The 127927-nt window shown below is 46.7% G+C and overlaps 2 protein-coding genes across 2 annotated transcripts; both read right to left on the bottom strand.

Annotated features, from left to right (window-relative positions):
* Positions 1-10695: 10695 nt before the first annotated feature.
* MLLT1 (MLLT1 super elongation complex subunit) lies at positions 10696-70010 on the bottom strand. The gene is made up of 12 exons (XM_065422196.1): positions 69985-70010; positions 64681-64861; positions 53543-53625; positions 37512-37655; positions 35083-35208; positions 32306-32851; positions 22613-22700; positions 20740-20851; positions 17149-17248; positions 14231-14302; positions 11349-11420; positions 10696-10824 (listed from the first exon to the last, which is right to left on the bottom strand). The coding sequence occupies exons 1-12, from the start codon at positions 69994-69996 to the stop codon at positions 10696-10698; spliced, it is 1665 nt and encodes a 554-aa protein (XP_065278268.1). The 5' UTR covers positions 69997-70010.
* A 28841-nt stretch (positions 70011-98851) lies between these two features.
* Positions 98852-126790, bottom strand: ACER1 (alkaline ceramidase 1). The gene is made up of 6 exons (XM_065421924.1): positions 126698-126790; positions 114748-114862; positions 112593-112731; positions 106475-106600; positions 101341-101478; positions 98852-99020 (listed from the first exon to the last, which is right to left on the bottom strand). Exons 1-6 carry the CDS (start codon positions 126788-126790, stop codon positions 98852-98854), a joined length of 780 nt encoding a protein of 259 aa, XP_065277996.1.
* Positions 126791-127927: the final 1137 nt, after the last annotated feature.

The raw sequence follows: 127927 nt of genomic DNA, 5'->3' as shown, positions 1-127927 counted from the left end.
TGAACACCACTGTATGAACCATGTATGAGACTGAAGGCTTGAACAAAAGTGCAATCATTCTAGCTACTTTCAAACTTTACTCTTACTGATGTCTCTTTAGTTCATTACCTTTTGTCAAGTGCCTGGAGTGGATATGTCAGGCAGAGGAATGTATATATGAATAAATTACTGTAAGGCATCTCAAAAGGCTGAGTAATACTTCAGCAAACAAGGATTAAATGGCTAGTCTGATTTGTGTATCAAACATAACTTTGCCATCCCTTGAGCCACATCCGGGTTTGTTAAACCTCTTATCTGTCAGATGGCTAGTAAAGGGGGCTAGGGAAGGAATTTAAAGCACTTATACAAAAATTGACAAGTAATTGGAATTATCAATGAAGATTCCACATCTGTACATAGATTTGTAATCTGATACAAGTGCTATGCACTATTACCATTGACTGGTCTTCTGTAACTATGTTCTTTATGGGACAAGTGTGAAATGTCTGAATTTTGTTAATGAATGCTTAATAAACATCTGAAAACTTCATTTGTCTTTTGTGGCAAGTTACTGAAAGGCTATTTAAGTTACATTTTAGTTAAATGTCACTAAATGAAGCTTGTGTGTTTCAACTATCTTGGACCAGCACACTAGTGGTGAAGGGGAAGTTGAGTATCTATCTTGGTTCATAGGATAGTAAATGATGTAGAACAGATGTACAGAGAAGTGAGGTGACTTAACCCCTATAGGAACACCACCTGTACTATTCATCCTGTTTGGCTATAGTGCTGGCATTCTGCCAAGATTTTTCCAGAGTGACTTGCACAACCTTCACTGCCTCTAAAGTAGGGAGAGAATCTTCATTGCTCAGCTAGAGAAACTGAGTCCCTTAAACTGTCAGGTTTTAGAACTTAACTGCAAGGACCAGTGCCTCTCCTGCAGAGCTAATCCCTGCTCTAGGGAGGAGGAAGCCTAAAAGCAAGCAGTGGACAATGACCAGCCCAAACTAATAGGGCCCTATAGCTGACTCTGAACTAGTAGAAGCAGAGCGAACCCAAAGCACTGGACAATTGAGTATTGTTTAATGGACAACACATTAAACTTGCCCATTTTCATCTAGCTCCATCAGCCCTGCAATTAAAATACCACATTCGGCCACCTGTGCCAGGTGACTTGGACTTAGGCTAAGGGGCTGTTTGTGGTGTAGATGTTCAGGCTCTAGCTGCAGTCTGAGCTCTGAGACCCTCCTACCTCAGGCTCCTAGATCACCAGTTCTAGCTAAGCTTGAACATCTACAGTGCAATTCAACAGTCCCTTAACCAAAGTCCAAGTCACCTGGCAAAGGTCAGCTGTGGGTCTTTAATTGCAGTGTAGAGACTAGGGCGGTTAAGAGTGGATTAACTCACACACTTGAATTTTAATTGCAGTTATGATCAATAACTCTTGTAAAGAATTTTTCTATTTTCAAATGTATTGATTTCTATTAAATATTTGCACTGTAAAAATGAAATTTTTCAATTCACCTCATACAAAATACTGTAGTACTTTCACATGAAGGAGACTAACTTAGATTTTTTTGTTACATAACTGCACACAAACACTGTAAAACTTGAGCCTATAAGTCCAGTCCTCCTCCTTGTTCAGCCAATTGCTAAGACAAACAGCTTTTTGTTTACATTTACAGGAGATACTGCTGACTGATTTATGTCACCTGAAAGTGAGAACAGGTGTTCGCATGGCACTTTTGTAGCCAGCATTGCAAGGTATTTACAGGCCAGATATGCTAAACATTTGTGTGCTTTGGCCACCATTCCAGAGGATATGCTTGTTTAAAAAAAAGTCACAAATTTAATTAATGCTTTAACACCTGGGGGGGAGAATTGTATGTCTCCTGTTCTGTTTTACCCACATTGTTACATTTCATGTTCTAGCACTCTTGGATAATGACCCAGCCCATGTTTGTTCTAAAACACATTTTGTCAAATCTGCTGTGAAAGTAAGAGGTACCAATGTGAGATTTCTAAGGATAGATACAGCACTTGACCCAAGGTTCTGAAGTGCCTTCCAAAATCTGCAAGGGACAAGGTGTGGAGCATGCTTTCAGATGTCTTAAAAGAACAACACTCTAATGCAGAAACTACAGAACCCAAACCACCAAAAAAGAAAATCAACCTTCTGCTCGTGGCATCTGACTCAGATGACAAACATGCATCTGTCTGCTCTGGATCATTATCAGCATGGACACACGTTTTCTGGAATGGTGGTTGAAGTATGAAGGGATATATGAATCTTCAGTGCAACACTGGCTACAACAGGGCCATGCAAACACCTGTTCTCACTTTCAGATGACATTGTAAATGAGATGTGGGCAGCATTATCTCCTGCAGATTGTAACCAACCTTGTTTGTCTGAGTGACTGGCTGACCAAGAAGTAGGACTGAGTGGACTGAAGGTTCTAAAGTTTTACATTGTTTTATTTTTGAATGCAGTTACTTTTTGTACATAATTCTACATTTGTAAGTTCAACTTTCATAAATTTCTTGTTTTTCACAGTGCAAATATTTGTAATTAACTAAAGTGAGCACTGTACACTTTGATTTCAATTACAACACAATATCTGAAAATGTAGAAAACATCCAAAAATTGTATTTAATTGCACTAAGAGAATACCATTTAATCACACTTTTTTAAATTGCTTGACAGCCCTAGTAGAGATGCACATTATGTGGTCTATAGAAGCAGGTTCCAGCCTAAAGAAGGGTTGGTGGGGGTATTTAATAGCCACCTTGTGTAAAAGGATAATAGAAACAACTCATACAAAACAGTAGTTGAGTCTTTTCCTATTAAGATGGCAATTCAGGACTCAAGTCTCTCAGGGGGGAGGGTGGGGAGAGAGGAGAGAGAGAAGAAGGTGTCTGTTTAGTTCCAGTAGCAAAGAACTTTCTACCTTACACACAAGGGTGATATGACCAATACAGAAAGTACTTGTAGCACCATAGACTAAAATTTATTTGGGCATAAGCTTTTGGGGGTTAAAACCCACTTCATGAGATGCAAGAACTCATTCTTTTTGGTGATACAGACTAACACAGCTACCACTCTGAAACCTAGGCACAATACACTAGCTGCCCTAAAGTTTGGGGTGGAATAGGATGTCTTCATGTTGTAAACAAACTCCATTCAAATACCACCCTAAAGAGCTTGTGTGCCTTATTTTAAATATCCTTTCTCCCTTGAAGTGCAGCAAGAGATCTTGGACCTGCTGTTGCAACAAGGGAGCTGCAGACCTGCAACTCAACTACCTTGAAATACTAGCTTTAGAAAGTGATATAAAATAGTCACTTATGAACTCCAGGAAAGAGCAATGACAGGATTGTTTTTTGAAAGGCAATTAATTCCTTTGAGTGGAATTTAATTGCATAAATCCATCTAGTCAAATACAGGGGCCAGTACCAGCTCTTTGAGGAAGGTAGAAGAGAACCTCCCTACAAGGAAAGAGGCTGGGTTTCTCTTCTAAACCATAAGCCTTAGCTCTCTATAGAGACTTATCTAAAACCTCTTTGAAACACAGCACTCCAGGATAAGGCCATGAGCATATGTTGTCACATTTACAAAATGTCACCTTACTCTAGAAGTGCTTGATCTACCTTTCACACTTCACTTATCTTTTTACATGGATCAAGGAAGAGAGTGGGACTCTTTCCCCATCAGCCCCTCCTTGCGACAATTCTACTACTACCACTCCCCCTCTTACTGGAAGAGGAAATAGAGGCATGGGCACCAAAAATCTCTGCCGCAAAACCCTTGGGTTGCTTGAATGTCAAGCGCAGAATGCTCTTTAACTCAGAGCCAGGCTCCCAGTGATGTTCCCAAACTGTAGTGCTCAATGCTGATGAGGCAGCAGGGAGAATTCTGTACACTTGAACTATTTTTTTTTTAGCTAAACATCTGTCAAAGGGGTTGAGGTAGCACACCTGGTAATACTTCTGTGTCTACTCACTAAGCAACTATTGGAAAAATTCAACTTGCCTACAAGATCATAGAGCAGGCTTCCTGGTCATACACTCAAAGCCCAGGGGACTTGAATCTACAGAAAAGGGGGAAACTTTTCCACATGTACTATCCAGCCTAATGAGAGCCACAATAGTTGAGTGTTACCTTAAGTCAATGGTTTTTAAATCCATGTAGGAAATTGGGTCTTAATGCATTGTACTGTCTCCAGCAGACTGTAACCTGCAATCAGGGAGACAGTGAGTGTGTTAGATTAGATCAGTGGTTCCAACCTATTTACCACTGTGGGCTGCATCCACACAATATATATATATGCTACCTGTATGGCCCCATCCACACAATATATATATATGCTACCTGTATGGCCCCTCAGGATGTCACATGGGCCACATTAGTGTGCTGATTGGGTTGCAAGTTGAGAACCACTGGAATAGAGACAGGCAGTGTCCTGCCATCATGGAGAATTCTGTTTGAGATCATGAGCCACTCACCCTGTAACCAACCTGCTACCAGTGCTGTTAAATCGGATGGACAAGTCACAGGGCAGGTTGCCTCCTGCAATTATTTGTTTTATTATTATGCATTGCTAATAGGGTGTGGTCACTGCTTAGATGTCACTGCCCATGAACAAAGAGGACAAAGTTAGTATCATATGGCAGAAGCAGAGATAAACACTGGTGTGCAGTGCTTAATCTGGCAGGGTATGTCTACACTACCGCGGTAGTTCGGCGGCTGGGGATCGAAGTTCCGGGTTCGATTTATCGCATCTGGTGTGGACGCGATAAATCGAACCAGGAAGCGCTCGCCGTCGACTGCGGTACTCCAGCTAGACGAGAGGAGTACCGCGGAGTCGACGGGGGAGCCTGCCTGCCGCGTGTGGACCGCGTCTGAACCGCGGTAAGTTCGAAGTAAGGTATGTCGAATTCAGCTACGTTATTCACGTAGCTGAATTTGCGTACCTTACTTCGACTTGGGGGGTAAGTGTAGACCAAGCCGCAGTGCATTCTAATACTTAATACAATATTGAACACACCTGTTAGGAGAATTTTAGTAACACTACTCTTAATTTCAGCCAGAAACAGTATCCTTACACATTCAAAAACATTCTAACCCCATAGAAAATAATGGTCTAGTGTGACTGATTACAAGAGATTTTACAGTAGAATAAACAGCACTGAATGTTCACCATAAAATTCTACTACTGTACCTGCCAACATACAGTTTCAAATCCATGCAAATACTTTAACTTCCAAGGTAAAAGTGTAGTGAGATCTTTAAATGGTGACCTGGAAAGGAAAGACAATTGGGTTTTATTCCATCTCATTTTTGTGTTGTATAAAGGCAGCCAAAGGCTGGAGGAGTTTTCCTGCTTGTTTTGGTACCTTAAATATCAACTTTGGACTTCACTGGTTTTGCTGAAAGACACTGGGAGGTGTGAGAAGGGGTAGGGAAGCTTGAGCCTCTAACAAAATGGCACAAATATAGTCCTGAGGTTAAGATGCTGACTTGGGAACTCGGGAGGCCTGGTTTGATTACAAGCTTTGACAGACTCTGACCTTGGACAAGTCAGTTTCCCAACTGTAAAACTGGGATAATTCTTCCCTCTTTAGGGGTCACGTGAGCGTAAATTCCTAAGTCTGAGGTAGTCTTATTGCAGTGATGGGGGGAATCTGTTGGTTCCTAGATAGCTTTTCTTTCACATGGGTGAAATTTTTGAATGTTAAAACTTGAATTCTTTTAAACTCTCTTCCCTCTCACTCAGATTTCCCTTCCTTGGTACCTAGTATCATAATCACAAGTTCCTGTATCCCATAGCCTCTTCCAGAGCAGATAAGACCTGCATTTCTCCTAAAAATAAGCAGAAAGCATTTTTAAAAAGCAGAAGCTGTCTGGACAGTAGAGTGCTCACTGACAGTTATTGCTATACAGCAAGTTGCTCCTTATGGCCAATACAGAATGCACTGCACACACACCACACTGGTGAAGATCAGTTTCATGTGAGTGGTGATCAGTGCAACTCAGAAGTGTGATCACATTTAGCACTTGTGCCCTTTTCCATTTGTCAAGTAGTTACTGTTCTGTGTTTAATGGAGCAGATGGACAAGGCTCTAGAATAGTTAATATTTGTTCCAAGTATTATTGATACTGCTGTAAGAGCAGAGTTGTAGGAGTCACATTAAGTTGATTATTTCAAGTTTAAGCTAAGGCCACTGTTTCCACATTATTTCTCTAGGGGAAAATATTTTCCGAAGCAGAGATTTACAATGTAGAGGTCATTCTCTAACAGAGCATCTCCTTTCCAAGTTGGAGGAATGAAATTAAGAGAAACAAAATACCCCTTAATTTTTACTTTTCCATCTTACTTTATTTCACGTTTTTCTAGAAAACTCCTCCATAATTCCACAAATTTAACAAAAAGTTTAAAATTCAGGACAGAAACAATCCTGTAACTTATTACAAACATTCTTCTTCTCTCTTTTAATCATGGGGGCCAGATGAATTTCTTATAGTTGAGTGAAGAACTCATTTCCCAGCACAACCTTTCATATCCTCAAATGACCAGGTATTTAATACCTTGGGTTTCAGGGAGAATACAATTAAAAATCTAGAAGCTGAAGTACTTACACACTTTTTGGAGTGCAAACTCATCTCTTTAGTTCTTGATGGCTATTTCATGCCTCATGAAAGCAATACCCATCTGATTTCAATTTATCTTTAAAAGTAATAACCATTACAAGGTGCACAATGGTTGTGTCTAGTTTTGACACTTCAGAATGTCAACTAGCAAGTGCCAGGCACCTGAAATGATAAAGGAAGCTTCTTTTGAGTGTATCGACTGTGCTATAGTGCATGTAAAGCCATTAGTGGCCATTGGACAACATTACATTTGAAATTTACTGAACCAATGACAACACAGGTCTCTGCATGCAGAGACTATGATGGGGCAAGCTCCATAAGGGGCAGTTTAAATGTTTTACCATCAAAATAAGTTAAAGATCTCTGACAAGAACTGGTCCTAGATTGTTGCATTATAGCTCCTTACTAGTTCTGATGCTCCCACCATGGAGAGCAGTATAAGAACTTGTGGCTAAATCATTGCACTTCCATATATTCAGGGCTGACTACATCAAAGCCCATTTTACACTACTATTGTGTCCAATGTTCTTCCTAACTGGCATTCTGTGATCTGGTCACAACCTTTTGTCCATTTCTACAGTAAATGCCAATAATGAAAGCCTCAAGGCTTAATACAGATCAGACCAAGACAACTGGACAGTGTTCTTGACCCCTATTTTGCCCTTTTATACAAAGACCAAGGGCAAAGGAAAAGCTGTGCCCTGATCTCACATCCACATTACTCTGAAAGCCTTCAGGTTAATCATTACTTGTACCCACCCTTAATACCAAGCTGAAGGACATTTAGAGTAAACTAGAGTTTTGTCCATTTTCCTTGGAAAAATCATTATGGCTAAAACAGTCAGACAATTGCATTTTTTTAAACAATGCAAGTTACTATGCATCGTCGTACAGATTTGTAGTGGTACTATCAGTAGCAGTATCAAAATCTCCTTTCTATTTTACAATTATCCATCCATGCTCTCAAGAGTGACACAAGAACAAACACTTTATCCACAAATACTTGTACATGGCATGTTCAGAATACCAGTCAGCCTACTAGAGAATCTACAAGTGGAACTTTTCTTATATGTAACTAAAAGGGGACACAAAGGTTGGGAGGTCCACGATTTAAACAATTTTTCCTTGTAGCAGAGTCATTCCTCATGTGGTCCCCAATCCTACCACCACCACCACCCCAAAAAAACTAATGATTTGGTAAAATACCGGCAAAGTACTTGTGAGAAACAAAGTACTGTTAGTAACAAACCAGCAGGTGCACACAAAGGAGAAGACTATCGTTGGGGGAACATTTCCATTTCAGGTTTCCCAGATTATTATAAACAGTCTAAAAAATTCATATGTAAAATACCTTTTATAAAAAAAAGATTCCCATGAAATAGTAAATACTTGTTAAATTTCACAAGTAAAGTAAAAATCCGGGACAAGACGGCGCAGTGGCCACAGGTAGAGCCCTAGGCACTACCACATGGCGCAGCTATGTTCAGGGACAACCTCAAGACTCTTGCTCCTTGGCCCAGCTGGGGAGCATCACGATGAAGGTTCTGTTTTTAATACGATGGGAAGTGTTTGCGTGCCTCTCTCTAGTCCTTTGTGCTATAGATCTGGAAGCTACTTAGTCCCAAGACCAATACAGTAAGTATGGGTGCTAAGGGTGAAGCTGATTTAGAAATGGGATTTGGGAGCAGGGAAGGAAGTTGATCTAGGGAGAAGAGAGGAGGTGAAAGTCTTAGGGACTTTCCACACAAACAGCTCAGTTAACACTGTTGCTGTTACTGTTTTATAGAGGGGAAGGCCTCACTCATCACACATCCCTTGGCTAGAGTCTCTGGAGCGAGGTTATTTTGGGACTTTGAATACCTGGAGCCATTCTCCATACACCCAAAAAGTTTTGGGAGTGGGCTTGGACATAATGCAACATTACAGAATTCACTCCCTCCATCAAAAATAGTCTCAACAAGCACTGACTACTCTTGTAGTTAAAATGTACTCACTAAGCCCTGAACAGCACAAGGGATCTGCAGAACATTAAAAAGCTAAGTCTCTGGTGCGACTTCCTTCACTTAGCCATATCCAGTTGCAGAGCTTGAGAGAGTCCTGTAGTCTCATCCTTTCCTGGTAATCCTCTTAACCTTGCCACAGCACATTCTTGTACACGGTTTCTATCCAGGCTTGGCAATGTCCATCAGAAAAAACAAACAAAACAGATAAGATCACTGTCAGCGTGACAGGGGCTAGACCTAGCATGAGCTTGACGTTTCTATAAAGACATGTGACAGATGGTACAGATAGACAAAATTAACAGGAATCGGGTCAACATGACCCAACTCAAAAAAGCTTATCATTATATTGCCACTTAAATCTATTAGTTGCAATATTTCCATGATAAAGAAAGGGAACATCCAAAACAAGGGACGACAATTTCATATTGAAAAGTGGGACAGCACATGGGGGAAGCCTTAGAATTATCTTTTATACCTCACCCAGCTCCCACATGGATCTTTTAAAGAGGTTTGTTTGTTTGTGTAGAGTTATTCTGAACTGTTGCTTTCCCCAAAGCTCTCTGCCAGCAGCCCATTTACATCTGGCAAAAGCTTAAAACTTGATTGGAAAAGTGAAAATTATTTCTTTAAAAATACTGACTTTAGGAAATAAGAGTTGAATAGATTTCTGAAGACATGACAGGTATTTCCCCCACCTCCATTTGGAAGTCAATGCTAGTTTAACTAGGATTAGTGTTTGCCATTTCCTGCAATCTTTTGAACAGGTGAGAGAAAAACCTGACTTCACTTGGTCCAAGATCTTTTAGTTTTCTAAAGGTGTCCCAAGATAAAATACTCCCTTGTTTAGGTTTTCCCAGAGTATAGCCACTACTATAGGGGCCACTATAGGAAAAATTCATCCTTGAGAACACAGAACAAGAACCAATGACATATTTTGGCAAAGTTATTCAAACACTGAAGAATGAAAGTGAGACAGGTAAGTCCCTTCCAGAGCACAAAATGCTTTGAAGATCGCTGTTCAGCTTTCATACACTAAAAATTGTTCACAAGAGGCATTTTAACAAACAAACAAGTCAAATCTTATTAACCACCCCCCCTCCCCTGCCATTATCGTTAAAAAAAACATAACAGAAAAAACACACCTTTAAAATCTTAAGACCCAACTAGGCCCTTCTTATACATACAGTACATACATATATATAATATATATATATATATATATATAAAATATACAGCTTACAGTTTTGTAGTCCTATTACAGTTAAAGCAGACTGAAAGGAGTGAGACTTTGTTTAGGGGCTTGGATCAACAAGAAGTCTCAAAACCCCAGTGGGAGACAGCAGATTCTGGAGGCCTCTTCAAAGAGCACAAACTCTGTCTCTCTGAGAAGCTGAAACACAGAATAAGGCCCTGCACTCTGCATATGAAACGATGCCTTCCAGGGATCAGGGACCAGATTACAGACAGTACGTTGTACCAAACCGCTCTAGAACTTGCAAATGATCAAAAGCGACAACTATCCACTTCCTCTGCAACAGACCAACAGGACCCATTGGGAAGCATTCTCTGTTGCAAGTCACATGGCTAGCTTTGTAAAAGCCAATCTTGCTTACACAGCACGAACAATTCTTCCCCGAGCTGGGAGAAATCTAATTCAGTTGAGTCTCTCTGCGGGCAAGTTGGTCCCTGGATTTAGCGAAGAAAGCATTGTCCAAATTTCTTCAGCTCTCAGAGACACCTGAAAATGTATTCTTAAAGACACAATTTCTTGAAGTAAAACCAAAAAAGGTCACGCTCTTGTGTAGTTGGGAGCAGCACATCTTTTGCTCTACTCAGTACCTGTGCCCAAGTGTATTTACGAAGCGAGGGAGGACAGACTCAGCAATATGGGTGCTTGTTTGAAAAAAGTGCAGCAGGCTGTGCATTCACAGAGCATGGCTGTTCTCTAAGGCAGTGCTTCGGGTGAATTGAGAGAGTAAAAAGGCCTAGTTCCACGGGTTTATTTCCTGGTACCAAGAGATGGGATTTCTGGTTTCAAAAGCAGCCCGCTTCCGAGGCTAAGCGTCATGTTGCCACGGCTTCCAAATAACTCTGCAGCTTACGGACGGTTGTTTCATCCAAGGAGAAAAGGTCAAAGTCAAAGGTTGTGTTGGTAACGTTAAAATGCCCAGTTTCCTCAATGAGATTGACAATCTGAAGAGAAAGGAACAAGGAGCTCAGATTCAGCCATACCTAGTGCACTGGAAGAGAGGGTCGGTTTGGCCCAATCAAACCCCCTCCCTTCCCCTCACACTCACAAGAGAACTTATCTCCTGGCAGGGATGGATGCCCAGCCACAAAAAAAGGCAACATCATTTCTCCTGCAGTCTTGCTGGCTCAAACTGAAAAAAGGCACTGACACGCCATTTCCTTTTAAATCTCTCGGAGGCATTTTAATTTTCTGGGTATGGCTCAAACAAGATAGTACACAGGACCCTTCCTACGCCTATATTTCAACCCTTTTTTAATACAAGCACTCGATGTGTATCTGGCTTCTTTCTACACTTTTTTGCTTTAATAAAGAGGGACAACTCACTTGTGGTGAACCACCCATTGCAACGGAAAATTACAGGTGCCACTTAAAACACAAAGGGCCTGGCAGACCAGTGATGTGAGACGGTTACCTATGCTACAAGGATCTAGGCTGTAATTTAACACAAAACCGACAGACTCTCTACCTGCTGTAGTACATTGCGTTCCCGCAGCGCCATTAGCCGTCTGTGAAGCTCCACCAATTCATCCGTGTAGGCCTGTGAAAGAGAGAGGTAAAAAGGAATAAAACAACACATCTGGCATGTTTCCAGTACTGCCGGGGAAGCAAAGCAGTTACTTCCCCAATGAAGATTTTGGGCAGCTGCTTGAGGGCCTGCTGTCACTGTTTTGTTCCCATTTCTCCCCAAAACCTTCCAGTCCCTTCTCTGTAGTCTAATTCATCAACTATCATCTGCTTGGAAATTAAACTGACTGAAATCCAGCTGCGTTGGGTCCCGTCAGGTATGTTTCATAGTGCACCACAAAGTGTCTCCCTCCAAACAAATGGCTTGTGAGAAGTGATCTGAACCTCTGAACTTAGAGCACCCCAGCATCAGGCTGAATGTCTCTTGGTGAACTTCCATGTTAGTGCCCTATGAGCAGTCGGTGCTAAATGCTCACCTGTGTCCCCAAAATACAATACCAAGTAGGTGTGTCACCTATGATGGGATTCTAGCAATACACTGACACTAGTTTGTGTTCATATTAAGCTTCCAACCAAAACTGAGGAAGAAACTTTTTTAAAATCATTGTTCCCCAGGAAGTTTCACTGATACCACATCTGGGAAACGGGGACATTTACACCCTCACCCACTTAAATTTTTTAAGACTCAGACCAGACTTTCAGGGAAGCCAGCCAAGAGGGCAAATCTCTGTTAGCACACTCTAGTGCAGTGGTTCTCAACCTGCAGCCCAATCAGCGCACAGCCACGGCCCATGTGATATCCTTAGGGCCATAACTAGGATGGGGGGGAGGGGCACCTGCAGAGCCAGCAGGGGGTGTGTGCGTGCAAAAAATGGGGCGGTGCAGATCAGGCCCAGCAGCATCGGCAGGAGGCCAGGGTGCTCAGTGGCCCACCTCCGTTCCGCAGGATCGCGGGTCCAGTGACCCTTGCGGGAGCAGGCTCCCCAGCATTAGGACCGCAGAGGCAGGTCCGCAGAGGCATTAGGACCGCAGAGGCAGGCGGGCACAGCAGGCTGAGCTATGTGCTGCCAAAATAGTAAACCAGCGGGCGCGGGGCGGGGCGTGTAGGGGGCTGGGGCTGCAGGGCGAGGGTACAGGGGACTAGGGCCACAGGGCGAGGGTACAGCCAGTATATGGGGTACAGACTCTAGGTTGGGGAACTGGTGGCTGGGGGCAGTCCCTGGACAGGGGGCTAGATACTGGGGCATAGTCCCTGGATGGGGAGATTGATTGCTGGGGGACAGTACCTGGGTGGTGGATTGGATGCAGAAGGGGGACAGTCCCTGGGGGGGGCATTCTGCCTTGGACAGGGCACTCTGTCTCTGCAGGGCAGACATGTATGCCAGCCCAGTGGGGGGAGGGAGGGCAGTCCCAGGCTGGTTGGGTGATGAGTGGGGGCATTCCCTGGCTGGGGGGCAGTCTGGGAAGGGGTTGGGGGCAGCCCCTGGGTGAGGGGGCTGGTGCATGGGGACAGTCCCTGGCTGGGGGGGCACACCGCACCAGCCAGGGGCTCCCCATCTTTGCAGGCAGGCTCCGCAGCCACGCTATCAGCAGCAGCGTGGAAGTGAGGTGGCAATATACCACGCCAGGCCACCCTTACAGTAAATTAATTAATTTTAACAGTTAATGTTTTGTCTTATTTTGCTAATTTAAAATGTTCTTGGTAGACATTTGCCAGTATTGAAATGAACGGTACTATATCAATTTGAATCGTATTGCTGTCATATGACAAATACTCAACCGGGAGGGGCGGGGGGGAGGAGAGAGAAGGTAAGATGCACAGATAGTACGTATATTGTGTGGATGTGGCCCACATAACATATAGAGAGCTGCATATGCGGCCCATAATGGTAAATAGGTTGAGAACCACTGTTCTAGTGCTTTCAATCAGAGGACAGATTTTTTACCTGTAAAGCTGTCCCAGAGTTATTCATGCATGTACCAGCAAAACTGAGCTCATTTAAGCAATCCTAACAAGGCAAAGAAATCAGTCATGAGATACACCTTAGCACAGCACCCTGAAGTTTCACCTGGGGACAAGCGTCTCACCCAGAACACTCTACGCTGACCACTGAACGTGTTTATTCTGACCCTTCTGCTAGCAAGATCACAAGCACACATTGTCTTTAATATTTAAACATTGCCTTTCTTCTAGCTGAATAATATTAAAGCAGAAAAGAAACCGGCTTGCAGTCCAATAGGTAATCCTCATATTGTGATTTTTAGTAATACGATGTGTGGCTCAGAAATGAAGGTATTAAATGGCCATTTGAAGGATTTCTACATAGGAAGAGTTCTCCCACTGAGACCTTTCAGAACAGTGAAGAAATCAGGCAATCACTGTTGACTGTTTAGCATCTCAGTAAGCTAAATAGTGTGTGGGGTTCAAAAAACTTGATTAAGTTGTCCTAGAGGGGAGAAAGAAGGGGCATCCACTGAGATAAATAAAATTTTCAGGAGTGCAAGGCTCTGAGCAAGCAGAGCGTGAAACAATAATCAAACTGCCATTCTAACATTCTGGCAAAGGTCAAACAGCTATAAACTGCCCTGTCACCATGGCCACAATGCTCCTCAAAGGGAACGACAAAGACCAAAGTAAGAGAGAACTATTGTAAGAGGTAACACATGGAAAGGATGTGGGGTTCATTTCTTAAACACTTATAACATTTCTATCACCTCATTTTGAGCCAGTACTTCCAGCATCAGTATTTGAGGGTGCAAGCCTTTAATGGGCCAAAATTGTTTCAACGTGGGGGGCAAGTACTCCTCCTGAGCGCGTTTTCATAGAGAAATGTCCTCCTGTATCCCACAATACTATGCTATGCCTACCCTAAGCAAAAGTACCTTGTCATATGTTCCCTTCTTCAGGATCTTTTCTGGCTTGTTGCAAGATTCTGGACTCTTTCTTCCAGAGGCCTGAAGGGAAAACAAATAGTGGGTTGTGACCAAAAATAATTCAGGCAGGGCAGAACTGTAATGGTTTGGCTGCATAGCATTCAATGGAAGGAAATCCTTGGCAGACCTGGGCAGTGAAGTAGATGAGCTGTGGAGTCCACAGCACCAAGGACAGAACATGATGCAGGGACTGAGGGCAGAGAGGGGAAACGTTTCTCCATCACTAAATATTGATAAAAGACTTGAAACACTTGCTGCCTTGATCGACATGGGCAAAGGGAATGATCACAACCTCAGTAGCTCTGCAACTTAGAACGACAGCTCTTATTTTTCACTGTGCTGGATAAAGAAGTGAACTGTATAATACGAAAAAAAGTTAAGCTTACAGTTAAAAAGTCCTTTACGAATGGCACCCCAGACAACTGCAAGCAGAGGCAAACTGATTCACACTGCTAACCAGCTATGGAGAAGCCTGTCAGGAAACCATGGCAGTCATGGCCTAGTAGGTCATTAGGCCATTCCCTAGGAGTAGCACTGAATTGTTTCCTACAGGCTATGTCTAGCATTTTGCCCATTTTTCACTGGCTTGCGATTGGGCTTCCATCCCTTGACAATCCACAATTCAAAAGATCTCACTTAGAAAACTGTTTCTGATGTTTAGAATGCACTTTCCACTTATTAGTTTAACAACATTCTTTCTAATGGACCTCCCAAAAAATTATTTTCCATCTTGGTGTTTTTGCCCTGCAGCTAATTGTAAGCACTCTTTAGTCATCATCTAAGCTGTGTTTAAGAATATAGGAACGGCCATACTGGGTCAGACCAAAGGACCATCTAGCCCAGTATCCGTCTTCCAACAGTGGCCAATGCCAGGCGCACCAGAAGGAATGAACAGAACAGGTAATCACCAAGTGATCCATCCCGTCGCCCAATCCCAGCTCCGGCAAACAGAGGCTAGGGACATCATCCCTGCCCATCCTGGCTAATCACCATTGATGGACCTATCCTCCATGAACTTATCTAGTTCTTTTTTTAACCCTGTTATAGTCTTGGCCTTCACAACATCCTCTGGCAAAGAGTTCCACAGGTTGACAGTACATTGTGTGAAAAAATACATCTCTACCCCGATATAATGCTGTCCTCGGGAGCCAAAAAATCTTACCGTGTTATAGGTGAAACTGCGTTATATCAAACTTGCTTTGATCCACCGGAGTGCGCAGCCCCGCCCCCCCCGGAGCGCTGCTTTACCGCGTTATATCCAAATTCGTGTTATATCGGGTCGCGTTATATCGGGGTAGAGGTGTACTTCTTTTTGGTTGTTTTAAACCTGCTGCCTATTAATTTCATTTAGTGATCCCTACTACTTGTGCTATGAGGAGTAAATAACACTTCCTTATTTACTTTCTCTACACTAGTCATGATTTGATAGACCTCTATCATATCCCTCCTTCGTCATCTCTTCCAAGCTGAAAAGTCCCAGTCTTATTACTCTCTCCTCATATGGAAGCTGTTCTATACTCCTATCATTTTTGTTGCCCTTTTCTGAACCTTTTCCAATTCCAATACATCTTTTTTGAGATGGGGCGACCACATCTGCACACAGTATTCAAGATGTGGGTGTACCATGGATTTATATAGAGGCAATATGATATTTTCTGTCTTATTATCTATCCCTTTCTTAATGATTCCCAACATTCTGTTTGCTTTTTTGACTGCCGCTGCACATTGAGTGGACGTTTTCAGAGAACTATCCACAATGACTCCAAGATCTCTTTCTTGAGTGGTAACAAGCTAATTTAGACCCCATCATTTTATATGTATAGTTGGGATTATGTTTTCCAATGTGCATTACTTTGCATTTATCAACATGGAATTTCATCTGCCATTTTGTTGCCCAGTCACCCAGTTTTGAGAGATCCTTTTGTAGCTCTTCGCAGTCTGCCTGGGACTTAACTATCTTGAGTAGTTTTGTATCATCTGCAAATTTTGCCACCTCACTGTTTACCCCTTTTTCCAGACCATTTAGGAATATGTTAAATAAGACTGGGCCCAGTACAGACCCCTGGGGGACACCACTATTTACCTCTCTCCATTCTGAAAACTGACCATTTATTCCTACCCTTTGTTTCCTGAGGGGAACATTAAACAATTATTTACTGAGGGGACGGAGAGATTTGCTTACAATATTAAAAATTAATCTGTTCTTTTCTGAATTCCATCCACTTTGTTGCCCTTTAGCTGGCAAGATGCCAAGAACTGCATGCAATATGCTACAGTCTTCTCATTGCTGCAACGAGACAGGTTGCAACCCAAAATTCTGACATCTCTGGCTGGTAACTCACATGAACGGTTGTACCCAATTTACTCTCATCACCACACAGTTCTCTTGGCATCACTGAGTTCCAAGGACCCATATTTCACTGTGTTAAAGAGACACTGTACAACAAATCACTTCTGACTCAAAATACTTTATCAACGACTGTTACAATTGACTTCAGATTACTGTAATGGAAAGATACTAGAGTAAAAGTTATTCCTATTTTCCAGTTTGCTTACTCTGTATGTAGTCAGTTTGTCTTGGGGAGAACACAAAATTAAGAAGTCGGAAAATGTGAATGTCAAACCAGGGAAATGTGCAGGGAGTCTCACAAGCAGGTGTAGCACCTGGAATTCTGAACTCTGAAATTGACTAGATGTCAAGTTGATAGTGTCCCCCCCTCAATTAACATGAGCCCTTCAAGGGCCTAATCCTGCAGTTCCTTCCACAGGCAAAGCTTCCAAGGTGTTCAGTTTTGCCTGTTTAGGAGATGCAGATCCAAGCCAAAGCCAGTAAAGGAGCATTGTGTCGATACCCACGTTGCAAGTACCTTATTATTAGTTGGGGGTAGTTTCTGACTGGGAGGGGGTTCTCGACTTGGCAGGCAGGAGTCCGCGCTGTTGTCACTGTCACTGTCGCTAAGACTCAATCTGAGAAGCAAGTAGCATAGAATTAACATCACCAGTTACTAGGAAACTGCTATTTAGCTATAAGAGAAATACACGGATCAAAAATCATCTTTTTGTAGTTTAGGTTGCAGTTCTGTTTTGGTCAACATGCGGTTCCAATCCAGCACCTTTCGATATAATTCAGAATGAATAATATATTCCAAACGATGACATGCTACTGCACTTGTTCCCATATAGAAGCTAAAGGTTTTGCAATGTTGTTGGTACTGTACACAAGTAGCACTAAACATTTACAATGAATAAGGAGGAAAATCACGAAAGTTCCACTGAAGGCTCATCCTCAGTGTATAAACATGCAAAAGCACCACAATTTCAACGGTTTTTAAATACAGGTTGACCATAAATGACAGACCCTTAAAAAGCTCCACACTCCTTTTTGGTCACTATGATATAAACAGAAGCTAATCAAAGTAGTATATTTTTGTGGTGGATAGAGGGCCCCATTCAAAACCTACAGCTGCTGCTTGGGCTAAATCAAGGGTTCTCAAACTGGGGGTCGGGACCCTTCAGGGGGTCGCAAGGTTATTACATGGGGGGTCACGAGCTGTCAGACTCCACCCCAAACCCCACTTTGCCTCCAGCATTTATAATGGTGTTAAATATATTAAAAAGTGTTTAATTTATAAGGGGGGGGGTTGCACTCAGAGGCTTGCTACGTGAAAGGGGTCACCAGTAAAAAAGTTTGAGAACCACTGGGCTAAATGCTTGATTTCATGTGTCCAACATGACATTCCAGAACTTGGCTACAGCAGCATATCCAGTGATGAGCTGCCAAAATATTAACAACCGGTTCCCTCCTCCTCACCCCACGAGGGGGTTGTGTCCCCCCGCCTCCCAAGACTCCTGCCCCATCCAACCCCCCACGTTCCTTGACACCGCACCCCCGGGACCCCTGCCCCATCCACCCCCCTTCCCTGTCCCCCTAACTGCCCCCTGCTGCCCCATCCAACCCCTCCTCTCATTGCTGATGGCCCCCCGGGACCCCTGCTCCATCCAACCACCCCTTCTCCCTGTCCCCTGACCACCCCAGGAACCCCTGACTACCCCCTGCCGCCCCATCCAACCCCGCTCCTTCCTGACTGCCCCCCCAGGACCCTTGCCCCCATTCAATTCCCGTTCCCTGCCTGGAGATGGGGGCCACGCTGCCCGGAGTCGGTGCTGGGAGCCGCGGGCGCCGGGCCAAAGTTGGGGGCCGGGGGCTGGAGCCGCGGGCCAGCCCAGAGCCGCTGGCCGGCCCGAAGGCGGGGGCCGGCCCGGAGTCAGGGGCCGGAGGTACTGGCCAGCCCGGAGTCGGGGGCCAGGCCGAAGTCGGGGGCTGGAGCCGTGGGCCAGCCCAGAGCCGCTGGCTGGCCCGGAGTCGGGGGCCGGCCCAGAGTCGGGGCCGGAGTTGTGCCGCCCGGCCGGAGTCGGAGTCAGGGCTGGGGCCGCCCGGAGCTGCGCGGCACCTGGAGCCCTCCTCGCGCTCCCTGCCCCAGCTCACCTGCAGGAAGCTGCTGCTTCCTTCTCAGCCCTCCCAGGCTTCCTGTGCTAACAGCTGATTCGCGGGAAGCCGGGAGGGGGAGACTTCACAGGAGGAGGCAGAGACGGAGCCGGAGCCAGGTGAGCTGGGGCCGGGGGAAGGGCAGGGCAGGGAGCTGCTGGAGCTTTTGTTAAATTTAAAAGCCCTTTTAGAACCGGGACAACCAGTTCTAAAAGGGCTTCTACATTTACCAACCGGTTCCCGTGAACCGGTGGGAACCGGCTCCAGCTCACCACTGAGCATATCCTGAGGGGAGACAGACAAAACCCAACTATTTCCATTGACTAAAGCAGGAGCACAGTCTAATCAGCGAGCATCAGCAGCAGAAATTAGAGTCACTTCTGGGCTGTGTATCGGTAACCTGAGGTAAGGAGAAGTTTACACAGCCAGCCAGCCTCGCCATTTCTCTAGTCTCTCCAGATCAAACTCATTCAGTGGAAAGAGATGAATTTCATATTCAATTACGGTTCCTGAGTCATGGTTTGAGTGTAGGATGAATTACTGCTTCCAGTCCACAGCAGGGCCCCCGCCATGGTCACAGGCTAGAATATGCTGTTAAATAATAAAGTTTAGGAGAAGATTTTCAAAGCCACCTAAGGAAGTTAGGAGCACAAATCCCATTGGAAGTCAACTGGGCTTGTGCTTCTAAAGCCTTTACGCTCCCCCTTCGTTAATGATAGTTTATCATCTGGTATATTTAGGGTGTAAGTCCCACACAGGCCACAGACGGTCTCTTTTCTGTGTTTCTACAACATCCAGCCCAATGGGACCCCAATCCTGATTGTGTGTTACCATAAAAATAAATATTTACTACTGCTACTACTAATAATAATCTGTTCATTACCTTAGTCATTTCCAGAATCACTCCATGGAAAGCTACGCTTCCCTTTGGGATCCTTACTATTTCTACTCCATCTCTTCTTTTCTCTGTTTCCCCCCACCCCATCCCTTCTGCATTTTCTTCTCTGCAGCATCTCCAAGTTCCCAATGCCACCCCCCTATGCCCACAGGCTTCATGCTACCTCTACGGCATCCCCTCCACTAAAACCATCAGCAATTAAATAGTCAGTGCTGACATTTAAAATATCATTAGGCTTTGGAACCTGAAGAAGAGCTCTGTGTGGCTCGAAATCTTGTCTCTTTCACCCACAGAAGTTGGTCCAATAAAAGATATTACCTCACTCATCTTGTCTCTCTAATATCCTGGGACGAACACGGCTACAACATCACCACAAATATTAGGCCTTAGTATCAACACTCCAGTGAGATTAAAGGGAAAGGTGAGAGAGGGGAGTTTATTTTGTTGTTTGTACAGTGCCTAGCACTGCAGGGCCATTGTCCATGACTGGAGCTCCTACGTGCTACTGCAATGCAAAGCAAATAAGAACAACACAGGCTGCCTGCAGCCTCAGTAGGACAACACTGCACTGGTGGAAGGTTTAAAGGTTTCCCAACTATGAGGACTAGCAGCTTTCATTAAAAAAGCCTAGATTCTGCAGAAGTCTTCAGTCAACCTCTATTTCTCATTGTCTTGTCGCTCATGTCTTTATTTCCAAGCACCTTGACCTCCTCCCCTTCATCTCTCTCCTCTAATTCTTCCAGCTCAACTTCTGTCCTCCGTATTCCAGTGAAACGGCTCCCACAAGACTCCAATGACGTCTTCCGTTTCAAGTCTAAGGGGCTTTCTACCATATCAATTCCCCTTAGTCATTTCATTGATCTTGAATCTAGCAGCCACATAATACTCCTCAAGGCCCTCTTCTTTAAACCTCCGTGAATTTGTTCCTTTCAAAAGAAAAAAACAAAAAACCCAGCACTCATGGCAGTGCCCTCGTTTCCTTTCTCTTACAAAATTATGGTCATAGACGTTACATAGACATATAAACATAAGCAAAATGAAGAGGTGGCTAGGCATCTTTCATCCCCTTATCACCTGGAATCCCGGCTGACTGGGTTAGCTTTGACTGCTGCCTCTTCCTCAGAAGAGGTGTCATCATCGTCCGATTCCTCCGACTGTAGATCCTCTACCATGGAGCGCAGTGGGCCTAAGATTAGAGGTAAGGGAGGAAAAGGGAGAAAAGCAGTTTAACGCAGATGCAAAATGTCTTCAGTATGATTGCTACAGAATCCTATTTGACTGCTACAAACTAAACTTGGCTTAGTTTATCCCTAAGGTACCCAGAAGAGTCACGATTTATTAGACAGATGTCACACCTGTTTAAGTTCTATCCAAGGATATGTCAGCTTGTATTTCTCAAGACTGAAGAAGTGTTTGAAATTCAGTTTTCTAACATAGTTTACTGGGAAAAAAAAGGACATTAAAGTATAAAAAGGTTTTTAAAAGTTAAAGGGTTTTTCCTGCTCCCCCTGCTCGTGTTAAAATAAAAACAGACACTTTTCACAGTGTGTGTGCCAGGCAAGTTTTAAGCGCCACCCAAGAAGTGGCATCTGCAGCACCACAGTGCTTGTTATGACTGCTGAAAGTAGTGGTGGATGCTCCATCTCCGAGTAATTAAAGCTGGACAGAACAAAGCACTGGAAATGTAATAAAGGAACACGCCTGCATTGGCAAGGGGATGAACTTGATATAATTAATAGGTCTTTTCCATCTCTAATTTCTATTAATTGGGACAAATTGAGTTTGTGGGATAAAGTCAAATGCCTGGTGATGCCATGAGATTTTAGTCAGCACTGAACAAATTTACAAACTAAAACCTCTTAAACTGAACAGATCACAAAAATCTTAAAAGATTAAATAAAAGCAGAAGCCAACACATTGTGCAGGAAAAAGCCAGTTCCAGAGATATTCAGTGCCCAGAGATTAACTACCGAAGCAACAAATATTTGCTTATGGCAAATACATAAGGTACACCTCTACCCCGATATAACGTGACCCGATATAACATGAATTCAGATATAACGCGGTAAAGCAGCGCTCCGGGGGGACGGGGCTGTGCACGCTGGTGGATCAAAGCAAGTTCGATATAATGCGGTTTCACCTATAACGCGGTAAGATTTTTTGACTCCCGGGGACAGCGTTATATCGAGGTAGAGGTGTACTACATTTTCCCTTGCATAAAATCACATAGTAAATTCAACATGTATCAATTCCATTCAGCAAAACCAAGCTACATCCTTGGCCTTAGATAGTCTTTAGGAAGCAGGTTTAACTTCTGCCCGTTGAATGGTGGTGTAAAAAGGATAACATAAGAATGTCCATGCTGGCTCAAACCAATGGTCCATCTAGCCCTGTATCCTGTCTTCCAGCAGTGGCCAATGCCAGATGCTTCAGAGGGAATGACAGAACAGGGCAACCATCAAGTGATCCATCCCATCATCCAGTCCCAGCATCTGGCAATCAAAGGCTTAAGGATACCCAGAGCATGGGGCTTCATCCCTGACCATCTTGGCTAATAGCCATTGATGGATTTATCCTCCATGGACTTATCCAACTTATTTAATCTAATTCTTTTTTGAATTCAGTTATACTTCTGGCCTTCACAACATCCCTGGCAACAAGTTCCACAGGTTGACTGGACATTGTGTGAAGAAGTATTTCCTTCTGTTTTAAACCTGCCGCCTATTAATTTCATTGGGTGACCTCTGGTTCGTGTGTTATGTGAAGGGTAAATAACACTTCCCTATTCACTTACTCCACATCATTCATGATTTTATAAACCTCTATCATATCCCCCCTTAGCCTCGATTATATCCCCCTTGGGAATTTCTGGACAGTAACATATGGTAAAAAACACTTTATACAAATCAAGCGAGGTTTTTGAAGAATATCACTTCTTGCAACACACCTTGACTGTGTTTCTGAGATGGTTCAAAATCCGAGTCAGAACTGGAGTCTGAGCTGGAACTGGAGTTGGAAGGACTGGAGTGGACAGACTTCACCCCCCATAGAAGGTAAAAAGAAAAAAAAGAAAAGAAAAAAAAAAGAAAAAAATCTTAACCTTTCAATCCACAGAAAAGAATGCAACATGGTCTAGCAGTGATCAAGAACATCACAACATCATTCCATTCTACATCATTTTATCTACAGCACTGCTCACTATTTTTTTAAAAAACATAAAAGATGTAATTTCAATTAATTAATATTAGTGAAAGGTTCTGGACTAGCTAGGGTGACCAGATGTCCCAATATTAGGGGTTTTGTTTTATATAGCCAACTATATACCCCACACCCCTTAAAAAAAGGGAGAGTCCCGATTTTTCACACTTGCTCTCTGGTCACCCTATTCTGGGCTGATCGTTTTTGGGATTATGTAGCCCCAGGACAGCTGAAACAGCGACAGCACAAGCTTCCAATGCACACCACCCTCGCTAATGAGTCTCAAACCATCTCAAAAGGCATGAAATGGTATGTGACAACCTGGAAGTGAAATTGGATACAAAGTCTATTTTCACTGTGAAAGATGAAGTGCAAAAAGTAAACAACTAGCATAAATCATGAAAAATAAATTAAATGTTTAAAATTACTTTAATCCTCATACCCTAAATTGCTCTTTAAACTAAGAATATTTCTATTTAGAACTATATATTTTAAACTGACAGTACATCTTTAAACTAAGCATTCCTAGCAGTGACTGCTTTACAAGACAACTGTGATTTGGCTCCAGTTTAGATTTTTACAGAAATTGTAACAAAAGCCAAGATCAATAAAAATGTTTTCATCTTTACAAAATGCCAAGGAAAACAATTAAATATTCCCTTGAATTGTTTGCCACTCCAACACTGAGAACCTGAAAATGAAACTGACCAAACAGGCGAAATCAACTTCACTGACACTCCTCCAAGCAGAAATACAAGAAGCAAACAGTATAAAATTGTGACAAGTAAATAGGAGTTTTAATAGGTCCTATTAGTAACATATGGAAATTCAGTGTTTCATGTAGCATCAGATATTTGCAGAGCTCTCCCATTCTTTAGTACCAGAGACCACAAGGTGGCAGTCAAGGCTAAATCAAGTATTCTAGTCCAAAACAGCAGAAAGTAAAAAGATAATTAAAATTATTTGTTGTAAGGATTATTGTAAGAGATAGTCCTTTGGGGTCTAGATTTACTTAAAGTTCCTCTATGTTCCGCTATTTCTTGGTAGTTCTCCCAGGTAACAGCATTTTAATTTGTGCATACTCCTAGAAAGCCAATGGTTATTATTTCATGCAATGGAATACTGAGTCTGAAAGTCCTGCTTGTCTATTGGTTAATATATTTTATATACCAGGAAACATTAATACTATATAGGAGCGTGCTGTGGACTCGGCAACATGCACGTCAGCTTTTAACATTAGCAAAAGAAGGCAATGACGGCATTTTCTCTCTATATTTTTATGTTGTGGGTTTATTATCTAGCGCGCCAGGGATGCAAGTATCTCATACCAAAACCAGGGAAATACAAGTGTTAAATAAGATCTTTCTACAGTTACAACTTATTCCATAGCAAAGTAAACATTTTAACACTGGGTATATTTGATACATTGGCATATAGCAGCAAGGGTTAGAAAGTTCACGAGACACTTATTTGCCCATGAGGATTAAACCTATTAAGCAGAAGCAGATACCAAAGAACTACAGCAGAGCTCCTTCAGGATTGCTGGGAACAGGAAGTGCTGCTACTCTCCCCAAGGTGCTGCTTTTGAACTGGGAGCCACCCTGATAACTCTGGTATCTGACCAATTAACAGGTGTTCTTCCCCTGCACTGCACCTTCTTGGCCCCATAAACAACTAACTACTTAGGGGAGGGGTCATTCATTAGCATCCATTTATTTCAAACACTTGGGAGGCATCCAGCACTCCAGTTGCTGGGCACACTTTGCACAGCTTAGATTACAAACAACATTTTCCCAAGAATAAGGAGACAACAACAAAAAAACCACACTACTCCCACTGCCCCCTGCTTCCTTGGGCCTCCCTGGGACTGTTAACTGAAGCATTCCAGGTGAACAAAGAGGTGTGCTTAGGGTTGCCAACTTTCTAATTTCTGAAAACCGGACACTATAGCAGGAGCACTGGAACCTCCCCCTGCTCCTCCTCTTCCCTTGAGGCCCCACCCCACTCACTCCTCTTCCTTCTCCCCCGTCACTCGAGCCTCCCCACATCCCTCCCCTCCCCCAGGCTGGGTTTCCTCTGCTCTGGGGCTGGGTCAGGAGCTTCAGCCCCTGATGCAGAGCCTGCCTTCCCATGAGATGCTGGTAGGAGGCAGCCCCGGCTGAGTAGGGGCTAGTGTGGTTGATGACCCAGCACCCCTCCCCAACCCAGGCAACCTGACTTTTGTGTCCGGTCAGTACATCTGACCAGACACTGTACAGGACCCTTTCGACCGGACTTTCCAGCAACCCTAGCTGTGCTGAGTCACAAGGAAAACCTGTTTGAGGTACATGGGCTACAAGTTATTTAGAAATGTATAGATGGTAAAACCAACATCTTGAATGTACCCAGGCGACTGGCACCCAGTGAAGAGTGCACAGCACAGGTGTTACATGGTCTCCCTGGTCCATCCCACTTTACTAAGGCAGGCAGCCACACTCTGCACACCACTTTGCTACAGTTTACTCTACTCCTTGCAGAATATCAAAGAAATATGCTTAAAATGCTTCACTCAGTGGGAAGCTCTTGTCCTGAATGACAAGGTCTTTTTGCCTTGCATTTACAGTTTCAAATTACCCTAGGTTAAGGGGTCTCTGTTTTAGGACACGGGATCATATAAGCTAGTTTCAGCCAATACCTATCCAGCCAATAGTTTTGGGCACACAAAAATTCCAAACTATTGACTAAAGAGTGACTACGGCAAAGCTATTTGCCAATTACATGGCCTCTTCTCAGACAAGTAGATTGTTTTTGGAGTGCGTTTATGACTACTGGATGAGGTTCTACCTGTCATATTATTGTAAGCATGGACAATCTAAAGTTGGGCTGAAGTTAACAGCTGAGTGAAATATTTGTCTTTGTAGAACTGATTAGACTAATTTCCTCCTGCAATATTCCTCAGCATCTGTCACCTGCTGCATCTGAGATCTACTCCCTTACCACCTAAAGCAGTCTTTCCCCACCCCATCCAGGGTGGAATTGTGTGTGTTTCTAACTATCTATCTATGTTTGTGTATCTGGAATAAAGCATCCCCAATTCATAGAAAGGTCATGGTTTTGAAGTTTCCTAAACTTGTGAAAGCTGAACTTTCACTAAGGAAAAAAGAAGCCAATCTCACACATCGTCCCCTGCAACTCTGCTACATATTGTTAAAAGACCTACACGTCTTCTACATCTTCCATTCCCCTGCCTCCCAGCTAGTCCTTCATGCCATGCTCTCCCACAACTTCAGAAAATGCTGGCATAGACCTTAATAATATACTTCTTTTTCTCTCTTACATACCTTGAGGAGCAGTGAAATAGTTAGTGTCAACATCTGAAATATTATTGTAATCTGATTTAGTACCCAACAGTTTAAATAGGGAAATTCACACCTCAAAACTGTTGTTTCAGGCTCTTTGCAAATTCAGGCAGACACCACTGTATGTTACACTTGTCGTCAGGTTTTGAAGATTTTCTGCTCAACCATAACCGCTTTAAATTTTTTTTCCTTATATAAAAGCTCAGACTCAAGCAGGGCCGGCTCTAGGCACCAGCAAAACAAGCTGGTGCTTGGGGCGGCACATTTTTAGGGGCGGCATGGCCGGCGCCAGAATGCTGCCCCTAAAAATGTGCTGCGGCCGCCCTAGCTCACCTCCGCTGCCACTCGCGCGCCGCTACTTGCCCTCCCTCCCAGGCTTGAGAGCCTGGGAGGGAGGGGGAGAAGCGGCGCCCGCGCCGCGGCCACTCGGAATCTCCCCCTCCCTCCCAGGCTCTCAAACCTGGGAGGGAGGGGGAGATCCCGAGCGGCCGCTGCTCCCCCGCCCTCCCAGACTTGAGAGCCTGGGAGGGAGGGGGAGAAGCGGCGCCCGCGCCGTGGCCACTCGGAGTCTCCCCCTCCCTCCCAGGCTCTCAAACCTGGGAGGGAAGGGGAGATCCCGAGCGGCCATTTCGCGCGCTGCTGCTCCCCCTCCCTCCCAGACTTGAGAGCCTGGGAGGGAGGGGGAGAAGCGGTGCCCGCGCCGCGGCCACTCGGAGTCTCCCCCTCCCTCCCAGGCTCTCAAACCTGGGAGGGAGGGGGAGATCCCGAGCGGCCGCGGCGCGCGAAACACCTGTTTCGCGCGCCGCTGCTCCCCCTCCCTCCCTCCTTCCTAGGCTTGAGAGCCTGGGGGGAGGAGGCAGGGCTGGGGATTTGGGGAAGGGGCGGAGTTGAGGCGGGGCCGGGGGTGGGGGTAATTAAAAAACGGGGGGGGGGGCGGCCAAAATTGTATTTGCTTTGGGCGGCAAAAATCCTAGAGCCAGCCCTGGACTCAAGAACAAATGAGAGGCTTATCCAAGTATCCTTCACATGCCCCATATTTTGGGAGCCACTGGTCTACAGAGTCACTGGAACACCTCACCCATACAGAAGAATGTCATATTAAGTCTGGAAGGAGAGGAATCTTTACTTTTAGAACAATCTGACCCAACTCTTATTTGTCTATTTTGAGATTTCCACTTCATGTCATTCCAGATTGTGGGAGTGATCTCTCCTTCACTTTTACACATGCTCTTAAAATAGATATCAGTTCATTAGTACATGTTTTAGCAGCTTTAAAATTTAAACAGTTCAGAGTCTGCATTATGAATAAGACTGAATAATTTTCCTGCAATTCACTGTAGCCAATCTAAAATGTTGGTTGTTTATATTTCCAAAAATCATTGATGGAATAGTCATTCCCTGCTATACACATGCATATTGTACATAACCTATATATACTGCATAGGTAGCTCTACATGCACACTGACACCTGAACAGGTTTTCTGAATCTGCAAGCTACACCTGTTTCAATTAAGCTTGTAGATTTCTTGAACAGGGACTTCTTGACTCACAGAATGTACAAATTCCATTAATGGAGCTTGGAATTTCTTTAGCCCAAAACAGAACAAAGACCACCAGCAATTTGACTTTCAGAGTTTACAAGTTCTAAAAGATGTGCAGTGAATTTATAGGTTCATTGAACAAGAGCCACTGACTTCAAGCTTACCATTTTATTTTTTATATTTTTGCTTAGCCACCAGAGTTTATAAATGATCAGGGACTGACTGAGCTCTCAGCTTCAATTTTGTGTAATGAGAAACTCAACTTTGCCCCAGCCTTTGTAAATATAATGTGATGCATTTAGCTGCATTCAAGTTGACTGAATAAAACTAACCCGAAACTTCTGGACTAAGATGTTTAGGATGCTATTTTACAAACTAACTTTGGAACACATTTTGAAACCTGAGAAACACATTGCTTTCCCAAACTCCTATATATTAAATATCTCCTCCAACTCATCAGAAAAAGTCAGACAGTTTATGGTAATAAATATGAGACTGATAATGGAAACCATCTTACAACCTTAATTATAGAGTCACAACTGGGGCTCCTTCATTATGGAAGTGCAACAAAAAAACCTTACTGCAATAGTAGCTCGAGGTTCCAAACAGGACTGGTGCACCAATGTGTGCCAGGCACACAGCGCCACATGCAAACACACAGTAAGAAGCAATCCCTGCCCCCAAGAGCTTAATATCTAAACAGACAAGGGATAGAAGAAAGGGACAAAACATCCAACCAGAATAAAAGACGTTATGGTGGGAAAATGTCATTAGTGCCATGATTTGTTTTTCTTGTTTGTAATTTCCATGGGGCGCTTGGTTTATTTTACTCTATTTGCTCATATATCCTGTAGTAAGGGGCAGTGGTGGCATTAGGAGGAAAGGCAAGTGATTAATAGCCAAAGGGAAAGGGATACTAAGCAGAGAGCAGTAATGAGGAAAGCACGGAGGGTTCAGCAAAGTGACTCAGAGAAGGGGGGGAAGGAGAATGGAGCACAGAGCTAAGCAGCAGAGAAGATAGTGTGTCCAGAATGAAAACAGTAGACGGCATGGTCAGATGATGTCCCAGAGACCATAGATACCTGCCGCTGTTGCTGCTTCTGATGGCTTGGTTCGATGACTGACTCTACCCTGGGCGTGTCTCCTTTCCCTGAGCCCACATGGCTGAGGGAAGGAGTTGCCTAGATTGGACCCAGTGCCCTGGAGGAGAGATGATCTCTGCACAGATCCGTTCTGAGGGCACTAGGGAAGGGGAAGCCTTCCCCTTCATACACACCATGCACATTAATATTTCTACAAGTTACATCAACACAAGAAATGAGAAAATTACACCCAAAGGATTTTTCAATGGCTATAACAACATTCATGTAGCTCAAAAGCTTGTCTCTTTCACCAACAGAAGTTGGTCCAATAAAAGATATTACCTCACCCACGTTGTATCTCCGATATTCATACTGATTTGCCAGGAATTGAAAGTTACTTTGGCAAGGGGTTCAGTCTTAGATCGGTGCCAAAAAAGTACTGTTCTTCCAAGTGGCTAGTGAGAATTTGAGGACAGCTACTCCAATTTGGGCTAGAAACAATGCCACATTCCATTGGAAAAACAGTATTCTAGTTGTGAGTCATGACCAGCCAGAGCTGGAGATTATTAGGCTTAGTCAGGTTATCATGATTACTGTCTTGCTTTCTCTTGCCACAACCCTCACTTTTGGTGGCCACTGTTTCAAGAACTGCTGAAGTCAGAAACCAATGTGTTGTAGCTTCTGAATGCTGTGAATCTCAGAGATTAAGGTTTTAGACTATTAAAAAAGGTAATTCCAGCGGTTTGGTTGATAAAAATCATGCTAAAGGCCCATCAGCACAGTACGCCAGGACTGCTTTCAGGACCAGTAAGCCTTTTCAGGCATGGGTCCTGAGTTGATTGGGAGGGTGGGGGGGAACGGGGAGTAGCCTGGAAAGAACTTCCTCCAGGACAAATTAGCTGGAGTCTTTTCTGCCTTTCCCTGGGATGGCAGGGATTATTCATGAACATCAGGTGATCATATCACACATGATCTTACAACCACATCCTATTTCTTATGTCTATATGTGAAGCATGCAGTGTTGGTCCCAGGATACCAGAGAGACAAGGAGAGTGAGGTTAATATCTTGTATTGGACCAACTTCTGTTGGTGAGAGAGACAAGCTTCTGAGCTTGTGAAGCACAAATAAGTGATGATGGGTAACAATGCTTTTTCTTCTTCTTCTTCTTTTTTTAACAAAAATCTCTATTTGGCAGGTAAGTCAACATTTCACTCCTGAAGTCCCCCTCTATCTATATCCTCCTCAGATGGATATTGTACATTACGACTGACACAGCCATGATAAAAGAATGAGAAAAAAATTAGAGCATTTTAACTAATGTGATCACAGTTACAAATGAATAAAGTCAATTGTGACTGGCTGAATTACTTTTGCCAATTTCCACTGCTCAAAGAACACGTTTCATAACTGCACCCACATATTTAAAATAACAATAGCTACACCTGTCTCAATTTTGTGCATATGGACTGTAGCCCTTAGTCTTCTGGCAAATGTCCAGAAGCTGACCAAAATTTGGGCTCAGATTATTTTACAGACCAGTGTCAACACCAATGCTAACTTAGCAACAAGCCTCTCCAGCTGTTTATTTTTAAGTATCACCTCTCATTGAGGCTGTTATAAAAACAATGGAGTTTAAAATCATAACTCTTATTTAGATCTAAGCATTGTATTATGTACTGCTGTGGGTAAGACCACTGTCCTGCCACAGTGAGGGAAGCTAAACCATTTTATACTCCATTCTAAACAGGAAGGGGGGAGTTCTTTTGAGACTAGCTTCATCCTGAGCAGCAGGGTGCATGGACATTCTACCAGGAAACTGAGTGGACAATCAGAATGCTGCTCTCTTTGTACACTTGTTTCAATTTTCCAAATACCATGCACTTCTCACCAAGGCATCCAAGGCCCTTCCTGAGTTTAATGCTGAATCAAAATATTGAGGAAAAGATATACAAAGGGCACGGCTTGGAAAAAATGCCCTCTGCCACAGCCAGCCAAATTGGCAAGAGGGTACGTGACATCCTGTCCATAGTCCAGTCCTCTACGGCTCTCTGCCTGAAATACACAGGCAGAAAAGCAAATCACAGAATACACCAACGGAGCACTCCACTTGAGCACTCCAAGGGCAAAAGAGGAGTGCTCCTGTGATTCAATGCAGAACAGGTAAACAACCATCCTTGAGGGAGAAAGTGGCTTTTCGCCTCTTCCAGCAGCCATCAAAGATAGGGGAGAGAGATTGAATGAATGGAACTCTCAGTTTACTAAGGCTACATCTACACTATGAGCTAGGGGTGTGATTCCCAGTTCACACAGATATACTCATTCTACCTCTCATCTGAGCTAGCGTGCTAAAAGTAGTAATGTAGATGAGTTGGCACAGGCAGCAGCAGCATGAGCTAAGCTGTGCCGAGTATGTACCTTTGGGATTCAGACTGGTTTGTATTCGGTACTGCTAGCCCTGTGCCGCTGCCTCCCATGCTTCCCCAGCTATTTTTAGCACACTAGCTCAGATGAGACCTAGCACCAGTATGTCTACATGAGCAGGGAATCACACCCTAGCTCATAGAGAGAGGCAGTAGGAAAAGAGGGAGTAGAGCAGCAGTACCCAAACTTTTCTTCTTGTGCTCCCCCCCTTACCAGTAATGGAGTGTGTTTGCACCCGCCCTGGCTGGTAGTGGAGTTGCGGCCGGGCAGGGGGCCACGGCCAGGGAGTGGAGCCGCAGCCCGGAGTGGGGGCTGTGGGCCGGCAGCTGAGAATGGGGGCCAGAGGCAGGGCCAGAGTGGAGCTGGGGGAGAGCGGGGCTGGGAGGTCCCCCTCCACGCCCACCATGGGGGCTGGACAAGGCCCTGCCGCGCTCCTCCCCCCCATGTTCCTCCATGCCCTCCCCCCCCATTATTACAAGGCCTTGTGATGATCCTGGAGCCACTGCAGGTGCCTATCTGTAGAAGAACCCTTCGCTTAGTAAGTTTGGTCCTCTGGCTAGGCTAGCAAGCATCAGGTAGTGTTTCTGAGGTCTGCCTAACGGTACTATATTCTCTGTTCTTGCCATCAGCCTCAGACAAGTCACTACATTCTATTTTTACATTTATGATGCTTTTCCAAAAGAAAAATTATTTACTCAGTTCTTTAACTGGGACCAGGGCACAAAATCATGATGTTATCACCAAAGAAGTCGAAGGAATATTCAGGTCTGCACCATGTACCATAAATGTCACTGCAAAGAAACTAAATCTGAAGGACAGACCATAACTTAGACACATGGGTGGTGGGTGAACCATGGGCTCGGGGAGGCTAGCCCCCAGCCCAGCTCACCCCTTCCATCTGAGGCCCCACTATCACGCATTAATAGTTCATTATCGCACTTTCATCTAGTCCTCTTTGAAATAAGACTAGATCAAAGACTATATCTAGTTTGCATTTTTTCATGAAGAAACCCAAGCAACATGCCCACCAGGCCAGGTAGGAGAAAAACCCTCTCTCACCTCTGATTTAAAAGAAGTTTCATCCTCTGAATTTGACTCCTCCATCTCCACGGGTTTTTTGATCTCCTTGGCTTCACTTTCAGATTTTACTTTCTCCACTTTGGCATTCATCTTCTCCTTGGTTTGTTTCTTCTCTGGATATGAGGAAGACGCGGTTCGGGGAGAAGTTCCTGGGATGTTCTTCACCCCTTTGGAGCTGCTCTTTTTTTGCTTTTTGGCGCTAGGCTTTGGTGACTCCACATTGGAGGGCCTCTTGCTAGAAGATTTTGGCTCCAGCTGTGGTCCACCTTTTGGAGAAGTGTTCTCCAGTTTGGTCTCCTTCAGGGCCAGTTTTGGTTCCTTGAAAGCAGCTTTAGGAGGTGCTTTCTCATCCTTAGGCAGTTTGTTCTCAGCTGGTTTTCTGGAGGAATCTTTCAAAGGCTTGCTTTGTTCTCGTTCGAGGTCTTTGGAGGAGTTTTTGCTCTCAGAGTCTTTCCTTGGCCTCTCTCTATGCTCCTTGGTTACTTTGTGTGGTTTGGATGCTTTACTACTGTCCTTGTTTGCATCCTAAAATTTAGGGACAGAAACACAGAAGCTACGTAAAAACCTGAAACTCGGTACAGCACTATAATCCAAATTTGCACAGACTATGGTGAAGACTATATTACTTCATGTAAGTGTTAAACAAAAGGTGAACTTTTATACTAAGCTGTCCTTTTAAAAAAGAGACATTTTAGAAACAAAACAATTCAATGGAAGAGACTTATTAGATCTTTTACCCTGCCAGAGTAAGCTGTGATCACACCATCCCCCTCCAAAAATGCCTTACCTATCAAGCATTAAACTAATACTATGTTGGATCTTAGGAAAATGACTGAGGCCTCTGACACTTGTATCACAGCCAAGGCTTCCTGCCACAGCAGATCTTTAGCTTAACAAGCAGTACCAAAAAAAAAAAAAAACCACTTAGTAGGGACCTGCCTATCTCAGGGGATAGAAATGCATAATGAGGAGTCATTTTCCTTTGCCACTTTTGGATGACAGTTAGCGCGCACACGCTGCTCTGCCATCATGGAAGCAGGAGAGAGAGGAATGTATGGAATGACTGCATGGAATGAGACAGAGAAAGCATCTCTAATTTAGGCCATGTCTACATTACCCCTTATGTTGGCAAAACTTATGTCACTCAGGGGTGTGAAAAAAAACCACCCGTCTGAGCGACACAAATTTCGCCAGCGTGCGCACAGCACTACGTCGGGGGAAGACACTCTCCTGCCGACAGAGCTACCGCTGCTCGTTTAGGTGGTTTTACTATGTCCATAGGAGAGCTCTCTCCTGTCGGCATAGAGCGGTTATATGAGCAATCTTACAGCGGCACAGCTGTATTGGGACATCTGCGCCACTGTAAGCTTGTTAGTGTGGCCATGGCCATAGTCATTCTTCCCGATTCAGCATTTTCTATCTAATACCTGTCCAAAAATCAAATCAGCCACTATTAGACAAGCAATACATGATTCAAAGTCATTTTTCCCTGTTGCAGCCCATAAGAAGCTGGACACAGCCAAAATATAATAACTTTAGAAGAATGAAAAAAACATAGTAGGACTGGATTACAGCATGGAATAAACTCTTTGGTCACTAGAGAGACAAGCTGGATGAGGTAATAGCTTTTATTGGACCAACTTCTGTTGATGAAAGAGACACGCTTTCGAGCTTAGACAGAGCTCTTCTTCAGGTCATTTGGGCATTCTGTTTGGCCATTAATTTTTGTAGCTATGCAGACCGACAGAATATTGCCTGTGGGGATCATGAGAGAATTGCCCTTGCTATGTAAAAACCTACACGAGGTCAGCTGCATTAGGCTGGTTCCGGCTGAAGGTGAATTTCACCTTCTACTAGAGCCTCTGGGTATTAGTTATTGCTGCAGGCAGCATATCAAAATCTTCACACCACTGACTTGATCAGGTACAGCACATCTTGTGCTCTTTACATGGCCATCCCAAGCATTCACACCACTAGAGTCAGTTTTGATTCTCTAGTCAACCTCTCCTTCCTGCTGGGAGGTTGAATTCCTCAGGGACTCTGACCACAGCTATTGCATGAGACAGGGGGCAAAAGTTGAATTCAATTACTCTATATCCAGTGATATGGAAACAAGTTATAACAACTGGAAATGACTTTAAAAGAAAGCTTTACTAGCCTCAGTTAAAGACATCAGCTCTAGCAGTTGAGCATGTAGGCTTAGCTCACAAATATTCACAAATCCTCTCAGCTTTAATTTTTCAAAATCTCTTCAGAGAGGCCAGGAAGTCACAAGAATTCTAAAGGCCTTCTGGACTTGAGAGAGAGAGAGAAACAGGAGCAGTGGACTCAATGGGACTCCACTAGGGACATGTTCATCTATGAATTTCCAAAGCACTTGTCACTATACTAGGTAGGGATTAAATAATAGCCTGTGTAGGTGAGCTACTAGAAAGGAAACCGAGGCTCCTAGGAGGCATTTAAAGGGTTCTCAACATGTCAGGTACAGAGGATGACAACAATGGTTACAGAGTGCTGCACTCCTCCATTAAAAGCTGAGGAAATTGCAATGCTGTTGCTTGGAAGGGAATCCTACAGAGCAAACAACACAAATTGCCTGGGACACTAACTAGAGTCTAAGGAAGAAGAAATCCCAGATGCTCAGAGTAAGTAACCAGAATTAGTTACTACAGAGGAAACTTCATTTTTGGGTGCATTTCCAGCAACAGAGCCCTGTACTCCAATGCTCCAAAGTAAATGCAGCACAACTCACTGACCTTTGACCCATGGGATGGTTTGGTCTTCTTGGGATCAGAGAAGGCAGAGAGCGGTATTGTGGGTAACATAGGGTAGTCAGGACTTGGCCTGGACACCGTTTCTGCTCCTTCTGGCATTACCATCACCTAGTAATAAAGAAGAGAAATGATATACAAGTAAGGAGAAATGCTGACTATTTTAACATAATTACTCTTCAGCAAGTGACTTTTGATCATTTCTGGCTACTATTATTTAGGTCTTTTTTCCCTTTAAAGATGTAAGATATCTCCTGAATAATTCCAGTTAAGATTCCCAGCTCCAATGACAATGTTTAAATAGAGAACATTCAAACAGATGAGTTAGGGAGCCAAGATGCAATGCCAAGTTTCAGCTCCACCAAGGGGAACTTCCACACCCTATGTAAAAGTAGGATGCATAACTGTGGCTATGACCAAGAGAGGCTGGAGACACCGAGAGTAAAATTCACCAGCCTCTCTTATGCCCTAAACAGTTTGGGGGGCAGGGAGAGAAAGATTTCACAGAATATGAGATAGTTTGATTCTTTCAGCTAAAAAACATCCATGAAAAACAATTTATTGGCAAGATCAGAAGCACAACATGTGGACAGCCATGAGAGGCCAGAATGTCTCTAGGTTCCTCTCTATGTAGCTAAAGTAATTCCCCTGAGAATTTGGGGCTGAAAGAAATCTCTTCCACATTTTTTGCCAATGAGCTATGGGACCAATAAGATTTTTGATGTGTCATATCAGACGTGACTCACAGCTGATCTACCCAGTTTCTAACTAATGGCCCAAATATGATGTTACTCCAATATCTGATGATCCTAGAGATGTGCAAGAAAAACTCATGACTAAAATCCTAAAAAGTACAAATGGCAAAAAGCAAATAGCGCTCAGCACCATCCTATGGCTGAAATAAGCCTCTTCCTCTTCATCCTCATTGCAGGAGGATGTGGGACTTGTGGGGAAGTTCTGGATAGACTGACTTAGAATTTAGTCAAGTAAATTAATAGTTCCACTTCTGGGACCTTCTGCTTACAAACTTCCTCATGGAACAAGACTATTTCTACCATCCCAGGCCAGAAAGATGGTTTTAGGTAGACAACCTTTTTGCAATTAATTTAGGAATACCTGGAATAGTAAGGTGCTTGACTGGACTGGAGTCATGTATCAGGTGTAGCCTAAAACCCTGTCACATTACAACCTTAGCTGAAAAAGACTAAGGGAAAGACTTAGTGTCAAATATTAGAACCCTGACTGCAAATTTGCCAGATCTCACAGGGAATGTGGGCCAAGGTAACTTGCTTAGACCTTATACAACTATTTGGCAATATCCAGTGAATGATTCTTCGGTACCAATTCCACAGAACCAGTAACGTACCCACTGTGGCTTCCCAGGTCTTCATTATTGCAGCTTTTCAAGGATCTATCTAGCCTTTTCTCCATAACTTTACTTTTACTATTTACTTCCACTTTTTCCTTTCTCACCTGCTTTCACTTCTTTTTACCACTATTTGTCTCCATTCTCCATCACACAATCTTGATCCCCCATATTTCCTATTTTCCTTTAACTCAGTTTCCTCCATTTTCTGCTTCTCCTGGCATTTAGTGTCTCTCTCCATTTCCTTCTTCTCTTTTCCTTTCATTCTAATTCAGTCTCTATTTCTCCAACTTTATGTTTCTAATCTCTCCGCAGACATACCAGCTTTAAAAAAGCAGACATGATGAAATGGTTCCTCTCTCCTCCGCAACTGGTGGCCCCCACCAACATGTGCAGAGAGAGAATGTTTTCTCACATGCAGAGGCGTGTTCTCCTCTTAGCCTGCTTTAAACAATCTGGCACCCAGAACTTCTCCCTGGTTCTGCTTCCTATGTGATAGGCAGCTGATGCCAGGAATAGGGAACACTTACTGGCCAGAAGTGCCAACTATTAAGCCTGCTTGTGGGAAAGAGGAATAGGGACACTGTAGGAGGTCTTTTTTCTTGAGCCTCCTTCTGTATATTGGTACATTTGGAGGAAGTTATTGACACCAACCAGTTCACAAAAGGAACTCACACAATCTAAAAACAGCCAGATGGACAAAAAAAGTCACCATCCACGGACTGATACCTGCAGCCACAAGTTTATGGCCTTGGCACAGTGTACAGACAAATTTATACTGAAAATACAAGTGCATCAGTGATCCACACAAGAACATCTTGCAGCTGCTAGCATTTCAGTTAGGTCACCAGAACCTGAATCTGGGCTGGCCCCAAGACAAATGCAGCAAGTGTCCAGTTGAGATTGTTTATAATAAGGGTATCTAACTAGCTAAGTTAATCAGAAAACAGCTGGGTCTCAAGTACAGAGAGAACCCCCAGAATAGAATTAGTAGGCTACACCTTTTCACTAAAAGTCTCTTCGCATCCCTGGTTCTTCCGGCACTCACCCCTCCAGCCTTAATAAGTTTGTGTCTGAATTCCTTGGTGGGGTTGTTGAATGTCAGTTTCTCGCAGCGAAGATGGTTCACGGGTGGGTTTCCCTCCAGATTCAGGAAAAGGTCATATGTGAAGCAAACTTTCTTCGGTTCCTCCTAAAACCAAGAAAGCAGAAGATTCATGAAGGGTTTTGGCAAGTGTGCTAGGTTAAGAGGTTTCAAATGGTCAGTCCTAGGAATGCTGAATAAACTCTTGAACGAATGCCATATTCATAACAGAGTTTTTCATCTTGGGATCACAGAGTTTTCAAAACCTAGGTACAAATATCTCATTTTCTAAAATGCCTGCAATGATTGCAGTTACCCATACCTCACACCAAAAAACTCAGAACTGAATTTCTCCTAGAGTGACAATCTATAGATAAGGATATTGACTGACACCTGCCAAAACCTATTGTTTACAGGGATGCTGGTCTTTGTAAGGCATCCAAGGTCCAAGAAAGAAGGTGCAAATTTTATCCATTCCACTCTTTGGTACAAACACACAATCTATCTAGTCAGCCTCTTTGGAGAATAATGGAACTATAGTTACCACCATTAGAAACATATTTTGCTTTATTATTTAGGGAAAGGACAACTCCTGGACTCCAAAGGGGTGCGGGTTCTAGGAAGATTAGCCACTGTGAGGGAAGGAGTGCTAGATATGCAAAATCCCTTTTGAAATAAAAACTGAATGAGTTGGCTGGAAGCTGATGAATGGGCAGATGCCCTAGTCCTTTCAGCTTTCCAAGTACTGTAAATGAGCCATCTTTATCTGATGAAGTCTGGGATTTGTATACAAGTCAGACTGTTTTCCTATTTGTGGCCAACTGATTCTGTTCCACCTGCCGCATCAGTGAAGAGAGAGTTCTCATGCATTTGCTGTGCGGGACAGACAGATAGTATGGGGCAGAGCACTGCTGGAACTCTTTCCACGCAGGTAGACAATTCCTTAATCTTCTTCAGAAAAAGCAGGAGTGACATCTCCTCAGTCACCCATCCTTGTAATATCAAGGAACTAGGAGAATCGATAATACTATGTTAGCAAATGGACAGACATTTAGTAGTTTTAGTTCCCAGGTTTATATTGTTAAAGGTTTTAAAAAAGATAATATGAATATTGTTTGTCTTCGGTGCTATGGAAAAAAAAAAAAAAAAAACGGTCTCCTGCAATTGATTCCTTGTACTAGGTCAGGAGAACCAGAAAATGAAGATGTACATAAAAGTGAAACTGATTAGTTTCTTTCTGTCATCCAGCCATAAGGCAACTGGAGAAAATAAACAACGTAAGTGGTGTAAAACAAACCAGGTGTTTAAAACGGAGTTAGTAATCCAAGGTGAGGCTAGTAACAGAAATAAGGGTTTTAAATATGAATTTTATGCTGACTGCATCCCTTTCACGTATCACTGGGTGATATGTTAGTAGCAGCCAAAAAACTAAGTGCAACCATTAGTGAGAGGGGAATTCTCAGCCACTGTGATGCTTTATCAGTCTCTAAGCATATGTCAGTGCAGTGTCTAGTTCTACTGCTAATGGAAGGACTCAGCTTGCCGCAGGAGTATCACATTACACACACAGATAAGTGTAAGGGTATGTCTACAATACAATCACTGCTGGGAACAGATGCAGTGCTGCAGATATGCCGCTGTAGTATAGACATCACTACAGTAACAGAAAGGGTTTTTCTGTCAATGCAGTTAATGCACGTCTCCGTCTTCTGTCAACATAGCTGCATCTACAGTGGGGGTTAGGTCAGCCTAACTACATCACACAGGGCGTGAAATGTTTCACAGCCCTGAGTGAGGTAGCGAGGAAGTTCTCCTAACTCAGATGATGATCCTTAAAGTAGCACACAGCGCTACTAGGGCGGTGTACAATGATAACAGATTTCACTAGAAAAATAAAATGGAATGCTCATCCGGCCCAATTTGCATCCCAGGCAGTGGTAATAAGTGAAAACTGTTTTAGTTGGCAAATTGCATGGGTAATGGTCTCTAGGAAGAGAAACCTTCCTCTATTTGCCTATTTAAGGCTATGTATCACCTTTAAAACTATAATTTCAAGTGCTTTTCTCCTCTCTGGGGATTTGCTGCCCATGTGTCCCCATGACACCACTGAAATTAGACATGTCCTATTTATTACAACAGGGAAAAGCCTCAAGGACCAGGGTGAACCACTATTGCCTTCTTTCTTACAAACACAGGGAGCACAGAAGCTTGCTTCAGACCAACAGTTTGTTCCTATTTTAAGGAGAGGGAAGGGAGATTTTGGCTCCCTAGACCAGGGGCGGGCAAACTTTTTGGCCTAAGGGCCACATTGGGTTTTGTAAATTGTATGGAGGGCTGGTTAGGGGAGAGGGTCGTGGGCTGGCCCCCACCTCCTATCTGCCCCCCCCCCCCCCCAGGACTCCTGCCCCATCCAAGTCCCCTGTTCCCTGACGGCCCCCTCGGGATCCCTGCCCCATCCAACCACCCCTTCTCCCTGTCCCGACTGCCCCCTGCCGCCCCATCCAACCCCCCCTCCTTCCTGACTGCCCCCCCAGGACTCCTGCCCCCATTCAACCCCGTTCCCCCCTGACCCCTATCCACACCCTCGCCTCCTGACCACCACTCCAAACTCCCCTGCCCTCTATCCAACCCCCCCTGCTCTCTGCCCCCTTACCGCGCTGCCTGGAGTACCAGTGGCTGGCGGGGACCCAGGCCACGCCGCTGCCGCCACCACGCAGCACAGAGACTGGGTCAGGCCGGGCTATGCAGCTGCGCTGCCCCAGGAGCTCACAGCCCCACTGCCCAGAGCATTGCACCGGAGTGAGCGAGCTGAGGCTGCAGGGGAAGGGGGACAGCAGGGGAGGGGCCGGGGGCGAGCCTCCTGGGCCAGGAGCTCAGGGGCTGGGCAGGATGGTCCCGCGGGCAGGATGTGGGCCGCGGGCCGTAGTTTGCCCACCTCTGCCCTAGACAGTCAAGCTTGGGTCCTCTTCTCCCTAGTCCTTTTGTTTTACCCTACCCCTTTGTTTAGGTACTACAGTCATCACCCTGATAAGTTCTTACTACTTAAATCCCTTTCAGAGCCCTTCAAAATGAATGCTGCTGAACATAGCCAGAAGATGACATTTGCCAGTGACTCAGCTATAGCGTCACACCCGACACTCTTGGAGGCCAAGTAGACACCCTCTGATGTTTCTGACCATAGGAAACTTCCTGATCTCTTCCTATGTAACAATGAACTGTTTGGTCACAAGAGAAGGCTTGGTATGGCTGGAAGCTGCATTTCCATTATGTCAGATTTCATTAGTGAGTATGCCACAGGGATTGCCCTATAGCTACCAAAGCATTCTTCAAAAACAACGAGGAGTCCGGTGGCACCTTGAAGACTAACGGATTTATTTGGGCAATCCATTTCACCATTGTACACACCTTGTCCAACACCCTGTATATTGATACTCCATTTCCTAGGATCATCCCGGAAAGCAATGCTTCAAGGAATGCTACTGAGCATAGCAAAGGGTACCCTTCTGAAGCTATGTGAGGCGTTTCAGAAGATCCCATGCTTGCATGCATGCATTCCATGCTTGTCGCATTCAGTCCATAACATTCAGCAACTTCACAGCAGTCTTCCTTACTACAGATCACGTGCTGCAATTTCATTTCCCAGTATAGTGCAGCTGTTATACAAGAACAGAAGCCCTGGGCTTCTAGCCCAAGTCAACTTATTTTCAGCAGATCTAATGAAGCGCCGGCAATTCTCAGACCACACAGATTCTGGACGTTTGCCATGGTGGGTGGGTGGGTGGGTGTGTGTCAGTCACTCCCCTTAAGAGCTAAGCCACTGTTAACCTTAAAACAAACATCTGTGACCACAGCTGGCCTTTCATCAGAAGTAGTACCTATGAGAGAGCTTGGGAGTCACGTTTTTAGTCTCTAGCTTCCCAGGCCAGAAGAGGGCGAACGTGCAGGTGATTGTGCTATAGCACAAAGGTTTTGGGGCTCTCAGGTAAACAGAGTGTGACATACTGCATACAAATTACATGGATTTTAAAGACCTTATCTTCATCTAAGGAACCCCTAAGGTAAGTTTTGGAAAATCCAGTTTCTCAGTGCTATGTTAAAGAGCCACTGGTACATCTTAATTAATTAAACAGGAGTACTTGTGGCACCTTAGAGAGTACTCCTGTTCTTTTTGCGGATACAGACTAACACGGCTGCTACTCTGAAACCTTAATTAATTAGCCTCTTACAGTTGATATGGCTACTTCCACCTTTTCATGTTCTGTATATATATCTCCTTACTATATGTTCCATTCTATGCATCTGAAGAAGTGGGCTGTAGCCCACGAAAGCTTATGCTCAAATAAATTTGTTAGTCTCTAAGGTGCCACAAGTACTCCTGTTATTTTTGCAGATACAGACTAACACAGCTGCTACTCTGGTACCTCACAGGTTTTCAACTCTAGAAAACAAGCATTTTTAAATAAAAAAAAGGTATTGTACCAGAGAAATAACTGCAAGCAGCCTTAAACCAGAGAGCTGCTAGCAAGTATTTGTTTCTTCAGTGCTGTGTTCACTGACCACTAGAGCTTAGAACCCTGTGGGTCCCAAAAGGTTAATATCCAGTTTCTCCCCCAGGGCTCTCCAAACAAACACCTAGGAAAGCCCAGGAGCACCTCCACAACATGATTTATTACAGGCTACTCACCCTTCAATTCTAAAATGAAAGTCCCAGTACGTCTACAAGGCCAGACTTCAAAGCCATTCTAAATAAGAAACTAGGTTTTCCATTCTTCCTGTCTGAAACTGCCTTAGGTGCACAGTTGCATGCAGTGTTGCTCTTCTCCCAGGCCTCATCGACATGTGGCATGAGGACTCAGCACAGTTATTTACTTGAGTTGTTGAGATAAGGGCTGGTAACTGTTGTAGGCTCAAATGATCCCACTATATAGACCCCAACCTCTGGTGCTGATAAGTATGCCAAGAAAGGAAGAGCCAGCTAAGCACATTCAAATAGATATGTGGCAAGATTAATTTCTAAGAAGTGACAAACAGATGCATAAGGGGAACGGCAAAACGTTTGCAGAGTCCAAGTCCCTTTTTAAAGGGACAGATCTCTTAACTCTCCAAGAAGGCAGTTAGCGGGGGATGTTTCAGCAGTGTCTCTGCAATGCTAAAACTTAAGTTCAAGTCTAAGGGTTAACTCAGCCCTTCATGCTGTTAATCTTGTATGGATCTTTTCAATTAGAGGGCTTGGAAACTGAGGTTCTGTCCACTCCACGTGGACAATAATCCCTTAATCCTGACACACCATTAAAGAAGTAGACCAGGAACAGCCTACTGCAAAGCTTAAGACATGTCCTAACCAATTTGCAACCACTTTGAGTTCCATTCAATGGACACCTCTACTCCCCCCACCTGTCACCTATCAGATCAACTTATGCTTGATTCCTCACTATTCTAGCATCCATTTGCACCCTGTCAATTACCGCCGCCTACTCCTCATTAGTTACTGACATTTAAAAATTTTAATAAAGGGTTAAAGTTCTTGTGACAGTTTTATATGTCCTCGGTCAAAATTTCCCCTTCCCTCCAGTTGGGCAAGGCACCACATAACTCCTTGAGCACCAAACTGGAAGACCTATGAAAGGCAGCAAGACACACAAGAAAACTTAGGCTGAGGAAACATAGGCTTGGTCTACACTACGAGTTTAGGTCGAATTTAGCAGCGTTCGATCGATTTTACCCTGCACCCGTCCACACGACGCAGCCATTTCTGTCGACTTAAACGGCTCTTAAAATCGATTTCGGTACTCCTACCCGACGAGGGGATTAGCGCTGAAATCAACCCTGCTGGGTCGAATTTGGGGTAGTGTGGACGCAATTTGACGGTATTGGCCTCCGGGAGCTATCCCAGAGTGCTCCATTGTGACCGCTCTGGACAGCACTCTCAAATCCAATGCACTGGCCAGGTAGACAGGAAAAGCCCCGCGAACTTTTGAATTTAATTTCCTGTTTGCCCAGCGTGGAGAGCTGATCAGCACAGGTGACCATGCAGAGCTCATCAGCACAGGTGACCATGGAGTCCCAGAATCGCAAAAGAGCTCCAGCATGGACCGAACGGGAGGTACTGGATCTGATCGCTGTACGGGGAGACGAATCCGTGCTATCAGAACTCCGTTCCAAAAGACGAAATGCCGGAATATTTGAAAAAATCTCCAAGGGCATGAAGGACAGAGGCTATAACAGGGACCCGCAGCAGTGCCACGTGAAACTTAAGGAGCTGAGGCAAGCCTACCAAAGAACCAGAGAGGCAAACGGCCACTCCAGGGCAGAGCCCCAGACATGCCGCTTCTATGATGAGCTGCATTCCATTCTAGGGGGTGCCCCTACAACTACCCCACCCCTGTGCTTTGACTCAGTCAATGGACTCTCATGCAACAGGGATGTGGATTTAGGGAACGAGGAGGACGACGTTGAAGTTAGCACACAGCAAGGAAGCGGAGAAACTGTTTTCCCCGACAGCCAGGAACTGTTTATCACCCTGGAGCCAGTACCCTCCCAAGGCGGACTCACGGACCTTGAAGGCAGCGAAGGCACCTCTGGTGAGTGTACCTTTGTAAATATTGTACATGATCTCTCACACCAAACCGTCAGGCCCTCAATATAAGAGTCAAAATGCGACCTTGTAAAGAAAGCACACGTGCTATGTAATGTTAACAGCTTGGTTCACCGTGAAAGAGTCTACCCATTGTTCTCTAAAATGTGTCTTTTTAAATACTACTCTCCCTTTTTTTCCCCCCTCCCTCCGCTGCAAATGTTTCAACGCTCCCCCCATCATCTCCATCCCAGAGGATGGCGAAGATTAGAAGGCGGAAAAAAACGCACTCGCGATGACATGTTCTCTGAGCTCATGCAGTCCTCCTACACTGAAAGAGCCCAGCAGAATGCGTGGAGGCAGACAATGTCAGAGTGCAGGAAAGCACAAAATGAACGCGAGGACAGGAGGGACGCGCGAGAAGACAGGAGGGACGCGCGAGAAGAGATGTGGCGTCAGCGTGATGAAAGGAGGCATGAAGCAATGCTCAGGCTACTTGAGGATCAAACTCATATTCTCCGGTGTATTGTTGAGCAGGACAGGCAGCAGGAGGAACACAAACCACCGCTGCAGCCCATGTGACCAACCGCCCTCCTCCCCAAGTTCCATAGCCTTCTCACCCAGACGCCCAAGAACGCGGTGGGGGGGCGCCTCCGGCCACCCAACCGCTCCACCCCAGAGGACTGCCCAAGCAATAGAAAGCTGGCATTCAATAAGTTTTGAAGTGCAGTGTGGCCTTGCCCTTCCCTCCTCCCCCACCCCACCCGGTGCTTCCCTCCTCCCCCACCCCTCCTGGGCTACCTTGACAGTTATCCCCCCATTTGTGTGACAAAGTAATAAAGAATGCATGAATTTTGAACAATGACTTTATTGCCTCTGCAAGCGGTGATCAAAGGGGGGAGGAGAGGGCAGTTTATTTACAAGGAAGTGGAGTGAACCAAGGGGGCAGGTTTTTATCAAGGAGAAATAAACAGAACTTTCACACCGTAGGCCCCTGACCAGTCATGAAACTGGTTTTCAAAGCTTCTCTGATGCGCACTGCTGTGCTCTTCTAATCGCCCTGGTGTCTGGCTACACATAATCAGCAGCCAGGTGATTTGCCTCAACCTCCCACCCCGCCATAAACGTCTCCCCCTTACCCTCACAGATATTGTGGAGCACACAGCAAGCACTAATAACAATGGGAATATTGGTTTCGCTGAGGTCTAACCGAGTCAGTAAACTGCGCCAGTGTGCTTTTAAATGTCCAAAGGCACATTCTACCACCATTCTGCACTTGCTCAGCCTATAGTTGAACAGCTCCTGACTACTGTCCAGGCTGCCTGTGTATGGCTTCATGAGCCATGGCATTAAGGGGTAGGCTGGGTCCCCAAGGATAACTATAGGCATTTCAACATCCTCAGTGGTTATTTTCTGGTCTGGAAAGTAAGTCCCTTGCTCCAGCCGTTGACACAGACCAGAGTTCCTAAAGATGTGAGCATCATGTACCTTTCCCGGTCATCCCACGTTGATGTTGGTGAAACGTCCCTTGTGATCCACCAGTGCTTGCAGCACCATTGAAAAGTACCCCTTTCGGTTTATGTACTCGCTGCCTTGGTGCTCTGGTCCCAAGATAGGGATATGCGTTCCGTCTATCGCCCCACCACAGTTAGGGAATCCCATTGCAGCAAAGCCATCCACTATGGCCAGCACATTTCCCAGAGTCACTACCCTTGATAGCAGCAGGTCAAAGATCGCTTTGGCTACTTGGATCACAGCAGCCCCAACAGTAGATTTGCCCACTCCAAATTGATTCCTGACTGACCGGTAGCTGTCTGGCGTTGCAAGCTTCCAGAGGGCTATCGCCACTCGCTTGTGAACTGTCAGGGCAGCTCTCATCTTGGTATTCTTGCGCGTCAGGGCAGGGGAAAGCAAGTCACAAAGTTCCATGAAAGTTTCGCAGCCACTGTGAATCATCCCAGACCTGCAACACTATGCGGTCCCACCAGTCTGTGCTTGTTTCCCGGGCCCAGAATCGGCATTCCATGGCATGAGCCTGCCCCATTGTCACCAGGATGGACAAATTGCTGTGGCCCGTGCTTTTAGAGAAGTCTGTGTCCACGTCCTCATCGCTCTCGTGACCGCCCTGCCGTCGCTTCTTTGCCTGCCTTTGCAGGTTCTGGTGCTGCATATACTGCAGGATAATGCGCATGCTGTTTACAGTGCTCATAACTGCCATGGCGATCTGAGCGGGCTCCATGCTTGCCGTGCCATGGCATCTGCGCGGGGGAAAAAGGCGCAAAACGATTGTCTGCAGTTGCTCTCATGGAAGGAGGGCGACTGACGACTGTAGCTATCCCACAGTTCCCGCAGTCTCCGCCAACCATTTGAATTCTGGGTTGAGCTCCCAATGCCTGATGGGTCAAAAACATTGTCGCGGGTGGTTCTGGGTACATGTCGTCAGGCTGTCCCCCTCCGTGAAAGCAATGGGAAAAAAATCGTTTCTCGCCTTTTTTCACTGTCACTGTATGTCTCCTGGGTGCTGCTGGCAGACGCGGTACTGCAGGGCTACACAGCAGCATCCCCTTGCCTTGCGGACAGCAGACGGTACAGTATGACTGGTAGCCGCCATCGTCGTCCCGTGGGTGCTCCTGGCTGGCCTTGGTGAGGTTGGTCGGGGGCGCTTGGGCAGACATGGGTGCTCCTGGCCGGCCTCAGTGAGGTCGGTTGGGGGCGCCTGGACAAAAATGGGAATGACTTCAGGTCATTCTCTCTACGTTTTGTGTAATGGAGATTCAGTCCTGCCTGGAATATCATGCCAGCTGGAGGCTTCTGCCTCAGGCTGCTCTCCCAGTCGGCAGCACCGTGTGGTCGCACCTACCCCAAGTGTAGAATGGTGGTTCACTCTAGTTCCCTGTAAGCCAACCGCCCTCCCCTCCCCCCTTTGATCTCTGCTTGCAGAGGCAATAAAAGTCAGTGTTGTTTCAAATTAATGCATTCTTTATTACTTCATCACACAAATGGGGGGATAACTGCCAAGGTAGCCCAGGAGGGGTGGGGGAGGAGGGAAGCAATGGGTGAGGTTGTTGTAGGGGCACCCCCTAGAATGGCATGCAGCTCATCATTTCTGCGGGATGTCTGGGGCTCTGACCCAGAGCGGCCGTTTGCCTGATATTCCAGGCAGGATTGAATCTCCATTAGACAAAACTTAAAGAAGAGAATGACCTGGAGAGTCATTCCCATTTTTGTCCAAGCGCCCCCGACCGAGGCCGGCCAGGAGCACCCATGTCTGCCCAAGCGCCCCCCGACCGACCTCACCGAGGCCGGCCAGGAGCACCCATGACAGCAGCAGATGGTACAGTATGACTGGTAACCGTCTTTGCCAACTTGCAAAGGCAAGGAGCTGCTGCTGTGTAGCACTGCAGTACCGCATCTGTCAGCAGCACCCAGGAGACTTACGGTGACAGTGAGCTGAGCGGGCTCCATGCTTGCCGTGGTATGTCGTCTGCATGGGTAACCCAGGAAAAAAGGCGAGAAACGATTTTTTGCCGTTGCTTTCATGGGGGGGAGGAGGGAGGCTGACGACATGTACCCAGAACCACGCGCAACAATGTTTTTGCCCCATCAGGCATTGGGAGCGCAACACAGAATTCCAATGGGGGGCGGAGACTGCGGGAACTGTGGGGTAGCTACCCACAGTGCAATGCTCCGAAAGTCGACGCTAGCCTCGGTACTGTGGACGCACACCGCCGACTTAATGCGCTTAGTGGGGACACACACAAACGACAGTATCAAATCGATTTCTAAAAAATCGACTTCTATTAAATCGAACTAATTTCATAGTGTAGACATACCCATACTGAACAAACTCCAGTCCATCCAAAAAGAAAATGGCTAAAACAAAGCAACAAATATGAATTTAAGATGAATACAAAAATACAAATATTTCTCTGTTCATCAGCAGCCCACTAGAAAATGTTGCAGGGTTGATTAAGAAACAGAAAAGGAATGCGATTGAAAAATGCAAGATCACAGTGTGTTCGGATTTAAAGCACGAACAAAATAAATAGTAAACTAAATTCTTGTTTTTTTCAGCATACTACGATTAAACAACAGATGAAAGGGGTCAAATCTATCCCTTCTCACCCCCAGTCGGTGCAGGAATTTTCCCCTACAGCACCTTAAAAGTGCTTTCTTCAGTAAAGTTTTAAGTGTCTCAGGTAAAATGGGTTCTCCACAATTTCCCTGGAAGACGATTCCACAAATTAATACATCTCACTGACAGCAAGATTCCTGCTATTTAGCCTAAGTTTTCCTTTGCTCATTCCATCCCTTTTCTCCTAGTTATACTCTTTTGGATCACCATAAACAATTAACTCAAACCCTGAAGGAGACTTGCTAATGCAAAAGAAGTTTTCTTCCAAAACAAATATTAGACAAAGTAAAAAAAACGCTTAAATAAAAGCAAAATGTTGGATAAGAACCAAATTGGTATCTCTCCTTCCCCACCCATCTCCCTTCTTAGTAATGGAGAATAAATTAAGTTTCACTGTATGTATTCCGTTATGTAAATACTGAAAATCATCTCTCTTTTTAACACTGCAGTTTGAAGATGGTAAACTTTATTTAGGTCTTAATGCAATATTTTTTGATACCTATCACATTAATATCTTCTGTCTGATCTTGGTATAACATGAAACTGTATATGATTCTTTAGTTTTGATAGTTTATAATCATTTGGTCAGTGTCCACAATGTAATAATAGTGGTTGAAAACCACAAACCGTACCTATATTTTATGTTGTAGATTTAAGTGGGTGCTGTTCTGATATATGTATTTGGAAACAAGCAGCAGGCTGTGAGAAATTTCAATACCACCAGATTTCTGGGGAAGGAGTAGGAGAAAGATTGCAATGCATTTACTGTAACCAGTTCAGACTGATCCAATTACAGGAAGAAATAGAAAGGGTTTAAAAATAGAAGTGGGCAAGCTAACATTTTCAGTCAAACAGTCCCAAATGAATTGGCAGTTACTATTAGTCAATTTCACTTTCACAAAACTGCTTTTCACATAATCTGCTGAGAACCTTCCATTTTATTTTCAGGCTTGATTCCAGAGGCAGGAGCTCTAGCTGGCCACCAGCATTAGATTAGCCAATGAAAGGATCCCCCCCACCTTTATGGTATGAAAGTCTTATTGCCCACATAGACTACTCTGACATTGTGGAGGACTCAAATCATTTGCCTTCAGATCATTAGGATCTTTTTCCAAGTCAAATGGACAAGAATTTAAGCATTCACCCACCCATGATGAACCAAATTACAGTATAGTGAAGGTGAACACACATAGTCAAGGCAGGGCCACATGGGGTGGGGGGGTAAGAACAGCTCCCAACAACACCTTCAGAACTCTGCCATCTCTACCTTCTCAGAGAGGCACCAGAATTAAACATGCTCCAGCTATGGTGGTGCTGGGGCTGCTGACTCTCCCAACTCCAACTGGGCAGTGAGAAAATGCAGAGGACAGAGTTGACTGGCAGCGTTATACCAGGCTGCCCAGAAGAACCTGATGAAGCTCATTGAAGATACTCTCAAAGTAAGAGTCTCCACTGGTACTAGATGGCAGCATGCTTCATTGCGCAAAAGGTAAAGAGTACACTGGCTCCAACAACCACTACCTTCCCATCTTAGCAACAATTCAGCAACTAACCAAATGGGAAAGTGGAAGAGTTAGAGGAGAGACTAAAACCTTGGAATTAAAAATTAATTTAAGTAAACCATGAAAAAGATGTACCCTCGTGGATTAGGGGTCCACTGCCTCTCCAGTTTGTTTCCACCCTCCTACCCCTCAACCTTTCAAAAGGCTATTAAAAGTGGTATTGTTACAGGGCCTAAACCCTTTGTAATTCTCAATTCACCTACAGGAACACAATATGAGGGTCAAAACTCCAGGGGTAGGCAACCTATGGCACGCATGCCGAAGACGGCATGCGAGCTGATTTTCAGTGGCACTCACACTGCCCATGTCCTGGCCACTGGTCCGGGGGGCTCTGCATTTTAATTTAATTTTAAAGGAAGCTTCTTAAACATTTTAAAAACCTTATTTACTTTACATACAACAATAGTTTAGTTATAATATTATAGACTTATAGAAAGAGACCTTCCAAAAACGTTAAAATGTAGGACTGGCACGCGAAACCTTAAATCAGAGTGAATAAATGAAGACTTGGCACACCACTTCTGAAAGGTTGCCAACCCCTGATCTAGTCTGACCTCCTGCATAGATACAGGCTACAGAGCATTTCACTAACTGATTGTTGTAACAAATCCAAAACTTCTAACTAAGCTAAAGCAGGGGCATCAAACTCATTTGGAAGTGAGGGCCAAGTTCCATATTTAATTATGACCCATGAACTGTGATATAAATTCAGGACTATATGTGCCCACAATATATAGCAGACCTGCCGCTGACATCAGTAGGTTTGCACACAGATCTTGGGGAGGATACAGCCTTTAAGTAATAAACATTTAGTTATTTGTTTGTTCAGTGCCTTAATGTCACTTTCATCACTCAGCGAGAAAGCACGCTCCCCTATAAGCCAACAGTAATCCTTAGAGCCATGCATGGACACAAAATTTGTATCTGCATCTGATCTGCAAACATGGTCCACGAATATAAAGCAGATATCCGCAGATTTGCAAGACTCTAGTAATCCTGCCCTCTCTCTTCCTTATCTTCTTTTCTGTTTCTCCTCCACTTCCAGATCTTTGGGATTTTCCTCTCTTCTCCTCCTCCCCTCTTCGCATTTCCTTCTCTGCAAAGACCCTCAAAATGGCTACCGCCTCCCATTGTTCTCAATGGGAAAGAGAGCACCCCTGCTTTTATCAGTTAAGATGGACACCATGTCCCTAATATCTGTGAAGGAGGAGATTTAAGTAGTCTTTTGCAATGATGGCCACCACCTCCCATTGTTCCCCAAAAGGGTGAAACCAAGCTATATTCAGGGAAGGTGGCAGCCCTATATGCCATTAGGTGGCAAAGAGGGGACATTGACGAGCATGTGAATAGGGGAGGAAGACAGGGAAAGCAAGAGAATATGGAGGGCAGGAAGGACAATCGAGTGTGGGTGCAGGAGAGAGAATGTGGGGAGATGGGAGACTGAGGGCATGTGAAAGACAGGTGATTATAAGGTAGCATGGAGGGAGAATGCAAGTGGGGCAAAAGAATGGGAGGAAAATGGAAGAGAGGAAAAGACAGTGATGGGGAGAGAAGTGAAGAGCAAGTGAATGACTGTTCATCCACACCAGGGATTAGGAGAGTCCCCTCCCAGCTGCCAAAGGGGAGAGGATCACATTTTTTGTTTGGGTATTTAAAGGTGAATTCTGAACCTGAAGTGAGTGCAGAAAGGGGGAGGTGTGGCTTTCACCTAAAAGCTTTCAAAAAATCAGAAGGAAGTCACAAACTTTCTCTATTTAAAATCTCACTACTTTTGTGGGTCTGGGCAAAGCTGCTTCTATCACCCACGCTCATGCCCCAGGCACTGCAATCCCCACTTTTCTTTACATGCCTTGGGCTCCCCCATGTCCCAGCCTCAGAACGATGGCAGTCTTGGGCAAACAAAGCTTCCAATGCTATGTCAGAGGTGCTCCCTCTGTGGCAAAACATGGGAAATTTATTGGACTTGCTCACCAGCTCATTAGTGCTCCAGTAATAAAGGTCAGAGCTCCACAAGCTACAAAGAGAAAGCAGACAAACACACCGAACATTTACTGGCCATCACCTACAGTCCTCAGCTTAAACCTCTCCAACGCATCATCAGTGATCTACAACCCATCCTGGACAATGATCCCTCACTTTCACAGACCTTGGGAGGCAGGCCAGTCCTCGCCCACAGACAACCCGCCAACCTTAAGCATATTCTCACCAGCAACCACGCACCACACCATAACAACTCTAACTCAGGAACCAATCCATGCAACAAACCTCGATGCCAAATCTGCCCACATATCTACACCAGCAACACCATCACAGGACCTAACCAGATCAGCTACAACATCACTGGCTCATTCACCTGCACGTCCACCAATGTTATATATGCCATCATGTGCCAGCAATGCCCCTCTGCTATGTACATTGGCCAAACTGGACAGTCACTACGCAAGAGGATAAATGGACACAAGTCAGATATCAGGAATGGCAATATACAAAAACCTGTAGGAGAACACTTCAACCTCCCTGGCCGCACAATAGCAGATGTAAAGGTAGCCATCTTACAGCAAAAAAACTTCAGGACCAGACTCCAAAGAGAAACTGCTGAGCTCCAGTTCATTTGCAAATTTGACACCATCAGATCAGGATTAAACAAAGACTGTGAATGGCTATCCAACTACAGAAGCAGTTTCTCCTCCCTTGGTGTTCACACCTCAACTGCTAGCAGAGCACCTCACCCTCCCTGATTGAACTAACCTCGTTATCTCCATACTGATTTATACCTGCCTCTGGAAATTTCCATTACTTGCGTCTGATGAAGTGGGCATTCACCCACGAAAGCTTATGCTCCAATACTTCTGTTAGTCTTAAAGGTGCCACAGGACCCTCTGTTGCTTTTTACTAAATTTTTTGTGTAGTAACCAAAAGAAGGGAACGCTCAGTACTCAATCACAACAAAGAGTTAATTTGAAATTGAATAGACAACCAGCGAGTGCAAAATTGGTTTGACAAATCCCTTCTCTGTAACTTTCTTCAAGTCATGTGGCATAGGACTTTTGAGACAGGACTAAACTTTATCTTCACTGTATGCAGCTAATACTGTACTACATTTTAACTTTCACATTGTTATTGTTGAATCTTAAGATTTAAAGTCGTTAGCATTTTCTTTTGGGGTGAACATAAACTCAGACCTATAGTATCTATTGTGAATTACTATGTCCAAGACACACAAGTCTTAGGTTTGTGTCTACACACCATATTAATACTGGTATAACTATTTAGGTTAAGGGTGTGATTTAAAAAAAAAATTTAATAGCAGTACAATCCTTAGTGTGGAAGACATTAAACCAATATAAAAAGGTGCTTATAGTTTACTCCTGTATGGCAAGACAAATACGTTATTCTGGTATACACACCTTTATATTAATATAACTGCACCCCCACTTGGGGATCTGTACAACTATACCAACTTGTGTTTAGACAAGCCCATAACTTGCTACACTATCCTTATATTACCTTTCTATATAACATCCTCTCTACCAGACAGGAGTGTTTCCTTTCAAAGTCTGGCAGAAAGCTTGCTATAACTTCCAACAATCAGAGTCAATTTCTGTTTATCAGAGCAATAAAAACCACACAAAATGGTCACATAATTTAGCACATTTTTGCCAAGTAGTTTAACTGTCTGGTGCAGTTCAAAGCAATCAAAACAATTAGGCGAATACGACTCTACCTTATTTTTGAAGTATACTTCAATGGGCATAATGAAACCAGCATAGCCGGACTCCTCCACTTTGTAAGGAGGCTCCTTGCACACTAAGAAGAAAAAAGCAAAACAAACATTAGCTTCAGACATCATGTAACAATATCCAAGATCAGAGCAATTACAAGGAAGAGAAATGAGCCTCTGACAATGCAGGGCAAACCTTTGACCTTTATAACACAGAATAAGATCATATGCTTAATTAGGGGTAGGAAAACTGCTCGCCCGCTACCCTCAAAAATAAAAGGTTACTCACTTTGTGCAGTAACTGTGGTTCTTCGAGATGTGCACCCTATGGGTGCTCGCTTCAGGTGCAAGTGGGTCTCTTGAGCCCTCAATCAGAGATTTTCTGTTAGTAGTGTCTGTTCGGCCTGCGCATGCACCCTATACAACCTCATGCTGCGCTGCAAAGGTATATAGGGCTACATGGGGGAAACCACACTCACTTCCTTCTCTAGCTGAGCGTCCAATAAGAACAGTCCGAAGCACAGGGGAAAGAGGGCAGGTAGTGGACCACCCACAAGGACACACATCTCAAAGAACCACAGTTACTGCACAAAGTGAGTAACAACTACATCTTTGTCTTCTTCAAGTAGTGTCCCTAGGGCTTCTCCACTTCAATTGACTCCCGAACAGTATCCTCACAGGGAGAAGCGAGCTTCGGAATTAAGTACAAAAGACTGAAGACAGTACACCAGAACAGACTCACTAGATCTGGCAGCATAGACTAAGGCAGAATATTTAGAAAAGGTATGCACTGAAGCCCAAGTAGGAGCTCCGCATATCTCAGACACTGGAATGTTTTTGAGTAACACTATGGAAATTGCCTGTGATTTGATAAAGTGTGCCATAGTTCTTTGGGGAGGCAAAACACCAGCTGCATCACAGAAAGCAGTAATACACCCAGAGATCCAGCTTGGCAGTCTCTGTGAGGAGATCACGGATCTCTTTGATCTTTCTGCGATAGAGACAAGAGTCTAGGTGATTTCCAAAACTGCTTGGTCCTATCCAGATAAAAGACCAATGCCTGTCATACATCTATGGGAAGGGAAGTTTCCCACTGAGATTTATATGGTTTAGGAAAAAATACTGGTGGATAAACAGAGTGGTTAAAATGGAAATCTGACAGCACCTCATGTAAGAACTTTGGGTGCAGTCATAGGGACATCTTGTTCTTGAAAAAAATATCATAAACGAAGGGTCTGCTGCCATCAAGGCTCCAAATTCTCCAACCCTGTGGGCTGACGTGATAGCTACTAGAAAGGCCATTTTCATAGATAAGTGAAGTAAGAAGCAGATCAAACCTTATGCGGCCTCCATATCTGTGTACAAGGTTGAGATCCCATGTTGGAGTAGGATTCTTAACCTGGGGTAAAGGTTCCCCAGACCCTTAATAAATCTCAATGACATAGGGTGAGTAAAATAGAAAACCCTTCTAGTGGGGAATAAAATCCTGATATCGAGTCGAGATGAACCTTAATAGTTAAAAAAAATTGGGTTTATTAAATAAGTCCAGCGGACAACTGAGAGCAGAGAAGATTCTGGCACAAGGCATGAGGTTGACACCAGTGGTTGAACCTCTTCCATTTCTGAAGGTAAGTAATTCAAGTTGACTGCCTTCTACCATTTAGTAATACTTGTCCATCTGTTTGATAGGAGTACTCTAATCCCGGGAACCATGTAAGAGCCATACTTGGAGACAGAAGACCCCTAAGCTGGGGTGAAGCACATGACCCACATCCTGGGAGAGGAATGAGGAAAGGTCAGAAGCTTGAGTGCCGATTGGACACACAGGTGAAGCAAGTAAGGATACCAAGCTTGCCTCAGTCTGGTCAGTATAACAAGGATAACCCTGGCCTTTTCCTGCCTGATCTTGTTCATCACTCTTAGAATTAGTGGTATTGGAGGGAAATGTGTAGAACAAGCCCCATTTGTCCAAGGAAGGAGAAAGGGTCTCCCAAAAGAAAGGCAATCTAGACCTCCTCTTGAGCAGAATAAGGGGCACTTCCACAGGTACACCTATTCTCCACATCCAGCAACAGGAAGTCCCCACCTCTGGAATATCCCATGAAGGATGTGAGAGTCCAACTCCCATTCATAGTCCTGGAAGAAGCACCTGCTGAGCATATCGGCTGTGGCATTCTGAACTCCAGGAAGGTAAACAGCAATCTGATGGGCTAATACACCAGTTCCATAACTTCATAACTTTGGCACACAGAGAGATGGACCTTGTTCTTCCTTGTTTGTCCATCATGATTCTAATTGATTTGCCCTTGATGAGGGACAGGAACTGAAGGCAGGCATTCCTGACTGCCCTGAGTTTTAAATAAGTTGATCTGAAGACCAGTTTCCTCAGGTGACCATCTGCCCTGAGTTGTGAGTACGTTGAGGTGTGCTTCCCACAATAACAGTGATGCATCTGTTGTCACTGTTATTGTTGGAGCTGGGTGGATAAATGGACGCCTGTGCAGACACTGAACTGATCTTTCAACCAACCCAGGGAGTTCTTCATCTAGAGGAACGGTAACCTGTTTGTCCAAGCTGTCTCTGGTTGAGGAATAGGTCCCCCTAAACCAGCCCTGAAAACAGCAGAGGCATAATCTTGCATGCTCCATCACAAAGGTGCAAGCTGCCATATGACCCAGGAGTTGCAAACAGTTCCTTAATGTAGTATGGGGGATTCCTTGAATTGTCCCAACCAGATTCGACAAAGTTATGAATCTTTCTGTGGGAAGGAAGGCCTGGCTATCAATGAATCCAAATATGCACCCTATGAACTGTATTCTCTGTACGGGGGCTAAGTTGGATTTTTTTTACATTTAACTGGAGATCCAACTCCTGGAAGAGGGAGAGAGCCATCTGAGTGGAAGTTAGTACTGCTTCATAAAATTAGCCCTTGAGTAACCAGGCATTGAGATACAGGAAGACTAAAATTACTTCTTTATGAAGTATCAGAGGGGTAGCCGTGTTAGTCTGGATCTGTAAAAAGCAACAGAGAGTCCTGTGGCACCTTTAAGACTAACAGATGTATTGGAGCATAAGCTTTCGTGGGCGCATGCATCTGACGAAGTGGGCATTCACCCACAAAAGCTTATGCTCCGATACATCTGTTAGTCTTAAAGGTGCCACAGGACTCTCTGTTGTTCTTTATGAAGGTAAGCAGCCACTACCGCTAAAGCCTTCAAGAACAGCCTTAGGGCTGAAAAGAGGCTGAAGGGAAGTACTCAGTATTGAAGATGATCCTGGCCCCTGGTGAAATGCAGGTATTTCCTGTGTGGTGGGATGTATCACTATATGGAAATAGGGCTCCTGTAGGCTGAGGGCCAAAACTAATCTCCTGCCTCTAGAGAAGAGATTTCTTCAGTTGTCTTAGATCTACATCAGCTTCCACCCTCCATCCTTCTTTGGCACAAGAAAATACTTTGATTAAAACCCTTTCCACCTGTGAGGGGATGGGACCTGTTCATTGGCTTCTAAACAAATGAGGGAGCATACTTCTTGACTCAATTTTGGCCTTGGCTACACTCAGGACTTCCTAGCGCTGCCGTGGCAGCGCTGTGAAGCGCGAGTGTAGTCGCGCCGCCAGCGCTGCGAGAGCTCTCTCGCAGCGCTGTAAGTACTCCACCTCTCCGAGGGGAATAGCTTGCAGCGCTGCGAGCGAGCGTGCAGCGCTGCAGGCTCTGATTACACTGGCGCTTTACAGCGCTGTACTCGCTGCGCTCAGCGGGGGCGTTTTCACACCCCTGAGCGCAGCAAGTTGCAGCACTGTACAGCGCCAGTGTAGCCAAGGCCATAGTCTCCTGAAAGGGGTCTCTGAAGAGAAACATGAAGCAGATGGTGTAGCGCGATGTTATAACCACTATGACCAACTTGTCTGTTGTACTATGCCGCCAGGCCTGTTGGAAATAGGAAAGGCAGCCTCCAGAAGTGGGGAGGTAGGCAAAACGTTGCGGCTTGCAAACTAGAGGTGAGGGAAGAGTTGAGCTCTCAATCAACCTGTGAAAATTGCTGTTTCAATGATAACTAGGTAGTAGCTGAAGGAGAGTGGGAAGCTCTTTCCCTCTGGAATCTCTTTTCCTGGTGTGTTCGGTGGTTCTGTAAAAATCAGAGAACTGTACTGGGTGCAATCTCTGGGCAGTTTGAGATCTACAAATAAGAGGACATTTAGCAGGACTGTATACACTGAAAGACCTCAATGTGGCCCTGGAGTCCTTCAGGGTGTGCAGGGACACGTCCGAAGTTCCTGAAAAGAGTTTCTGACCATTGAACAGGAGGGCCTCAACTATATTCTGAACCTCTCTCAGAAATCCTGGCAACTGGAGCCACAATGCCCTGCACATAACTGCTGTGGAGATGCATCTAGCAGCAGCGTCTCCAGCATCCAAAGATGCTTGGAGAGAGGTTCTGGCTAATAACAGACCTTCCCCTTAAGACAGCCTGGAAGCATTCTCTATGCTCCTCTGGAAGATGCTCAATAAAGGATGCAAACTTGTTGCAATTCATGTAGTCATACCTGGCCATGATAGTTTGCGATTCAAAACTGGAGGATTGCAGATGAGTAGGCCTTCTGTTCAAAAAGGACCTTTTCTGGTCCTTGTCATAAGGAGCAGACCTAGAGTAATGCTGTCTACACTGCTCATTTATGGCATTCAGCACCAGGGAATTAGGTGGGGATGGGTAAACAAAAATTCTGAGTCTCGAGGGTCGGGGGATAGTATGCTATCGCCCATTTACAAGTTGCCAAAATGGTGGCAGGAGTTTTCCGCACGGTCTCTGCTGTATCCAGGAGAACTTGTGCTCGTGTAGAGTGTGCTGTGACTCCATCAGGCGGGGGGTACGCTGGATTGTGTGTAGCATGCGTGGATATACCCCGAGACCCCTTTGGAGATTCACTGGGAGGAGAGCGCTTGGCCCTTGGATCAGTCACAATGGCCACAAATAGTTTTGGCAATGTGCAAAAGGAGCGTGTCCTGTAGAGGCAGAATGCCAGTGCACAGCAGATATCAAGGGAATGCAGGACCCTCTCTGCGTAGGAGGCGTGTGGTTTGGGGAAGAAAACAGGTAGGAGGATGCACCAATGTAGGTGGAACTCTGACACTACTTTTGGGAGGAATTTAGGGTGTAGTCGTAAGGACATTTTGTCCTTGTGGAATACAGTGTGTGGTTGGGGGGGGGGGGGGGAGGGAGGGTCTGCCATCCTAGCCACCAGTTCACTGTCCCATCTAGCTGAGGTAATGGCTACCAAGAATATCACCTTCTGGGAGAGGGAGCACATTGCCAGCAGCTCAAAGGGTGGCTTCATGAGGGTGGAGAGAACAAGGTTAAGGTCCCATGCGGGTGTGGGTTTGACTACTGGCGGGAAGGTATTAAGTAAACCCTTCATGAAACAGATGGTGGTCGGGTGTGTAAACAGAGCGGTGCCACCCATGGGAGGAAGAAAGGCACTGAGCACTGCCGACGTTTTGAGATTGAGAAGGTAGTCAAGGACAATAGGTATAGATATTGCACTCACTGGTGGTGATTGTGGTGAGCCCGTGATGTGAAGCATCTCCATTCAGCTCGGTAGCAGGCCCTGGTGGATGCCCGCCTGCTCTGGTTAAAAATGTGTTGCGCTGGGTTGGAGCATGCCCTATCTACCCTCGAGCCTCATCCAAACACCAGCCCATGAGGTGAAGAGGGCCCAGATTGGGGTGCCAGATCCAGCCCCAATCTTGTGTGAGGAGATCCAGGAGTGCTCGGAGGCAGAGCGGTGTGTGGGTGGAGAGTCTGAGGAGGTCCATGCATCAGAACTGACAGGGCCAGAACACGGCTACGAGTACCATGGTAACCCGGTCCCAAGGGTTCTCACGTATCACTTGTGGGAGGAGGGGAATGGGGGGGAAGGCATAGCAGAGGTCGCCTGGCCAGGGGAGGAGGATAGTGTCACCCTGCAAGTCCTCTCCTATTACTCCCCTAGAACAATAAAGGGGAGCTTTTGGTTCTCGTAAGTGGCAAAGAGGTCCCACTGAAGGATGCTCCATTTGTCGAAGAGGTACCAGAGTGTGGCGTCATGCAACTCCCACTCGTGGTTGAGGTAGAGAGTCCTGCTGAGCGTGTCGGCTAGTGAATTCTGGATGTCTGGGATGTACATGGCTTGGAGCCTCATATGGTGCTTGATGCACCAGTTCCAAAGGTGAACGGAGTTGGAGCAGAGGGAGGGAGCCTTGGCGCTGCCCTACTTGTTGATGTACACAACTGCTGAACTGTTGTCGGAGAGCAACTGAACGTGATGGAACTGGATGAGAGGAAGAAATGCCTAGCATGCAAAACAGACCGCCCACAGTTCTAGTAAGTTTATATGCATCCTGGCTTCCCGTAGTATCCACACTCCCTGGGCTGTGTGATGGTTTAGATGGGCTCCCCAACCCACGAGAAAGGCGTCTGTTGTGATGGTGGCCTGTGGGGTGGGAGGGATGAAGGGGGTGCCAACCATGACCTTGGAAGGATCGGTCCGCCATGTGAGAGAGAGTTCAGCACAATCTGGGGAACAATATGGTCCATAGATGGAGAGGAGCCACATCTGGAGGCAATGCATGTGCAGACATGTGTGGTGTCACATAGGTGCAGGCTGCCATATGTCCATGGAGAGAGAGACAACATCAGACTGTGGTGCAGGCCCATGATAATGGTCATCAGTGTTGTGAATCAGTCCACTGGAAGAAAGGCCATGATGGAGTTGAGCCATGCTCCAATAAAGTGGATTGTCTGTGTAGGTATCAACAATGACTTTTCCTCATCGACGCAAATATCTAGAGACTCCAGGAGAGCGCAAAGGGCAAGGATGGCTGAGGTGAGTTCCCATCAGCATAGCACGACAAGGAGCCAGTCGTCTAGGTAGGGGTATACCAAACAGCCAAGGTGGTGCATTTGTGCTGCTGCCACAGTGAAGAACTTCGTGAAGACTCGCGGAGCCGTCACTATGCCGAAAAGACCCGGAATTGGTAGTGGTTGTGTCCTACCCAAGAACAGAGAAATTTGCAGTGGGCTGGGTGAACAGCCACATGGAATTAGGCATCCTTCATGTTGAGAGCCACAGGGGAAGAGATGGGATAATCAATGCCAGCTTCACGATACGGAATTTGGACTTTCTGATAAAGGTGTTCAGCACCCGAAGATCAAGAATGGGGCGGCGCCCTCTGCCCTTCTTCCGGATGAGGAAGTATGGTGAGTAGAAGCCTCGCCCCATGTAGTAAGGTGGGACATGTTCTATGGCTCCCTGCAATACGGAAGTGAGCTGATGCGGGGCGGGGAATGAGAAATTCTATGGAGCATCCATGGTGGATGATCTCCAGTACCTAAATGTCCATGTTGATCTTGCCCCAATTGGAGGCAAACAGAGCAAGACGATCCCCAAAGACAACATGGAGCACCACAGGTGGCGTCAGGTGTCGATCGGTATGTCAAAACTGAGCTTTTGACTGCTGGTGGGAGAAGGTCGAGGAGGTGGTTGTGGCAGAGGCAGTTGTGGAAGAGATGGGGAAGCGAGGTTGTTGAGAGCGGTGCTGCCTATGTGCGGACGCTAGTAGTGGACTGAGTAGGAAGTGGGGGGGCAAGCACAGAACTGCTGCCTCTGTTGTCTGCATCATGGCGCCAGAATATATATACACACCAAGGGACGGTAACGTGGCCCTGGAATCCTTCAAAGAGTGAAGGAATTCATCCATTTTGTCGTGTAACAATCTGTTCTCATCAAAGGGGAGGTCCTCAATTGTATTTTGGACCTCCCTGGGCAAGCCGGACGACTGGACCCACGAATCTCATCGCATGACAACCCCAGTTGTGAGAGAGCGAGGGGACTTATCAGCCGCGTCCACAGCCACCTATAGGCCTACCTTGGTCACTAGGCACCCCTTGTCTACCCGCGACTGAAACTGCTGCTGTTGGCAGCTTGTCCCGGAACTCTACTAGCCTCACATAGTTATTAAAATTGTACATGGCTAGCAGAGCCTGATAGTTCGCAATCCGGAACTGTAGTGCTGCTGAAGAATATACTTTTCTCCCCAGCAGGTCCATGTGGTTTGCTGTCTGGTCTGGAGGGGTCAACGTCTGTGGGTGCTGGCATGCATGCTCTGCTGCGGTGTGGACGACGAGAGCTGGGGGGTGGATGGGAAAAAAGAAAATCCCTTAGCAGGTCCAAAAACCTCCTCTCTGCCCACTTCGGTGTGGGGGCACAGGAGGCAGGGGTCTGCCACACTGCCCACACTGGTTGAAGGATGGCCTCATCAATAGGTTGTGCCACGCTAGAGGGCCCCTGAGGATGGAGAATGTCCAGGAGCTGAATCTGTTGGTCCTGAATCTCCTCCAAGGGAATTCCCAGGTCTGCTGCTACCCTGATATCCTGATATTGCCAGTGGTTGTCCGGCAGAGAAAGCGAGAGGGAAATAAGCGCCTCATCCGGGGAAGAGCGAGCAGCAGTTGGGACCGGCGGAGCAGATGGTTCCAGTTCAACATCTGCCTCTTCCTCAGAGATCAACAGTGCTGGTGGAGAAGCAGGGGAGGCACGATAGGATGCCAGGGAGGGTGCGTGCTGTTGGCAGTAGGGGTGCGAGGGTGCCCAGGATGGCCAAGGGGAAAGGTCCTGCGGATGCGGTAGGTAATGGTACCAGACCCTTGCTGCTGGATCATATGCTGGTGAGGATACAAGTCTGAACTGCAGCGCGACCTCAGGGAGAACGAGGGTTCTGGCTCAAAAAACTCCTCCGACTCCAAGGATAGTTCTGGCAGTGGGGAACCGGTGACACAGGAGGGCTGCAGTGTGGGGTCTGTCCGGCAACAGCAGAAGAGGTTCGTCTTCTAGAGTGGGACATCTTAGGCAAGCGAGGGTCCAAAGAGGAGAGGAAATGGCGGGTATGGGAGCATCAGCTCTGCTGCTGACAAGAGAGGCTCCAAGCAGCCAGGAGTCCTTGGTGTGCCCGTGGAGATACCAGAGGGCCCTGGTAGCATCTGCGGGGTCAGCTTCTCCAGGAGCCATGGGGACAATGGCAGGATAGATGGTGCGCATGCCAGTGAGCACTCCGGACACACAGATACCAGGGTCACCATTGAATCCTGTTTGCACTGAGCTTCACCCTCCATCCAGGGAAGCCTGTGTGCTGGTCCAGCCAGATTCGTGCGCAACATCTCATCCAACCTGGCCCAGCTCAGGTAGGAAAAGCTGCGCATGGGAACAGTCTGCAGCAAAGATCTGCTCTTGTGCCCATGAGAGTGTCTCATGTTGGAACTTGTTTGTCTTCGATATCGCTGGACCTGGGGCTTGCAAGGTGCTGGTGACGGCCACTGTACAGGGGATCCAATGGTCCCGGATCCGAGCGTGCATGTGGTCGCACAGCTTACTCCATTAGGAACTTATGGAGGCGGAGCTCCTGAGCTTCCCAGGTCTGGGGCGGGAAGAACTTAAAAATGGAGCAGCAAGGCATGATGTGAGCCTCGCCAAGGCAACAAAGGCATCTCTGGTGCTTGTCGCCCACAGAGAATGGGCAAGGGCAAGAGAGACAGTTTTTAAAACCCAGAATCCAGGGCATAGTCCTAGGGAGGGAGGACACTCCCCAAACAGGGGAAAAACATCACTAACTAAATTATCTACTCTAAAACTACAATCTACAACTATATACGACTATCTACAACAAATGGACAGAAGTAACTCTTTTTGCAAAAACTAAGAACACAAAGGAACAGGGGTTCCAACTCAGGCCATGCAGCAGTAAGAGGGAACTGGAGAGAGGTCAACCCACACAACCTATTATACCCTCAGCCGCAAGCAGGAGGGGACGCACTACGCACATGCGGGTCAAAGGACACTGCTACCAAACACTTCCAAACTCAGGCGCATGCCACACATGTGGACCCACATATGGAATACATATAGGGACCATCACTCAAAGAATTTTAAATTATTAGCTTGATTAGGAAATGGCAATTTCCTCAAACCTAACACCATGCAAGTTAATTTCCCCACTTCCAAACTCTTACTCCATAGTAAAGGTGCCAATAGATGTAACCCAACAATTCCCTGCATTCTCAACAATAAAAAAGCCATTTTGAAATAAGGGTCAATTGACTTGATTTTAACTCTGGTTTCACATTAAAATCCTACCATGAAATGATTTCAGATTTTTAGACTATTTGGCAGGCAGCCTTTTTTATTTTACTAAACTGTTTCTACAATATTTTAAAGTTGTTAAAATAACCTTTTAGCAGTGCAGTCCAGCCCTTGCCAACAATCTCTTGCTCCGGGTTAGGGAAAGAGTCATTTGAAACAACCCTTCAGGCCAATCTAGGAATAGCATAGATGGACTGCAAAATCCCTCTATTCCAACCTCTCTCTGATGAAAAGCAGGTTGGCATGATGGTGAACCTTAAGGTAAGTGAATCAAGAAGGGGAAAACAAACAAACCACCATTTTCAGTGCTGGGTGACACAGTAATCTGGTTAGCAAAGATGTATAGTCATCATAAAGATGTTTGTTATAAGGTAATTATGCTGGCTGACAAGGATCCCAGCACAGCAAACTGCAACTTTTATTCAAGTCTTTCTATAAATTTGTTTCTAGTTCAGCAGTCCAGTTTCCTACCATACATCAATTTTATTGCCACCAACTTGTGACAGACATAATCATTATATGTTTTACCTGCACAGGTTTAAGACAGAACAATAAGCTTTCAAGTTGCTTTTCACAGCATGAGAGTCTCACAAATAACCATGACAAGTGTATACCCTTAAGACAGCTGCATAACCACCAGTGGCACTTCCCACCATGTAACATGATCGTCATTTGTCCCCATTCTCTCGGCATTAAGTGCTCTGAAAACACGCATATACTAATGCTTCAGTAACAAAAAAGAGAGGGAGGAAGCATTTCACCTTTGACCCTTTCATTAGAGGAAAGGTCACATTCTCTCTAATCTTCCTCAAACAAAAGTGGCAAAGCTCAAGACTCAAGTGTATGTAATGTGTGTTTTGTTTCTCCTTAAGAAAATGTTCCACAGAAACAACAGTGCAATGCCAGATCCAGACTGCATGACTATCCCCCAGAGAAAGGAGACTGCATGATGGTTAACATGCACACTCACCACGTTTGGGTTTAGGGAAGCTCTCATGTAGCCGAAAGACCACCTTCTCCACAAAGTGCTGGATGTCGCATTGTTCTGGGCCTCGGACAAATACCATCCAGTCATGAGTAAACCCTTCGGTGGTGGGCTTTTTCCGGAGTTGGGCTCGGTGCCCCAGCTCCAGCTTCACTTGCACCGTGCACTGGAAAGGGAGAGAGATGTGGGACACTGGTCAATATAGGCCAGATGACATTGTTTTACAGAGCTTTGAGATCTACAGACAGAAGGTACTAAGTATCAGAAGGACAAGAAGAAAATTAAGTGTCTATCACAATGAAACTAAGTTGCCACAGAAGATCATGGTGTTTCTTTAAAACTAAATTGTGGTCAGTAAGAAAAGTGACTGTAAAAATGGTTTCTAACATCATAAATCTATTGTGACAGATACATCAACTAAGCTGTAAGCTAAGTTCTGACTCCACAATCTTTATCATTCAGGAAGACAGAGGCAGAACAACTGCATTCTCAGAGCCCAATAGTTTACAGCACTTGCAGTTAGTAAAATAATCTAAAAAGAGTATTACACATTTGCTCACTGGGTTAGAATATTATGAAGGCCCACAAAAAAATTTATAGTACTGCTTTTTGACAACACTGGAGTTAGTAAAGTTCCAGGACACAAGTATCATGTATTTTCATAGCTGCATTATAAGTTTCATACATTAGTTGATTTACATGTCCTACGCTTACATGGACTTATACAGACAATACACTATTGTGTGTTTGCTAGTAGAAGAATCGTGTAATTTACCAAAAAATGTATCTATGATGTTCTGTGTATTTACCAAATAATTTATGTAACCTCTTTCAAAGAAAGGATCACAAGACTCTTTAAGGGCAGAGACTGTGTTTTTGCATGTATTTGTAAAACACCCAGCACTATGGGGACCTAGTCCTGATTAAAAGTTTCTGAAGTCTAGTCTAAATAATATTAAACAGGTAACACTAGAAAAAAAATGGGTATAGTGCCCCATAGAAGTAGGAAAAAAGCCCACTACGTAGAGTAAAAAAAACAGCTGAAATTAAATTAAGATGCATAGATTACTGCAGACAATTTATATCTTGGAGACAGTGGAAGGAGGTAGGTGGATGAAGGAGAGGGAAGGCAAGTGTTAATTACACAAAAACTAAAGCACACCAAAAGGGTTCAGGAGAGATTTGAAGAGCCAGAGACTCACCTGAGAATATGTGCCATGTACGTACTACTCTAGTTTGAAGTATGTGCCCTATACAAACTAACGTAATTGCCAAGACCACCTGACCATATGTGAAATGGTGAACTGAGAGTATGATAATAGTGATTTAGAGTGTCCAAACTTGACACACTTTGAAGGGGCTTGGTTTTCAGAAGGTGTTTTATCAGAAATTGCTGATAATCTAGACCAGGGGTGGCCAAACAGTGGCTCATGAGACGCATGCAGCTCTTTTATCGTTAAAGTGCGGCTCGCAGAGCTCCCCATGCTCCTGCCCATTCTCCACCTACCAGACTTGTGGGGAGGGATGCCTCAGGACCTCTTCCTTGCAGTGGAGTGGTGGGACTAGAGCTTCTGCCCAGAAGGGAGGGGAGTCTCGGGGCTTCAGCCCTGCAGGGTGCACCTGCCGGGGCTTCAGCCGGAGCTGGGCTGAAGCCCCGAACCCTGGCAGGCGCCTCCCACGGAGCTGAAGCCCCGAGCCTTGACAGGTGCGCCCCAGCTCTCGAACTTCTGAAGATTGTCATATGCAGCTCGGTGGGTCAGTAAGTTTCACCACCCCGATCTAGACCCTTTAAGGAGTCTTAATTAGAGCAGCCAAAAATCAGAGTGCTTTCTGAAATCTTGGCCTAAGCTACTTGCTGAAGATCACACAGGAAATCTATAGCAGAGCCAGGAATTTAACTCTGATCTCCTGAGTCCCAGTCTAGTATCTCAATCACAAAACCAACCTTCAAAATTGTTTCTCTACGGCAAAAAGATTTTTAAAATTTTTCTTCCAAGCTATCATCTGCACCATCAAATACTTTCAAAGATCAGCAGTTCATGCAACAACCATGAAACTGAGGAACCAGCTCTTCTAATTAACTGCTTAATCCATTCTATCAATGTCTGTCTCTTGAGTCACCTTTCCTCTTAAAGTTATCTTGCTCGGTCATTTTCTTCTTCTGCACGTTGGGACCTGTCATTTCCATGGGCTACACCTCTGTATTAAAGTTGAAGGTGCTCTGTTGTCAGATATTTCTGTTTCCTAACAAATGCTTCCCTTTCTTTAGGCTTAAAAATCATGAAGGTCCAAGAAAAAAGGCAAACTGAGTTTTAATCAACACACATGAACCTAGTACATGGTGATGCACCATTGTGTAGATCAGGGGTAAGCAACCTATGGCACGCATGCCGAAGGCGGCACGCGAGCTGATTTTCAGAGGCACTCACACTGCCCGGGTCCTGGCCACCGGTCCGGGGGGCGCTGCATTTTAATTTAATTTTAAATGATGCTTCTTAAACATTTTTAAAACCTTATTTACTTTACATACAACAATAGTTTAGTTATATATTATAGACTTATAGAAAGAGACCTTCTAAAAACGTTAAAATGTATTACTGGCACGCGAAACCTTAAATCAGAGTGAATAAATGAAGACTCGGCACACCACTTCTGAAAGGTTGCTGACCCCTGGTGTAGATAGTCTACCTAAATTCTGACGTCCATGGGGGAAACCTCATGAAAGCAAGTTTATCTGGGATATTTCCCATGATGTTCAAACAGGAGTTCTTTTCAGCAGATTCATTTTATTCTGTATCTTCAACTACACCTTAAATTTTCATACTGCATCCAACACGCTCTACTCTTCAGAGAAGTATAAATGGCTATCACCCTAAGGAGGTTCCTCAATTTCAGTGAGGAAGAAGTCCCATGCAGTTCTCAGCTAAAACTATATGGATGAGGGGAAAATTAAATATAGAAAAGAACTGCTTCAAGTGGGAATTATTCTCAACATTCTCTTCAGGTCCAGTTAATAGCTGAAAGGAAATCCAAATAAAACCTCCCTGCCTAAAATAGCTGAATTTGCCCCATCTGAAATTATGGAGGAAGAGATTCCTTTCATGCCCCAAGGAAACAAAATTCCTGTTCAACTGGTGATGGTGGGGATGAATATACGCTACAATATTTTACTGAAAGTCTTCAATCCTCCCCTCTAGTTTTCTTTTGATGTACCAATTGTTTTCAAGTCACCAAGTCTACCTATTCTCTCTTCCTTTTGGATTATCAATCAAGCACTAACTGAGCCTCCCGTATGACTTCATAAGCCTGTACTTGTGCAGATATGTTACACTCCAGTCAAAATACATACATGGACGCACAGAACAAGACTAGGGAAAAATGATGATCTGAAATAAAAAAGATGATTTGAAATAAAGCCCTGACCTCCCATTTGGCCGAGCAGGGTAATATCTGTTCTGAGAATGCAGGGCCTCCCCCCATGTCCAGGGCCAGCAATAGTCCTGTTGATAACACTACCTCTTCTCCCGCTGCGCGTGCCCCCCCCCCCCCCCGCCCACGTCTGACAAGGGGCAACAGCACTCCTGCTGACATGACTTTGGGCTGGTCCACACTAACCCCCCACTTCGAACTAAGATACGCAACTTCAGCTACGTTATTCACATAGCTGAAGTCGAACTATCTTAGTTCGAACTTACCGCAGGTCCACACGCAGCAGGCAGGCTCCCCCGTCGACTCCGCGTACTCCTCTCGCGGAGCAGGAGTACCGGCGTCGACGGCGAGCACTTCTGGGATCGATCCCAGAAGATCCATTGCTTACCGCCAGACCCGGAGGTAAGTATAGACGTATCCTTCCTCTCAAGCAGGCCTGAGTGAAGGAGAGTCGCAGGGCAATAACCTTAATGCTGACACTGGTCCTCCCCCAAACGAATGCCTAGAGAAGGCAATGCCCCTTCAGATGCAGTCGCTCTGCTCACTCATTGTGGGAGGGGGCAGTATACAGAGCCCTGCTACTGATATTGTCCTTCTTCCCTCATGTCTGAGTGAGGGAGCAACAGGCCTGCTGCTATCCATCATACCCCTCTTCCCATGTCTGGGTAGGTTGTGAGCTGGCTACAGGCAACTGAATCATCCCCCCCATGTCTCTGAGGGGGTAGAGGGGCAACAGCCCCACTGCTTCCCCTCTCCCCAATTATGCCTGAGAAAGCAGGGGAAGGCAACAGCCCCCCACTGTTGCCCCGCCCCACCCATTACGCCTCTGAAGGGACGGAAGGAGACAATAACCCCGCTGGCCTTTTTTGTCCCCTTATGCCTTTGAAGGGGGGGGGGGAACAGCCCCACCGCACGCTCCCCCTTATGCTTCTGTGTAGGCAGGAGGTAAACAGCCCCACTGCTGCCCCCTCATTATAACTCTGAAGGGATGGGAGGGCTCCTGCTCCTCACTCCCATTATGCCACTGGGGGGGGGGGGCACGCAAGAGCACTGCTGTCACTCCTGCCCCCCCATTATGCCACTGGGTAGGGGAAGGGGGGTGGCAACAGCCCTGCTACCGCTCCTCCCATTACTCCTCTGGAGCAGGCAACAGCCCTACTGCCACTCCTCCTCCCTCCCATTATGGCTCTCAGGGGATGGGGGGGCGGGGGGGGAACACCCCTGCTGCAGCCCTTCTCTTTATGCCTCTGAGGGGGCAACCAGAGCTTAATTTGTAATGAAAGAGGTGCCAGGCCTCAAGCCACAGTTTTACATTCATAACTGATGCAGCAAGCTCAGAGGTGCCGGGGCGCTGAACGGCCAAGCCGAAAAGTGACAGGGTTTAGCCCTAGCAAGCCCTAGAACAAATTAAGCACTGGATGAGAGGAGTAAGAACCCCACTGCTGCCCCTCCCCCCTTTATGATTCTGAAGGGGGGGGCAACAATGCTGCTGCTGCTGCCCCTCCCCCCAATTATGACTCTGAGGGGAGGGGGGGCACCAGCCCGGTTCCTGCCCCTCCCCCCCAATTATGACTCTGAGGGGAGGGGGTGCACCAGCCCGGTTCCTGCCCCTCCCCCCCAATTATGACTCTGAGGGGAGGGGGGAGGAATAGCCCCGCTCCTGCCCCTCCCCCCAATTATGACTCTGAGGGGAGGGGGGAGGAATAACCCCGCTCCTGCCCCTCCCCCCAATTATGACTCTGAGGGGAGGGGGGGCACCAGCCCGGCTGCTGCCCCTCCCCCCATGCCGCTGAGGGGGCGAGGGGCCTATCGCCCCTTCACTCTCCCGGTGTCTGGGAAGCCGGACTTCCTCCTCCTCACCTGATTGTCCATGGCTGGGCCCGCTGCTTCCCCCCGCTCGGTCCCGGCCCCTCACGGCCCCGCCGCGGCCCCTCGCCTCATTGTGTGTCACTCACAGGCAGAGTCCCTGCCTCTCCCCCCTCCAGCCCGCCCCACGGATCCGGAAACAGACGCGCCCGGACGGGCAGCCTCCACCGCCAATGGGAGCTCAGCTCGCATCCAGGAGGCGGAGCTTCCGTCGGGAATCGCCCGCCCCCCTCTGCCGCCAGCTGACTGGCCGGCGCTGCGGCCAATAGGAGGCGGGTGGGGGCGTGGCCCGCCGGCGCATTGCTGGGGTGAGGCGGCCGGGGACTGGAGGCAGCGTGGAGCGGAGGGGGCTGGGCCCGTTGCCGGGGCGCTAGGCGGGAGGGCGGCTGCTCTCGTGGGGCCCGGGCGGGCCTGGGGCAGAGGGAGTGACTCACCCGGGAGGCCCTGCCCGGCCCATGGCTCCCGCCCGCCCCCGGCACAAAACCCTTCTGCGGAACCTCCGGCCCCCGCTCGGCCCCGGGGCCCCCCGCAGAAAGCAGCTCCTTGGCCTCCCTGGCTCTCGGCAGTGCCCCACGCCAGCCCCTGGCACCGCTGCTCCCAGTGCAAAATGCCTCCACGCCCCCGAGGGCCACAGCTCCTAGGCTCCGCGGGGCCCGTGGCTCCCAGCACAGCACCAGCCCTGCGGGGCCCGTGTCTCCCACCACACCGCCCGCGGGGCCCGTGGCTCCCAGCACAGCTCCCAGCACAGCACCAGCCCTGCGGGGCCCGTGTCTCCCACCACACCGCCCGCGGGGCCCGTGGCTCCCAGCACAGCTCCCAGCACAGCACCAGCCCTGCGGGGCCCGTGTCTCCCACCACACCGCCCGCGGGGCCCGTGGCTCCCAGCACGGCTCCCAGCACAGCACCAGCCCTGCGGGGCCCGTGTCTCCCACCACACCGCCCGTGGCTCCCAGCACAGCTCCCAGCACAGCACCAGCCCTGCGGGGCCCGTGTCTCCCACCACACCGCCCGCGGGGCCCGTGGCTCCCAGCACAGCTCCCAGCACAGCACCAGCCCTGCGGGGCCCGTGTCTCCCACCACACCGCCCGTGGCTCCCAGCACAGCTCCCAGCACAGCACCAGCCCTGCGGGGCCCGTGTCTCCCACCACACCGCCCGCGGGGCCCGTGGCTCCCAGCACAGCTCCCAGCACAGCACCAGCCCTGCGGGGCCCGTGTCTCCCACCACACCGCCCGCGGGGCCCGTGGCTCCCAGCACAGCTCCCAGCACAGCACCAGCCCTGCGGGGCCCGTGTCTCCCACCACACCGCCCGTGGCTCCCAGCACAGCTCCCAGCACAGCACCAGCCCTGCGGGGCCCGTGTCTCCCACCACACCGCCCGTGGCTCCCAGCACAGCTCCCAGCACAGCACCAGCCCTGCGGGGCCCGTGTCTCCCACCACACCGCCCGTGGCTCCCAGCACAGCACCAGCCCTGCGGGGCCCATGTCTCCCACCACACCGCCCGCGGGGCCCGTGGCTCCCAGCACAGCTCCCAGCACAGCACCAGCCCTGCGGGGCCCGTGTCTCCCACCACACCGCCCGCGGGGCCCGTGGCTCCCAGCACAGCTCCCAGCACAGCACCAGCCCTGCGGGGCCCGTGTCTCCCACCACACCGCCCGCGGGGCCCGTGGCTCCCAGCACAGCTCCCAGCACAGCACCAGCCCTGCGGGGCCCGTGTCTCCCACCACACCGCCCGTGGCTCCCAGCACAGCTCCCAGCACAGCACCAGCCCTGCGGGGCCCGTGTCTCCCACCACACCGCCCGTGGCTCCCAGCACAGCTCCCAGCACAGCACCAGCCCTGCGGGGCCCGTGTCTCCCACCACACCGCCCGTGGCTCCCAGCACAGCACCAGCCCTGCGGGGCCCATGTCTCCCACCACACCGCCCGCGGGGCCCGTGGCTCCCTTCACAGCTCCCAGCACAGCACCAGCCCTGCGGGGCCCGTGTCTCCCACCACACCGCCCGCGGGGCCCGTGGCTCCCAGCACAGCTCCCAGCACAGCACCAGCCCTGCGGGGCCCGTGTCTCCCACCACACCGCCCGTGGCTCCCAGCACAGCTCCCAGCACAGCACCAGCCCTGCGGGGCCCGTGTCTCCCACCACACCGCCCGCGGGGCCCGTGGCTCCCAGCACAGCTCCCAGCACAGCTCCAGCCCTGCGGGGCCCGTGTCTCCCACCACACCGCCCGCGGGGCCTGTGGCTCCCAGCAGGCCCCATCACACCATAGGTGCTGGAACTGGGGGTGCTGTTGCACGCCCTGGGTTGAAGTGGTTTCCATCATATGCAGGGTGTACAGTTTGATTTAATAGCTCTCACCCACCCCACTACACAAATTGTTCCAGCACCCCTGCCTGCACCAGCCCGTGGTCCTATCACACCAGGTCAAGAGCTACAGCTCCTAACATGAATCACTCCAGTTCAGCCAGCTGGAGGCGGAGGATCTCCAGAACACGGTGCACCAGAAACAGTACAGCCCCCTACTTGCCCCACACGCTGGTCTCATAGCATGGAGTGTGTCATCTTGATCTAAACTGCCTTTCATGTTCCATGGAGACAGATGATTCCAGTATGGGAAAGGGCAATGTGCTGCTGATTATCATGCATGAGAAAAATGGCACAGAAAAGTTGATTGCACGTTTTCAGTTGTACATCAAGAAGCCTTGGCAATGCAACATCATACGAAGTGACTCCTGCAAAATGAATGGTTATTAGCCACAGGCCCAGCTGTGCTATAAGATGCAGCAGTTACTAGCCACCTGCCACCAGCCCAGCTGTGGTTGAGGCTCCTAAAAGGAACTGTTGTCTGTAGCATGCAATTCACTGAGAAAAGCTCCTCAGATGTGGTTCTCAGCACTGCTGGTGAGTTTGAGTGTCATGTTTACAACCAAAAAAACAAAAGTTTTTAATTTTTTTAAGCCTTGAAGACAAGTTATTTTCCTCAGTTGTGTAAGGCTCCAAATAAGCCCCTGACTATCATCACATTTTGAAAGTTTGTTGAAGTCTGTAGGGGAACATACAAAAATACATGTCATCCATTAACATAGTATGTGTAGCCAACTCATAGGGAAGAGGCAGGGATGAAAATGAGGGTAAGTTAGTGACATCTGCAAAAAATTAACCAAGATCCTAAATTATTCTAGACACAGAAACAGTTTCATTAGCCTGATGTCAGATGTTTGCAGAGCAAAATGGACTAGAAGTGTTTAATTTCAGTTGTCAAAGTAACAGCAATGACTCCATCACCGTCCCCTGGTTTGAATTTCACTGCTAACTGCTACTCTTAAACTTTGCTCCCAAAACAAGTCATTTGTGTCATTCTTCCTCTTGAACTGTTCATCCTACATCTTCCTTCTCTGTAAATTGTCAACTTCTCAGTTTATCTGTATGTGAATATTATCAGGATACTTCTTTTCTTTGAGCCTGCTCCCGTCAAAAATATTTTAATTCCTTAATCTTTCTTTATATCAAATACCGTTCTTTCTTTAACACTTTTCCTAAATTACCACCCTCTAAACTCCAGGGAGCCCACAATGCAATGGCCAGACTATTCTCTCACTTCAGAATGTGGGACTGTATCTCTCCAGTCTTTGATCACCTCCATTGGCTTTGAATACAAGTTTCTATTCTGGCTTTCAGTTGTTCCTGGACTCAGTGCTCACTACAACTCAGCCATTTTCTCTTCTGACCTTTTGCCCGTGACCTTTCTGGCTCTCATTTTATTAAAGACCTCTCTCTACTCTGCCCCAGGCCATTTTGAATTTTCAAAAAACATACACCAAGGACTCAGTACAGAGCCACTCTAGCTAGCACAGTTAAAACTATTGCCATCTGAAATGACTGGAGAATGAGGAAGATTTCAGCAGTGAAAATGTATGTAGCACATACAACATGAACATTCCCTCATCTGAAGTGAGGTCTAAGGAGGTGATAAATTAATGAGTGGGGTGGTTCTAAATACATTTTTGATTTTTGACATACTCCGATGCTCTGCTCCCATACTAGTCAGGAATATATGCGTCAAAGCCAGGTCTAGGGGTAATAAATTGCATCCGGTCGTCTCCCTGGTAAAGTTTGTGTGCAAAATGATGGTGTTTTGAATAAATTCGTACCAGAACATGAAAGCTAATGTTAGAGAGATGCACAGGTTGGGTTATAATAGTCAACTTTTGAGAAAGAAAATTTCTTCTTAAAGTATGGTTCTAATCTATGTAAAAATGGCACTGTGTTACTCCATAGATCTTGTACTTCCGATTCGTATTTGTGGCTTTAGTGATTAAAATAAGGTTTTATTGATTTTTACTCCGGATAGCCCTACATGATCAGTGTAGCTAGGGTCTTGTATTCTTTTAACATGGAGTGGCTAACATGTATTAACTCGCCAATTAAAATCCTTGTGTATGTAAAACAAGTTGTAGTTTTAATATGTCTTAGCTGGTCAAGGTAAATTCTAGGTTCCTGTAGACATCTCTCCACTGCTACAATGATCAGCACCCCCACAACACACTTTTGAAGATCCAAGGGTCCTACTCATGCCTGTCACAACATGTTGTGTACCTCATCCAGTGCACTAAAAGCCCTGATAGCAACTGTCTGGGTGAAACCAGACAATCACTATACTCTAGAATGAACTCGCATAGGAAAATGATAAAAGACAAAAACTCTGCATCACCTATGGGTGACCACTTTTCACAAAGGGATCACTCTATATCTGACCAATCAGTCCTCATCCTCAAAGGAAACTTGCACCACACTTTCAAAAGAAGAACCTGTGAGCTAAAATTAATGACTTTGCTAGACACTAAAAATTATGAACTGAATAAAGAATCTGAATTTATGACTTATTACAACAATCTATAACCCACTCCAAACCCTGCTCCCACCAGCTGCTTTTCCCTTCCTTCCTTTCCTCCCTATGACTGGAGGGGTATTAATGGGCCACTTCATCTTGAATGGTCCCTTGAAATATATGATAACTACTTATGCTAAACAATCTGTTCTACCTTGTATTTAGCTGTGACACTCTGAAGCCTGTTCTACACTACAGAGTTAGGTCGACATAAGGCAGCTTACGTTGACCTAACTCTGTGTCTACACTAAAATGTAGCTCCCACTGATGTAACTTGCCCACTACGCCAACTTAATAACTCCACCTCTGCGAGAGGCATAGCGCTTAGGTTGATGTAGTTAGGTCGATGCAGGGTCAGTGTAGACACTGCGTTGCTTACATCAACTGTTGCTGCCTTTCAGAAGCTGCCCCACACTGACAGTTAAATTAGTGCGAGCGCCCCTGGTGTGGACATGCACCGCCGACACGAGCGTAGTGTGGACATGCAAAAGCGATGTAATTACTGTGGTGGCTGTACGTCAGCGGAACTTAGGTCGACTTAATTTTGTTGTGTAGACTTCCCCTGAGTTAGGTCGACTTAATTTTGTTGTGTAGACTTCCCCTGAGTTAGTTCCCTAGCCTGAAGAAGAGCTCCGTGTAAGCTTGAAAACTTGTCTCTCTCACTACCAGCAGTCGGTCCAATAAAAGATATTACCTCACTTACCTCCAGGTTCGGCGGTAAGCAATCGATCTTCTGGGATCGATTTATCGCGTCTTGTCTAGATGTGATAAATCGATCCCGGAAGTGCTTGCCGTCAACGCCGGTACTCCTGCTCCGCGAGAGGAGTACGCGGAGTCAACGGGGGAGCCTGCCTGCCGCGTGTGGACCCGCGGCAAGTACTTTGTAGTTCGAACTAAGGTACTTCGACTTCAGCTACGTTATTCACGTAGCTGAAGTTGCGTATCTTAGTTTGAACTGGGGGGTTAGTGTGGACCAGCCCTGGGTTGTCTACACTAGGCATTTAAAACCAGTTGGCTAACTTGTGTTAGCCGACACATTAAAAATACACCTTTTTTCCTCATGTAGGTATGGCTACTTTCTTGTGAACTGACTTTCTTGTGATCTGGAGTCACAGAACCCCGTGAAGCCAGAGGCTGCGTAACTTTTCAGAGTAGAACTACATTTCAAGGGAAACCTTTAAAAATTCCCTTCAGGAAAATTTTGTGGTGCATTTAAAATTACATTCTACATCATTGAACAAGGGAAGTGGGCAGAACAATTTGCTGCACAAATTCAAATTAATTACACTTTCTAGAATCTTTGTAGATTGGAAAATGCATGAGTATTTTGATAGGATAGTGCTAAGAAAGGTATGAGAGACCCTTCTTACCTAGGTCCTGATCCAACTCCCACTGAAATTAATTTGACAGTCTTTCCCTTAACTTTCAGGGGACTTGGCTCAGGCCCTTTGGGAGGAGCGTAAGAGAGGAAAGGATCCTTGCCAAGACCAACCAATTCTTAATGTGGGATCAAGTCCAAAAACTGCATGCCGAGGAAGGAAAATACACGTCATTTGAGGATAGCTAGAATGATCTGACATCAAGTAACGGTCACATAATGCTCACGCCGTGGGAATGACAAAATTCCCAGTATGACAGTGGAAACACAACATCTTCCCTGCAGCTGTTTATTTAAAGAAGCACGGTCGACATGTTTAGGTTCCAAAATATACCTGCAAAAATCTAACATTACTCCTTCAGTGTAACTAATGTGCATAATCTCCCCTCTCCCTCAACAGAAGCTGCAGAGCATGAGGTTCGCCATGTTTCTCCTGCAACACGTGGGGTAAGTTTACACTACAGTCAGAAGTGCGACTACAGCTTGCCATACCTGTACTAGCTTTAATCTAGCTAGCATTGCTAAAACTAGCATGAAGATGCAACAGCCCAGGCTTCAGCTGGGCTGTACAGGACCCTGGGTACTTATTTGCATTGCTAGGCTGCAAACGGTGTAAGCATGTCTTCACTGCTATTTTTAGCTGTTCTAGCTAGATGAAAGCTAGCATGAGTATGCCTACTCAAGCCAATCACACCTTCAGTTGCAATGTAGATACACCCGTGGTTACAGCAGCACCATGATTTGTCACAAGGGACAGGAGTACATTGCAGAAGTGGGAGAGAATGGAAAATATGGAGAAAATTATGGGGCTTTTGCAGAGATTTTCCTCAGTTTTTGCTGACATTTCTCCTGATTAGGAGGAATTATCTACCTTTCTGAGGTACATCCACCTTTATGTTGCAGTCTAATGGTAAAGCATGTAGCTAGGACTAGTAGAGAATCTATCAATTTATCTGTTTTAAGGTTCTGTACATCTACCTACCACTGTAGTTTATGAGCACCTCCCACATAAAATAGACCGGCAATAGCAAAATCCAATGTGGCCTTCTTGGAGTCTCTGGCACACCAATTATGGATTATAGAAATCTTTCTGCATGGGGAGGGAAGGGTGGAGATTTCTGGTGGGGGAAGTGGGGTGGCTGATGTTGTAAATACCATTCTGGTTATGATGGAAAAACTTTATCAAAAAGGAGGATTGTCCAGCATTTCCTTCAGGTGGTCAGACTCTGGTTTAATCTGATCTCCTCTGGACGTTCATTCCATTGCTGGATTCCCTCAACCAAGAATATTTGGTAGAGTTGGGTGGGAAACAATTTTCCATCTTGTGAGAGTTTTCAAGATTTTGAAATGTTTCCTGTCCCAAAATAGGACAAAATGTCCAAATCTCAAAAATATGAATGAACCAGTAATCTGACAAATGTTGGAACCGATCAATCAAAACATTTCTTTTGGTAAATTTTTGAAACATTTTATTTGTACCTTTTAAAATATAAATTAATTAAGATTTCAAAACAAAAAGTAATTTGAAATAAAAAAATGATTTCCCCTCCCCCTAAAATGTCAGAATGGGATGTTTCAACAATCTTGACTTTTTTTTTTCTTCAAAAACTGTTCAATTTGAGAGATTCATCAAAACTGACCCTTTCTCGTAAACAGTTTTGGTTCCAACAAGTCGACATTTTCTGATATAAAATCATTTCACCAGGACATTCCCCACCAGCTCAAGTCCTCAGTGTTTCGTTCTGCATTGTCTCAGAGAAGCATAACTGCCTTGGTGATTCATAGATTGAAATGTGGTCTCTAATGTAGCTTGAACCTGATCCATTAATTGTTTTGGAGATTAGGATTTAAACTGGCAGCAGCAGAAGGAGCCAGTGGTAGGACTGGAGCAAAGGCTAAATGTGTTCATGGAGCTGGAGCAAAGGTTTCCTGTATTCAGCCTAAGCCACAAAGGAGGTGGGCAACTGCATTTGTATCAGCTGGAGTCTTTGCAGAGGTTTCACAGTCAGCTTGAGATACACCACTATACAGCAGTTTCATTTATGAAGAGAAAGAGAATACTTTGTTTTGTTGAAACTGTAGAGGGAGTTTAGGAGGTTGAAAGTAGTTACCCAAATTAGAATTTGGCCAGGACACTATGATTAACCTTGTGAAAAATATCTGAGGATGTTAAATGACCACAAGGGAAGCTATCCTTTGAATACATCTTCATTATTTAGTTACAAAAAGAAAGCAGGATTCTAAATGATTGTATGCTGCAATTACGGCCACACAAATGAATTGATAACATGTCTATCTATCTAAGAGTTTTATACTGCCTCCTATCATCATAGTATCTGAGCACCTTCCATGTAAAATCAATAGCAATAGAAAGTCCCTAGTGGACTTCATGGACTCTGTAGCTCCTCCTGCCTTTTTGAGGTAAAAACGCTGCTTGAAGTGGTTTGCGATGGGTGTTTTTGTTTTATTTTGTTTTGGTTTTTTGTTTGGTTGTTATAGGGTTTTTCTGGGGAGGGGGCGTTGTGGGACGTCAGCATTGTGAGTGACAATTTTGCTATGGTGGAAATGTGTTTTTCAAGAGGAAGATTTTACGTAGGGTGACCAGATGTCCTGATAAAATCGGGACTGTCCCGATTTTTAGCTGTTTGTCCCACGTCCCGACTGATCTCTGGTCGGGATGCAATTTGTCCCGATATTTTGCTCGGCCGGCAGCACTTGACTTTTTATTTATTTATTTATTTTCCCCCCCGGTGTCCCAATATTGTCTTCATCTCATCTGGTCACCCTAGCTTTACGGCATTTCCTAACAGTGGTTAACCTCCGTATTCACTTGATTTCTGGAAGTTTGTTCCACAGCCTCATCCCCTTGACTGTCCCCTGCTCTCATGTACTTCGTCCTTGGGTCTGTGATCCCCATTGTCCCAGGAGAGTGTAACTGTCTCAGTAGTCCAAAGATCAAAATTCGATCTATAATGTAGCTGGTGCTTGATCCAGGAATCATGCTGAATATTAGGACCAAGGCCTTGAACTGGCATCAGTTGAATTGATATCTTAATGTTGGAACTTTCCACTGTGGCCATATTGTAGATAGAGGCAGGTACACCAAATGTACTATAGAATGTATCTGTTGGCTCACTGTATAATATACATCACTTATAAATTAGTATCACAAACTAAGTAGGTGTGTATGGAAAAGGGACAAATTCTACCCTCAGTTTAATGGTTGTAAATCTGGACTAATTCCAGACTTATCACAGAATTACATGGTGGAAGAGGGCAGAATTTAGCCCAAAGTTTATACTAAATTGAGCTTTCAAAATGTTTTTGTTATTCATTGTCGTTCTCATTGCAAAACTTGCTCTACCACTTACATGTAATGACATCTGAAACCCATAATAAATCTACATAATCTGCCAACTCATGACATGTTCATAATATAGAGCAATGTGAACTCTTAGGCCTTGTCTAGACTGGAGAGATCAATTGAATTGTTCTTCATTCAGTAGGATGTGCCCGTCACACACACAAATTTGCTACAGTTGACTTTTCACTTGTTATCAAGTCTGTTCAAGTTATCGCGATTTCTTGTAGGGGTTAACCTTAACTGGAATTAGCTCAATCAACTGTTTGCTTGTGTGAACCCATCTCACTACTGTGCTAACACCATAAAATAGAAATAGTCCTCCCACTGCTGACCCACAGTACACCAGTGACTGCAAAAATGGCTTGGTCACCTTTCTGCACTCTACTGTCCCGGGATCAGTTTGGCTGGAAGTCATCTACCATACCAGTAGTGCTGGACACTGTCTGAAGTTCATTTGTGAGCCATATCATAGTGAGCACCTTCTGGATACAGAGCTGTTTTTTGCAACAAGAATTTATGGAAATTCCTTAACTCCTCCTCCCACAGTTCCTTGGAGTAGCCCTGGTTCCATCTCACAATACTGAGCACAAATTGCCCAGAAGTTAGAAGGCACAGCACCAGGCTAAGGAGCAGTGCCAGGAATTCTGGGATACAGACCCAGAGAGCAACGTACCACAATCAGGGTAGCCCAGTACTAGTGTGGATGCAGGACAACGCTGCACATGTTTACTTATATCAGTGCATCACTAAGCATGTAAATACACTCAATTGGAATTTAAGCATTTAAGTATTCTGTATAGGATTTATACCACACTTGTCACCATCATATCTGAGGGTGTCTTCACAGCATGGTTAGCTCAAGTTGTAACTTGAGTGTTACCCCTAATTCAACTCCCACCTACACGCACAAAATTCTACCTCAAGTTAAGTAGCGCTTTAAGCTCAAGCTAGGTACCCTGTTGAGGGCAGGGGTCGGGGAGGGGGTCGAAGCTGAAATGAGGAAGCTAGTAATGCTATGGGGATGCAACAATTTTTCAGCGCCTTATTCGATCACTCTGTGCTGCTAATCAAATCACTGTGTAAATCCAGTGTTGTTTTGAACACTAAGGACTTGTCTTCACGTACAGTGCTACTACACCAATGGGAGAGCCTCTTTTGTTGGCATAATTAAGGCACCTCCCTGAGAGGCGATAGCTATGTCAATGGGAGGAGCTCTCCTGTTGACATAGGGCTGCGTACAAGGGGGGTTAGGTTGGTATAACTGCGTTGCTCAAGGATGTGGATTTCTCACACCCTGAGTGATGTAGTTACACCAATATAGGTCTGTAGTGTAGACCTGGCCTAACTTGAGCCAGCTATTGCAGTGAAGACATACCCTGAGTGCCTTCCAGCAGTGCATTAAGCAACACAACTAACATCTGCCAAATGTTATTTGTTCTCTGCTCAGGAGATTAAACCAGATGATTTTCGTAATATAGACAAGACCTGTATTGTTAAAAACATACTTAGTACTTTACCTGAAAGACAGCCCCGATTTAACATCTCTTAGCACTGTTCCTGAGGCATTAGATCAGCACCGACTCAGGCTGGGTCTATACCTAAAACGTAGATCCACCTAGCTACATCGCTCAGGGGACGTTGTAGTATCTGTAGTGTAGATATAGCCTCAGAGAAAACAGTGTTCCCAACATTAGTTCCTCTGATACCTGCCTGTTCTTTGGGGGTCTCCACTGATGTGCTTATCCCTTCGTGCTTTATGAGATTTGAAAAGATCACAAAGGTGGAATGCTTGCATGAGTAAATGGGAGTGCATAAGGAATTTAATGTGCACAAAGCATTGGGGAAGGCATAGCTAGTAGACAAATCAGACCTCTCAATGGTTCTAAATTTATGGGGATGTCCCACATTAATGAGCTGTCAGCTGAATGTCTCAGCATCCAAGACAACCATGGGCTGAGCTCCTGTTTCTTTATATTCATTCCAGCAACTTCTGGGTTTTGCAGTGGGTGATGCAAATCCAATTAGCTTCTTTCTTTTGGGGGCTGTATTCTGGCAGAGAGTTGCTATTTTGCTGTCATCTACAGCAGATCCAGTGCCCATGGATAAGAAACAGGGGCCTAATTTGCATATTCATATATGCAGATTCAGTGTGGTAGATCTCCTTTATTCTTGTTTAGGTTTTTTCTTTCAGAGGCTCTGCTTCTGAAATCCTTGACTTGGGCCTTGCCCACAATAGAGAATTTTGCAAAATAATCCCCACTGGTTCTACCACCAGGGTTAAAACTGGTGGGTGATTATGTAGCCAAGCAGGTCACTATGGCTCTCGTTGGTGCTACCATCAGATAAACTGGTGTTAGGACTAGTCCAGGAGGGATATTTTTTGGAAAAATCTGTCATGTAAACACTGCCTCAATGTTCATGTGTAAGAGAAAAAGGGAATCATAGAGTCCAAGGATCATAGAAGATAGGGGTTGGAAGGGTCCTCAGGAGGTCATCTAGTCCAATCCCCTGCTCAAAGCAGGACCAACCCCAACTAAATCATCCCAGCCAGGGCTTTGTCAAGCCTGACCTTAAAAACCTCTAAGGAAGGAGATTCCACCACCTCCCTAGGGAACCGGATGGAGAAGACCAACTGGATCTCTTTGTTCAACGCAGGTAGAGCGATACCAAGGACAGACTAATCTCCAGCCCTTCCAGGGAGGGTGCAAAAGGGACATCAAACAAACGAGGTGCACAAGCCTGGACCAGATATATCCCCATAGCATCAGCTAAGTCTTGCTATCCTGGGAGCTTACAGGCTTGTGTCTGATGCCAGTGAGGGGGAAACTCTTCTGTGTCGATGGGGGAAGTGAGTCCGGATGGGTTGGTGGAGAGTCTGGCAGTATCAGTCTAGCAGAGTGCAAGCTGTGCTCAGTTACCCCACACTTCTGGGGAGCCAGCTGGCCGTCAGGCACTGAACCCCTCACTTCTGTCACCCCTTCACTCAGCTCTAAGGCTTCTTTACCTGAGCCCTTTGAGAGCATATGCCTGGATCTGTTTGAAAGAGGAAACAGGAGAGCAGATGCCAAAGCTTAGTCCAGGAGGCTCTTCACACTCCCCACACTCCAACCCACCCCACCATCTCCCAACTACCATAGTACCTTCAGGCCCCAATATGGGAAACCTTAATTCTGGTATTTCCAAACTTTGGAGTGATTGATTTTGAAACCTTTATAAAATCCAGCTGTCTAATCCCTGTTCTCTTTGTCACACCCATGAAGATATATTGATCATTATCAGTATTACGGTTGTATTATTACTTTATTTGATTCTTTGAGGATGTGCGTGAAAAACTTGAAAAGGAGTGTGTTTTACACTCTGAGCTGAAGGTGCCAGACTTCGTGGTCATTCTGTGCGTTGGTGGGTGAGAGTTCTGTCGTTGTGGTCCGGCCTGCAAGAAAAAACTCTCTCCTGTACTCACGAGTGTCAGATAACATGTTTGCAGTTTCTGCAGAACATGGCTGATGTGGAAAGTAGTGATCCCGAAGAAGATGCTCTTTAATACCTTGAGCCAGTCCCCTGCAAGAACTTTGAAGATTAAGACAAAGACCTTGCATCTAACCTGATATTCACTGGGGAGCCATTTTGTTCCTCTTTTGTTCCTTATGCAGTGCAGCCTAGTGAATAGAGCACTGATCTGGGGCTCAGAAGATCTGGATTTTGTTCCTGGCTCTGCCACTGGTCACCTTAGGCAAGTCACTTCACCTCTCTGTGCTTCAGTTTCCCATCTATAAAATGGGTATAATGATGCTTACCTCCTTTTTACAGCACTTTGAAATCTACTGATGGAAAGTGCTATAAGAGCTAGGTATTATTGATGAAGAACTTCAAAAGTAGCAGAACTGCATCTGAACCTGAGAGACTCTGGTTTGTATATTTATGGATATAGATATCGATTTCCCAAACACAGTAACTAACAAGGACTCAACATTCTTCTCTTGGCACATGTAATTGCTGGGTGGTATTGCTAGTAATGATATCACATCCCCCACTTACACACTTAGCACATAATTTAAACCCCAGGTCAAGAAATTATTCAGTTACTGTGGGCAGAGTGAGGGGCCGTGTGCTGCTTTGGTTCATGCCACAGTCTTCAATGAAGGACACGATCTCCAAGGAACACTTCCATGTTGGTTGCCAGAGAAAAGATTGTTACTACCCTTTGTTCTGAAAAAGAAAACAACTGGCAGGGTGAAAAATTTTTGGTTCTACAGCCATATAGCCTTCTGATGTTCTAGTACTTCTTCTTAGTGTATGCGCAATGTGCCTCAGGTGGCATGTGACCAGGATTCATCACTAAATTTGGTCCGCTGGTTGGATCATTAGCTTCCCTGGCCCAGGCCAGGTCCTGACAGGGAGTGTGACATGAACGCTGAGTCATACCCCCTGTTATAGTACTGATACTCAGGGACTCCCGGCATGTTGATGTATATTGTGATCCCGACAATGCATGATATCTTATGAGCATGTTAGTTCTTAAAAACTAATCAGCTGCTTATCCCCAGCAATATATTTTTTCTTCTCTCAGGAATTACTATTTAAAATGAAGTGCAATGCCTCTTCTTCACCCCCACTATTCACAGCACAGATTTAACTCCAGCACACAAGATAGTGAAGGCCCAGATTGTTAATAGCCAAGAAATTGGATTGCCAAAAAGATAGCTCATAGTTGCTAAGAGTGCATCTGGGAAAAATTACTGACAGCTTGAAAATTCTTCTAGAACCCTGATTAGTGAGGGACTCAGTAGGAAAAAAAAAAACACTGTCAGATAGTTAAGCTAACTAAGTTCTTTTGTGGTAGAGAAAAATCTAAATTATAGTGTATATCAACTGAAAAATGCAAAAGACGTTAAAAGCACAATCACCCTCCTTGCCAGAAGGATGAGAGAAATTTTTCTTAGAAAGTAGGAACACAATGGAATTTATTTTCTTCTTTCAACGTATTTAGTGCTGATGAAGAGAACCAGATGAACCAGTCATGAATACAACATGTCCCTAACAGATGCAGCACAAGTGTCCCCAGGCTGCCCTGCTAACGTGCTTGAATTAGAGGGACCAGCTTTATGGGCAGGAAAGGCATACTATCCGTTTTCGACTTCTATTCAGTCCTTCACCTCTCTGCTTGAGACTGCTTGTGAGAGGTCCAATTAACACCAAAGGTGAGGCTGGTTTTACAATGTGGCCATTTGGCCACTGGGATCTAAACCGAGACCCACCAAGTCCTGTTGCACAGACTGTTGGACAGCCTCCGATGGTAATCACATTTGGTCACACTCTACAGACTTATGCTGGATTTGAACTAGTGATGGAAAGGCTCCTTCTATTATCAGTCCCTTGAGCCAGCCAGATCCTCCGCAATGAACATTTTACTTGGCGTACACATCCAATACTGAATGTGAGATCTTGGCAGGATTGCATGATGGACAGCAAATCCTGCCACGGAAAGGCCTAATCACATGACTTGCACTTGGCAGCTTAGGCAGTTCTGATGCAATGGGAGGGTGACAGCGCACTGAAGAAACCACCATCTGCTCTACAGGTGCCTCCGTCTGGCTGATACATGGGCTAGCACTGATGACAGTCTCACTGGAAGCTGCTCAATTGCAATATCAGACTGATGCAACCTGTAAGCACTAGGACAGGTTTCAGAGTAGCAGCCGTGTTAGTCTGTATCTGCAAAAAGAACAGGACGCATCCGATGAAGTGGGCTGTAGCCCACGAAAGCTTATGCTCAAATAAATTTGTTAGTCTCTAAGGTGCCACAAGTACTCCTGTTCTTTAAGCATTATGTTTGCTGCTGACAATTCACCTAAGAAAGGATTTCCCTGATAGAAAAACAAGGTCACAAAAAGTAGGATATTATTTTCTGTGGCGAGCGTATTACCCTACCTCCTAAAGGCAGTGACCAGCAGTTGCGGGCAGGGGAATCACACCGGTGTTGAGAACTCTGCCCAGGTTGAACTGCTCACATGGATCAAAGAGGTACAGTGTCCAAAAGGGGAGGTTTGTTTCACCACTTGAGAATCAGCCTCTGAAAACAGCCAATGCAAAAATATACTGCCCTGGAGTAGAACATCTCCATGGCTATTGCACTTTGGCTAGTGTTTCCCTGTACCCTGGAGTATAGCTGGCCATGGCATACATGCTTGCTGGTGTTTCGGAAGGTCTCAGACAGCTTGGTGTTGGTGGTCCTCACGCTGGCTGATGTTTCTGATGCCCCAAGCCCTAGTGTCCGAGTTCGGTGCCCGCAGTCCTCATAGTGACTCATCTCTGATACCTTTGGAAAGCCAACATGGCAGTTGGATTCTCTCAGCCCTCACAGAGCTTCCCAGGTGTCACTGCAGCATTTCAGTGACCACAGAATGACTGGAATTTCTGAGGTGCCTGAATCCTAATATGGCCGCTAGGTGCTGGTAGTTTTGACTGTAACTGGTGCTTCCAAGGTTACAGACCCCAATACGGTATCTTAGTGCTTGTGTCTCTAACAGCAACTGCTGTCTCTGGTGCCTTGGAATCCGGTGCAGCAGCATAGAACCACAGCTCTCTCGGTTTTGGTGGCCCATGGTGGGCCATAAGATGTAGGACATATGTGATGGCTGCCATACCAGGGGTTGAACCAGGGGCCACTAGCGCTATAAAGATGAGCTGCTATTGTTTGAACTACTGAGCCAGATCTCCCTACTTAGAGCTATAACACCCAAGTGTAAAACACACTTACCAGTGGGGTGTATATATTTCTTATACATCACAAATATTTGATATAGATGGAGGATACGATCAATTTGGCCACATTTCATGCCTTTAAAATGCATTCTGTAAACATCACAAATGCTGGCCAGATTTGTTCTGTTCCCCACTCATTTTTATATGCAGTCACATATCATTTAAATATGTGTGCGAAATGTGTCATGAAACATCTGATGTATGTGGAAAATCTATTACTGTACTGTATAGGCAGTGCACTGGAGCACTTGTCAACAGCTCAAAAGTGGTGAGTATTTGCATATACACCTCTACCCCCAATATAACGCAACCCGATATAACACAAATTCGGATATAACGCGGTAAAGCAGTGCTCCGGGGGGGGGGGGGGGGGGAAGAGAGAAGAGCTGCGCGCTCCGGCGGATCAAAGCAAGTTCAATATAACGCGAATTCACTTATAACACAGTAAGATTTTTTGGCTCCCAAGGACAGCGTTATATTGGGGTAGAGGTGTAATTGTGTGTATGCTGCAATACAATGATGCCATAATAGGGACATCAAGGTGCATGTCACTAATCTGGCCATGAAAAGCCACAGCATCTATTGGTCAGCAATGAACAAAGTGATTTTAGCAACTAACTACAGCTGGATTATTTAGTGTTTGCAGATTATGATCTATCCTCTTTTTTTGCTTTGGTTCCTCATTAGTCTGCAGGTCTTGGGGTCCGTACAAATCGCTGCCTGAAAATGAACAGCAGAAAAGCCAGGGGTGAGAATTCTTCTTATGGCATGTTGCTTTTGGGTCAATATAAAATATTGATCATAAGAAGTGAACCTAATCTAAAAAGGAGGCCCTTATTCCTAGTTGTGTAAAGTCTGTGAAAATGAATTTTAAGGGCCAGTTTTTTCCTCTTGTTTACACCAGTGTACAGTTGAAATGATACCGCACCACTCTTCCTGACATTGGGCAGTCAGTGAGTGCAAACCTGCCCCCCATCTCACCAGGGCTGATCTGATGCTAGAGCAGAAGGGAAACTCTAAAGGGCCCCAGGTGGAGGGGGGGAATTTTAATTAACTGTCTGCCTCTGCATCATCCCTTGTTCCTAAATTATTTTTCTTCCTGTGTCCTGCCCGTCACAGGGGAGCTGGGTTCGGAGTTGGAAATTATCTTCCAGATTCCATCAAATGTTCCTGCCTGTCATCTTCCTGCAGTGTGACCCCAGCCCTAGAAGGAGGAGTCAGGGAGTAAGGGGAAGGAAATCCCATGTGAAGAACTGAGATAGGGGCAGGGTTAGAGGTACCCAAATGACCCAGGGGCCCATATTTTTGTTTCCGTTTTCACCAAAAAGATTAGCAGTGATCGGACGACTAATGTAGTGAACATCTGTGAAAATGGGGTAAGATCTGAGGCTAAAATAGGGAAAGAACAGGTTAAGAATTACTTTGACAAGTTAGAGGTCTTCAAGTGGGCAGGGCGTGACGCAATACATCCTAGAATACTTAAGAAATTGGCTGAAGAGATCTGAGCCATTAGCGATGATCTTTGAGGACTTTTGGAGGATGGGAGAGATCCCAGAGGACTGGAAAAGGGCAAGTATAGTACCGATCTGTAAAGAAGGAGAATAATAAACCAGTCAGCCTAACTTTGGTACCCAGAAAGATAATGGAGGAAATAATCAAATAATCAGTTTGTAAGCACCTAAAAGATAACATGGTGATAAGTAACAGTCAATATGGTTTTTCAAGAACAGATCATGTCAAACCAATCTAATATCCTTATTTGACAGGGTAACAAGCCTTGTCGATAGGGGGGAAGCAGTAGATGTGATATATCTTGACTTTAGTAAGGCTTTTGATGCTGTCTCACATGACCTTTTCAGAAACAAACTAGGGAAATGTAGCTTAGACAAACCTACTATAAGGTGGTGTAGACAAGTGGACTCACCCCTGTGGCGCTTCCTGCTGGTTGTCTCCAGGAATTAGCTCTTCCAGTGTCCTGGAGCACACCCTGCAGGCTGGTGATCCGCCTTGCCACTGCTTGGCCCCTGTGTCCCTCCCAGACCCAGTGCCCTGTTGTCTGGGGTGCTGCCCCCTGGCAGTCCCCCCACAGCTCTGGGTCTTCCCCTCCCCAGGGAACCCCCACCCACTATCCCCACCTCACCTCAGAATAAGGCCACTGCCAGTCACCAACTAGTCCCCACGCCCTGGGGCAGACTGCAGTATAAGCCATTCATCACAGGCAAGGTTGGGTTTGGACCTGCTGCCTTGGCCTATCCCTGGGCTACCCTCTGCAACCCCCGGTACCTGTTGGCCTTATGCTAGGCTGCAGCCTAGGGCTTTCCAGGCTGGAGCTCCCCAACTCCACTCCACTCAGGTACTCTGTCTCTAGCTCCCTGCAGCCAGGCCCTTCTCTCTCTGAATGCAGAGAGAGACTGCTGAGCTCCTGGCTCCCAGCCTCTTATATAGGGCCAGCTGAGGCCTGATTGGGGCATGGCCCAGCTGCAGCTGCTTCCCAATCAGCCCAGCTTAGCAGCTCCCAGCCACAATCTTCCCCCAGGGCTGTTTTAAGCCCTTCAGGGCAGGAGCGGGGTAACCACCCCGCTACAGGTGGGTGCACCACTGGTTAGAAAACCATATTCAGAGGGTAGTTATCAATGATTCACAGTCTAGCTGGAAGGACATATCTAGTGGGGTCCCAAAGACATCTGTGCTGGGTCAGATTCTATTTGATATCTTCATAAATGGTTTGGATAATGGCATAGAGAGTACACTTATAAAATTTGTGGACGATAGGCTGGGAGGAGTTGCAAGCACTTTGGAGGACAGAATTAGAATTCAAAATGATCTTGACATACTGGAGAAATAGTCTGAAATAAACAGGATAAAATTCAATAAGGACAAACGCAAAGTACTCCACTTAGGAAGGAATAATCAATTGCACAAACACAAAATGGGAAATGACTGCCTAGGAAGGAGTACTGAGGAAAAGGATGTGGGGTTTATAGTGGATCACAAACTAAATGTGCGTCAACAGTGTAATGCTGTTGCAAAGGAAGCAAATATAATTCAGAGATGTATTAGCAGGAGTGTTGTAAGCAAGACTCGAGAAGTAATTCTTCCACTGTACTCAACACTGTTAAGACCTCAACTGGAGTACTGTGTCCAGTTCTGGGCACTACTATTCAGGAAATATGTCGACAAATTGGAGAAAATCCAGAAGAGAGGAACAATATGATTAAAGGTCTAGAAAACATGATCTGTGAGGAAAGATAGAAAAAAATGGGTTAGTTTAGTCTGGAGAAGAGAAAACGGAGGGGGGAAATGCTAGCAGTCTTCCAGTAATTAAAAAAAGTTGTTATAAAGAGGAGAGTGATAATTGTTCTCCTTATCAACTGAGGACAGGACAAGAACTAATGGGCTTAAATTGCAGCAAGGGAGGTTTAGATTGGACATTAGGAAAAACTTCCTAACTGTCCGGGTAATTAAGCACTGGAACAAATTACCTAGGGAGGTTGTGGAATCTCTGTCTCTGGAGGTTTTTAAGAACAGGTTAGACAAACATCTGTTAGGGTTGGCCTAGATAATACTTAGTCCTGCCTCAATGCAGGGAACTGGACTAGGTGACATACTGAGGTCCCTTTGAGCCCTACATTTTTAAGATGCGAGAAAGGTGTCAGTGGAGGTTGCAGGCAGTACCCCGTCCCCTGAAGGAGCAGCCCATGGGTCCCAGATCTGGGAGTAAGTAGGGGCGGCACTGGCTTGTGAGGTCACCTGGCCTCCTGAGATCCTAATGGGGACTCTCTCTGTGAAAGTGTCTTCTGTGAATTGTGTGGAAAGGAACATGGAGAGCTCAGCCCACACTTTGCAATGGAAGCCACACCAGGGCATTACATGGTTTGTCATTTACACCAATGCGTCCATCTCGGTAGCCCAAGGGAGGGCAGGTGCGATGTGCTTGCCTCATGCCTTAAAGAGCTACTGAGGGGAAGAGTGGCCTAGCGCTTAGCAGGGATGGGACATCGGAGTCTGGTGACCTGGGTTCTATCCTCTGCCTCTGGTAGGTGACCTTGGGATGGTCACTTCACCAGTGTGCCCAGAAGAGGGATAACATCGATCCTTTGCTCTTCTCCAGCACCTTTCATCTCAGGGCCCGGGCAAACACCATGGGAAGGAGCAGAGAAACTGCCGCCTTGCGCAGCAGGGGTTAAAGAAAACCTGTGGATTCAGCTAGCCCCGCCCCATTATACCTGTAGCCAATGCCAGGCCTGGAGGGGGGAGAAAAGGAGGGAGTCTGGCTCAGTTAGGGGCCGACTGGCAAAGAGGTAGGAGCTCTCTGTTTGCCTGCCTGAAGGCACGGACTGGCACCCAACTGCGGGGTAACTGTCCCAGTGCACACACAAACTAAAAGGTCTTTCATAGGAAGCAGCCCAGGAAAACAGCCCCTGACCCCTTCCCCCCCCCCCGACCCCCGGCTGGGAGAAAGATCCATCTCCCCTGTTTGGGAGTTGAGTGTCACAGGATCCTGGGCCAGGACCTGGTGGAGAGGAGGGGGTTAGGTCCCCCAACAGCCTCCCTAACCAACGATCCAGCCACTAGGCCACCTGGCCATTGATTTAACCTGGCCACCCTCCTGGGGAAAAGTTGAGTGTTATTGTCCTCATTTCACAGATGGAGAAACTGAGGCACAGAACGGGGCTGTTGCTTGGTACAGAGCCCCCTAGAGATCCCCAGTCAGGGTCTGTTCAGTTCCCCAGTTAGGAAGTGACTAGCCCTTAGGGTTATTAACATTTAAGTGTTGCCCATTTTCCTAAGGGTGTAAGTGACTTGCCTAAAATCACTTAGTCAGTGGTAGAGCAGCCAATAGAACGCTGGAGTCATGACCCCCAGCCTCCTGCTCTGACCCCCGGACAGCATGGGCGTAGCCTCTCAATGTAAATAAAATACATTAAAAAGAGTTCCATGAAGCGCCAGGTGCTCCTTAAAGTGAATCTGTTGGCAGCAGGTACGGACTACGGGAGGATGCTTGAGAAGAACCCAAAGGTCCAATTCATTGTGGCCCGGCATTATGGGCTAAATTTTCAAGAGCTCAGGTCCCCGTGTAGTCTTCTCGCTTTGACAACCGGCCACTTTAGGTGCCCTAAGGGAGCTGAGCTCTTCTTAAAAAGTCTGTCCCTAATGGTGGGTGTTGAGCACTTTTGAAATTTCTGCCCCTTCTGCAATCATTTACAGCAGTGGAAAATGCTCCTGCGTCAGAGTCAGTGTGGGAGGAAGACTTTCAGCAGATAGGGGTAGGGCAGGATGGTCTGGAGGAACAGCTTGAATTTTTGGTGGATTTGTATGCCAATTCATCCCGCCAGGGGTGCAGGAGAGAGCTAGGAAGGGAGAGAAGATGGTTTCAGGGTGGAAATGTGAGCAGCAGCATTCCTAGCACTGGCACCAGGGCGTGTCTGAGTCTGCTGCCCTGGAACCTCACGATTCAGAGCTCTTTCTGCAGTTCTCACAGAAGTTCTTTGCAGTGCCTTTCTTCTGCTCCACCCTGCGGATTGGCTGCCTCTGTTACCTCATGGTGTCGACGGCTGACCCTCCCTCACCCACTTGACATCCATGTAATGGGGAGCTGCTGGGCTTACTGAATGTCAACCGCAAACCAGGGAAACTTGATTGCTGAAGTCCACTTTCCCTTTGAGTCTTTGAGGTTCGTTAGAACCTGAAACCCAAAGCAACATGTTTGGTAGGGGGGCATGGGGCAGCCGGGGGGGGGGACGGGGACGGGGACGGGGACTATGAGCATTAGAACCAAAGAGAAACATCTGGCCAAACCTCTGTGAATTGATTCTTATTTTTATGCAGTCCCTCTCCTCACCAGGGTCTGCAGCCCCTACCCTGCCTGCTCCTAAATGTTCCCCCTTTAAAACACTTATGGCCACAGCAGTGTCTTCACAGCCCTTTGTGGCATTGTTTGCACTCAGCATGCAGGATGTGACACCCCGACATCCCCCCTCCATTCATGCTGCTCCCCATGCATGGTCCAAAACACAAATCCATTCAAATACAGAGAAAGATGTCCTGAACTGTCCCTTTGACGATCCCATCCATTTTCTAATAATGTGTTCGTAAGCACGACAGTTTGATCTGCACCCCGTGTCTGTCACGTTCATCCTGCAGAACCCACTCCCCTGCTTAGCCCACGTTCATTGCTGTCCCCAAGCTAGCATGCAAGAGGATGCTGATGGGGGCGCACCCTGCAGCCCCTTTAAAGCAGCCTTGTGTTTTCTTACAGGTGACTAGGGTCAGGGACTCAGCGCACAGCCTTGGCAATAGCGTCCGGCTTCATCCAAAACCCCATGAAGGTTTCAGATGCCACGAGGCCTCTCCGGATATCGATCCACTTGACTGGGCGTTTCGGTCACACCCCTAGTTGTGACTGAGGCCTGGGGCACCCACTCAAGCGCAATAACCTCATTTTTAATGTAGATGCGCTTAGAACACATCCCTTGTTACAGTCGGATGCAGGGGCTTGTGCCTCTGGGTTTGTCTGCAGCGGAAGCTGCCATCACAGCGACTTGCTGAGTGTGGGGATTGTTGCTTCCCTGTATGGCCTCTGTGTGTCTCTAGGGCCTTGGGAAATGCCCACCACCACAGCCCTTCCAGGCAGCCCCTGGAAGAGGCTCGGGGAGCATAGGTGACCAGCTCTTCCTGTGCCAAGTTACCCGGCAACGGAGTCATTTCTTTGAGCGGGGGGAGGGGGATAAAAGCCCCACTGCACTTTTGAACTTGGTGCCAGAATGCTGAATGGCTGGGGCTGGATCGCTCCATTGGCGGGGAGGGTGCCCAGCAGGCAACCTGTGAAATTGACCAGAAGTTATTAATAGGCAGCAGAAGAATGCAGTGGGAGGGGGAGGGGGCGAGTGACCGAGCGAGCGGGTGAGCGAGAGAGAGAGAGAATTAAATGGGGAGGAAAAGTGAAAGGGAGAGGGAGAGACAGACAGTGATGGAATATGAGAGACAAAGAGAGGGAGAGACAGAGACACACTGGAAGAGAAAGAGAGCAGCGAGCCAGGCAGACAAAGACAGGGGATCTGATTCTCCGTTTTCCAGCTTGTGCACTCATTTGACTAGGGTAAAGTGAGTGCCCAGTGGGTGTAAAATACCACCCCAGCGTTCCGCTTTGTACTGGTGTATATGTCTGCACAGGGCAGCGGAGCATCCGGCCCACTGTTTCATTTCTCGCACCTTTGTCTCTCTCTGGAACCATAAATGTTTACCTAATTTGACATGCAGTGCTGACACCTAGTGGCGGCAGAGGGGGTAGTAAAGGGAACCAGCAGGGTTGGGCGGAAAGGTCTGGTATTCACGGGAGCTCTCCTGGCACTTTTGCACATGCTGCTTCAGACTTGTTCACTCTATCCACCATCTCACTGGGGACTGAATTACTTGGAATGTCCTAAGTCAAGTGTCTGAAATTTAACTGAAAGATAATACTTAGGGTGGGCTTTTCTAAGTGACTCTGGCACCGATGCAGCTCTCCTGGAGCTAGCATCACCAGGGCACTGGTGTTCTTAGGGCTTTGTTGTCTAACCCCATTCAAAGCACATTGAGATGACCCGGTGCCGTGGTGAACACACTGAAGCACTGTCTGCCATGTAGTGTTTCTGCTGTTACTTCAGCTGTGGGAGACCACAGGTGGGGAAAGGCCTGACCATTCCCAGTGCAAGTGCACCCACGGTTACCTGACTCTGGGAGGCATGTAACATTGTGGGGAGTGAGCCACTGCAGCAGCTGGTCCCCATTCGGAGCCACCTTTTAAGCTGTCTGCAGAGATCCTCTCCTACTGCTTGTGCGGGGACACAGACTCCCCAGGCAGTGTAGCCCCTGGGAGGCAAGGCAGTTCCCAGCCCACAGAGAGGACATGGAGAGATGGGACCAATAACTGTGTCCTCTTCTCAGCCTGAACAACCCCACTGAGTCCTTTCGCTGCAGTCGGGTGAAGCCTTTGGCATCAGTGAGGTCATGGGGCTGACGATCCTGGCGGCCGACACATTTCTGCCTGACCTCATCACCAGCATTGACATCACCCAGAAAGGCCTGGGGACATGGCCGGTCCCAGCTCCATCTTCGACACCATGGTTGTGTAGGCAGCCAGAAAAGGCTGCGGAGTGGCTGTGGCCTGGCACAACGCAGCTCCCTCTGCTGGGGCTTTAAGTCCACTCTGGCTCCTACCATCCAAGGGGCCCAAAGTGCTTTACACCAGTGCCTGAGTTCAGCTTGGAAAGAGACAGCTAAGGGGAGATATGATTGAGGTCTATAAAATCATGACCAGTATAGGGAAAGTAGATAAGGAAGTGTTGTTTACTACTTCTCATAACACAAGAACTAGGGGTCACCAAATGAAATTAATAGGCAGCAGGTTTAAAACAAATAAAAGGAGGTATTTCTTCACCCAACGCACAGTCTACCTGTGGAACTCCTTGCCAGAGGATGTTGTGAAGGCCAGGACCATAACAGGGTTCAAAAAAGAACTAGATAAGTTCATGGAAGATAGGTCCATCAATGGCTATTAGCCAGGATGGGCAGGAATGGTGTCCCTAGCCTCTATTTGCCAGAAGCTGGGAATGGGCGACAGGGGATGGATCACTTGATGATTTCCTGTTCTGTTCATTCCCTCTGGGGCACCACTGGCCACTGTCGGAAGACAGGATACTGGGCTAAATGGACCCTTGGTCTGACCAAGTAGGGCCATTCTTATGTTCTTATGTTCATCCCTCGTCCCTCCCAGATGGCAACGGCTAGCATGTGGCTGCCCTATCCTCTGCTGGGTCACGGCCAGAGAGTGTCGCAGTAAGGGATGGTCCCCAGATGGGAGAGGCAGGGCCAGATGGAGATTGGCGGTGGTGGGGGAAGGGGATGGAGGGAGGCAGGGAGGGAGAGCAGTAAAGGGAAGGAGAGGGGGAAGTGTAGCGAGAGAGCTGGAGAGGTATAAATCCGGTACCGAGCTGCAGACCGAGAGTGGGGGGAGAGAAAGAGGATGGCTCTGAGCCGCCCTTGCCCCTCCCTGATTCTGGGCTGCTCCAGGGGCTGCCATGACCCCTGACATAGCTCCCAGGGCTAGCATAGTCCCTGTTTTGGCTGTGACGTGTTCTCCGAGCACTAAGTGGGTTTCTCTTTCCCAGGCTGCCGACTCCATGGCTCTTGTGCTCTCTCTTCTCGCGTTTCTCCGCCATGCTGGTCAGCAGCCACAGCCTCTTCTGGGCCGTCACCCTCCTCTTCCTCACGCTGCTCTTCCTCGTCCTCTCAGTGGTGCTGGGTAAGGGGAGGATGAGCAGGCCTCTGCTCTGCCTCCCCTTCCTCACTGTCAGCATCCCGCTAGAGAAGAGGATCCTGCTGTGCTGCACGCTGGCGTGAGGAGCCCAGTCAAAGCCAGGCTGCTTCTCGCCTCCAAGGAAAGGCAAAGAAACCGGGCGCTGTCCCTTTGTGAAATCTAATCCAGGAGAGCCGGCCCTTCCCTGCCGACGGGGGGTTGGAGCGCAGGAGCTGGCAGAGTGGGTGGGAGAGTGTGCGCATGCTGGGGAGTGTGGCCTAGGGGTTCCAGCAGTGGATTGGTGTCAGGAGAGCCAACTATCACAGACATGCTGCTTGACTTGGGGCAGGGCTGCTCTGTGCCTCAGTTTCACCATCTGTGAAACAAAGAGAGTGACCCTGACTCCTCTCATGGGGGGTGGGGGGGTATCAGGTGGCTCAGTTCACATGCGGTAAGGTTTCTGCCAGAGGTGGGTTGGGGGCTTGTATTGTGTATCTGGAGGGGCTTGTATTGGAGGGGACTAGAGAGGGCTTTAAATTAAAAAAATTAAATTAATGGAGATCTTCTAGAACTGGAGGGGACCTTGAAAGGTCATTGAGTCCAGCCCCCTGCCTTCACTAGCAGGACCAAGTACTGATTTTGTCCCAGATCCCTAAGTGGCCCCCTTAAGGATTGAATTCACAACCCTGGGTTTAGCAGGCTAATGCGCAAACCACTGAGCTATCCCTGTGTCAGAGGGGTGTGGTAGAGGGGTAGGTCTTATGTCAAAGTGGGCAACTGTCTCATGAGTGGTAACGGGTGCTGAGGTGCACGAGGTGGACTGTGCATGCACAGTAATTCTGACACCTACACGCTAGCTAAGTCACTGTCTAGACTAGGAAAATAGCTCACTTTTGAAAACATGTCAGGCAACATGTGCTTGACCACTAGTGTAGACAGGATTTAACACTTTTAAAACCTTGTAGCTGCTTATGGTCGAGCTCAGACTCCCCCCGCTCCCTAGGGATGCAAGAGAATTTGACAGTTGTTAAATCTTTCCCTCTGGTAGGGAGGGCCATGGAAAGGAAGATGCTGTCATCACTCAAGTTTCCCAGGCATGGGCCAACTCACTTCATTTAATAATAATAATACCGAGCACTTACATAGTGCTTCATATCAGATCAAAACAAATCCTGGTTTGTGTATCTGACTTTCCAAACACCTGAGGCATGATTACCATCCTGAGCAATTACCCAGTGCTGTATGGCTTCAAAGCCCTGTGCAAACATTAATTAATCTTAACAATCGCCGGGAGGTGAGTCAGCAATATTACCCCCATTACCCAGAGGGTGGGACATAGACAGGTGAAGTAACTCACCCAAAGCCATAGATGGAATCACTGTCTCTCAGTAATTCCTGGCTCCAAGTCCTGTACTTAATCCAACCTCCCAGCTGGGCAGAGAGACTAATCCCTTTGTCACCTATAACTTTGATGTGCCTTATCAAAAACCAACCGTCAGCTTTGGTGTGCATGCAACACAGGGAGAGGGAGTGAGGGGCGGGAAGCTGGAGGGATTCCAAAGTTCAGAATTTATGAGACTGTCTTTGGTTTGGGAATCTGTGAAGCTTTTGCTCACCTGGGATTCTCTGGTTTGGGTTGGTTCATACCTGCTGCTAGATCAGCTCCTCGTTGTTCTGTGAACACCTCGTGAAAGTGGACAGAACCTTCTTGGATGTTGGGTTGATTGGAAGTTGGGGTGATAGCTCAGGGTAGATTTTGTGTGGTTAGAATTGGCTCCCCCATGGAGAGCAAAGAAATGGGTCTTAAAATTGCTCTGTGTAATCTGAGAAGGTCTTTTAGCTGGGGTGGGGGCACGGAGCTGTGGAGGTTACGTCTGCGAAATCAAGTGAACATATCTACAGAAGGATAAACCCAAAGTGCTCTAAGTATAGCTGGGTGGTGGATACTGTGTTTCTGATCCATTCCCTCCCAGATTCCTGACTTGGTACTGGACAATGAACCGTAGAGTTTAGAGAGGAAGACAGAATCACCTTCCCAACCCACTTAATGGGTCAAATTCTGATCTCAATTACACCAGTGAAAAGCCAGAGTAACCCCAGTGGAGGTACATCAGTGTAATATTAGTCTGAGTAAGATCAGAATTGTGCCCGTAGATGCAGTATCTTTCCTTCTGGTCCCAGCCACTGTGTAGTGTGGCTGTGGCATCCCACCACAGACATGGCTGCATTGCTGCAGTGAGTGAAGGGAATTTTTCCTATGCGTGTATGGTTTGTAATTGTACAGAGCACTTTATGGCTAGCTGTACTGTTGGTTTAGGGCCACATTGTGCCTGATAGGATCTGGGCCCGTGATGGATGTGCTGTTCAGCTGCACCCTCCATAGGAGGGACTCGAGAAGAGATTGCATCTCCATCCCTCCTGCAGAAACGTGGCATGCTGGGAGAATGCACTTAGAGAACACAGCATGACTGCATGTCCAGTTAAGCCTTTCATGTTAGCAGCGTCACCAAGGATGCCCCCTATAGGGTTAGCAGAGCTACAGGTAACAGTAGAAGGGAGCAGCACCTGTGCTCAGGAGAGCTGCTAGGACTGCAATTATACCTGACTCCTACCCAGGGTCGGTAAGAGGGAATGGCTCCTTGTGCCTTGCCCCTCTTTGGGCACCCAGTCGTCATCGAGCACTTCGAAAATCTCGCCCTCTCAGGATCAGATGGCAGACGGAGGCTTTGGTGGAAATCTTTGTCCAAGTGACTCGCAGACAAGGGGTGTGAAGTTAGGTACAGAGATGTGTTCCGGCAGTCATCAGTGTCTATAGCTTTAATACACAACACTCCTGAGAGATATCATATACATCAATAAATAACAACAATGTTAATCATAGCAGCCCCATAGCCAGTTGCCAGCACTTTGGCTTCTGTTTTATTAGTGTGGTTCCTCCAGCAGGGGTCACCCCCTCTCACTGGGGATCAGTGCACAGTGTGACCTCAGGAAAACATTGGATTCTTCCGACTGTGAAGACTTCACAGTCAGTCTCCAGCATCAGGCGCTGCACCCCAATCACCATGGTGACACCCAAACAGCCATTCAAAGCAACACACAGAGAGATTTTGGTATTTTAGCAGAAAATGGCTGTGCTGTATCACTCCTCCCCCTCCCAGTCCCAATATACACCAGGGATCTGAACTGCAGCACCTCGCCCTAACACCGTTTGTAAGGTGTCTTCAGAGCAAGATAGGGCAGTGCGATTGGCCAGGAGTCACTAGGCCAGTACTCCAGCTCCGGTTCAAAGGCAGGTATCTCGTACCGAGAATCGAAGTAGATAAACAAGGGACAGCAATAGAGGAGAGTGATGGATATCAGTACATGCCTTGCAAAGAAACAAAGAATGGGGGTGAGAAGCAGGTGACAACACCAAAGCCAGTAAATCTTGCTCTCTGCAATGACACAGCCCCTGTCCTTATGATGGTGGAAAGTAGTCCAGACACACGGTAGTTGCCAGGATAGTGTGGTGTGGGTTTGTATGAAGAACACACTAGACCACCTTGCTGGACACAAACCAGGCCAGATTCTGGTGTAAATCCATGTGGCTCCATTGAAGTCAGTGGCCAATTAACACCATCGGAGGTCTTGGCCCAGTCATTACCCTCTCCCGATTCTCAAACCCAAACTCAGTCCATACTGAGGGAAATCATGCTAGAGCCCTGATAATGTGGAGGATGCTAGAACAATTCCAGCCACAGTGTAGCTAGATCAAAACCAAATTATCAAGAAATCATGTACTGTCTGGCCTTGTATGTTCTGGATTTCAGGGCCTGATCATTTGGATCTCAGGTCTCATAACATTTATCTGGGGGGAGGGGGGGAATTTGGAGATGCTCCCTGAGCATAGAGTTTTTGAACAAACTGGCTGACCCACTCAGGCAGCTATAAATCCTGTGGAAGCCAATTATTATCCTTCTCCTTCACTGTCAGTTATTCAGAGAATCCAGAGAACATGACAGTTGATACAGCTCCCTGAGAAGAGATCCAGCATATGGAAAGCAAAAGGCATAGACTGCTATTTAATCAGAACAGTGTAAGTAAAGGTCTGCTTGGTAAGAATGCATTTGGCTAGTGCCAAGGGCTTAAGTGGTGTTTAATCAATTGTTAGGGCCAAATCTTGAGTGGTGCGAAACATGGACCGAGTTTTGCGTAAGTAAAAACTGAGGCCATGTCTGAACACACAGCGCTGCAGCAGCGCAGTGGTACCGATGAATGGCAGAAGCTATGTCGGTGGCAGAAGCTCTTCCGCCAGCATAGCGCAGTGCACACACGTGCTTATGTCAGTGGAACTTACGTCGCTCAGGGGGGTTGGAATAGTCACACCCCTGAGTGACACAAATTATGCCGACATAGGCTGTAGTGTAGACAGACCCTGAGTAAAAACTGAATCAGGACCTCAGGATGCAGCCCTTATTGCAGCAAGTGTCAAATAACTAGAGCTGGAATTTCCATCCTGCAGGAAGTTTCACACTTCAGACAAAAATGTAGTTACAAACTGGAACAAAAAGTCAGAAGTGTGAGAGTTTCTGCAGAACAGAAATGGTTGAGAGAGTCCATTTTGGAAGAACTGTAAGGGAATGTTTTAAAACACTCTGGGCCAAGCCCAGGGACCCAGCTTCCCGGGAAGATGGCAGACCGGGGACCCAGGGACCCAGCTGTCTGGGGAGACTGGCAGGTGGGTGAGCTGCCAGAAAGCCATCCAGGCTGCCTGCAGTGTTAACTGGGGACTTCACCTTGTATGGTCTTTTACAATATGTGTTAAATACAAATGCTAAACAATCTGTTCCACCTTGTATTTAGCTGTGACACTTTTGAGGCTTGAGCAAATGAGGTCGGTATACCTGTTGCTCAAGGGTGTGAAAAACCCACACCTCTGAGCGACACAGTTAAACTAACCTAGGCCCCAGTGTAGACAGCGCTAGGCTGACCAGAGAATTCTCCCATTGACCCAGCTACTGCACTGCCTCTCGGGGAAGTGGAATACCTATGCCAATGGGAGAACACTTCCTGTTGGAGTAGATTGTATCTTCACTGAAGTGCTACAGCGTTTTAAGTGTAGACAAGGGCTTTCCCAGACCGAAAGATGAGATCTGTGTAGCTCAAAAGCTTGTCTCTTTCACCAACAGAAGTTGGTCCAATAAAAGATATTCCCTCACCCACCTTGTTTCTCTGGTTTCCATAGAAAGTTTGAACAGAATCGACACGTTCCGCTGGAACGCTTCAATTCTGTTGAATCAGCTTTTTCCTGACAGACAACTGCTCCTTCAGAAAAATGTCAACCAATTTGAGAAATAAAGATTGAGGCTGGGATTTTCAAAGCAGACTAAGAGAGTTAGGCACATAAATCCAATGGGATTTAGGGACCTGACTCCCTTAGGTTCCTTTGGAAATCCCAGCCTAAAAGAATTAAAAAATGAAGAATATAACTTTAAGGGATCATTTATCAACCCTAATATTGATTTCACATCACCATAGAGCTTCTCATGCCCCCCCCCCCAAGTGCTTTCTGATCTCCTGAGCCCCCAGGCTGTCTCTGGGCATTCCATTCTGAAACCAGCAAGATGGATTTTCCCCTTGTGGAGTAACCCCATAGCGACTTCCCCACTGAGTCAAAGCAGCACTGGAGAAGAAGCAGCCACTCTTACCAGAAACTGTGAAGGTAACAGAAGTTGATCCTCTGCCAAAATCCACAGAACCACTTGTCGCTTAACCAGCAGCTAATGGCTAGCACCCACCACATGACCATGGATGCAGCTATGCGGTGAACACGTGGGTTACTGCACCTGGGAGACAGGAGTGGGAGAAAGATTGATTTCTTGAGGTTAGGAGAAAATTGTCCTTTTGGTGTAGGATACATTTTTAAAAAGCAACGATTAGTTTTAATTTGCCAACCTTGATATATCAGAGCAAGACTGGGTTGCTTCCCATTGGAAATGGACAAACCACATTTTCCTGCTGTTCCAGACACTATTTTATTTATGTAACTGGCAGTGTGCAGTGGACTATTTTCAGCTCCTAACTCCCTTAGGCACTTTTGGAAATACCAGCCTCTGTCCCCAGAACAAGTACAGCACGGGGAGTGGCAGAGCAAACTTCTGCACAGAAGTCAGGAGGGGTGATTGCATCATGAGGAGGAGGAAGTATATCAAGCTCCCTTTGATCTATCTAGCCCAAAGATGGCTCAGGTAACAGTGAAGCTGTGGTAGCCTTAGGAGGGTGGGCCGGGCTAACCTGTGCTGTGCTGCTGTGCGTTTACTGCTGCTGTTACTTAAGCTAGCTGTGATCTAACTAGATCAAAGCTCAGGTACGTCTACACGTGCTGCAGTTGCAACACCGGATTGCCATGTAGACATACTCCTTAGACTGTCAACAGGAGGGTTCATTCATACCGGTTGTGCTGGTGGTTTCATGTGCTTGGGCATTTGCCCATTAGGAACTGAGCCCACCTCACAGAAGCCATCAAACAGCTTCAAATTGGGAATGCCAATCGCTCTTCACTGACAGAAGCTGGATTTGAGCCACTGACCTACAGACGAAGATTCCCTTCCCCAGCTCACTAGATTCTGAGCATCTGCAAAGAAACAATAATTTGTCCGTTCTTTCTCAGGTTGGTGAGCCTGAACTTACTGATTTTGGGGCAGCGAAGCCTGTATGAGCTCACTCTGAGACGCTGAGTGTCAATCCCAAATGTCAGTGGGGTCGAGCTGTCCAGCCTGATCCTTAAAATAAAGGCAAGTTGTCTTTGTTCACAGTTTTGTGGGTTCCCTCTCCATTTTCAGTACGATTGATTATTTCCTTGGGGTTTTGACAGTTTGGTTTAGATGGCACCTTGGAGCATCTTTAGTTACATCCCTCATTTGAGCTGAACGAGCCTGGGAGCTTAAATTCATAACTTTGCTAGACACTAAAAATCACGGACTGAATAGAGACACTGCATTTATGGCTTATTATAACAATCCCCACTAACTCCCCCGCCCCCCCAGCTTTTTTCTCTCCTTTCCCCCTATGACTGGAGAGGTGTGAATGGGCCACTTCAACTTGAAATATGTGTTAACTCCTTATGCTAAAACAATCCGTTCCACCTGGTATTTAGCTGTAACATTTATGGGCTTGTCTACATTGGCAATGCTAAAGCGCTGCCGCGGCAGCGTTTTAACGTGGCTTGTGTGGTCGTGGCAGAGCGCTGGGAGGGAGCTCTAAAAAAACCACCTCCTCGAGGGGCGTAGCTACCAGCGCTGGGACCACGCTGTCCACACTGGTGCGCTGTCCACACTGGCGCTTTACAGCACTGAAACTTGCTGCGCTCAGGGGGGGTGTTTTTTCACCCCCTCCGAGTGAGAAAGTTGCAGCGCTGTAAATTGCCAGTGTAGACAAGCCCTAAGGTCATGTCTAGCAAGCTTATAGCAGCAAGGTTGTACTGATATAGCTGCACCATTGTAGGCTCTCACCAGTAGCCGCTCTATGCTGGTGGGAGAGAACTCTGCTGTCGACATAATTAAACCACCTCCTACAAGCAGCAGTAGCTATGTCAATTGGAGAGGTTTCAGAGTAGCAGCCGTGTTAGTCTGTATCCGCAAAAATAACAGGAGTACTTGTGGCACCTTAGAGACTAACAAATTTATTAGAGCATAAGCTTTCGTGGGCTACAACCCACTTCTTCGGATGCATATGCATCCGAAGAAGTGGGTTGTAGCCCACGAAAGCTTATGCTCTAATAAATTTGTTAGTCTCTAAGGTGCCACAAGTACTCCTGTTATTTTTGTCAATTGGAGAGCGTCTCCTGCCGACATAACGCTGTCCACACCGGCGCTTTTGTCGGTGTAACTTACGTCATTCAGCGGGGTGTTTTTTTCACACCCCTGAGCAACATCCAAGTTATACCGACCAAAGTGCTAGTGTAGTAGGATGACCAGACAGCAAGTGTGAAAAATCGGGATAGGACGTGGGGGGTAATAGGTGCCTATGTAAGAAAAAGCCCCAAAAATCGGGACTGTCCCTATAAAATCGGGACATCTGGTCACCCTATAGCAGGGGTCGGCAACCTTTCAGAAGTGTTGTGCCGAGTCTTCATTTATTCACTCTGATTTAAGGTTTCGCGTGCCGGTAATACATTTTAACATTTTTAGAAGGTCTCTTTCTATAAGTCTATAATATATAACTAAACTATTGTTGTATGTAAAGTAAATAAGGTTTTTAAAATGTTTAAGGAGCTTCATTTAAAATAAATTAAAATGCAGAGCCCCCTGGAGTGCCACTGAAAATCAGCTCGCGTGCCGCCTTCGGCACATGTGCCATAGGTTGCCTACCCCTGCCCTATAGTGTAGACATACCCTGAGTAGGTTTCCCAGACCTGAAGAAGAGCTCTATGTAAGCTCGAAAGCTTGTCTCTCTCACCAACAGAAGCTGGTTCAGTAAAAGATATTATCTCACCCCCCTTGTGTCTGAGGTTTTTGTGTCATTTAAGCCCCAGTTGAGCACAGCACTCCATCCCTATTCACCAAAGCACTTAAGCACATGCTCAATTACTTCCCTGAATAGGGATGTACTTAAGCAGGTACCTGAATGCCTTGCTGAACTGGGGCCTTAATGCAGGCACTGGCTCTGTATCTTTCTAGGGACCACCTGAATCGGAACTGATGACCTGTTCCAAAGCCCCTGAGAGGCAGTCTTTCCATTGACATCAGCAGGTTTTGGATCAGGCTCATGGAGAATAGAATTAGGATACAATCATTTAGAGTAGAGATAGACTTACTCAGATGTTATCTTAGCTGTTTATACAATCCTCATTACCCAAAGAAGTGGGCTGTAGCCCACGAAAGCTTATGCTCAAATAAATGTGTTAGTCTCTAAGGCTTGGTCTACACTTACCCCCCAAGTCGAAGTAAGGTACGCAAATTCAGCTGCGTGAATAACGTAGCTGAATTCGACATACCTTACTTCGAACTTACCGCGGTTCAGACGCGGTCCACACGCGGCAGGCAGGCTCCCCCGTCGACTCCGCGGTACTCCTCTCGTCTAGCTGGAGTACTGCAGTCGACGGCGAGCACTTCCTGGTTCGATTTATCGCGTCCACACCAGACGCGATAAATCGAACCCGGAACTTCGATCCCCAGCCGCCGAACTAGCGCGGCAGTGTAGACATACCCTAAGGTGCCACAAGTACTCCTGTTCTTTTTGCGGATACAGACTAACTCGGCTGCTACTCTGAAACCTGTCATTACCCCATCTGAGCATGTTACAGTCTTTAATGTATTTATCCTCACAAACGCACAGTGAGGTAGGGGAGTGCTATTTATTTCCCTTCTAAAGAAGGGGAACAGTGGCAAAGCAGGAAGTTCCCAGACCTTCCAAGTGCCAGGCTAGCACTCTAACCACTGGGCCATCCTTCCCCTAATGGGCAGAACCAAAACAAGATTTGTGTCTTGGAGTTACACCTAGGTTCCTCTGCGCCTGTGTGAATGTCTCCCTACGGGTGAGATTCAGTCATTACTGTTTTCCCATTAAAGGTATTTAAAGTAGGTTTCAATATCTAGTTTCCTTTCATTTTGAGGTTAGAATTGTCAGATGAGAAAAGTGCTTTTTTTTTTTTTTTTTTGGCACCCTAATGGCTGAAGGGGCTTAGTGCAAGCTTGAAAAAAATTCCCCACAGGCCGACACTAACAGGTGAATATTGTGGTCAATTCTGAGTAGGTGAAAAGAGGGGGATTAATGGAATACCTTTTGCAACCTTATCAGCAATGGGTGCTGCTCAGCGCCAACTATCACGCTGTAACTTGATGCTTGGCTGGCTTCCCACAACACTCACCTGGTAAACAAACTAGTACCAGTTTCTAAATCTGTAATTGATTCAAGGCATTTGCTTCGCTTGATGACTGAGTTGTTGCTAATTCTGCTGACTCGGCTCTAAACTAGCAAATTGTTGCATGGCAGGTTCTTACCTATTTGCTTATGTCTGTTGAAATAACAGATCTAAACTGCAGGCTTGCAAAGCCCTTTGCACAGAGATTATACAAACTTGTACAGCTTGACTTCTGTTCAACTGGGGAGGGATAGCTCAGTGGTTTGAGCATTGGCCTACTAAACCCAGGGTTGTGAGTTTAATCCTTGAGGGGGCCATCTGGGGCAAAATCAGTACTTGGTTCTGCTATTGGAGGCAGGGGGCTGGACTTGATGACCTTTTAGGGTCCCTTCCAACTCTGTGAGATAGGTATATCTCCATCTATTATTTCAGCTACGGTTTAGGGTCCTCACAGAATGTAGGAGAAGTCCCCAATTTGATTTTCAGTTTAATTTCACCACTGTTGTCCACAGGTACTACTGATTATTAAAAGTCAGATTGAGGCACAAGGCAAATAAGCAAAAGATATCTGAATGGACAGATGTACGTCTATCCAAAGTGTGTGTATTCTTATGGCGGCTTCTTTAGAAATCTTGATTTATTGCAGAGCTGGTGATGCAGTGTATATGCCTATTGGTGCACAAATGTGTGAGGATGTTTGTACATGCACAGGTACCTTTGCATGTGTGTGCTGGCATGCTTGTGTGCGTGTGCTTTAGTGCATGTGGGTGTGCGTACACTTGTGTGTGCGTTTGTGTGTGCATATGGGCCTGTGAGGGCAAATTTGTGTCCCTGTATGTGCGTCTTTGCTTGTGTGCACACAAACGTGTGTGGGTACTACTTCATGTCTGTGTGTGTTGGCTTTCCCCTGCACTCTTCCCTGCAGAAGCATGCAATAAAAGTGCAAACAAACTTTCCTGCAAAGAAAACCCACATCTTACTTTTTCAGCTCCTGAGATGTTAAGTACAGGAGATGGAGGGAAATGCTGTTGAGCAGATAAGCGTTGAAGGCTGGTTGGATGAATGACATCAGGGTGGCGATGCCAACCAGACAGACAAACTGAGTCCTAATGAGAAAGGGGAGACAGACAGATGGGGGTGAGTATCATGGTTGTACATCTCACAGCAATGCAGGGCGGAGAAAGTTGCCAGTCAGTTGCTGAAAGGGTTAATATTAGGGCTGCTGATTAATCGCAGTTAACTCACACAATTAACTCAAAAAAATTAATCATGATTACAAAAATTAATCACAATTAATCACACTATTAAACAATAATAGAATACCAATTGAAATGTATTAAATATTTTTGGATATTTTTCTACATTTGAAATATATTGATTTCTATTACAACACAGTATACATAGTATACAGTGCTTACTTTATATTATTTTTTATTACAAATATTTGCACTGTAAAAATGATGAACAAAAGAAATAGTATTTTTCAATTCACCTCATACAAGCATTGCAGTGCAATCTCTTTATCATGAAAGTGCAACTTACAAATGTAGATTTTCTTTTTGGTACATAACTGCACTCAAAAACAAAACAGTGTAAAAATTTAGAGCCTACAAGTCCACTCAGTCCTACTTCTTGTTCAGCCAATCGCTCAGACCAACAAGTTTGTTTACATTTACAGGAGATAATGCTGCCTACTTCTTATTTACAATGTCACCTGAAAGTGAGAACAGGCGTTCGCATGGCACTTTTGTAGCCAATATTGCAAGGTATTTACGTGACAGATATGCTAAACATTCATATGCCTCCTCATGCTTTGGCCACCATGCCACAGGACATGCTTCCATGCTGATGATGCTCGTTAAAAAAAACGTGTTAATTAAATTTGTGACTGAACTCCTCGGGGGAGAATTGTATGTCCCCTGCTCTGTTTTACCCGCATTCTGCCATATATTTCATGTGATAGCAGTCTGATAGATGACTCAGCACATGGTCGTTTTAAGAACACTTTCACTGCAGATTTGACAAAACACAAAGAAGGTACCAATGTGAGATTTCTAAAGATAGCTACAGCACTCGACCCAAGGTTTAAGAATCTGAAGTGCCATCCAAAATCTGAGAGGGACGAGGTGTGGAGCATGCTTTCAGAAGTCTTAAAAGAGCAACACTCCGATGAGGAAACTACAGAACCCGAACCATCAACAAAAAGAAAATCAACCTCCTGCTGGTGGCATCCGACTCAGAGAATGAAAATGAACATGCGTCAGTCCACACTGCTTTGGATCGTTATCGAGCAGAACCCGTCATCAGCATGGACGCATGTCCTCTGGAATGGTGGCCGAAGCATGAAGGGACATATGAATCTTGAGCACATCTGGCACGTAAATAACTTGTGACACCAGCTACAACAGTGCCATGCGCACGCCTGTTCTCACTTTCAGGTGATATTGTAAACAAGAAGCAGGCAGCATTATCTCCTGCAAATGTAACCAAACTTGTTGGTCTGAGCGATTGGCTGAACAAGAAGTAGGACTGAGTGGACTTGTAGGCTCTAAAGTTTTACATTGTTTTATTTTTGAATGCAGGTTTTTTTGTACATCATTCTACATTTGTAAGTTCAACTTTCATGATAAAGAGATTGCACTGCAATGCTTGTATGAGGTGAATTGAAAAATACAATTTCTTTTGTTTTTTTACAGTGCGCATATTTGTAATCAAAAATAAATACAAAGTGAGCACTGTACACTTTGTATTCTGTGTTGTAATTGAAATCAATATATTTGAAAATGTAAAAACATCCAAAAATATTTAAATAAATGGTATTCCATTATTGTTTAACAGCACGATTAATCGCGATTAATTTTTTAATCGCTTGACAGCCCTAGTTAATATTAATGAATCGTTGCCCTTCTCTAGCACCTTTCAGTGTTTTGCACACATGAATGAGCTCAGCCTGACCCCACCCCTTCCCCATGGGGTTGGTGTTGTTATTCCCATGGTACAGATGGGGAAACTGAGGTACAGAGAGAGGAAGTGACTTGCCCAAGGCCTCAGAGGGACTCCATGGCAGAGCATAGCTGAGACTGGCTAACCGTCACCCCAGGCACAAACTGACCCAGATGCACATTCACAGGGACAGTGCCCAGCAGGTTAGCAAGTCTGCCCAGGTCTACCATCTCCATAGCAGTCTCTCCCTAGATCTTTCTGCAGTGATAGCTTGGGGGTGGGGAGGTTGGGGGGGTGGCGAGGGCTACACAGCAACGGCATCTCAGCGAGGGCAGGTGACTGGCACTGCACAGGGATTACAGACACGTCCAAAGTAGACACCCTGGAGGGCACAACGGGAGGGTGGGTGGGAGCAAGTTAACTGTACATCTGCCCCAGTTCCCAAGGCTGCCGGGGTCAGGAAGTGTTGGATCTAGTCTCTCAAAGCTGTTCTGACAGCAGCTTGTAATGGTCCCCAAGGGACCATTGTGCCAGTTGTGATTGCTGGAGCACAGGGCACTCTGGCTTTGCCTCCAGCATGCCGTGGAGGAGGGCTAAGAGAACCAGCATGGATCTGGCTGCACCAGCTTCCTGGGAGTTCCCGGGTTCAGGGGGAATCCTCAAGATCTAGCCCCTTACGTAGGACACCTGCTTTTGCCAGCTTGTCTGGTTGTGGTTCCGTCTTTCTGTCCCTAATACACGGCACAGGCTTCCCTTTGGCTAGGAAACCTTGTTTGTTTTATTAACTGAATCACTCTTGGAAGGAACCCCTGTGTTGAAATGTTGGCAAACAACATTTTGTTCTCTGGTAGCTGCCCCACCTGGATCAGTGGGATCTTCCGCAGGAAGGGAGATGAGGACCAGCAGCCAAAATCCTCCCTTCAGGCTGCTGGGATAGGATAGCCAGGTCACTGCCCTCCTGCGCCTGGACAAGGCCGGCCTGCTGCAGCTGGCTTTGAGTGAATGATCCCTGAGGCACGGTCCCATGCTATTTTGCCCTCTCCCTTCCCCGGGCCTTTTCACTTTCAGAAACTCGAGGCAGGTTTATGTCCAGGACAGGCCCATTAGAAATGTCCCAAAGAACCAAATGCTCCTACAGGCTCATGCTATCAGCATGCCTTTGCAGAGGCCAAACCAGTACCCGACTCTGACTTTGCACCCAGCTCCTGCCGTGAGGTCTCCCAGCATGGAGCCCAAGGTATGCTTTATCCACCTGGAGAGGCCCAGAGCTGTGCCTGGCAGAGGGCAGGGGTCACCTGAGCAACAGTTGGACTGAGGCAGCAACAGAGCGGAGCCCAGGAGAACAAGACCAAGAACAGAGTCTCCCCAGAAAGCAGGCACGTGACTGAGGGAGAGAGAGGGGATTTTCCAAAAGGCTCCTTGAGAGTAAGGCTGGGTTGTCTGGCTCCTGGGGTGGGCACGGAAGAGTTGGGGATTCCCAAAGGAAAAGAAAGTGGAAACGACCACAAGAAGCCGCAAGCACGACCTGCTTCTGCTTTGTGGGAACTGCAGGCACCCAGAGGCAGGACGGATGCATAGTCAGTGGGAGTTTTGCTTGCATTAGGACTGCAGGATGGAGCCCAGTGGCAGGAGTTCTGTCACTAATGACAGGCCTTGATTTCTCCTGCAAACCCATGCAGATTTTGCCCCTTGCTGAACAACAATAGGGCTCTCGCATGGGGGCATTCACATGCAAATCCCTTGCAAGGTCCCTCCCCAGCTCCTCCCGCCCACGGCTCTGCAGTGAACTCCCGATGACCTCCTCTTTCGCCTGGAAATGACAAACTCCAAGTGTCACCAAGAGCAAAGCGCCGGGCGCAGTCGCAGCAACGCCGTCAGGGCCGTCTCACTGGCCTGAAGGGGGAAGCCAGACTGTCCCCCCAAACCCTGCCCTCGCCCCGCCATGAGAAATCCCGAGCTGCCGCTGTGAGGCTGCCCTGAGCCCCCCCTCGGGGCTCGCTCATAGATTTTATTGCCACGTGTGTGCCATGCGTTTATTACTGACAAGCAGCAACAGTGCTAGTCTGACTAGGAAATGCCCCGCACAATGGGGGGGACTTGGGGGGCTGCTGCAAAAACAGAATAAATAGTACTAAAATAAGCCATGAGAAAAATGATTGCTCCCTGTGAATGAACAAGGAGAATCGCAGGGCTCCTTTGTGGCTGGTCTGGACTCCCCTCCACCCCCACTGCTCTATTTGCCACCTGTCCGGTTTTTACCCGGACAGTCTGGTTTTTGGCTTCTGGGTGCCATTTAGGGTGCCAGGTGCCTGATTTTCAAGGATCTGGCAACCCTAAATGACACCCAAACCAAAAGTTACTGCAGGGCAGTGGGAGGTGACGGGTCATTACCGCCTCCTATCTGCAGGCAGGCTCCTTGAGACAATCCAGCAAGCGACCGGGGGCGGGGGGTGAGAGGAGCAAGCGATAGGGGCAGGGTCTTGGGGGAAGAGGCGGAGAAGGGGCGGGGCCTGAGGGAAGAGGTGGGGCCTTGGAGGAAGAGGCGTGGCAGGAATGGGGCCTCAGGGATCCGGTTACCAGGAATTAGAAAGGTGGTAACCGTAGTATTCGGTCATCCTTTCTCACTTGCTGCAACGGGAGCACCTATATGCAGTGATCCAGCTCCAACCAACAGTCCTGAGATTTTGGTGGCCGCCCCAAGAAAGCCCCCCAAAGCCTGAGGCTCAGACAAAAAGCCTGAGATTGGGGCAGATTTGGCCCTAGTCTCTGCTCTTGGGGACAGGGCCCAGGGATAGGCAGAGCATCCTCTTGCATACCAAGCTGCATCCATGTCCCTCAGCTGATCATAGTGACCATCTGGGCATGGAAGATACTGAAGGGACAATTACAGGGAGATCAAGGCCTTCCAGAAATTAACCAGGATAAGGAAATAAGAAAGAGGTTTTAGTGATCAGAGGGCAACACAGGAGGTGCTAAAGAAGGAGTGGTAGCAACCAGTGTATTGATGTTGCCCAACGCTGCCCATTATCAATATTTTTCCAACCATTTTTATTTTAAGAGTTCTTCTATCGTCATGTTCTGGAGCAGGAACTTGAAATTTGGCAGGGGATGGTCCTGGGGGCAGCCTTTTGCTGTCCCCACAAAAATCTAGCCAGATTTGGCTGAGTTATAAACGGCTGAAAATCCCCATTTGCCTGTGCTCAATAGAGTTTCTTATTTGTTGCTAAAAATGTCTGAATATTCCACTTGCACTGAGCATGCTCCCCAGAATCTCCCTGCATCATGCGGAAGCAGATATCCTGAACTGAACCCCCCATATGGGACAGGACACAGACAAGATGGAACATCACCCTCATCCTCATGCTTTCTTCCATCAAAATCCCCTTTGACTGAGGCCTGGTGGGCTGGGAACTGGGAGACCATGTGTCCTAAACCCACTCCTTGCAGCAACTGGTGATGATAATTCTTCATCCTTATTAATAAGCCAGCATCCCTGCCAGAACATGGAGACGCTAGACTCTTAAAATAAAAATGGTTGGGAAAATACGTATAATGGGAAGCATTAGGCAACCTCAGTATAGTGGTTGCTACCCACTGAGAGGTTATACAAACAGGGGCTAGATCTTAGGTCTCTAACTTGGCAAACCCAAGTCTTCTCCACTCAGGCACATGCCCTGTAAGAATAATCTTGCCAAGTCTCTGTATTTGAAATTCTCCATGCTCAGCCTCCTGGTAAGCTTTGCAAAGAGAGCCAGCTCCCGCTGAGATGAGCTCTTGGGATGGAATCATAGAATATCAGGGTTGGAAGAGACCTCAGGAGGTCAACTAGTCCAACCCCCTGCTCAAAGCAGGACCAACCCCAACTAAATCATCCCAGCCAGGGCTTTGTCAAGCCAGGCCGTAAGAAACCTCTAAGGATGGAGATTCCACCATTGACAGAGGATCCCCTCATGGGTCCATGGACAGAGCTTCTGCCTGTGAACTATGAGGTTTCTGGTTCCCAGTACAAGCGATGGTACCCTGCAGGGTGTCTCCTCTCAGCAAGGCTGGCTGATGAATGGGGGATTCTATGGATCAGACCAGTCCAATATAGTGTCACAGCCCACCCAAAGGCAGCTGCTGGAATCTGCACCACGCATCCCGCCCAGGTCGTACCTGTCCTTGATGAATCCCGGGAAGTAACATTTCGGGATCCAAAAGGTGTACGTCAAGGCGAGTGTCCAGAGGATGGAGAGCTCGTCCAGCAGCTGTCCCACATAGCTCAGGGTCAGGTGATAGTAGGTAGAGAAAATACCTGCAATGAGTGAGGCTGTTTGTGTTAATAACCTTCCTCCTCCCAGCTCAGCACCCCCCTCAAGGAGACAATCCACTTCAATTCCTGGGGGCGATTCTCTGCTTCAGAGGATCCCTCAGTTCAGTTCCATCCCACCAGCCCCTTGGTGTTTGTGTTGCAGGACCCATCCCTGCCTTTTAGTGCCTGCACTAGGCCAAATCTTGCCCAGCTGCTGTTCCTGTCCAATCCCAATGGACACAGTAGGGCTGGATGTTTATAATGGAGACTAGGGTCCAGCCCCACCTGTCCAGTAGGGGAGAACTGGTGGGACTCCCTTGGGAGGTGGCAAGAGCACTCCTGGCTTAACCAGAGGAGGTCGTGCTGGGCACCCGTTCGGGAGTTGGTGTATCCCTGGTGCAGGACATACAGCCTCTGCTGAGCCAGCAGTCAGCGAATGGAATATCTGAACCCTTTGGCCTGATTCCTGTTTACACTAAGGCCTCTTTACACTGCTTCTGGCCAGGTAAAAGGGCCTTCAACTCAAGTATGACCGGGCCTTAGGGTAAATGAGAATCAGGCTTGTCGTCCAGTGGGACTGGGTGGCAGGGGAGGTTTCCATGGCAGACAGCATATGCTCCTATTTTCAGTTTCCAGATAAACACACCACCCCTTCTTCCTACGGTAGCTCCCAGGCACTGCCCAGCCAGCCATGCAGAGCAGAGGGGGACTCTGCTCAGAGTCTACATGAAAGGAATTCGTCCCGTGCCAGTGCGAATGTCTTTAATATTGTCAGGGCTGCTAGTTCGGTGGCTGGGTCGCTGTTACACATTGTGAAGGACTCTCTCCCCATGGAGGCCCTGATTCAGGAAGGTCCCAAAGCACTTGTCTAAGGTGGCACACATCCCAGTGCAGTTCTGTGCTTATAGTTAACCGTGTACTTATGGACCTTCCTGAATCAGCGTCTTAGCCTGTGGGGAAGTGAGGCAGAGGGGACCTGCGGGAGGTGTCCTGGGATGATGGAGGCGCTGATCAATCCTCTTCTTTTCACCCTTTTCCATAATAAGAGAAGAAGGGGTAGATCCAAAATTGTGAACCTGAGACTCTCCTCGAAACTTCCGTGGGTGTATCTACGCTGCAGCTGGGAGGGGTCGTTCCCAGCTCGGGTAGACGGACATGCACTAGGTGTGCTCAAACTAGTGTGCTAAAAAGCTGCAGCGGCAGGGGAGACACCTCAGGCTGGCCACCCAAGTACCACCCCATCCGAGGTCTTAGGTACGTACGCCGGCGGCCACCCTGCTATTTTGGCGTGTGAGCCCGAGCAAAGCGAGCACGTGTACACCTCCCAGCTGCAGTGTAGACGTACCTGGCGTGGAAAAGGGCTAAATAATCCTGCAGGCCCCCAAGGCTTTACTGAGAAGATAGGTAACCCAGAGGGAAAAATAATTATTAGGCTGCATTCTGGCTCCTGCTTTGGTGACATAAAGGGGCTGGGGAGAAATCACTTGGTCCAAATGCAGCTTAGGGCTGGCATATACAGCCCAGTGCCCCCTCGCAGACCCTGGCATGCCTGAAGGATTCAGCACTCCAAGGATTCTGGGCTGCAAACCAGCCCATTTAAGTCTTATGCCTGGGGCCATTTTAAATCCTGCAGGCAGCACGGAATCTACGTCTACACTGCAAGGAAAAACCCCATGGCGCCAAGTCTCAGAGCCCAGTCAATGGATCAGGCTTGCGGGGCGTGGGCTGCAGAGCTAAAACCAGCCGCGTGTAGACTTTCCCGCTCGGGCAGGAGACGCCTGGGCTCTGAAACCCGGCGAGTCGATCGACCCAGGCTCTGAGACTTATTGCTGCAGTGTAGACATGCCCGAGGTGCCTGAAGCTATCTTTGGCTCCTCCCGGGCTCTGTCCTTTCTGCAGCATCTCTCAGGAGGGGCAGCCCAGAACAGAATCTCACTCCTTGTCCCTTCCAGTCGGGTCCTTTCGAAAGCTGAAGGCAATGGGGGTTATGTTAGGCCTTTTAATAACCCTGAAACATACCTATTAATAGGAGCATGATGGAGAGGCTATAGGCGGACAGGGGGCGCTGCTGGACATATTGGTGATTCAGGTACAGCAAGATGGGGAAAAGGAGGAAGAAACTCACATTGCTGATCTGAAAAACAACAAGCAACACACACATCCAGCTTAAAGGGCAAAGGGCCCTGTGTCAGCTTGGGCAAGTCACTTCACCTTTCCATACCTCAGTTTCCCCCTCTATAAAATGGCTACCTACCTCCAGCGAAAAGCACTGTATGAGAGTGAGGTGTTGTTAAAGATGCACAAGGCGAAGGTGTCAATCAGAAAGCAGGGGTGAACATGGGTGTAGAGCAGTGGCTCCCAAACTGGGGTTCGTGAACCCCTGGGGGTTCATGAAATGTTACAGGGGGTTCTCAGGAAAAAATTCCCTAATGGCGGACAGAGCTGTCCCTAGGGACTCTGAGCAGCATAAGGGCCAGCAACCCGGAGCCCCTGGACTTCCAAGAGCTAAGCAGATCAAAGCAAGCCTATCTATCACACTGAGGAGATTTAAACTTCAAGACTCTTTATAAGAAATGGAAAGGGAGGTGGATATTTTTTGCTGTTTTTAAAATTAAATAGGCAGCTAGTATTGTTTTTTTAATGATTACAAAGAACAAGTTTAAGCTTTGTTGTAACGTGCGTTGTTTGCCTGGACTGCTCAAGCCTTGAATGCCTGTGTAGGAGGAACTCTTTGAATTGTCTCCTTAAATACCTTCGTGCTGTTTCACATCTGATGAAACATAGGAGCCTTGTCTTATAACAGGCTTATTCAAACTGATACAAGCTATGAAAGTGAGATCTTGGAAGAGTGTTGCCATTTTCATAATGTAATAAAAATACTGTAATGATCAATAATAATTAATAATAGTGTGTAATAAGCATGTCATAAAAACAACTTTTATATTTCCAAGATCACTGCTTTTATAATTTATACTCAGGTGAAGGAGAAAATCCCTGGAAATATTCATTTTTAGGAGGGGGGTTTGCGAGACTTGACATTTTAGTGAAAGGGGTTCACGGGTTGTTAAAGTTTGGGAACCACTGGTGTAGAGTGACTCCTGGGGCGGAGGGTAATGCTGTATTCCTTCTGACTGAAGTCATCGAGCCGTCCTTGGGTCAGATTCCTGGTGTAATTCCATGCAAGTCAATGGAGACATGTCAGGAGTGAGTCTGGCCCAGTGAGATTAAACTGGCTTCTTTACTCAAGCATATTCACAGAAATGCCAGTGCTCACCCACCCACCCACTCTGTCTCTCTCCCCTCCCCTGACTCTTTCCCCAAACTCCTCTAGTACCACCAGCTCTGCCCAGCTAGCCCTGAACACACACGGGAAGCTGGGTGGTGTTGATTGGGACTGAGGAGCTCTGCATAAAGAGGCCAGTAAGGCATGATGGGGAAGAACTAGCATTTGCAAGGGGGGGGAGAGAGGATGGAGGGTAGGGAGAGAGGTGGCAGCTATTCAGTACTGAAGTGATCCCATGAAGAAATAAACATCCGTTAATCATACTTTTTAAAATTAACGTGACAAAATGACTCTTCCCAGTCCATCTTCAAAGCACTTTGTAACAATGACATGTTATTACAGTAATTAGCATGTTTTAATAGGTTTAGAATCACAGAAATTCTATAGGGTTGGAAGGCACGTTGCGAGGTCATCTAGTCCAGCCCCCTGCGCTGAGGTGGGATCACGTATACTCACACCGTCCCCGACAGGCGTTGTTTAACCTGTTCTTAAAAACCTCCAGTGATGGTGTGATGGGGCAAAGAGGCCCCCCACCAGTAGAGAGCCTATGGGCCAAGCTAACTCTGCCCCACTATACCGGTAGCCAGTGCCAAGCCTGAAGGAGGAATAAAAGGAGAGAACCCGTGTCTGGCTCAATTCTGGGGTGAGACATTTTAGCTGTCTAACAATGTGCAGCAATGTCCCACAATGGTTTTGGGCAAGAGGAATCTTTTATCCAGTTGAAATTGCAAGAGGAATTGAAGGAGGTGGAATGTAGCAAGGACACCAGAGCTAACAGCCCGATTCTTGTGAAAAATGCCCCAAAATCTCTACAGATCACAAGGGTCAGGAGCTTGGTGTCACATCTCATCTGAAAGGTAGCACCTTTGGGATGCATCTGTTAAGTATGAGCCAGAGGGAAGAAAGCCAGATGAGGAACAACCAAGATGACTTCCTGCCTCACCTAGCATCTGAAGAAGTGAGGTTTTTTACCCACGAAAGCTTATGCCCAAATAAAGCTGTTAGTCTTTAAGGTGCCACCGGACTCCTTGTTGTTTTTGCCTCACCTAGGTGGTCCTTCTTTTGTCTGCCATCTAGGTACGAACTTGGGCCCTGATCCTGCAGTCAGTTCTGCAGAGGTGGACCCTCCTATCCGAGTGGACTCTCATTCATCTCATGAATCCGATTGCAAGATCAGGCTTTGCTTATCTGGTGAGACCCAAAGGGATCTCAGCTCAGGGCTGCAGGCTACAATGAAGTTGTTAGAGGTATGGTGCACAGGCTAGCATATTTGGGATGCAGATGTTGACTCTCTCCTTTAACTTCTACGGATGAATCTTGAATTGCATCCAGTCTTTCATGAGACAAGTTGATGCTTTTATTTACAGGAATTTTCAGGCCAAGGGGATCTGGCTGTTCTTACTTAGCGCCAGTTCTTGCAGCATTCCCACCCTGGATTGGGCAATTAACCAAAGCTAGAATCGGAGCAACCTTTCCCTTCTTATCTTCAGGTTGTGACACAACAGACACAAGAGGAAATACTAGTCCCACTGGTGAGATCAGTGACAAAATGTTCAAGAAAGGCCGAGAAAACATACCAAAGCTGTAAAAATCACAAACAGGCTGTAAAAAAATTCCTGAAAACCAGGCTCCTGGAGAACAAACAGGGATTGCCAAGGACAAATGGAGAGAAAGTGTGCACAGAAAGGGTGGCAGAGTTCAGATTACAGGAGTTAGGTGTAGGAATTAGTGCTGGTTGCTCAATCAAACACTCAGCAGATCGGAAACGTAGATGTTTAAGGTTGCCCACGCAGATGTTTCTCTGCTTTATTGTGCGTTGCGACAGTGTCCTTAATTATCTGATCTCAACACGATTTCCCAAAGAATACAGTTGGGTGGGAGGGATAGCTCAGTGGTTTGAGCATTGGCCTGCTAAACCCAGGGTTGTGAGTTCAATCCTTGAGGGGGCCACTTGGGGATCTGGGGCAAAATCAGTACTTGGTCCTGCTAGTGAAGGCAGGGGGCTGGACTTGATGACCTTTCAAGGTCCCTTCCAGTTCTAGGAGATGGGATATCTTTATTAATTATTATTATTACAGTATGTGAAGCACAACAAGAGCCGAGATTAGTGGAAAGGTATAATATACAGGAGGATGCTAGGCTGGGAACTGTGCAAATGGGAATAAAGAAATATCAGACTAGCTGAAATCAGGGCAGTTAAGTTTGGCAGCTAGATGATGAGGCACAATAATATTGTTGGCCATAATGACAGCCCACAACCCTCAGCAGTGAACCCTTAGAAAATTAGAAAGTAGCAGCTGACCTCCTCCAAGCTGCTAAACAAGATCAGGCTGGCAACAGGAATTAATCTATAAGAATGAGTCAGCTCATTGGCTTTCCATCTCTGGGGTTCACATACAGGTTTAGCGCTTGAAGAGAGTGAGTCAGAGTTGTAGGTCCCCATTTGTCCAGGTCACTTCATTTGGCAAGATTCTCAGTCTCAGTTTAGGAGCAAACCTGGACTGGGAGAGCAGAGCTACTTCCAGTGAGGATGAGCATTAGCAGAGCTGTGCGAGGTGGCCCTGGACTGGTGTAACAGGGCATGCTGCAGATCAGGCTAGAGGTGCAGGGGTGGAAGATTTTTGCTAAGAAGCTGCCTGCACTGTACATGGCTTAGGTGAGTGCTGTTCACTGGCACTCAATTCATTTCCACAGAAAGGGGATCTCCTCTAGGGAAAATACCAGAAGAGGCAGCAAGAACTACCAGGCTGTTCTTTTCCCTAGATCCCAGTCAGACTGAAACCGGTCGTTTAGCAGGTGGTATCTCCAAGCCACTCCTTTGGAATCCATCTCATACTCTAACCGTCACCAACGGAGCGGGACTGTACATACAAATGACACCTTTGTCCCACTGCCAGGCACACCTATCCAGGAGTATCAGCCTGGGCCCGTTTCAGACACTGTATCATATCATAATCCGACTCTGAATCCATCCTGCATTGCAAGAGCAGAGTCAGTTTCTCTGGCAAAAGAAAAAAACCCTCAAGAAACAGGTTCAACTGACATTAGCAGTTGCCCCAAAGAATTTTCCTTCAGGCACAGGCGTTCTTAGACTTTTGGGTCACCTTTTAATAGTGAGACTGTCTCCCGGGCACACCTCCCCTCCCATTCATGATTATATAACTGGAGCTAAATGAGCAATGGCCCACATGGAAAAGTAAAACATTGACGTGTTTCTAGCTGCCCAGTGCAGCGAGGGTTAATCAAGCTGGATGGGATTTTCAAAAGCACCATAGAGAGGGAGGTGCCTGACTCTCACTGCAAGCCAGTGGAAACTGAGCATCTAACTCTCTTGGGTGCTGCCGAAAAACCTGATCTTCACTTGCTCTTCATTTTGTCTCTGGATTAATAAGGGTGGAACTGAGAGTGTGGCGTCAATTGATTTTTCGGTTCAATGGCCGAACCGGGGGCGGGATCGAGTTCATTTGGAACCAGAACTGATTTTTTTCAGTTTTCCTCAAGTCACGAAATAAAAAAAAAAAGAATTTCATTTGGGTCGACTGCAGTGTTTAAAATGTGGATTGCAAACAAAGTGCCCAAACTGCTCATTTGGAAAATGGCAAAATGAAACATTTTTTTTACATTTCCCCCCAAATTTTTTCTCGGTTTTTTTCCAGCTGAAACTACTTGCCAAATTCAACCCACATTAGTCACACACACGGCCATGCACTTTTCTGCAAATTTACTATTTGCTGAAAATATTTCACCCAGATCTAGAACGGGGAGCAGGATTTGGCCAGGTGGGGGCAGAGAGCAAACCACTACATCTGTGATTGGTAGAGAACGGGTCTTGTCCAGAAGGCAAAGAGACTTTCTCACCATGCTGTACCTGAGTAGTTGAGAATGATTATGTAGCATAATCAATTATTATTGTTCACAAGCCAGATTTACCTGACACCCTGGGGCCCTCAGGGCTTAAGCTACTAACAGTAGAAGCAAATACCGATGAAGCAAGCTGATGAAGGGTAGGCTGAGGGACTGGCATGAGGGTTTTGCATGATACCCATCCACTCCCTGTCCATGGGGTCCTATGCATTAGCAACAAGAAGCCATGATCAGAGGGCATGTCTACACTGGAGCTGGAGGTGTAATTCCCAGCCCAGGTAGATGTACACGCACTAGCTCTGATCAACTTAGCATGCTAAAAATAGCAATGTATCTGCGGCGACCCGGGTGCCACCCTGACTACAGTCCCATCTAAGGCCCTAGTAAGTACTTAGGCAGCTAGCCTGTCCTGCTGCAGCTACATTGCGATCTCAGTCAAAGTTAGCGTGTGTCTGTCTACCTGAGCTGGAAAATACAACTCCAGCTGCAGCATAGACTTAGAATCATAGAACCAAGCCGAACAGATTTAGCATGTACCGAGCAGACACTTACGCTAATTCAGATGGCTTCATTAGATTATGCCTCAGCTGAGAGACAAAGATGACTGGGCCATTCAGCCAAGCCTATATTTGGAGAAAATGCCACAGAAATGGTGGTCGTTCCCAAGGAGTGATGGGAGTTTGACACTCACGGTCCACTTGGAATCGTAGAAGGCTTTTTGAAATTTCCCACAAGCTGCTGCTTCATAGAACTGTTAATAAAAACACAATAGGCGCTAGAGGCTCCAACTGAGATGAGGGCCCCATTGTGCTGGGAACAGCACAAACACCTCATGAGACAGTCTCTGCCACCTAGATGGACATGAGGTAGAAGGGAAAGTGACTTGCAGAAGGTCTGTGGCAGGGCCAGGAATAGATCCCATGTTTCTTGATTGCTAGGCCAACGCTGTACCCACTAGACCATGCTATCCACCAATAAAAGAGCTACCCAGAGTGCAATGGGACTGCAGTGGTGGATTAGAATCCTGTGTGCCGGGCAGAAACTCACCTGGAGGAAGCTGGCTAGCGTGGACACGCTACACTGCTGTTGATTCTACCTGTGCGATCCTGACAATGCCCTGACCAGCGGTCCAGCACTCTAGTGTAGCTGCTGCTGGTGGTGCATGGAGAAGCCCTAGTGGGGCTGGGAGCAGAATATAGCCCTCAACACAATATATCCTGGTCTTGGGTTATCTGGCACAGCAGTTTGTTGGCAGCTGGTTAAAGCACTGGGTATGAGAGGCATTATGCTATCTAGTTAAGCCTGAATTCCAACTTCAATTCTAACCCCTCTTTCCAGCTGCTAATAACTTCCCAAACAAGTTCCTTTTTTGTGCTGAAATTTTCCATGCTGGGTCTGAGCCTGGAGGGAATTTAAAACAAGCAAACAAAAAAGTTTGATCCAAATCAGTTCAGTTTCAAGCATGAGAAGCAAAACAGGTTTCTCTTCTCCACCATCAGCCGGGCGGAGATTCCTCTGATAATGCATCTGGCTGTGTTACCTTTCTATGCCCTTTGCAGGGGAGTAAACCCACTTGATGGAACAATTGGCTTAAGTGCTTGGCAGAATCAGACTCTAAGCGTTAACAATGTGCACAGTGCTGTACAAGGAGCCACGGGAGCAGCGCACCTTTTGAAAATCCCACTGGGTGCCTATTTTCAGATTTAAGTGCCTGAATCTCTTTAAAGATCTGGCCCAAATTCCTTACCCTGAGTTTCCCACAATCTTTGGGCCCAGTCTTGCTCCCGTTGAAATCAATTGCAAATCTTTCGATGGGTGCAGGATTAGGCCCTAAATACAGGTGGATACCAGAGTGACTGATCGGTGACAAACTTCTAACTGATTTATAGATTTTCTTCATTTATACATTTATTTGGATCTAATTCCCATTTATTTATATTTACCAGAAACAGAGTGGGCAACAGGGGATGGATCACTTGATGATCACCTGTTCTATTCATTCCCTCTGGGGCACCTGGCATTGGCCACTGTTGGAAGACAGGATACTGGGCTAGATGGACATTTGGTCTGACCCAGTCTGGCTGTTCTTATGTTCTTATGTTACTTGCCTATGTGAGTTTACAGCTGTCCTGCTGTCTTGGAAATATTGATTTACTGCTATGTACTTGTACTGTAATTAGAATAATAATTGACCATTAATGATTTATTATTGATTATAATTAATAATTAATAATATGTGCTGATGTGATCTGAGCCCAGACTTGGGAGAACAGAGACCTTGGATTCTTCTATTCCTGGTTCTGCCACAGACTTACTGTGCGACGTCACACAAATCACAGAATGAATGTAAGGTGAGATAAGGAAGCAAAAATGGGTCCTGAGGAAACTGTATCTGTTGGGTTCAGTTTCAATTGTGATTGCAGGCCATTCTGAGCTTGGGCTTGGTTTGTGTCTGGCTAGGAGGCCAACATTAGACTAGTTAGGAACACTATTCCCATAGATGTCTTTGCAAAGCAGAGACTAGAGATGGATTTAGGATAGTAGCTGTAGCTATCTAAACGTGACCATTGCACCTGCCTCAGTCTAGGATATTTCTGAGACAGAAGAATAATTGACAGCTGGTGTCACTGAAAGGGCATTGCCTGCCCGCAGCAAGTCCCACTACAATTCTAAAGAAAATGAATGACTAGCAACAAACCCACAAGGGAAGAAAGCCAGACGCAGGAGGAAAGCTTAATAGGAAAGACAAAGCAGACTGAGATGGAAGAGAGAGAAATAAAGAGAGAGCCTGATTTTTCCTTCACTTTGCGCAGTTGTTTCCACCATTGCAAAGTGGGTATAAGGTGCTGCCACTCCGATCTGGTGGCAAGTTTACATTCATTTTGTACTGGTGAAAATGACAGCACCAGGTGCAGCGTAAAGGAGAATCAGGCCCAAAGCTGAACAAAGGACAGGTGGCAGTGACTTTTGGTCACTATGGATCTATAGATGAAAGGCTCCATATCCTATGACCAGCCCCACCCTAGAGTCCTCCTTTTTTCTGAGATGCTTATTGATCTTTTAACCACCATGGCCTATCGTGGCCCAGCCACGCCCTGCAACAATGGGTCAAAGCAATGTTTGCTAACTGTAGCCTAGCAGCCACATTATCATCACCAGCGACTCAATCCCATGTTTGCCAGTTGGATAACGTAGGCTAATCTGTTGAATGTTGCATCTGGTTAGTGGACGCCGTGCCGCATTCTCCATGGAGACCGCGTGAGAGCGTTTGCAGGTGTGGGTCTGTTTGCCAGTGCACAACCTGAAAGCATTATCACGGCCCCAAGCTCAATGGAATAGTGCTATGGGGGAAGGGAGGGCTTTTAAAGGTGGAAATACGGCCAGTTACGGTGGATGCAAAGAGGAAGACGATGGTCCTGATTTTCTTCTTGCTGCTCTGAGGGGTGCTGAGTACTCTCAACTCCCCTTGACTTTAATGGAATAGCACTCAGCACCTTGCAGGATCGGGCTCTTACACCTGAATGCAAGAGCCCTATTCAGGAGAGCGCTTATGAATGTTCTTAAGTCCACTCCCAGTCAGGACAGCACTTCAGAACATGCTTCAGCCCCAGGGACCTGCTTCCATCCCATGGGATTTAAGTACACGCTTCAAGCAAAACACCCACTTAAGGGATGCTTTCTTGAATCGGGAGCTGAACCTGAGTGTGAATCAAAATTACCTTCATGGGGAGCGACTCCACTGCAGTCAAAGAAGTAAGGCCCAGATCCACAAAGGTATTTAGGCCCCTAATGTCCATTGATTTCAATGGAAGTTAAGAGCCTATATCCCTTTGTGGTTCTGGTAGGGTGACCAGACAGCAAGTGTGAAAAATCGGGACGGGGATGGGGGGTAATATATAAGAAAAAGACCCCAAAATCGGGACTGTCCCTATAAAATCGGGACATCTGGACCCTAGGTTCTGGGCCCTAATAAGTGTACAATTGGAGTAAGTGAGGTCAGGTGCCCCCAAGGACCAGAAAAATCTCTCTCTGTCTCTGAGCAGTTGCTCCGTGTTCAAACTGAAGGGACACAACTAGCCACTTCATCACCAGAACAAATCCAGTAAGTTTATGCTGTCTGCATAATCTATATTCGCTCTTGGTCTCACTAGTTGGGGACCTGGGTATAAAAATACTTTTAGCTCGTTCTCCATCCTATGAGAGACAAGCTCGTGTAGGAGGCCTGGCTAGTGGAAATGACATAAGACAAACCTGGTTAGGTCAGAACTTTAGGCATCCAGGTTTGAAAGTTAAGCACCTAAACCAGGGGTGGGCAAACTTTTTGGCCTGAGGGCCACATCGGGGTTCTGAAAGTGTATGGAGGGCCGGTGTAGTGTATTAAATTGCTCCCCATAGGAATGCGCTACTTACGGTATACTACTTACGGCTGCCAGTCCTGGTGCTCCCTAAGTAGCACATTCCTACAGGGAGCAATTTAATACACTACACGCAGCAGGAGCTCGCAGCCCCACCGCCCAGAGCGCTGGCGCCGCCGTCAGCTGAGGCTGCCGGGGTGGGGCCGGGGGCGAGCCTCCCCAGCTGGGAGCTCAAGGGCCGGGCAGGACGGTCCCACGGGTGGTAGTTTGCCCACCTCTGACCTAAACCCATATTTAGACACTTAAGGTGACGTTTTCAGAAGCACCTCTGGGATTTAAGAGCCTCAGTTCCAGTTTTTTAAAGTTGTTGCTTGGCTCAGCATCCCAGTGCTTAAGTCTCCTTTTCAAAAGTGACTTGGGCCCACCTTCTCAAAGGTATTTCAGCCCCTAACTCCCATTGATTTCCTCCTAAATGCCTTTGAGGGTCAGGACCTTAGATCCTTTTGAGAATCCCATTAGGTGCTTATCAGCATCTTTAGGTGCTTTAGTGCCTTTAACAATCTGGCCTGAAGAGCCCAAGTCTCTTTTGAAAACGGGACTCTGCTCCTACGTCTCTTGACATTTCTACCTTTGAACTTACTTAGGTGCTAAAAAACATAGGGCCAAGACTCATGATTTTTTAGGTTTGAGACGCTTCCAAGGAGCTTTGTTTTCAGAGGGCGGATTGCTCACCGCTTTCCGAAACCAGGCCCCTTTAGGGTATCTCAAGCTGGGGCACTGAGAACCGCTAGTCACATTTGAAAATCCTATGTGTCTGACTTGAGTTACCCAAGTGTAAAAAATGTTAGAGTCGTTGCATGCTATTCCCCAGTCTGATATGGGCCCATCCAGCAGCGATGCACCGCCACTTGCCACGCAAGTTATGTGCTTAGTCAGTCAGACAGTGGGTGCCAGTGGCAATGTAGGGATACTTGCGCTGATGATGACATTTTCTGGGTTGTGTAAGACCAGGGTAATGTAGACCAAGTGGGCGTTCTGTCTGGACCAAACTCAGCTCTGGTGCAAGCAGGTGCAACACCGCTTTGAAATCTGTAGGATTTGTGTTCACTTGCACTAAGGTGGAATTTGTCCTGGGGACTTCAGGGTAATGCCTACTCTGCAGCTGGCACTGTGCCTCCCAGCCTGGATAGACAGGCTCATGCTAGTGGGCTAAAACGCAGTGTGGACGTTGGACAGGCAGTGGCTAGTCACCCGAGCTGGGACGCAGGGGGTCAGACAGGTTTAGATGCAGCTGGCTAGCCTGAGCTACCCCCAGTGCTGCAACGCCCGTGCTGCTGTTTTTAGTGTACTAGCTTGAGCGCCCGTCTGTCTGCCAGGGCTGGGAGGCTCGCTCCCAGCTGCAGCGTAGCTTTACCCGTAGAGAACTGTGCGCTAATTGGATGGGAGACGCTAGCAGTGGGTTAGTAGGGGGAAGCTGCAGTACCGTGTTAAGGGAATTGTTAAAACTGGGAGGCATCACAAAAGGAAGAACCATCTCTGTGGATGATGGGAACATCCAGAATGAGAACAGAGCCTGGGGAGGGATCCACATCCACATGCTTCAGGGTTTAAGCCAGCCCCTAACTATTGGGGATGCGGGTAGGAGGAAACATTCCCAGGGCAGGTTATGCCATGATTGCCTACTTCAGCACCTTCCCCTGAAAAAGCTGGTCCTGGCCACTATCAGAGAGAGGACCCTGGATTAGATGGGTCCCCTCAGCTGATCTAGCCAGGCAATGATTACGTTCTTAAGTGGGGTGGGGATGTGGTTTGTTACTGCATTAACATTCCACTTTCTGGAGTCCTGGGTTCAGAAGCTGGCTTGCAGTGCGTTTCAGCCACTCATGTATTTTTCTCCGTATTACAGGAATCTCGCTGTTGCGTATACAGCAACTGGCAGAAGACCTGCCGGACTGAAAAGCAGGATTTTTGCAGAGCTCTCTGATTGGGAACCCTGCACCATACCCACCTCCTGGATCCCCAACTCCAGCTGATGTTAGGGTGACCAGACAGCAAGTGTGAAAAATTGGGACAGGGGGTGGGGGGTAATAGGAGCCTATATAAGAAAAAGACCCAAAAGTCCCTATAAAATCGGGACATCTGGTCACCCTAGCTGATGCTGTCAGCACCTCGCTTTCATCAGCAATAAATATCCCATGATTTACCTGGAGTTTAGCACTTCTTTCCACACCCACTCTCCCAAAACACTGATATTCAAAGCAGAGGGGTGCCGGGAGACAGCCAAAGCACAAGCCCACTTCTCAGACCTGCCCGGCCTATCCCATCTCCGCTTGCCTCTTCCCTCGATTATACACAGCATTTGCCCCACAGTTGCTGTTTTCAGCTGCCCCAGGGATGGGTGTGAATTTCACAGTCACTGCACAGCAGGCCGTAGTGAGTTCTTGCCCCCCCGGCTGCTCACACTCACCGTGTTGTAGTACTCCGCGATGACCTCCGAGTGCTCAAAGTTGCCTTCGCAGCAGTCGACTTCGGAGGTGAGATAGGTGAATACGCTCGGCATTTTGGGGCTCCCTCTGCCAAGGGAGAGAAGCTGGTGAGGTTGTTCCCAGAGAGGAAGAGCGCACTGCACACCACCGGGGAAGAGGTGAAACCTGCTCTGCCTGCCCTCCTGCATCTCTGATCACAAGCACACACTGCACCAGCCAGTTTGAGCAAAATACCAATATCCAAGCTCTTGGCAACTGCACTCCGCGTAAAACTAGCGTGTGCCACTGCGTTAAACTAGAGATAAGCCCTGGTCCATTCACCCATCTCCTTGTTTTTGAATTCAAACCCAGGGCAGGGCCAGATCCAAATTCTGCAAATGGACCTGATCCTTATGCTGCAAACCAAAGTCCTGAATCCAAACTCTCCCAAACTTGGGGGGTGGGGTTTGAAATCTGGATCCAGACTTTATGGCTTGAGCCCCCTCTCTAATTACAGCAGAGAGGAGAGAAAAGGCTAGTCCCTTTCCCCACCCCCTGCTCCCCAGTTGCAGTTCTGGGAAACTGATCATGTGAGCCAGGCACACCTCAGCCTAAAGAAAGATGAGGAAACACCAAGGCTGTGGGGGAATTCCTTCCTGACCCCAAATTTAGCAACCAGTGCAAACCCCCCCATGGTTAAGTGTCCCAGAGGCCAGATTACTCCTGCTTCAGTAAGGGTTTGAAATTGTCATGGTGTTTTCCAGTCGTTGGGACCCTTTAGATGTGTCATTTATGTTCAGCGGAGCTGGGGTGTGGTTGCCCCCGCCCCCATCTCTGGTTTCTGTGGAGCTGAGCAGGTATTCCTCCTGGCATGCTGTCTGTGTATGGCTTTAACATTATGTGAAATGCCCATTTAAAAAAAAAGAGGGGGGGGGGGACTCAGAGGAAATAAGAGGAACTAGTGGCATGGTGAACAGCTCTTGGTTTGCAGAGCGAGGCTGCCTGTGGCTTCACTAGAAAGGCTGCAGTGGCAGCAACAGAAGGGGTTCGACTCCCATCACCGAGAGGCAGTAGCTAGGTCGACGGGAAAATCCTTCTGTCAGCCTGGCACTGCCTACACCAGGGATTAGGTTGGTTTAACTCCATCACACAGCGTGGGGGGGGTTTCCCACCCCTGAGAGATGTAGCTGGGTCAACCTCACTTTTTAGTGTAGACCTGGCCTAAGTCTCCT

Source organism: Emys orbicularis, chromosome 24, assembly GCF_028017835.1.
Source record: "Emys orbicularis isolate rEmyOrb1 chromosome 24, rEmyOrb1.hap1, whole genome shotgun sequence".
Lineage (NCBI taxonomy): Eukaryota > Metazoa > Chordata > Testudines > Emydidae > Emys > Emys orbicularis.
Note: the sequence above shows the minus strand (reverse complement) of the source record. Positions and strands in the feature narration are given on the sequence as shown.

Bases quoted from the DNA above. Each gene is read 5' to 3' on its own strand.
- MLLT1 (XM_065422196.1), bottom strand. The intron at 53,626-64,680 runs GTGAGTGTGCAT...TTTTCTTCTTAG, and splicing joins CTTCCCTAAACCCAAACGTG to TGTGCAAGGAGCCTCCTTAC. The intron at 22,701-32,305 runs GTGAGAGAGGGT...TGGGGGGTGAAG, and splicing joins AAACTTCTTTTAAATCAGAG to TCTGTCCACTCCAGTCCTTC.
- ACER1 (XM_065421924.1), bottom strand. From the start codon at position 126,790: ATGCCGAGCGTATTCACCTATCTCACCTCCGAAGTCGACTGCTGCGAA. The intron at 106,601-112,592 runs GTACGACCTGGG...CTTTCTCATTAG, and splicing joins CCGGGATTCATCAAGGACAG to GACTCAGTTTGTCTGTCTGG. The intron at 99,021-101,340 runs GTAAGAGTGGCT...TTTCTTTGCAAG, and splicing joins TGTTACCTTCACAGTTTCTG to GCATGTACTGATATCCATCA.